This window comes from Acomys minous (genome assembly GCF_964271855.1).
Source record: "Acomys minous genome assembly, chromosome: 12".
Lineage (NCBI taxonomy): Eukaryota > Metazoa > Chordata > Mammalia > Rodentia > Muridae > Acomys > Acomys minous.
The window spans coordinates 64,243,878-64,388,056 of record NC_140493.1 but is presented as its reverse complement, the minus strand read 5'-3'; the positions used below and the strand labels follow the sequence as shown (position 1 = coordinate 64,388,056).

The 144,179-nt window shown below is 40.1% G+C and overlaps 3 protein-coding genes across 3 annotated transcripts; 1 reads left to right on the top strand and 2 right to left on the bottom strand.

The window, feature by feature from the left end:
- Window positions 1-13,960: 13,960 nt before the first annotated feature.
- On the bottom strand, window positions 13,961-19,324 carry UQCRB (ubiquinol-cytochrome c reductase binding protein). The gene is made up of 4 exons (XM_084751340.1): window positions 19,169-19,324; window positions 16,031-16,102; window positions 14,740-14,906; window positions 13,961-14,176 (listed from the first exon to the last, which is right to left on the bottom strand). The coding sequence occupies exons 1-4, from the start codon at window positions 19,185-19,187 to the stop codon at window positions 14,099-14,101; spliced, it is 336 nt and encodes a 111-aa protein (XP_084607466.1). The 5' UTR covers window positions 19,188-19,324; the 3' UTR covers window positions 13,961-14,098.
- A 6,402-nt stretch (window positions 19,325-25,726) lies between these two features.
- MTERF3 (mitochondrial transcription termination factor 3) lies at window positions 25,727-51,033 on the bottom strand. The gene is made up of 8 exons (XM_084751324.1): window positions 50,855-51,033; window positions 47,814-48,155; window positions 45,896-46,048; window positions 41,056-41,245; window positions 37,497-37,644; window positions 37,078-37,149; window positions 34,364-34,525; window positions 25,727-25,995 (listed from the first exon to the last, which is right to left on the bottom strand). Exons 2-8 carry the CDS (start codon window positions 48,133-48,135, stop codon window positions 25,801-25,803), a joined length of 1,242 nt encoding a protein of 413 aa, XP_084607450.1. The 5' UTR covers window positions 48,136-48,155; window positions 50,855-51,033; the 3' UTR covers window positions 25,727-25,800.
- A 320-nt stretch (window positions 51,034-51,353) lies between these two features.
- PTDSS1 (phosphatidylserine synthase 1) lies at window positions 51,354-107,213 on the top strand. Its single transcript, XM_084751323.1, has 13 exons — window positions 51,354-51,653; window positions 61,063-61,154; window positions 68,315-68,359; window positions 70,981-71,105; window positions 76,157-76,315; window positions 78,807-78,958; window positions 83,280-83,421; window positions 85,207-85,319; window positions 87,044-87,109; window positions 97,533-97,632; window positions 103,467-103,535; window positions 104,570-104,639; window positions 106,171-107,213. Exons 1-13 carry the CDS (start codon window positions 51,475-51,477, stop codon window positions 106,278-106,280), a joined length of 1,422 nt encoding a protein of 473 aa, XP_084607449.1. The 5' UTR covers window positions 51,354-51,474; the 3' UTR covers window positions 106,281-107,213.
- The last annotated feature ends 36,966 nt before the right edge of the window (window positions 107,214-144,179 follow it).

Here is a 144,179-nt window from a genome sequence, read left to right as displayed (position 1 = left end):
ATTCCATTTCTAATGAAATTGAACAATGCATCGCTTACTTTAGGGAGTTGCTTCTTTGATCAGAAAATGTGTAAAAATGGTCAGTTCTTGAAGGAAGAGTACTTATACGCATGGGTGTGTTTCCAGAAGAAACACACTATAACACATTATTTTTCAAGGCAAAGTCACTATTTCTGTGGAAAAAAAAAAGAATACACACAAATCACACCCGTGTGAGTTTCTATCACTTAAACTAAGCTCCTTGACCACTGAAAAATGAGAGAAAGAGTGATTTCACTAAGTCCAGTACAAAACTGTGACCAGGCAAAAGTGTATTCTAAGGCATCATTCCTGAGGCAAAAATCCTGTTTCTAAAGAAATTGAACAAACACATTGCTCACATTAGGAATTTGCTTCTTTGGTCATAAAACATGTAAAAACAGTCAGTTTTTGAAGTCACAGTACTTCTATGCATGGGTATGTTTCTGGAAGAAACAAACTGTAATGCATGCTTTTGAAGGCAAAGTCACTATTTCCGTGAAAACCTGAATACACTCCAAACACAACTGTGTGAGCTCCTCTCACTAAAACTAAGATTGCTGATCACTAAAATGTGAGAGAAACAGTGATTTCACTAAGTCCAGTACAACTGCATGGATAGGCCAAAGTAGTTTACTCTAAGGCATCCCCATGACTCAAAAATCCTGTTTCTAATGGAATTGAACAAATGCATTGCTCATGTTAGAAGTTGCATCTTTCACCAGAAAACATGTACAAAAAGTCAGTTTTTGAAGGCATGGTACTTTTACACATGGGTGTGTTTCAGGAAAAATACATTATAATGCATGTTTTCCAGAGCAAATTCACTGTTTCTGTGAAAGACTGAATAACTCAAAACACACCTGTGTGAGCTTCTCTCACAAAAACTAAGCTCCATGAGCTTGAAAAATTGAGAGATACAATGATTTCACTAAGTCCAGTACAAGCGCATGGATAGGCAAAAGCATGTACTTTAAGGCATCACTCCTGTGGCAAAAATCCTGTTTCTTGCAAAGTATAGCATCTTTCCAAACAGCAACCATAACCCTAACTTTAGCCCTAACCCTAACCCAAACCTGGAGTTGTAGAAACATTCGTATTTGAAAGCACAGTAAACAATTACAGCCTGATATGGGACACGTCCCCTGGATAGGGAGGCCTGGTGGCACTCAGAGGAAGGATAGCAGGTTACCAAGAAGAGACTTGATACCTTATGAGCATATACAGGGGGAGGAGGTCCCCCTCAGTTACAGTCATAGGGGAGGGGAGTAAGGGGAAAATGGGAGGGAGGGAGGAATGGGAGGATACAAGGGATGGGATAACAATTGAGATGTAATATGAATAAATTAATAAAATATATTTTAAAAAATACAGACTGGTGAAATCTGCCTAAGATTATTAAAGCAATTAAATGCCTGGTGTCCTTCCAAAAAACAATGATCTCCTTATAAAGATAAAAAGTATGCACATAAGAATCATCCAATTAATGGATTTTCACAATTCACTTAATTTGTTAGCAATAGAGCAGTTGTAAAAACATTCAAGGCCTAATATCCAAAATATATAAAGAACTCAAGAAATTAAACACCACAAAACCAAACAACCCAACTGAGAAATGGGGCTCAGAACTAAACAGAATTCTCAACAGAGAAATATCAAATGGCTGAGAAACACTTAAAGAAATGCTCATTCTCCAACTTCCTGAACAGAACACCAACAGCCCAGGCCTTAACATCAACAATTAATAAATGGGACCTCATGAGGCTGAGAAGCTTCTGTAAGGCTGGTGACACTGTCAAGAGAACAAAGCGACAGCCTACAGACTGGGAAAAGATCATCACCGACTCTTCATCTGACAAAGGTCTAATATCCAAAATATATAAAGAACTTAAGAAATTAAACACCACCAAACCAAATAACCCAATAGAGAAATGGGGCGCAGAGCTAAACAGAGAATTCTCAACAGAGGAATATCAAATGGCTGAGAAACACTTAAAGAAATGCTCGACCTCCTTAGTCATCAGAGAAATGCAAATCAAAACGACACTGAGATTCCATCTTACACCCATCAGAATGGCTAAGATCAATAACTCAACTGACACCTCATGCTGGCGAGGGTGTGGAGAAAGAGGAACACTCCTGCATTGCTGGTGGGAATGCAAACTAGTACAACCACTTTGGAAAGCTATCTGGTGCTTTCTCAGAAAAATGGGAATAGGGCTTCCTCAAGACCCAGCTATTCCACTCCTTGGAATATACCCAGAGGATGTACTACCACACAACAGGGACATATGCTCAACCATGTTCATAGCTGCCTTATTCATAATAGCCAGAACTTGGAAACAACCTACGTGTCCCTCAACAGAAGAATGGATAAAGAAACTGTGGTACATTTACACTATGGAATACTACTCAGCTATTAAAAACAAGGAATTTCCAAAATTTGTGGACAAATGGATTGAACTAGAAATTGTCATAATGAGTGAGTTCACACAGAAGCAAAAAGAGCTAAATGGTATATACTCACTTATATCGAGACACTAGCCCAAGGTGTACGTCCCCATGAAAAACTGTACCTACCAGAATAATGGGTAAGAGGGGAGGACATCCTATTGAAACTTTAGGTGTGAGAAGCCTGGGAGAAAGAGGAAATGGAAGGATCCAGTGGGTCCTGGAAAACTACAGGCGAGTCTGGGCCCTGGGGTCCTCCGCAAACTGTGGCAACAGCCAAGGAAAAAATAGGCAGTAAAAACCTTGAACCCCTACCCGGACTAGCCGATGGACATTCTCCACTGTTGAGTGGAGAAGAAGATCTAACTCTCACACAAACTCTGGTGCCCCATATTTGATCATGTCCCTTGGATGGAGATGCCTGGTGGCACTCAGAGGAAAGATAATAGGTCACCAAGGAGAGACTTGATACCGTATGAGCATATTCAGGGGGAGGAGATCCCCCTCAGACACAGACATAGGGGAGGGGAGTTGGGGGGGAAGTGGGAGGAAGGGAGGGATGGGAGGATACATGGGATGGGCAAACAACTGAGATGTAATATGTATAAATTAATAAAAATGTATTAAAAAAAAAAAAGAAATGCTCATTCTCACTAGTCATCAGAGAAATGCAAATCAAAATGACTCTGAGATTCCATCCTACACCCATCAGAATGGCTAAGATCAAAAACTCAAGTGACACCATATGTTGGCAAGGATGTGGAGAGAGAGGAACACTTCTTCATTGGTGGTGGGAATGCAAACTAGTACAACCACTTTGGAAATCTATCTGGCACTATCTCAGAAAACTGGGAATCGGGCTTCCTCAAGACCCAGCTATCCCACTCCTTGGAATATACCCAGAAAATGCTCTACCACACAACAGGGACATATGCTTAACCATGTTCATAGCTGCTTTATTCATAATAGCCAGAACATGGAAACAGCTTAAGTGTCCCTCAGTAGAAGAATGGATTAAGAAACTGTGGTACATTTACACTATGGAATACTGCTCAGCTATTAAAAACAAGGAATTCCCGAAATGTGTGGACAAATGGATTGAACTAGAAATTATCATAATGAGTGAGTTCACCCAGAAGCAAAAAGAGACAAACGGTATATACTCACTTATATCAAGACACTAGTCCAAGGGATATGTCTCATGAAAAACTTTACTTACCAGGAAAGTGGGTCAGAGGAGAGGACATCCTATTGAGACTTTAGGTAAGAGTAGCATGGAAGAATGGGGAAATAGAAGGATCCAGAGGGTTCTGGAAACCTACAAGAACTTTAGGACAGGCAGATCTGGGTCCTGGGGTCCTCCTCAAACTAAGGCACCAGCCAAGAAGAATATAGGCAGTAAACTTCAAACTCCTACCCAGACCTAGCTGATGAACAGGATATTCTCCACTGTGGAATGGAGAGTGAAATCTGACTCTCACACGAACTCTGGTGCCCCTTTTCTGACCACGTCCCCTGGATGGGGAGGCCTGGCGGCACTCATAGGAAAGATAGCAAGTTACCAAGAAGAGACTCGATAGTCTAAGAACATATATTGGGGGAAAAGGTCTCCCTCAATCACAGACATAGGGGAGAGGAGAAGGGGGGAAGCAGGAGGGAGGGAGGAATAGGAGGATACAAGGGAAGGGCTAACAATTTAGATGTAATATGAATAAATTAATAAAAAAATTTAAAAAACCAAACATTCTTATATAAAAGAACAGTGAACAATTCTATACATTTACATTTGCTTAAGCTTGTTAAAGTGATAACCATTTGTTATCTTTCCAACAAGCAATGAGTTCCTTTATGAAGAAAACTGAATGCACATAAGAATCATTTGTTTAATGTGTTTTCATATATTACTGTACTTATTAGCATTAGACCAGTTGTAGAAACATTCCTATTAGAAAGCACAAGGAAGAGTACTGTATATTTACATCTGCCTAAGCTTTTTAAAGCAATTAAGCACATGGCATATTTCCATAGAGCAACCCTGACCATGACCATGGCCCTGACCCTGATTGTGACACTAGGCCTAACCCTATCTCCAACCCTATCCTTAACCCTACCTAAACCTAACTCTGAGATGTAAAAACATTGCTAGGTGAAAGCACAATGAACTATACAGTATGGTGACATTCACCTAAACTTGTGAAAGCAATTGACTATATGGTGTCATTCTAAAAAGTAATGAACTCTTTTATAAAAAAACAAATGGCTGTACATATGAAATATTTGATTAATCTGTTTTCATATATCAGTTCACTTAAAGAAAGAGGTGCCTATCAACATACAAGAACACCAAATACACTGAATGAAAAAATCCTCCCACCACATAGTAATGAAAACACTAAACGTACAGAATAAAGAAAGTATATTAAGAGATGGAAGGGGGAAAGACCATGTCATATATAAAGGCAAAACTATCAGAATTATACCCAAATTCTCAACAGAGACTCTAAAATTCAAAAGGGCCTAAGCAAATGTTTTACAGACTCTGAGGGATCACAGATGTCACCCCAGCATACTATACCCAGCAAACCTTTTAATCTTCATAGATGGAGAAAATAAGATATTCCATGACAAAAACAAATTTAAACAATATCTATGCACAAATTCTGCCCTACAGAAGATACTAAAAGGAAAACTACAAACTAAGAAGGCTAACTGTGCCCCGGAAGATACCCAAAAACAGTAAAACCAAAAGAAGGCAATCACACAAACACCAGACACACACACTCGACTACCACGTATATCAAAATGACAGGAATTAACAATCATTGGTAATTAATCTCCCTCAACATCAATAAATTCAATATCCCAATAAAAAGATACAAGCTAATGGATGCAAAAACAGACTCCATCATTCTATTGCATACAAGAAACAACCTCAGCAACAAATCTATCTTTAGACATTACCTCAAAGTAAAGGGTTGAAAGAAGGTTTTCCAAGCAAAAAGAACTAAGAACTAGGCTCACATAGGCATTCTAGTATCTAATAAAATATTCTTTCAACCAAAATTAATCAAAAGAAATGAGGACACTTCATACTCATCAATGAAAGAAAAATCCAACAAGATGACATCTCAATTCTAAACATCTGTACCCCAAAAGCAAGGGCATTCTCATTAATTTAAAAAAGTTATTAATGCTTAAATCCCATATTGAAATCTCTACAGTATGGGAGACTTCAATATCTCACTCTCACCAACGAGCAGATCATCAAGATAGAATCTAAACAGAGAAATAATGAAACTAACAGAATCAAATGGACTTAACAGATATCTATAAAACATTTCATCAACCATAAATGAATATACATTCTTCTTAGCACCTTACAGAAGGGTTCTCGAAAATTGTCTACATAGTCAGTCACAACACAAGCCAGAAAAGATACAACAAAGTTGAAACAACACCTTGTATTTTATTAGACCACCACTGACTAAAGGTGGATTTCAACAACAACTGAAAAAAGAGGAAACCTACAAATTCGTGGAAACTGAACAACTCTCTACTCAATGACCACAAAGCAGGGAAGAAGCAAAAAAAAAAGAAAAAAAAGAGAGAAAGAAAGAAATGAAAGCTTTCTAGAATTCAATGAAAATGAAGACACAACATGCCCAAACTTATGGGATACAATGAAAGCAGTGCTAAAGGAAAAGTTCACAGCATTAAATAACTCCATATAGAAATTGGAAAGTTCCCATATGAAGAATTTAAAAACACAACTAAAATCTCTAGAATAAAAAGAAGCAAACAAACTCAAGAAGAGCAGATGGCAGGAAATAAACTCGGGGCTAAAATCAGTAACTTAGAAACAAAGAGAATAATACATAGTATTGTTTCAAAATTTTATTTGTAGGCCCGGCTAACAATCAATGAAGACACAGACACTTGTTATATTTTAAAATAGCTGTAGATAACCTGGGGCAGGGCAGATATCAGTCCTCTAAACTACCTCCCATAGTGGGGCAGGCATGGGATCCCTGTCTCAATCCCATGCCATCTGTTTTTAATAACTTTTATCAAGTTACCTCCCATCAATAATACTTGTTAATGTTTTTAATCTGGGCTGGATTCTCCATCCATGTCAGCCATGTGCTTCTCCTCCATGGCAGCCTTCCTCTCTTCCCTTTAGGTCTCTCTCATTTGTCCTCCTGGTGGTCTTTTCTTTTTCCTTTTTTCAGGATCCCTCTCTCTCTCAGCCCCACCTATCTCCTGCCCTGCCCAGGTGAGATGGCTTTTTATTAAAAAAAAAGGTGGGTCAGACAACAAACAGTAATTAGCATCAAAATACATCAGACCATCCCCCAACAACATAGAATCAATGAAGCCAAGAACTGGTTCCTTGAAAATATCAAGATAAACAAACTCCTAGCAAACTAAATAAAAGGGAGAGAGAGAGAAAGAGAGAGAGAGAGAGAGAGAGAGAGAGAGAGAGAGAGAGAGAGAGAAAGAGAGAGAGAGAGAATCCAAGTTAACAAAATCAGAAATGAAAGGAGAGATATAACAACAGACACTGAAGAAGTACAAAGAATCATTAGGTCATACTTCAAAAGCCTGTATTTCAGAAACTTGGAAAATCTAAAGAAAATAGATGATTTTCTTAACAGAATTAACTTACCAAAGTTAAATGAAGATCAGGTAAACAATTTAAAAGTCTTATAGCCCCTAAGGAAATAGAAGCCATCATCAAAAGTCTCCCAACCAAAAATAGCCCAGGGCCAGATGGTTTTAGCTCAGAATTGTAGTGGATGTAAACATGTTTTAGTTTTGATTCCACCTGTGGGATCCAAACTGCCTTGTGAGTGATGTTCCTCAGCTTAAAATAGGCTCTTGAGAGGACTCCTAATCTTTGTCAGCTGGAACTGCCTCATGCTGGGGTGTGGTCTTTGCCAATTGGAAAACATACTGTTGGAGACTCTGAAAAAATATAAATAAGAGCCCCACAAATCAGAGAGACATTGCTTTGCATCATTTCACATCTCTTGACTTTATATCACTTTGCTTTGAGATGCTCCTCTCAAGAGAAATGCTCCAGAGAAAACTTCTAAGAGACTGTTTTAGGTCCTTGCTGTTGCTCCTGTTGCTGGAGGTTACTACTGCTGTGTTTGCTGTTGAAATCCTGATTTCAAAGAGTGGAACTGCCCCCAAGGAACTGAGTCTATAAAGGTCTAGTTCCAATGTCCCTACTAGCCATCTTTCTCTCCTACTTAGGGTCTGTAGGTTGGAAAAGAAGTCGATAACGTACTCCAAATAAAGTAGGTTTTCAAAAACCAAAGCCTACACAGAATTCTGCAAGACTTTCAAAGAAGGAACATCAATGTTCCTCAAACTGTTCCACAAAATAGAAACAGAAAGAAGGAACACTGCAACTCATTCTATAAGACCACAGTCACACAGATACCTAAACAACACAAAGACTCAACAAAGAAATAATTTTACATCAATTTCCATAATGAACACGGATGCAAAAATACTCAATAAAATGCTCACAAACCAAATCCAAGAATACATCAAAAACATCATCCACCATAATCAAGTAGGCTTCATCCCAGGGATGCAGAGATGGTTCATCCTATGAAAATCCACCAGTGTAATACATCATATAAACAAACTGAAAGAAAACAAAATCGCATGTGCATCTCCTTAAATGCAGAACAAGCCTTTGACAAAATTCAACCTATATGATAAAGGTCTTGGAGAGATCAGGGATACAAAGGCCCATACCTAAATATAATAAAGTAAATATATAGCAAGCCCATAGCCAACATCCAATTAAATGGTTAGAAACTCAATGCAGTTCCACTAAAATAAAAGACAAGGCAAGGCTGACCACTCTCTCCATGTCTCTTCAATATAATTCTTGAAGTTCTAGCTAGAGCAATAAGACAAGTAAAGGAGACCAAGGGGATATAAATTGGAAAGAAAGACATCGAGGTATTACTATTTGCAGGTACTATGATAGTATATATAAATAACCCCCAAAATTCCACCAGTAAAGTTGCTGGATACAAAATTAACAACAAAAAATCAGTAGTCCTCCTTTGTACAAATGATAAACAAATGGGCTGAGACAGAAATTAGGGAAACAACACCCTGCACAATAGCCACAAACAATATAAAATATCTTGGTGTAACTCTCACCTAGCAAGTGAAAAGTTCTGTGTGACAAGAACTTCAGGTCTCTGAAGAAAGAAATTGAAAAAAGATATCAGAAGATAGAAAGATCTCCCATGCTCATGAATTGGTAGGATTAACATAGTAAAAATGGTCATCTTACAAAAAGCAATCTATACAATCACTGCAACTCCCATTAAAATTCCAACACAATGCTTTACAGACTTGAAAACAATTCTCAACTTTATATGGAACAACAACAAAATCTAGGATAGGAAAACAGCCTTGTACAATAAAAGAAATTCTGGAAGTATCACCATCACTAATTTCAAGTTGTACAACAGAGCAATAGTAATAAAAGCCACATAGTATTCACATAGAAATAGAAAAGTTGATCAGTGGAATTATATTGAAGATCCAGAAATAACCCTACACCTATGGACCCAGCTAAACCACTTGTGGGTATATACCCAAAATATGCATTATCAAACCACAACGTCATTTGCTCAACTATGTTCACAGAAGCATTATTTATAATATCCAGAAACTAGAAACATCACAAATGTCCCTCAACTGAAGAATAGAGATAAGGAAAATGTGGCTCATTTACACAATGGAATGTTACTCAGCTATTAAAAGCAACGATATCATGAAATTCAGAGGTATATGAATGCAACTGGAAAATGTCATCCTGAGGTAACCTAGACCCAGAAAGACACACATGGTATGTACTAACTTATAAGTGGATATTAGCCATATAGTACAGGATAACCAAGCTACAACCAATAGACCCAATGAAGCTAAGTAACAAAGGTTCAAGGGAGAATGTTTGGATTCCCCTAGACATGGGCATGGAGGGAGAGAAGGAAATGTGTGAAAGAGTGGATGGAGATGGCAGCAGGGATTGGGGGCAAGTAGGTGATGGGAGAGCAGGGATGGAGGTGAGAGGGTTGGGAGAAAGAAGGGAAAATGGGGATGGGACATCTCTGGGACAAGCTAGAGACCTGACATGGGATGTGATCCAAAAGGCATCCTAAACACAGTGTAAACAGCACTGCTATGAAAGGGCTGTCTGATCCATCTTTCCACTTTCACTTCTTAAGCTGGATTCTAAAAGGCATCCCACATACAGTGTGACCTGCTCTGCTGTTCACTCATCAAGTTGTCAAGGATCTAGGTGGGTGGGTTTTTTGTTGTTCACTTTTTAAATTCTAAGCATCATAGTTATTTTCAAAGCTACTCAACACATTTCTATCTTAAAATGTCTTGTGACTTTGGGAGGATTATTATAGCAATAAGATGTTGGGTTTTGGATGAGTTTTTATTTTACTTTTGAGTATCTTAGTAGGTTGGAATTAATGTAGAGTGAATACCTTACAGAGAGTCCTAGCATTGACACATGAAATCATTACAATCTACACTTTAGATTTTAACATTCTGAGACTTTAAAACAGGCATTAGTATTGTTAGTAAAGATAACTTATTTAACATTGGGTGTCATGTACAAAGATTATCACCAAACATTTGTATGCAACATGGGATCAGCATGGTCTGAGGTGCCAGTGTGCTTTACACTGGTTCCCATGTTTTGACAAGAAGAAGGATGAATGACTTAACAGGGAATCTAAGCCGGTTCTATTTTAGATGTTCTTTCAGAGTCTAGTTAAAATAAAATATAATAATTATTATTTTTAAAATAAGGTATAGACCATTTTTCAATAATATATCTATGTCCTTAACGATCTAGATAATTCATATATTCAAAGCCAAGCTCAATCCAAAACCTTGAATAATTAATGAGCTATTTTAAATGGTACAAAGCAAAGTGGGAGGATGTGGTATCTGAAAATACTTTCAGTTTAAATGGAAAAATCTGGAACCAGTTGAGTTTCAGACTCATCAAAGTCAGTACACAGATCCAATTCCTCCTATTCCCATCTTAGGCAATAGAAATTTCATTCAGGATCGGGTATTCAAGAATGATGGAGCAGGAGTGAACAACCCTAGGACAAAGAAGAAAGCTCTTCAGGACTTGGTGTCTCCCCAAATAAATTCTGTGCTGTATTGTCTTGACATATAATACAGTGAGTACATTTTTACAATGCTGTAGAATATGTTCTATCAGTAGCTTTACTTACAGTTGAGTCAACTGTTGTATAGAGGTTGGTTTTCCTATGGTTAAGAAGGAAGTGAAAGGATTGAGGCTGTGTGAATCTAACCTAGAATTAGCTTGGAATGGCTTGGTAGTTTCAGCCTTCTCACAATTACTTGATGACAGCATAGTTCTTGATAGTACAGACACTCCTCTGTCAACTACACAGGTCTGTTCATAAGTTCCTTCCATCTCCCTGATCTCCCAGTGATCTAAATCCTGGTCCTGCTTACTCTTCAAAATAAACAGAACAGAGTAATTCATAGGAACGAAGACATTAAGACATCTGTGGTGGTATGCAGCACTAATCCAAGCAGTTGGTAGGCAGCAGGAGGATAATCTCTGTGAGCCAACCTGGTCTAGATAGTGAGCTGTAGGCCAACCACAGCAACACAGGAAGAATCTGTATTAAAGCAAAATCAAACCCCAAACAAACAAAAACCCAAACAGTAATAAGTAGTTTTTTTTTTAAGTACTTATTTGCTTTCATTTAGAATTGAGTAGCCAAGTAACAGCTTTGATTGGGGATGAACTCTTTCCCCCAAATCAGTTGTCACATTTTCAACCATGAGCAAACCTCCTGTTCCTACTAAATCAAACCTCACCTGTTGAAGAACATCTGTTGGTATTGCCTTTAGTCTTGCTTTAATACCTTAAATGTTAAGGATATTAAAGAACTGCTTTTACCACAACAAAAACGTTTTAGGAAGACTAAAACTCACTAGAGAACTGACAAGAATAACTTTCAGGATGAGTTTTAAAATACAATTGAGGATCAAAGGAAATTTTTCCTGAAAATAAGTAACTTTCTAATATCTTAACCTAACTTTTAATATATGACTTCCGCCCCCCCAAAACAGTATTACCATACAACCCAGGCTAATTTCAAACTGAAAAGCCAGCCATCTATTTCCCAAGTGCTGGAATCTATTAAGAGCATATGCCATCACATCCAGCACATATGGCTTTTAAACACTTGGTAGAAACCAACTATGGTGGCACACACCTTTAATCCAAGCACTTGGGAGGCAGAAGCCGAGTGTATCTCAGTTCAGGGCCAGTCTGGTAGAGAGCAAATTTCAGATAAATAAAAGCTTAGGTCCAGGTGTGGTGGTACACACCCTTAACTCCAGCATTCAGGAGACAGGCATGCAGATCTTTCTGGGTTCTAATCTGTTCAGAAGTTCAGTTGAGTCAGTGATTTGAGAGAGTGCAGTGGAGATGAGCTCATGGCAGTTCAGTTCATGGAATTCACAGGAAGTTTCACTGAGAGAGTTTTACGGAGACAGATTGAAAAGAGAACAAGCTAGACACGGGTAAGACAAGACTAAGCCAGAGAACGAGGCACCAGAAGATTCGAACAGATTGCTAGTTAGTCTGAGGCCTAGCAGAACAATTCTGTCAGGAGCTGAGAAACCAAATTGATTAAGTGAGCTTAGAAACGAGTTTGAACAAGGAAAGCTGGGTTGCACCAGCCTGCAAGAGTTCAGAGCCAGAAAGGGTGAGTTTATTCAGCAGTCTGAGAGGCTGAAACCATTCTAGGCCTAGATTAGATTGTATGGAGGCTAAAAGCTTCAGGAACTAGGTCTAGATTAGTTGTAAGCCTTGAAGACAAGTACTTCAGGAAAAAAAAAAGCCAAAGGAATGCATATATGCATTTGGGCATTTTGATTGTTTTATAAATTTTAAATTAATACAACTTTGTTCCTATTCTTCTCATTTTTGCAGATCCTGATCATAAACTCCTGCAGCACAACGCAGGTACTCTTCTCCTCCAGTCCTAACAGCAGTTCCAGCTCTTACCTCCACCAAAGAACCTCCTAATTTGCACCAGGAATTTGTATTTTACATTTAATCTATGATCAGGAAACTTTGTTTTCCTTTTCAGTGTTGAGACAGGGTCTCTATGTGGCCTTGGGAACTATACAGTCTCGGCAGGCCTGCCTCCTGACTGCTGATCTGGAGGGCAAATAGGGCCTTGAGCACAGAGATAAGCACTGGAGAATCCAGCAAACTTAAAACACGCAACTTACCTCAATGGAATGAGGAGTGTAGCTGCTTTTCTGGGAATGCCAGTAATTATATACTTTACAATCTGGTGAGCCTTTGCTGTCTGGTGAGACTGGCTCTACCTCTACCTCCCACAACTCATGTTTTTACTTATCTCAGATTCTTTCCCTTAAGTCCCAAAGCACTGCTTTTAGGCCAAAAGATGTCATTTGTATTTTACAACAGCCTTAGTGACTTCTATTCTCTTAGGGCCAGGGCAACCCTGACACTTGCTGGTGTAGCATTTACCTCAGTTAAGCTCCCTAGACCACACACCTTAGGCACCGTGTGAGTCAATGTAATTTGTAAAGAATCTCAACGTTAAGTATGTCTTAAATTGTGCACTTGGGACTTGCTTTTTCCCAAAATTGTGCTATGCTTAAATATGACTAAAGAAAAATGATCTGCACCAGACTCCAGAAGTCTTGGTCCAGTTCTGGTTACAATAAAAGTTTCATTCTTGGATTGTTTTTCCGCTGCCCGCTGTGAAGCCTGCAGAAAATGTCCACATGCTGAATTAAAAGACACACTATGCCTAATTCAGTACCTAATTCTTAATGGAACATAAAAGTGTAGTTTGCGTTTGTGTTTTTTCTCAACTGTCTTCTGACTGAGGTTTTGTTTTGTTGTTGTTTTGTAATCTACATATTGATTAGCAAAGGGGTATACCTGTACATACATAGACAATTACATAAGTCCAGATTTGGGATATGTACTTTTTCTAAGTGGTAGGATGCAAAATAAATCTAGGTACAGAACAGTGATTGGAAAGGTTGTGCCCCAAATCCTGGGGTAAACTCTCCCTTCTTTCCATCAGCCCCTCTGGAAGCCGATGGGCCATCTGTTCAGTGGTGTCTCTTACCTCATCTCACACCTGTACAGGCCTTGCTATGACTTTCCTGTGTCTCACTAGCCCACAAAAGGAATCTAAAGCTTACTAATCAGCTTGTATAAAGTGCTGTATCCTTTAGTAAGTTGGCCAGTTTTCTACCCAACGAAGAGATGACCAAAGCAGCTGCTTTCACCTCAAGTTTAGTAGCAACTAATATCGTACAGGTCTGGAAAAAAAACTGTCAGAAAAGTGATTACAGTAACTACCAGAGTAAGAGTTTGAATCGAATTCAAACATTCTGACAACGTTTACAATAGACTTTATTTAAAGTGAAGTATCTGCAGAGCCAATAATGCTTAAACTCTGATTCAGGTTGAAATAGTTTTGTAGAAATATGCTGAGACCAGGTACAACCACAGATCTCAACTACAAGATCACTTCTTCGCCCATTCTTCTCTTTCTTTTCTTTCCCGAATAACCTCTTTCAGGTAGGGTTCAAGATAGAATTTGTCCTAAAGAATGAAGAAGAAAATAGGTCTTAAACCACCAATGAAATTCATTGCAATGAATTACTGCTTGCTTGTAACATAAGAAAATATAATCTGAACTTCTGGGAACTATTTTTTAAGTGTAAAACCTCACAAAGATCATGCAGTGAGTAGGTCAGAAGGAGGAGTGCCAGGTAAGAAGCAATACCTACAGGCTTTCCTGGCTTCAGTGACTTTTGAGGACAGATGTCCATGCTAGAAGCTGGACAATCACACAGTAGACTTCATATAATTAACTTTTTATTAGAGCAGGAACCAGAGTACAGGGAAAGCAACAATGGCATGAGGCAGAAAACCTAAATTCTAGCCCAGCCAGTGATTTCAGAAGTCACCCTGGTTCTAAGTTTCACCTTGTTTTTTAAAATGGAGCTGACAGTTTTCTGCTAACTTCAGTTGGGTGCTGAAATGCTACTTATGTGGCATGACTTGGAGAACACTAAAGCACTTCACAAACAAGCATGTTTCTCCCGTTTCTCATACTGCATCTAGAATGACTAACACTACTAGACATATCAAATCCGCTCTACCTCCTCATATTTTGTCCACTGCTCCTTAGGCAAGATCTGATGCCTCAGAGTCAGGTCCAGGGCTCTCTTAATGCGAAACATTCTGTCATTATAAAGGTCCTCAGGAAGCCTTCTTATGGCTTCTTTTACATCTTCAGTTTCATATAGTGTATCATCTCGCATTAACCCTGCAACAGGAACAAAAGAATCAGATTAAAGAGCTAACTCAAAAACAGTGGATTTTTTGTTTCGGTTTTTTGAGATACTCTTACTATGTAGCCCTGTCTAGTCTTGAACTCATGGAGAATAATTGGTTTCTGTCCACCCATTCTCAGACTCATACTGAAATTACCATCTTCTTACTTCTGCCTCCCCAGTGCTAAAATTACATAACTTACCATATCTGGTAGGAACTTTGTGCGCGCACACACGCACACACATGTACCTCCACATACATGTGGAGAAATCGAGGTGTTAGTCCTTGCCTTATCACGTTGTTTGAGACAGAGTCTCCGTGTTGCTGCATATGCTAGGCCACCAGCTTCTAGAGATTCCTATCTCTGATCCCATCATCCCAGGGTAGCACACTGTGAGTGGAGCTGCTTGGGCTAACCTTTTATGTGGGTTTTGATCTCAGGTCATCAGGCCTGTGGGGTTCACCGAGCCATCTCCTCTATCCAGAATATTTCTTTTCTAATGACCAAAATATCTTTATAACTCAAGACTTGACTGGAAAAAGAACAATTTATTAGGAAAGATGGGTACCAAAAGCATTTTAGACCCAAATTTTCTCTTGAAGACATATATAGGCCTTTAAAAACCACTATCACAAAATTCCTATTTCATATGAACTGGTTCAGAAAGTATTTAAAATGTGTATCTTGCCCTTGAAAACATGTAGAACTTCTTCGGAGATCAAGACCCTAAATAACTAGGACCAGTGAGGCAGCTAGGCAGATGATGGTACTTATTTCACAAGCCAAGTCTGATCGCTGGATACCATGGAGGAAGGAGAACCAGAAGTCCTCCTCTGTCGGCCACAAGCACACCCTGCTATATACACAAATGACATATTTTCTTAAAAGACATAAAGAACTTCAATTTATAATTAGGATCCCTAAAAATCTGTTGACGCTTCCACAACTATCATAGCAAAGCACACAAGGATCAAAAACGTAAAAAATAAAAGTTTAATTTTACATCTGATTCATGCAATAACACAATAAATCATCTCTTTCAAACTGTAAGAATTCTTAAAAAGCACAGAATTCAGGAAGAACAAGAGAAAGAGGACAACAGAAAAGATACTCACCCAGTTTATTGAATCCTGCAGCATTATAATACCATTTTCGAAAACCATCCAGCCACTTGCTTGACGCTGCAACTATAATTACCACACTGTTACTTGCTTACAAATGAATGCATCAATAGGCAAAGAGCCAGTTCTCTTATAAACATCCTTGTGGGAGAAAATGGGGAGCTCAAAACTAAAGGTCCCTAATATCCACAGGTGTGCATTCTGCCTCTTTGGGTTCTCAAAGTCCAACGCCCTCTGCCTTGACATTGCCTGCTATCATAAACACTGAAGGGGAAAGAAAGGATTTGAAGCATTTCTATAATTTGTAGTTACAGGAAAAAATTTTCTTCCCTTTTTAAAGGGGGTGGAGCTGTGAGAGTTCACGTCCTAATCTCCAAAATCTCATTTGGCCATCATCTTTAAAATATTACTTCTGGAAAAAACTTTTATATCACCAGCTAAATTATGTAAATATCAATAAATTAATATTTTTCTCCCCTTCCAAACAGCAAACTAACTGCTCACCAAGGGCATACTATATTTCTAAATTTATTTACTTACTCATTTTACATCCTGATTGAAGTCCCCCTCCCTCCTCTCCTCCCAGTCCCACTTCCCTGGCCCCACTCTCCAAAAGGGAGGCCCCTGCAGGGATACAGACCCAATGCACTCTGGCACATCAAGTTGCAGCAGGACTAAACATATCCTCTCCCACTGTGGCCAGACAAGGCAGCCCAGCTATGGGAAAGGGATCCAGAGGCAGGTAACAGACTGAAACAGCCCCTGCTCCAGTTGTTAGGGGACCCACATGAAGACCAAGCTACCCACTGTTACATATGCGTAGGTAGCCTAGGTCCAGCCCATGAATGCTCTTTGGTTGATAAGCTCGATTGGTCCAGGTTGGTTTACTCTGCAGGTCCTCCTGTAGTATCCTCGATCCCTCCTCAATACTCCCTCTCCCACCCGACAATCTTCTATAAGACTCCTCAAGCTCTGCCTGTTCTTTGGCTGTAGGTCTTTGCATGTTTTCACCAGTTCCTGGATGAAGCCTCCGAAAAGACAGTTATGCTAGGCTCCTGTCTACAAGCATAGCAGAGTATCATTACTAGTGTTAGGGTTTGGCTCTCCCCCACGGCATGCATCTCATGGGAATAGTATTTGATCATGGATAAAGAGAAATAGTCCATGTTTTAACTCTTAATGTAACTGAGCATTCCTGTAATCTCAGCAGTCAGGAAGTTGAGGCAGTTAAGACTCTTAATTCCAGGCCTGGTATAAACAAACAAACAAAAACTAAAATAGGGACTAGGAATGTAGCTCAGCCCTAAGAGTTCATGCCTAGAACGCAAAACACCCCGTGCAAAAACTGAAACAAAACCAAATCAGAACTTTTTGCGGAACAATGCTGAGAAGGTTAAGCTAGAAGAGGCCAAGGAAGCTGGAGAGTGCCTGCTGTTGACCAGAGGTGGTACAGGAAAAAAGATAGAGCAAGCCTAACTTTTTTGTTTGTTTTATTTAAATGTGAGGGATGGGGGAGGGAAAGTATGACTGCTAGAGGAAAACATTAAGTCCTAGTCATTTGCTTTCATTTTTAAGATGACATCTCACTGGCTTGGAAACTGCCAAGTACACTAGGCTAACTAGCCAGTGACCCCAAGATCCACTTGTCTCCACCTCTTGAGCACTAGGATTAGAAGCACGAACTAGGGTCACTGAGGCAGGATCTCATCATGTAAATGGCTGTCCTGGAATTCAGACTTTATTAAAAACAAAACAAGACCTCAAGAACATGGCTTCTGGGAATTGAAACCAGGAATTGTGCTTGCATTGCAAGGCAAGCGTTTTTTTTTTAAACCAACTGAGTTATATTCTCAGTACTTAAGCTTTCTTTTAAAATTTTATCTTAGCAAGGAAGAAAAACAAGCTCTCTTCTTATTAGCTCCTTCTGATTTCCTACTCCTTAGTACAGATTATTATTACATGGCTTCCTCCAACATTAGAAATTAAAAGTCATGTATAAAATTGTATATAATAGTCAAGGGCTAATGACTCACGTTGGTACACTGCCTGTGTAGCATGCACCACAAAGCCCTGGGTTTCATCTCCAGCAGCAAATAAAATAGGTGTGTTGCATTTCTGCAATTCAAACAATTTTAGCATGGAGAAAAAAGGATCCGAAGCTCATACAAAATGAGTTCAAATCTAGCTCGGGCTACATGACACCCTGCCTCAAAAATACAAATATAAATATTAAAGAGTTAAAAAAAACGCGCTGAAGCTAAACTGTAAACACAGCAGTGATTATGATAACGATTAACATTCACTTATAATGTGCTAGGCACTACTTCCTTTGCCCTTATCACATTAGCTAGGTCAAAAGCCTGTTGTAGAAAAGGAAGCAGGCTTTTGGAAGGGAGTCATTCTCAACTGTTAAAATCAGATCTCCGGTATCAAACACAAACACTGAGGCAGAATGCCCTAAACTTAGTAAGGTTCCTTAAAATTTTGTCAAGTGGGTGAAATTAATGCCTTCAGGATTTCAAGGGGCAGTGAGAACAGTTTTTAAAAGCTGTTCTAATTTCTACCACCAGAGGGTAAACAGTAACTTAGAAAAAAAAAAAATAGGGGATGAGGGATACTACTACTTGAGGTGAAAATATTCTACCCCATGACAAGTTTGTTCTAGTGTCTACAGTAGACAAACAGCAGACGAAACTCCTTCCAGCACTGCAGGTCCAGCTCACGGTCAAGATACACCAAGGTTAACCTGCTATCTCACTATAAACCTATCTTATCTCCCTCTAACAGCTCCAGGAGAGGAACGCGGACGCACATGCTATTTGCCGCGGTCACTGTTGGAGGAAGGGAACGCGCCTGACTGCAGATGCTCTCTCGCTCGCTTTGACTGTCTTCTGTCAACCTCCTTATTTCCCCCAGCTATCCCACGGCGGAGGGGAAGCAGGCCGAGCCCGCTGAACTGCGGGGCTCCTTCGGCAGCAGAGGTTTCCCGTTCCAACCCTCAGCGAAACCTGTCTTTTGCGCTGGGCTGGGTCGTTATGTCCCCTGCGCGCAAACTGAGCTAAAGCAGGAGAGCACCTGCTGGGGAAATAAAGCCGCCCCGCCATAGCAACCAAGGACGATCGGGTAACTTACCAGCAGGCCTGCCCGCCATTTTGACCTGAGTGAAGCGCAGCCTCCTGGGTAAGTCCTAGAGGACAAGCCAGGCTAACGCGCAGGCGTCCTGCATACTTATCGTGGAGGGAAGCGGAAGGCGCCTGCGCAAACTCAGATCTGCGCGTCCTGCGTACTCCCGGAAGAGGGGGAAGCGGAGGGCGCCTGCGCAAGCTCAGAAACGCCGCGTCCTGCGTACTTCCGGGGAGAGGGAGGGGATGCGGAGGGCGCCTGCGCAAGCAGATCTGTCGTCCCCTGGAAAAGCACTTGATTGTCTTTAACTAAATTAAGTCCACACATTGAGCTGATCATTTTGTGTGCCTGCTGCAAGAAAACGTCCTTCGTGACACAATGGGAAAAATAGTGAGAAATTAGAAAACGGCGTCATTCAAGGTTCTGTTACAGGAAGGAACTTTTAAGGTATTAATGGAGCCTTTGCTTGGAGACAGGTCATGTGGTAGATTTTCAGGCACACATCCCAGTATAGATGGAGAGGGTTCTAGGACACCAGAGAATGCCTTTGATCCTCGAATTCTTTAATGTCAAATGGTGCGGTGTTTTAACATACAAACACTCTGGTATTTTAGATCGTCGCTAGATTACCTTTAATACAGGATATAAAGTCAATGCTCAATAAATGTTACACTGAATCATTTTGGAAATAACACAGGTAAAATGTACATACATGTTCAATGCAGATATACCCTTCCCAAATCTGTGGTAGACGGAATCCATAGGTGTGAAATATTTAGGTTCAGAAGGGTGGCTGTATTCTCATTTAATTCTAAATCCATAGTGTAATTGCTGTTTATCAGTATTAGAGAGCAAAGGAAGCTGAGCCTCAGAAAAGTTAGGTAAGTTATTCATGGGCATTGCAATTAGGAAGAGTCCAGATTTTTTTTTTAAAACTAGAATTGAGAAATCCAAGTTCAAATTCAGATTCCTTATTTCTAGGATCACGATGTACAACTAATCCCATATGATTTTAAACATCTAGGTTCTATTTTCCCCACCTAAAAAAATCAATATCAAGCCATTTTAGTAGAAACGTAGGCCAGATAAACTTTTAAAATAATTAACTCTAAGACAGGATCATGGCACATGCCTATGATCCACGGATTCAGTAGTCTGAGGCAGGAGGATGCCGGCAAGTTCAAGATGGAAGTTGTCTACATAGTGAATCTGACACCATTCTGGATTACCCAGAAAGACCTCATCTAAAACAAAAATATATTAAACCTAAGATATATTTTAGAATCTGTATATAATAGTAAAAGCAGAGCAAGTGCATATACTGTACATTTTCAGAGTTTCAACTCCAACAGATAAAGTCTAAAATATAAAACTAAGGACAGAAAACGGAGAAACTGATAGTGTTGAATTTGAACACGGCTCAATAGTGTCCTTACCCTGCTGTCTTTCAGTGTTGAGACCTGGGACAGCATAGAGTCTCATTATGAACTCAAAATGTGATTTAATGACTTGAGTTACAAGTTTTAAAGTTCCATTGCCTTCTTCCCTTCTGTTTCCGCTGCCTTGTCCTTTTATCACTAAGCTCTAAGAGTATCTTCGGTGGTCAACATGAAGTCTGAACAACAGGAATACATACTTTTGTACACTGACACATTGCCTTGCAAAGGGTATTCACTAAGTGCTTCATCCTCACAATTTCAGCATCAGAGTAGAGAAGATCATATCTCAAGGTATGCCCAAATATCACAAAATTCAGCCTTATCAGTAGTAAGCCTGGAGCTGGTGTTTGCTTGCGCTTGTTAATGTTGGTATAAAGTGTTGTAGAGGGCTGGGTTACAAACACTTGCTACTCTTCCAGAGGACGTGGTTCCAGTTCCAAGCACCAATGTCCAGCAGCTCATCACCACCTGTAACTCCAGTTCTAGGGGATTGGATGCCCTCTTTCTGGCCTCTATAGGTACCCATATGCATATGTGAACGTACATCCATGCACATATACATGCAAATTACTAAAGTAAGTCCTAAAAATATTTTTAAAGTGTTTTCTTTCTTTCCTCTTGGCATAGAAATTACACTATTTTGACCTTTTAAATTTTAGACATATATATATATATATGTGATACTTTGGTACACATAGAAACACACACACACAAAACAACTTTTAAAAAGTAATCTTTAATATTTCTTTTCTACTTAGGAGACTGGTGGTACCCCAGTTATAATGAAGACATCCAGGATGCATCTATCTGTTCCATTAAACCACTTTTAGTCTTAAGATAGACATGCTCAAAAAACAGATCTTCATACTTTTAAATTGCTTAAAATATTAGGATTGACCATAACAGCAGCACAGCTGACCCATTCTTTGTGTATCAATATGTATACATGTATCTGTACCTGTATTATGTAGGCATATGTATGCCAAAGGTCTTACTAAGTTCAATGCCTTCTTTATCTTTGGTTTTGAGAAAGGATTTCCCACTAACTTTAGACAATTTGGACATGCCTGGCTGGCTAGCAAGCCCAAGGGATCCTTCTGTCTCCATCTCCCTAGAACTGAAACCCTCAGTTACTACATGGGTGCTGGGCTAAACGGAGGTCCCTTTATATAAGCAGCACTTGGCTGACTGAGCCATTGCCCTAGCTCCATGCTAGCCTATTCCGAGTGTATTGCTCATAAAAGCTAAATGAAGTTCCCAGACACGGACGGCCAGGCAGGTCTATTTTTTATTTCTCAGCAGTTTCTTTGTTTATTCACTTCAAGCACACGTCTCTTTCATATTAAACACTTCAAGCACACGTCTCTGTCATATTAAACAATGTGTTTTAGAACCTTAAATGTCAAGTTAATAATAGGAAAGACACTAACTGTATCTGGTTCTGAGCAATCATCAATTTAGTTACTGGTAGTATTCTTTCAGGATTATCTGACACGACCCAAAACTCTGGTGTACAATAAACTGACTACTAATTTAGTGGCTTTTAGCATGTTATCTCCCAACTATTACTCAGCTGGGTGTTTCTGCAAAGGCTGGAATACAGACTACTGGTTTCCTAACTTATATCACTTGACATGCTGAACTGGCTGGATTGTTTTGTTTTGTTTTGTCAGCCATCTTTCTCTTCACCCAGTTTCTTCAGTAATTGGTCCCCTTTACAGAGTGGCTATGGTTCCAATAATATTCTAAGACTAGCACTAAAATACAAATGGTTTTCAAGGTACTTCTTAATAGTGATAGATGAGCCAAACCATATTGGCTCTGTGTGAGAAAACTCCTTTACAGTATGAATACTAGGTATGGTTCATTGGGGTCAGTTAGGTGATCTTAAGGCAGACAACTAAGGTCATGGTACCTCACTTTACAAAAAAGGAAGCAAAGATATAGGGACCAAGTCACTTGCCCTGATTAACATATAAATGGTAATTGGGGTAAATGTACCAGCCCGTGCTATAAATCTTGCTAGTGCTCAGTCGAAGGTTCCCTATGGCAATCATTATGTCTCACTGCTTAACGCCAGATTTTCTGATTCCCAGTAACCAACTGTGAACAACTTCAAATGCTCATGATAAGGAGAGGTAACACCCTAGATAAACCCAAATGGCTTGTTTTTAGTAGAGCCCTAGATAGTGGATAAAGTGACATTTCCTTGTGACAACATTATTTTCAAAGACTAAAAAAATACAAAAGGAGAAAATCCTCCACTATCCCCAAAGCTTCATAAGAATAACACATTGTTAACCTGAGGTAAATTTAGGTCTTATTTCCTAAGCTTATTGTATTTCAGTACTTCCTAGGAAGGATATGATTAAATCAAAGAGAAATTACATTACTGAAAATTTGTAAGAAGCCCTACTAGGCTCTATCTCTACAAATAGACAACATTAAAAATAATTTCTGGAGTAGGAAATATAGCTCTGTGGTTAAGAGCCCTGGCTGCTTTTCTAGAGGTCCTGAGTTCAATTCCTAGCACCCACAAAGCAGCTAACACCTATATATGACTGTAGTTCTATGGGATCTGGTACCATCTTCTGGTGTGCATACATGCAGACTAAACACCCACACATGTAAAATACATAAACCATTTAAAATAAATAATTTCCAGTGAAACCATCACCTTGTACCACTAACTTACAGCAATACAAAGTTAAAATGAGCAGGGATGATGATGGCTCAGCTCGTAAAGGGCTGGCTGCACAAGCAGGAAGATCTGAATTCACATCTCCATCACTGATGTAGAAAGCTACCCATGGGGATACAAGCTTATAACCCTAGCCCTAGGGTAACAGAGAAAAGAAGGTCCTTGGGGCCACATAGTCTTGTGGAATTGGTAAGGCCAGGGACAGTGAGAGAACCTGCCTTAAATAATTAGGTAGAGAGAAGAGATACCCAACTTGGATTTCTGCATATTCATATTCTCTCTCTCTCTCTCTCTCTCTCTCTCTCTCTCTCTCTCTCTCTCTCTCTCTCTCTCTCTCTCTCTTCTCTTCCATATTCTACTATGGAGACTTGCTTACTCCTGTTCTACTGCCTCTATTTACATGCTAGAAAATGGAAACAATGTCAATGTCCTTCAATTGATAATGAAAATGTACATAATAATGAAATTATATTCAGCTGTAAAGCAAAATGAAATCATACAATTTGTGGGAACGTAGTTGGAACTGGAAAATAATATAGTAATTGAGGTGACCCTGACCCAGAAGACAGATTCTGTTCTCTGTTATTTGTGGATCCTAGCTTTGAATCTATAGAAATGAGTATAAGCCTGGAGTGAAAGCGGAACCAAGGAATATAGAAAGGGGTTTTAGAGGGGAATCAAGCAAGAAGCTCTAGACAAGGACAGCCGGACTGACTTGCATGGAATGGGAAAACGGGGCTTCAACTGGGGAGGGACGAGAAAGAGCAAGGGGCATGGAAAGATTGCACTCAAGGTTGTTTGAAAAGGCACAGGGAAACATTTTATAAGCTTTCTTAAAAGGAGTAATGCCATATGGGACAATAGTGCTTTCAAAAGCCATACATTGCAAAAAAAATATTTAATGCCAGGCATATTAAATCTCCCTTCAAGTATTAGTCGTAAGAGTCAAACAAAGGCTATTGCTGTTGTTCTGTGCTACCTCCCAGAACTTGAAATAGCCTATTCTCGAACGCACCACATACTTTGGACGTAGGACTTACAGAAATGGAGCTGAAACTGACTTGAAAGCCTCCTCCATAAGTGCTAGTTAGTCCTTAACATATTGGAAGGTGCTATGAGACCTGTCAAGGGAGAAAGGTAATCAATAGCCCTATCCAGCTATAAAACCTACAGACCACAAAAATGATGAGCACAGCAAGATATCCACAAGTGTGCAATAGTGAGGATATCTTGGGGGAGTAACAAATAGTTTTCTAATTGGATTTAATTGACCTGCTCAATAGGAGGAGGTTCATGCCTGCTACTGTAAACTTGCCTATTACCTGTAGTTGGAGAGGTTACAGAAACTAGAGAACCTACTATTGTCATTTTCCCAATACAGTAATATAATTTTTAACTGTATCTAAATACTTACTCAGCATCTACTAATGCCATTTTACTAGAACAGCATAATTACTTAACTACATTCTAAATTTTATCCTTATACCTACCCCTCATCAAAGAAGCCTCTTTACAGTAAATGGAGACTATCACAGAAAACCACAAGTGGATAAAATGCAGAGATCAATGGATTGTGAGGAGCTCAGCTCCAATGGAAACATCTACCTCACAGCTTCTTGTAGACTTCCAGCAGAAGGATTAGCCTCTCCCTGGGAAGAACCTCCATATTGGTATGGTTGTTTGAGTAAAAATGGCCTGGTATCTACAGGCTCATGTATCTGAATGCTTAGTCACTGGGGAGTGTCAATATTTGAGAAGGGTTAGGCAGTATGGACTTGTTGGAGAAAGTCTGCCATTTGGGGTGGGCTTTGAGGTTTCAAAAGCCCATACTAGGTCCAGTCTCTTCCTCTCTGCCTACAGATCAAGATGTAGAACTCTCAGCTACTTTTCCAGTACTGTATGTGCCTGCATGTAGCCATGCTTTCTGCCATGATGATATGGATTCACCTCTGAAACTGTAAACAAGTCCCCAGTTAAACACTTTGTTTTATAAGAGTTGCCTTGGTCATGGTATCTCTTCACAGCAACAGAAAAGTGACTAAGACAGTTGGTAAAGAGTGGTGAGCCCTGAAACCAAATACATACAAGCAACAAAGACTCAGTAGACTCCATTTGTGTATCTGTGCATGCACATATATACATATATGTATACATCCATACACACATACATACATACACACACATGTATATATATGTACTCACTTAACTACTAATAGTTATAAAAAGAGGCTATCAACTTGAGGTAGGGTATGGTAGGGATGGGAGAAAGTGTCCCTGGGAAGAGCTGGAAGGAGCAAACGTAAGGGGAAAAGTGATAAAATTCTACTATAATAAATTGTAAATCCAAAAGCCAACCAAATCGAAAAAATTACTAAAAAAAATGAGAATTATGAAAAAAATATTTTTTAATATTGAGACCTGAGGCAATTATCTTAAAAACACATTGATTTATTCATATATGCATTTACTTTAAAAGAATATATTTAAACATTCATCAAAAACTAAAGAGTTTTTAAGAATTTCTCAAAATCGCTTACTGAAGCTTTGGCAATCTCTTTGCAGAACACTTCATCAGGAATAGACACAAACTTGTCCAAAGAGACATAATTAGGTTTCACTGGATCATACTGTGCTTTTCCCAAGTATGCAAGAAACAGGTGTCTTTCTTTAATTTTAAATACTCTTGTATTAAATACCTAGGAAACAAAAAGGAATTTACAATAAAAGGCTGAAATACTAACAAATTTATTTGGTTCCCTATGTTAATAAGTTGGTTTAGTACGGTAGTGACACTGAAATCTGATTAATTTTACAGGATTAAATTCTATAGTTTCACATGGGTGAGATGATGCCCACCTGTAACCCCAGCACTGAGGAGGCAGAGGCAGGTAGATCTCTTTTAGTTTTAGGCCAGCCTGTTGTACAATTCAAGTCTATGACAGCCAAGTCTCCGAGTCTAGGAGAGACCTTGTCTAGAAAAAGAAACAAACAAAAAGTATTTTTAAAAAGTCTATAGTTTCTGTTGAAAAGTTATAGTACAGAACAGGCTGATGGTATAGCTTGTTGTAAGATATTTAGGATATGAGAGGCTGTGAGTTTGAGTCCCAGCACACTGGTATTATTAATAAGAAATTAGGAGATGCCCACTGCAATCCTAGAACTTGGTAGGATGAAGCTAGAATATTAAGTTTAGAGCCAGCCTGGGCCACATAGGGACTTCCAAAGGCAACCTGAGCTATTGAGCAGAAATCCTGGGCTACAGAGCAAGAGGCCATCTTTGAAGAAAATGAAGAAGGTAAATTATGATTAAAAAACACACCTCATTTGCAACTTGCAGATGAGGCCAAGAAATTTGTTTTGACAAGCTTTTAGAATCTAAATTATCTACTAAGTTTGAGAACCAACATTAGAGACTAAGAGGTATCAGCAAAAATGATTTCATCTGTGAAACTCTGAAAAGTCTCTGTTGTGATTTTCTAATTCCATTACCCATTGAGATCCAACATAAAATGAGGCTTACCTCTTGGGGATGAATAGGGAAAAGCATGTGTTTTCATGTCAAAATCCCCAAAGACTAAGTAGATCACAGCCATTTAAGAAATCATGAGCTAGCCAAGTGCCTACAGCCTACTGTTGCAGAGGCGAGGGAGGGCAACAGGAGGCAGGGCCCACACTGGAGGGGCAGCCTGCAGCTCGGAGACCTGAGACTCCTGACAAGACAGACTCAAGCATTTCTCTTGGCTGTATTTCAGACACTGTGGGTCACTATATAGGACAAATATTTCTATGCATCGTGCCCAGTAGATACAAAGTGTTAACTGTACATGGAAAGACCAAGTAAAACAACCATTGAAAACTAACTTTCTTTGAAAACAGTGACCAAAGAAAAGTATATGTTGCTAACTGGTGTGACATTGGTGTGCCTTTGCAACAAAACACTTTGTCTCTCTATATTGGGGCCTCTGTCATGAGGCCCACAGAAAAAGAGACATGAGTTGGAATAACATATGGAGAAAGAAGGCCTGTATGGACTAGCACAGGCCAATCAGTGCTGGACTTCCAGACAAGACGCTGGACTAGAAGCCCCACGTGACCTCCAGGAGGAGAAGAGTCACAATAAGAAAAACCAGACTTGATGCAGAGACTGAGAGGAAGACCTTCGGAAGTTAACAACCATCAGGGCAGGTGGACTCCTATCCTGAAGACTCGCCTATTCAGTCTTCAAAACCCCACTGCTGGTTTTGGTGAGACAGTTATTACTGGGCCAGTGCTGGACAATAATCTCACTCTGTCTCTGTTTTCTTCTTTTGTCAAATAGGGATAGTTGTTGGAAGGAAAAATGCAAGAATCCATACACACAAAGCAGTAAGCACTTAATAGCTGTTATTATTTTATTATTATTCTCTTCTCCTTATACTGAATTAGTTGCCCCATGAGCCCTTTGGTTAAGATTCCACTACCATTACCTACTGCCTGGCTGGCACCTCCAACCCCCAGAAGTCACCTGCCTGCCCAGAGCCTCCCACGATATCCAAGTGGCAGAAGGTCAAAGACTACAGATCTGGTGAGTAACTTGGCAGCTGACTCCAAAACACCGACTTCCATATTTCCCAGATAGAAGGGGACCACATAATACCAAATCTGCAGAACAACAACAGCAAAAATATTAGAAGCGACAAGGGAAAAAAGCCAAGTAACTTATAAAGGCAGACCTAGTCGAATCACATCTGACTCCTCTGCAGAGACTATGAAATACAGAAGGGCCTGGGCAGATGTTATACAGACACTAAGAGACAACAAATGACAGCCCAGACTATTATACCCAGCAAAGCATTCAGTCACCTTAGAGGGACAAAAACAAGACATACCAAGAAAAAACAAAAGCAAAACCAAATTCAAACAGTATCTATGCACCAACCCAGTCCTTCAGAAGTTATTAGAAGGAAAACTCCAACCCAACCAGGTCAACTACACACAAGAAAACACAGGATATAGATAATTTGCACCACAGCAAAACCAAAAAGAAGAGAAGCATATAAACACATTATCATTACAAACACCACAATAAAAGGAACTAATAATTATTGGCCATTAATATCTATCAACATCAATGGACTCAAATCTCCAATAAAAAGACACGGGTAACAGAATGGATGTGCAAACAGGAGCCAACATTCTGCTGCATACAAGAAATACACCACACTGGGCATAGTGGCACACACTTTTAATGCCAGCACTGAGGAGGCAGAGACAAGTGGATCTCTGTGAGTTTGAGGAAAGCTTGGTCTACAAAAGGAGTTCAGGACAGGCAAGGCTACACAGAGAAACCTTGTCTTGAAAAGCTAACCAACCAAACAAACAAACAAAAACCCCAAAACGACAGAAATACACCCCAGCAACAAAGATAGTTGTTACCTCAGAGTAAAAGCATGGAAAAAAGCTTTCCAAGCAAATGGACCCAAGAAACAGACTGGACTTGCCATCCTAATATCTAATAAAATAGAATTTCAATCAAATTTATCAATAGATGGGTAAGAACATTTCATCCTCATCAAAGGAAAATTCCACCAAGAAGACATCTCAATACTGAATATCTATTCCCCAAACACAAAGGCAGCCACATTTATAAAAGAAATATTATTAAAGCATAAATCGCACATAGATCCCCACACATTAATAGTGGGAGATGTCAACACCCCATACTCACCAATGAACAGATCATTGAGACAAAAACTACATAGAGAAATAATGAAACCTCTGTTAGCGGTCATGAATCAAATGGACTTAATCAATGTCTACAGAACATTCCACCCAAACACAGAAAAATATACTTTCTTCTCAGCACCACATGGAACTTCCACCAAAATCAATCATATAGTTGGTCACAAAGCAAGCCTCAATTAATACAAGAAAACTGAATTAACCAATTGTTACTTATTAGACAACCATGGATTAAGTTTCAACAACAACAGAAATAACAAAAAGCCTACACACATGGAAACTGAACAACTCCCTGCTCAATGACCACTGGGTCAGGGAAGACATAAATAAAGTAAAGACTTTCTAATATTCAATGAAAATGAAGGCACAACATACCCAAACTTATGGGACACCATGACAGCATTAGGAAGAGGAAAGTTCATAGCACTAAAAGCCTTCATAAAGAATCGGGAGTGGTCCCATACTAGCAACCTAACATCTCACCTGAAAGCTTTAGAAAAAAAAAAAAAAAGAAGCAACCACACTCAAAAGAAGTAGATTGCAGGAAATAAGCTAACTCGGGCCTGAAATCAATAAATTAGAAAGAAAGAGAACTGTCTACAGAATCAAGGAAACCAAGAGCTGGTTCTTTGAGAAAATCAACACGATTGATGAAGCCTAAGCCAAAGTAACTAAAAGGCAGAGGGAGAGTACCCAAATTAACAAAATCAGAAATGAAAAAGCAGATATAACAACAGATACTAAGGAAATCTAGGTCTTACTTCAAAAGTCTATATTTCACCAAATTGGAAAACCTAAAGGAAATAGACGAATTCCTTGATACATTTCACCTAACAAAGTTACATCAAGATCAGGTAAACAGCTCAAACATTCCTATAACCCCTAAAGAAATTGAAGCAGTCATCAAGTCTCCAAATGAAAAAAGCTCAGAGCCAGATGGTTTTAGCACAGAATTCTACCAGACTTTCAAAGGATATACCTAGTCCCAATATTCCTCAAATTATTCCACAAAATAGAAACAAATCCATTCTATGAGGCTACAGTCACCCTGATACTTAAACTACACAAAGTCTCAACAAAGAAAGATAATTTCAGAACAATTTCACTCATGAGCATTGATGCAAAAATAATAAAATGCAACTTGAATCTAGGAACACATCAAATTCATCATCCACCATGACTTCATGAAGTTGGCTTCATTCCAGGGAAGCAGGAATGGTTCAACAAATAAAGAAATCCATCAATGTAATCCACCAAATAAACAAACTGAAAGAAAAAAAAATCACATGAGCATCACATTAGATGCAGAAAAAGCCTTTGACAAAATCCAACACCCATTCATGATAAATGTCTTGGATAGATCAGGGATATAAGGTCCAGACCTAAATATAATAAAGGCTATATACAGCAAGCCAATAGCCAACATAAAATTAAATGGAGAGAAACTCAAAGCAATCCCACTAAAATCAGGGACAAGACACAGCTGATCACTTTCTGTATCTCTTCAATAAAGTACTAGAAGTTCTAGCTAGAGCTGTAAGACATCTAAAAGCGATCAAGGTGATACAAAGCAGAAAGGAAGAAGCCAAACTATCACTATTCACTGACAATATGATAGTACACATAAGCAACCCAAACATTCCACCAGAGAACTCCTGCAGCTGATAAACACCTTTAGCAAAGTGGCTGGATACAAGATTAAACAAACAAACAAACAAAACACCCCAAAACAGTAGCCCTCTTATACACAAAGAAATTAGAGAAATCATACCCTTCACAATAGCCACAAATAATAAAAGGTACTTTGGTGTAACTCTAACCAAACAAGTCAAGGACCTATATGACAAAAACTTAAAAGTCTCTGAGGAAAGAAACTGAAGAAGATAACAGAAAATAGAAAGTCTCCGATGCTCATGGATTGGTAGGACTGAGGTAGCAAAAATGGCCATCTCACCAAAAGCTAACTGCAGATTCAATGTAACCACCATCAAAATACCAACACAATTTTTTTTTTTTTTACAGACCGTGAAAGAACAATTCTAAACTTCATATGAAAAGCAAAAAACCCAGAATAGCTAAAACAATCCTGTACAATAAAGCATCTATTGGAGATTTCTCCATCCCTGACTTCAAGCTGTTCTATAGAGCAATAGTAATAAAAACTGCATGGTCCTGGCATAGAAATAGAATGGTGGATCAATGGAATCTAATTGAAGACCCAGAAATAAACTCCTACACCTAGGGATACTTGTTTGACAAAGGAGCCAAGATCATACAATAGAAAAAAAGACAGTATCTTCAAAAAATGGTGCTGGTCTAACTGGATGTCTACATGTAGAAAAATGCAAATAGATCCATATTCATTACCATCCACAAAACTCAAATCCAAGTGGATCAAAGACCTCAACATAACACGATATGCACTATATTTATTAGAAGACAACGTGGAGAAGAACCTTGATCTCACTGGCACAAGAGACAATTTCCTGAATAGAATACCAACAGCACAGACCCAAAGACCAACACTTACTAAATAGAACCTCTTAAAACTGAAAAGCTTCTGTAAGGCAAAATACACTGTCAAAAGAACAAAATAGCAGTCCACAGATTGGGAAAAGATCTTCACCAATCCTACATTGGACAAAGGACTAATATCTAAAATATATGAAGGAATCAAGATATTAAACACAAATAAAATAACACAACTGAAAATGTGGTATAGAACTAAAAAGAAAATTCTCAACAGAGGAATCTCTAATGGCCAAGAAGCACTCAAAGAGAGCCTCAATGTCCTTACTCATTGGGGAAATAAACAAGTCTGAGATTCCATCTTACCCCAGAAAGGCTAAGATAAAAAACTCATGTGACAGCATATGCTGGTGAGGATGTGAAGAAAGGGGAACACTCCTCCATTGCTGGTGGGAGTGAAAACTGTACAACCACTTTGGAAATCAATCTGGTGCTATCTCAGGAAATTGGGAACTGATCTATTTCAAGACCCAGTTATACCACTACTGGGTATATATCTAAAAGATGCCCCACCATACAACAAGGACATTTGCTCAGCTATGTTCATAGCAGCTTTATTCATAATAGCTAGATGCTGGAAACAACCCAGATATCTCTCAACCAAAGAATGGATAAAGAAACTGTAGGAGATTTAAACAGTGGGTTATTACTCAGATACTGAAAATAAAGAAATCATAAAATTTGCAGGCAAATCGATGGAATTAGAAAAGATCATCCTGAGTGAGGTAACTCAGTCCCAGAAAGACACACATGGTATGTACTCATTTATTGGTGGATTTTAGCCATACAGTACAGGATTAACATACTCTAATGCATAGACCCGAAGAAGATAAGTAACAAGGATGATCCAAGGGAGGATGATTAAATCTCACTTATAATGGGAAACAGAATAGAAAAGGTAGTGGTTGAAGAGAGGGAACAAGAAAGGATAGAGAGCACAGAGAGATAAGAGGGTGATCAGACCTTGGGAGAACAGGGATGGGAAGCTAGAAGATCTGCAGAGAAAAGAGAAACTGTGGGCAGGGGCATCTCTGTGACAAGCTGAAGATCTAAGTCATGGTAGGCTCCTGGAAGGATATGGAGGAGACTTTTGCAGAGACTTCTACTAGCCAGAGAAACAGAAAAGGACTCACCGAACTAGAAAAGACTCCTAGTGGAGGGAGGGGAACAGCAACCCACCACAAAAATTTCGATTCAAAGTTTACCCTGCCTACAATATAGAGCAGGAATAAATACAGAACAGATAGAACAGAAATTGAGGGAATGTCCAATCACTGTGACCCAACACAAGACCCATCTCATGGGAGGGAGCCTACCTCTGACACTATTACTGATACTCTGCAAATACTTGCCTAGTAGAGTTGTCCTCTGAGAGCCTCCACGGCAGCAGCTGATCGAAACAGATGCTGAGACCCACAGCAAAAAATTGGGCAGTACAGAGGAGTATTGTGGAAAAGTTGAGAGAAGGAAAAAAGGACCTGGAGGTGACAGGAGCTGCAGAGGCAGACCATCAGAGCCAGCTAACCAGTGCCTAGAGTGGTTTGCTGAGACTGAAGCACCAACCAAGATCCATACATGGACTGGACCTAGGCCTCCAACACAGATGTAGCAGATGGGTAGCTCAGACTTCATGTGGGTCCCCAAATAATGGGAACAGGGGTTATATAGGAGATGGACTCTGATGCCAGCTTTTTGATTACCCCCCTATGGTGGGACTGCCTTGCAAGGACATAGTGAAAGAGGACACACTTATTTCTGATGTGATTTGATGAGCTAGGATGGATGGGAAGTAGGGGCTCCCCTTTTCTGAGGAATAGGGGAGGAGGAAACAGGGAGAGAAAGGGAGGGTGGGACTGGGAGGAGAGGAGGGATGGGACTACAATCAGGGTGTAAAATGAGTAAACAAGAGAAAGGGGTCGGGGGAGAGAAAGAGGGGGAGGGGAGAGAGACTCACTGATTTTGATTTTACTACCTTGGGGCCCAGTGGCGCACACCTGTAATCCCAGCGTTATGGGAGGCAGAGGCAGGCAGACCTCTGGTTTTGAGGCCAGCTTGATCTACAAAGCAAATCCTGGACAGCCAAGGCTACACACAGAGAAACCCTGTCTAGTAAAAACAAAAAACAAAGCAAAACAGAAGAGTCTACTACCATGTAAGGTTATTTTAAATCTGTTTCCCACACTAGATTAAAAGTCACATATGATTGAGTTCTGTAATCTTAGTGTTTACACACATGCTAATCCAGGACAGAAGGCCCATTCTATAGTGAATGACTAGATCTCTCTGAGTAGGAAAAGGTCAGATTCTCATATAAACCACTGTTATTATCTAATGACTTAGGGGACAACAAACTGTCACTGCCTTCTTGTTGAATATTATTTACAATTATTCCATTAGCTAAAGTCACAATTCTAGGCCCCTATATTTTATTATAATGTGGTAGCAGCTTCCTATATTAAGGGCTACTCAAAGTATGATGAGCAAATAAATATCACTCTACGTGAAGGAATTGGACTAAAGACAATCTAGTTCTGACAGTTGTGCCAAGGTCATGATCTTTTCATATCTCTATACCATGAATAAAGGAAACAGTACTTTCAAATTTAATGGAGAAAAACCCAAGAGACTGTGAAGTTTCTCCTATTCTCAAAAGGTAAAGATAGGAGTAGATAAAAGCTATCAGGGCAGAAACTAATCATTGAGTCCCCTCAGCAGCTCTGTAGCTGGGAACCGTCTACAAATACACAGCGCCACACCCAGCTGCCTAAGTACAGGGCAAGGACAGCAGTCTGAGACTGCTGGGAAATGTGTTACCTGTGGGAACTTGACAATGATGTGGTGGGGAATATTCATCACGTTGTGTACATAATCAAAACTCTCCACTAGTTTCCTTTTGTTTGCAGTAAGCATCTTTGGGACTCTGGTGACCATATGTTGAATTTCATTATGTTTAAAACCAAGTTCAAGGCGATAAACCTAAAAGAAAGTACATTTCATAGGAATCATGAGTAGAAATGGCCTTCTGGTACTATGCTGGAGGACAAATTGACTCTTCCAAAATTTAAAATAATGACCTTTTAAAATTTGGAGGCATGTATACCAGTGCCCTTCAAAGGATTATGGCTCATACTGGCTGGAGTAACCTAAATTTCAGACCCCTTACCCGAGCAAAATCTTCTCTACATTGACTGTCATGAGGCTCACAGAAAAAGAAACATGAGATGGAACATCATATGAAGAAAGGAGGCCTGTATGGACTAGCACAGGCCAATCAGTGCTGGACTTCCAGACAAGATGCTGGACTAGAAGCCCCATGTGATCTCCAGGAGGAGAAGAGTCACAATAAGAAAAACCAGACTTGATCAGAGACTGAGAGGAAGACCTTCGGAAGTTAACAACCATCAGGGCAGGTGGACTCCGATCCTGAAGACTCATCTATTCATTCTTCAAAACCCACTGCTGGTTTTGGTGAGACAGTGATTCTTGGGCAAGTACTGGACAGGAATCTAACTTTGTCCCATCCGCACTTTGGTATGCAGAGTCTCTGTGCCAAGTAAGTTGTTTGAAACTGAGCTACAGTGGAGGCTTGAAATTAGGTAACAACCATGAGACAGTGAGCTTGAACCCAACCGCAATAACCTCAGTGAGGAGAAGGCAGGTGACAAATCCAGGTGACAGGAGGCCTACATGGTGAAATGTATAAGGAAAAATAACCGTATCCTTAGTTGCCAGGAGCAATTGGCCTTTGGAGGACCCATCTACCATTCACTGCTGTGAAACCTGAAAGCTGAAGCTCCAGTGGTGTGCCCCACATTTCCTGCTGTGTCTATGCAGATCTCAACGCTGTGGCTTCCCACAGTTCAACTGAAATTGGGATTTAGGCCTAGTTGAAAAGTAGTAATCACACAGATTATTAGCTGGGAAGTCGTGGGAGGGTCAGAGAACCTGCCCAGCTCATGGGCTGCATATCGAAGTGAGGCAATACACTGTGTAGTGCTGAGAACAAGCGAAACCAGAATCATCATAGGACCTAGCTTTACTATTCTTGGGTGTACAGATACTTGCTAATCCATTTTTATTGTTGCAGCGATCATAATAGATGAAACACAGACTCAGTCAAGATGTCTATAACCAGATGCAAAGGGTAAAGAAAATATAGTCCATATATACAACAGATAACTTCATCTGTGAAGGAAAATGACATTAATGGAGAAATGAGTGGTACTAGAGATCACTATGTTAAGTGAAATAAGCAATAATAATAATAATAATAATAATAATAATAATAATAATAATTCAAATACCACATGATTTCTCTCACATACAGACTCCAGACATAAATACAGACTCCAGATATAAATGTGTGTATATCAGTGTGGATGTGTATGCATACAGGTCATGAAAGTAGTAGAAAGGGAAGTGCGAAGGGGTGGAAGAAATCTTAAAAGCGGGAAGGAACTGAAAAAAGAGCAAGGAATCTCATGTTAACATGCAGGCAGAAGGAGAGCTATGTGGGGGAACTAGAAAACCAGTAGGAGGGGAGCAAGGAATTGGGGAGGGCAGTCGAGGAGAGCAAGAACAAAGTAAAATAACACATATATAGGAAACCATGACTTTATATGGTAACTTAAGCGGAAAAAAAAAAAAAGAAAGAAAGAAAGAAAGATTTTCTAGGTATTCTTTGAGCTTCTATTCCCAAGAGAAGTAACATAGTTGTAACGGAAAACTTATCGCCCAAATTTGGGATAGAAATGAAATAAAACATCCAAATAACACAGGTCCAATCCGTGGTCTTTCATACTGTCTGATCCTCCCCCTACGAAGCCATTTTTCTCATTACTTCTAACTATAACCCATTAGATGCTAGGGGCCATGAGAATAAGGGCTCTCTCCTCAGGACAGCGCCTAGGTGGGAGGTTAATAACAACACCTGAATGACTGAGCATCAAACACTTCAGCACCTCAGAGAACAGGCTTGACCTAACAACTTCCACTCCTATTGCAGCTCTGTGCAAACTACTGAGCTGCTACTGGTGTCATACTCTTAGAGGAAAGATAGTAGTGTTCATGGCATTTCCTGTAGAGAAGTGAATCTGACACACGGCTCAGGTGACAAACAGAATGACGTTCTGGCTGCTACCCTCTTCCCAAAAGCTTTTTTGAATCAGCCTCCAACATTCCCCTAACAGATTCCCGATTGTCAAAAATGTTTTCACAGAACGGACCACAGGCCAGGAAGCACAGACATTGCCTGCCACACTAGGCAATGAGAAACCAGTTTCCAGGTCCCACTTAAACCTTGCTGTTTCAGGATCCTGGGTCCTAATGTCTGCAGGTGATGGACTGGGTAGACTGTGCAAAAACACTGGATAAAATAAACTGCCGTTTCTGACTTTTAAAAATTACTTGTTAAAAATCTATTTTGTTTTGTTTTTTTCCTGATGACAAGAACAGTATTTATTCTTTTAAAAAAACAAAAAACAAAAAAAAGAAAGAAAAGACAAAAAGAAAAAAAAAACTTATGTTACCTTCATATTTTCTTTCACAGGCTCCAGACTTCCCGTTAGTAGCCTTGGAAGACGAACAACAAGATCTCTAGTCTATAGTTGAAACATAATAATTTTCATCATTATATGTGTACATTTAACTTATTGGAAAACTAAAGCATTACAAGGAATGCCAATCTAAAATTTAAAATATGACCCAATCAAATAAACAACAGGAAGATTGGAAATATATATCAACACTTTTTGATGAAAAATCAAATATGGAAACAAAATTTAAGGAAGCAATTGATGGAGCCTCCTCAGGCTAACACATTTTTTTTTTTTTTTACACAAAGTATGATGTATTTATAGGATCAGTGTAGGCCAGGCACTTAGAAACATGTTATTTATAGGTTACTAAAAGAAGGAATGCATTTCTTCACACTGTTTTTTTTTTTTACCTTCTTCACACTCAGTTCAAGTTCTTTCTGAAAAAATCCCAGTCTGTTATCTAGTCGTTCCACAGAAAAGTTCAACAGAAATGGTGAATTTTTGACCATCCGTGTAATATCTGTCTTACTGAAATTCTTTGATTGTAGATAAGCTACTCTGGAGAAATAATAAAAAACACACATATGCATGATAAACATTTCCTAGAGAAATAAAGCAAAATATACACATTTACAAGTATTTATTGATATTATGCTAGTTTTGGAAATCACATCTAAAAAGTTTGCTTTGAGACTTAGGTACATACAGGAGTTCTGTACTTACATAACCCCCCCAGCCCTCCTATGTTCACCCCATCTCTTCTCAATTATTACTTTTACATAGATATATGCATATACATGTATATATCAGACTTGAGATCACTCAGTGCTAAAGTAGCATTAAAAAAAAAAGGATCCTATGTCTCCCTCATAAGAAAGATCAATAAAAATACTCTGTAATAGCTAATATATGTACATATTTGCCAGAGAAGAACTTAACAAATTTTCACCAGTTTCCATTTACTTTAAATCAGAAAACAATTCTACTATACTTCTAAATATATCTTCAAGTCAAACAATTGTTATATAAGTATGATGGGGGAGGGAAACATGACTACGCCTTGGTGTACAGGTACAAGTTAGAGGACCATCTCAGGGTCAGTCCTAGCCTTCCATCTTGTTTTGAGATGCTTTCGCACTGTTCACAGCCTCATAAGCCAGGTTAGCTATGGTCTGAGCTCCAGGAGATTCTACTCTCTGCCACCCATATTGCCAAAAGCCTTTGAGATTACAGATAGGTGCCATGGCACCTGGCTTTATGTGGGTTCTGGGGATCCATACTCTGGTCCTCACACTTGGATGACAAGCATTTTACCCACTGAGTTATCTATTGCTGGCCAGGAATTTTGGTTTTGAGACATGATTTTATGACCTAGCCCAGTCTAACCTTGACCTTTTCATTTTCTGGTCCGTTTCCTAAGTGCTGAGATTATAACCATGCATTGCCATGTCTATAATCTATATGCAGTTTATTCTGTGGAAATTCTAGAAAGGACTCAATTTTACACACTAAGCTATTTTCATTGAAAATAAAATAAGTACATAAAATTGGTCCTATTATGGATATTGTAGAAAATAAGCTGCTATATCAAGCCAAGCCAAAATTCATGTTTAATTAATTATATCTTTCCCTAGTCTATAGAAATATTATTTACCATATATCCTTTTGCATCTATAGAGATGAAGTATCTACAAAGACACAAACATTTCTCTAGCTGTTAAGAGCATGTGGTAACTTGAGCTAGAAACCTTGCTTCCTTAACATACGGTTTATTTCACTAGGTATAGGAAGCAGTCAGGACTCTGGAGTTTGGCCAACGCCACTGGAATTGTAGCTTTGTCACTTATACTACATTTTGTGTGTAATCCTGGGTACATTACTCAAATCTCCTATGCCTCATGTAATTATGGCAAAACCTCTCAAGTGATTGCCACTGCCTGGCATTCATGCTTTCCAGGAATAAATCTTGAGGAATGAGGCTCGCTGACTTTTAAACGGTGAAGGAATCTATACCCTGAGCCACGATGCAGCATATGAAATTTTTACAATCACTCTTTGCCTGTGCCATAATAGTTTGTATTACAGGAGTCTGTAAGTCCCATGAGGAGAGAGCATCAGTCAGCTAAGTCTGGTATCTGGTCCAGCACCTTAACTATGTAAGATGCTCAATGTAAGAAATGCAGATTATATTTTCTCCTCCTTAGCAGAAATGACATTAATTTACTATTAGTTCAAGGGATTGCCAAGCCAATTGTTTAATGTCAGTGTGGAGAATAGTCTAGAACAGTGGTTCTCAACCTGTGAGTCACGACCCCTTTGTGGGAGGGCCATATGACCCTTTAACAGAGGTTACACATATCACATAATCTGCATATTATATATTTATTTTATGATTCATAACTAGCAAAATTGTAGTTATGAAGTTGCAATGAAATAATTTCATGATTGGGGGTTACCAAAACATGAGGAACTGAACTAATGGGAGGCATTAAGAAGGTTGAGAAGCACTGGTCTAGAGGGACTGTTACTAGGAAACAAGAGGTGTTGTGATCTTGTCATGCCTAGAGGCAAGTAGAGATTAAGAGAAATGTCCAACTGATATGAGACATAGTCAAGGTAAAACTGAGAGGTCTTGGTTATTCGCAGGAGGTGGATGCCAAAGGTTATGAGTGATAGTTGTGAACTGGGTAAAAAAGCTAAACAGAATAGTGCTTCCACTCAGCATGTCTGAGAATACAGTAAAGAATACAGGGAAGACAAGTAGTGAAGTCAGTGCTAACATAAGAGGGTCCTGTCTTGCTCTGGGTGGTAGTCCTAATGTCTAACACACCACCATCATCTTACAATAAATGTCGTCACAGACTGTTAACTGCTTAACTGATGACTAAGGTGCAAAGATATTTATAAATCTTCTAATTAAAGAAAGGGTGTGATGCCTAATCTTGGTTGTCAATTTGAATATACCTGGAATCAACTAATCCCAAGATGCTGAGTGTACCTGTAAGGGAGTTATTTGAGGGGGTAAAGACCCACCTTCAATCTGGGCCACACCTTCTAGTAGCAGCCCATATAAAGAAACCTGGGAGAAGGAAGCTGCCGGTTTTTGCTGTTGCCCTTACTCTAGATGACAAGCTCATTTATCCTGTTGTTTTGGCATTCTTTCCATGGTATTGGTACCATCTTCTTTGGGATTCCAATATATAATGAACACCACCATTATCCAGGAATTCTCCAAGACTCCAGCAGTAGGCTGGTCTGCTGAAAGTTCCAACTTCATGGACCAAACAACTAGAGCATTCTTGGCCTTTTGGTCACAAGACAGCCATTGATGGACTAGCCGGATCACAGCCTGTAATTCGCTCTAATAAATATGTATTAAAAGGCTGTGATTTTTATTCTTTAGAGAACCAGAATTACTACAAAAAGAATTTGAATTTATGGGAAAGCATATTAAGTTTATTATTATTATTATTATTATTATTATTATTATTATTATTATTATTAAACATTTCTTTAGTAGTAGTAGTGAATAATTTTCTCAAAGAATGCTAAATGTCTGCCAACAAAAATTAATATACTTGGCATAGTGGTATAGCACTTAAAAGGCCAAAGGCAGAGGGCTATGAATTCATGGCCAGTCAAGATGATATAAGTGAGACACTGTTTCTAAACAGGAATAAGAAAAATAAAACATTAATGTTTTTCACAACTTGCTTAACTTGTAAGTATACTCTTAGATAATTCAATTATTTATTAATAGAAACTTTAGAGAAAAATTTACAGTTTATGAAGGGAAATATTTCAATACAAACTCATCAGTAAAGTGAAAATAATAATTGATGGTTGACAAAACCATCAGAAGTTCATAACTAAAAGTATTATTTATACTCATTCAGTAGATCCTTGAATAGACTGCTCTTCTTCCACAACTTATTTCCTAGATTATGTGGGAATCATTTCAAACTTTACCTGGTCTTAAGATTTTCAAGATCTTCAGAGAAAATAGCACAGTTTTTTGTCAGAAATGATCCCAGCTGGTTATCTTCTAAACCCACATCTTTAAGAAATAGGAGTATTTGCCTAATGTCTTTTTCAAAATCCAGCCTTAGAAGGAGATTGGCTACATCTGGATGTTTTTCTATCTTAGACAAATCCACTCCTATAACAAATGAAAAGAACTGGTATGAAGATTTCATATTCAGCCATTAATTTCATAGAGGAAAAATTACTGATGAGTAATCTATTTAAGAGAGAAATTAAATAGGCAAATGGAAACATAAGGTATTTTTTAAATGAAACTGGTTGCAGAAATAAATTAAAGTCAATTATAGTATTTATGTAAAAGGTCAATGGAGAGAGGAAAACAAAAACATTGATGCTTAAATTTTCCCCAAAGACAAAGTTACTAAATCAACATTGACAGTTACTTGGAAGGTTGAGTTAGGAGGGCTGTCTGGGTTACACAGTGAGCACACAGTCAGTGGTGAAACTTGAAAAAACCATTTTAAAATACAAAAAGAAAATAAAGCAAAAAAAGGCCAGAGGTAGTTCAGTGGTAGAGTGTTTTCTTAGTATACATAAGACCACCAGAAACTGACCCAGAATGAACAATTTACCACACACTAGTGACGGCATTTTAATTCAATAAGGAAAAGATAATATGTGAGCTGGGTGCAGTAGGTCATGCCAATAATCCAGCACTCAGGAAGGCAGAGGCAGGCAGATTACTTGAGTTTGAGGTCAGCTTGGTCTACAAAGTGAGTTCAGGACAGCCAACGCTACACAGAGAAACCCTGTCCTGAAACAAAACAAAACAAAACAAAAACAAAGAAAAAAAAGGTTTTTGAGTCTTATTTCTAGATTGATAAATAATCTAAATGTGTTCCTTCCTAAACACAGAAAACAAAAACATAAGCAGATATTAATAATAGAAAATTTAAAAGCCCATGACTAGCTTTGTAAGAGAAAGGTTTGGAAAGTTACTGAAAAACTCGTAATAATGGTTACACTTGGGGAGCAAGGGTAACTCTTGGAATAGCTGAATTTATATCAACTACATATAATTCTTCTGTAACTTAAAAATAACATAAAACAGGTATAATTAATGAATATATTTTAAAAAATGAAGTAAAAACTAGTTTTAAAAGTCTGTGATATATGGGGAAACGTAACTTTAAGAGTAACCTAAAAGACTCGGACTCCAAGTAAGTTTATACATGTTGGAGGGCATTGCTCAGCATGGGCTGTCATATGCAGGCTGTGAGGTCTGCAACGTTACTTATTAGCAGCAGTGAGAGAGAATCCCATTAGGAGAACACAAAAGCTCACTCAGGATTCCATTAAAATGAAAAACCAGCCCCTGACTGCCTTCTGTGGACCACAAACTTCTGCAAAGAACCTGTGATAGAAAATAAGCAATATACGCTCTAACAGATACTGGCACTGAATCTATTATTGTTACATATATTTAGTTATCAGTCAGGGTCTGGAAAGCAGAGCTCAAATGTAAGGAAATGTAATACAGTGGCCTGAGCAGAGTTAAGTGAACACACAAAGGCAATGTCTAGCACTAGAGATAAGTAGACCAATCTTTTCCCCTTTTCTGGAGCCAAGAAGAAGCTGGGATGAGAAGCTGCATGAGAGAAGCTGTTGTTACGGAGTGAGCAATTAAAGGACCCAAAGAAAGAGTGAGAACAGGAAAAGAATGACCTGGCCTGGTCCTTCTGGCCTTTATGCTACCTTGGCTGAAGCTGCCTGAAGCCAGCTGGCATAGGATCCCTGTACACAAGACTAGCCTCCTGGGACTTAGAACATGCAGAGAAAGCAGGAAAACAAGCAGAAGAGGACCAAGACTTTATAACTCAAAAACAATGGCAAGCAGCAATGGACCCTCTAGGCTACTGCCATTTACAGTTACCTCTAAGACATGCTATTCAAGTTATTAGCTCATATGAAAAAAATGGCTGGAACATATCCCCAAACTCTAAGTATACTGTAAATTATTTATAGGTCAGGACCACGTTGATCCTCATCACCCTGAGTACCTTCTGTAGGACAGGAAAGCTGTTCTGAAAGGAAAAGTAACTTACTCTTCTGCTTGCAGCAGAGATCTGATGTCATTTCTCATCTCTGAACTTACAATGGAATATCTTTTAGGCTGTGTACATGCTGAGGTTCAATAGATATTTTAGGTAAATCTATGCTGTTTAATGATTAAACAAGGCCAATTAAACCATTACCACATTTAAAAAAATATTTAAAACATACTCACAGTACATCATAGATTTCCAAAACTTACTAAGAATGAAAACTCTGTCCCTTCTACCAACGTCTCCCTATTGTCACCTCCCCTACCCAACACCATTCTCACTCTGCTTCCATGAGCTTGGTTTATTCAGCTTCTACTAATGAGATGTGGCTTTACATGTATGTCTTCCAAGTCCTGTTGGAAATGACATGAGTTCTTCCTCTGCTACTGCTGACTGGTATCCCATTATGTATGTGTAGCACATTTCCCTTAACCATTCATTAACTGATAGATGCTTACATTCTGAAAGAGCCTTTATTTGTGTATCTCATTTGACTTCTCATTTGACCTCCATTTTCATCTTCCAAATAGGTTATTTTCAAATAGGTATTTGTAACCCTGATTAGCCTAGAGTTTACTACCTCTGCGTCCACAGGCAGGGATCACACTCCTACCCTCGCATGAAGTTTCTTGAGAACATAGGTCTTTTCTTACACCTTTGGGTAACTAGGTTGCAAACAGGAGTGAAACATTACCATATACTGTCATTAGTGAAAGCATAAAAACAGGCAGAGTGGAACTCAGAAGAGAAGGGTCACTAGGATGGTAGGGCCAGAAAACACATTTCAGAAGCTGCTTGAACTTGAAATAAGTTCTCCAGCTATTGGTCCAAGCAAAGGGGTAAAGTAGGCTGACAAGATGAGCAGGAACGCAGGAAAAACTCAAAGGTCTTGCAAAGTTTTAAAGATTTTTAGCAGTTAACCAGTGTAATTAACTCACATTTTACAAAGAATACTAATGTTACAAAGATTTTTCACGGCTAAAATGGCTGAAGAATAGGAAGGAGCTCAAGAGATAACTCGGTAGGTATAAAGAAAGCTTCCCTTGTAAACCTGAGGACCTGAGTTTGAATTCTCAGAGCCACATTAAAAATTATCCCTGGTGTAGTGGTGGTGTGTAATTGTAATCCCAGCACTGGACAGGTGGAGACTGATAAATCCTTGAGGCTCACTGCCAGTCGGCTTACTCTATCTGCAAGTCCAGACCAAGAAAAGAACCAGCTTGAAACAAAACAAAAACAACCAGCCAAAAAAAAAAAAAAAAAAAGACAATTGTCTTTTGCTTTCCACATGTGTACATGTATACATACATGTGTTTGTGCTCTCTCTCTCCTTCTCCCTCTCTTCCTCTCCCTCCACCCACCCCATCTCTCATAAATTCATACACGCAGAAGGGTTTTCAAGGTAGGAGGTGCCTGTAGTTGTTTAGTGGCAAGTAAGTACTACGAAGGGTACCTACAGGAGAAGAGCAAAGATGAGAGACATAGAATATGGAAGATAAGGGCCTGAATAGATGTTAAGAAGGGAAGGAGAAAAAATAAACCAAGAACCACCTCTAAGGGTCTCTGGCCAGGTATTCTTTTCCCTTTTCTGATAAAAGAAAACGATTCTCCAAGATGGGAAACAAAAGGGAGCTTCTTGGTGAAAAACAAACAAACAACTTATCTATATTCCCACAAATTTAATATACAAAAACAGATGTGTCAGGGGGAAGAGGAAACTGAAAGGCCCACAAACAGGAATCTGAATGGAAGACATGAGTATGTGAAAACTGAAAGTTTTTGAGTTATATTTTTTAGGTTGGTTGATCAATTAAAGTCTATGCAAATATTCCCCCAAAATACAAAAAAGCCTCAGATCTCAAACACTCTGACTTGCAAATACTTTGGGTAAGAAATAGTTCTGGTAGTTTGAATGAAAATAGCCACCATAAGCCCAGAAAGTGCCACTATTAAAACGTGTGGCCTTGTAGGAGGAAGTGTGCCACTGAAGGAGGGCTTTGAGGTTTCAAATGTTCCAGCCAGGATGATGGTGACTCTCTCTTCCTGCTGCCTGAGCATCCACATGTAGAACTCTCAGCTCCTCTCCAGAACCATGTCTGCCTGCATGCTGCCATGATGATAGTGGACTAAACCTCTGAACTGTACACAAGCCCCAAGTAAATATTTTCTTTTATAAGAGTTTCCATGGTCATCATGTCTCTTCACAGCAACAGAAACTCTAAGGCAATACTTCCACACTCCTTCAACAACAACAAGCTCAAAGGCTCAGAAATTGGAGTTCCTAGGGATTAAGAGGTCCAAGATGAGGTACAAGCTAAAAATGAGGAACTATGCATGGCTGTATGTGGGGAACTTGGATTCCTCAATCTCTTATCTATTCAATTCCTCTCAACTCCCAAGGGCCATTACTGAGAAGATCAAATAGCAGTGCCAAACCAGACTCAAGAAGACAGGTTAAACCAAGGGGCTAGATTATAGACAGGACCAAATGAAAATATACAATAAAAGGCTCTGACTGCTTTAATTACCTGGATTCAAGGATATACTCCTAGCCAGCTTATTAAGAAAGTTATGGTACAGGCTGAGAGAGTAATCCAGATGAGGAGAGTGGGCTCTAGGAGGAAGGTGAGGAGACCACATGGCAAACAGAGAGCAGTGCACCATGAGTCAAGAGGCTGACACATTATGTGATAGGGTTAACTTGTAGGCTAGAAACTTACCAAGTTTTACCAGCTGTTGCAGAGTCTCAGAATGATCTACGTAGTCTCCAAGCGTGAAGGAGGATAGGGGCAACAGAGGGTGTGCAGCAATCTGAATAGCCACTTCCTCTGAAACTGGCTGTAACGGAGACAATGGAGGTAAGTCCTCCAGTTCTTGGCAGCGAGACATGAAAAAAAGAGAGAAGCAAGTTACCATTGTCATGTACATGGGGGAAATTGTTTCTACAAAGGTACTGCATAAATGGCATAAATCTGTCAAGTACTGCTCTTGTAGCTTGGATCTCAGAACCTATCAGGAAATTTACCACCCTATAACTCCAACTCCAGGGCCTCCAGTACCATCTTGTGAGCTCCAGGGGCACCTGCACTCACATGCACACACCCATGTGCATATGCGTAATTAAAAATAAAATATATCTTAAAAAAGAAAACAACCCACAATCTAGTTCCATAATATACTATCTTCCCTAATCTGTGTTTTTCATTGGCTACGTATTGAGATTATTTCAGAAGTAGATACTTATGAAGTCCAAGCCTAGAGGAGTGATGGTCCATATCTATAACTCCAGCATTTCAGTGAGCAGGCTGATATAAGAGGATTACAGGAAATTTGAAGACAGGATGGGCTATTAGTGGTGACCCTCACATCACAAAGCTCCACAGATATCCTAAGATCTATGAGGACCCAGAGAGACCAACTACTGTTTCTCCAAGGTAAGAAGCTTCTTGGTAAGGTTCAAGATATTCAATCCATTTTTGAGACAGTGAACACAACCCAGCAACCTCCTGCCTCAGCCTCCTAAATTATAGGATTACAAGTACAAGTCGCCTTGTCTGGGTAAGGCACAAAACTATTTCTTTTCACTTTTCATAAACAGGTAAGAACGTTAAAGATTCTTCAACCATATTGAGAGACAGGGATTATCATAGTTTGTGAGCTTGGCCAAAACTATGAGTTTCAAATACTGTAAATCCACATTTTAAAGTTATGATATCCTGATTTTATCCATTTTGATCCAATGCCACTCTCTCCAGATTACTCTCTTAAGAGAATTTCTATGTTCCTATCACCTGCAATCCCTTGCCAATCTGCTTGGATACAGAGTTCTCTGCTGTTGTTTTAATATAATTTGGTACGGAAGACATTTGAAATTGTAACTTGAAGGAACCCAGGCTACAATCTCTTACTATTTTACTCTACTAACTATCCTTTCTCATTTCTCCTTCACAGCCAGCTTCTCTTCCCTGCGTCCCCTTTTAGCCTCACATTCTACTAATGGAGTATTATTCTACTTATGGCATAACAATGTATTCTATACCAAGAGGCATGGAAAGACGAGGGTTAGCATAAAGCAATTCAAAGGAAATCTGAGGAGTACCATAATTGTTCCTATTTTGTAATTATTATACAATTAAATATATGTCAAAACTGTATACCCTAAATATAAATATAATAACAATTAAACTCGAATAGTTCTAATTTAATGGCAAAAAATGCTTTTCTAAAGAAACTATAAAATAAAACATTTACAAAAAAATGTTTTACACAGTTAGCATAAAATAATGACATAAATTAATCTAGGAACTTTTTTTAAAGATAGTTTTTGTTGAGACAGGGTTTCTCTGTGTAGCCTTGGCTGTCCTGGACTTACTTTGTAAACCAGGCTGGCTTCAAGAACTCCCAGAGTGCGGGAGAGTGTGCCACCCAACCTGGCTTAACCTAGGAATTTGCTTAAAAACAAACAAACAAACAAACAAACAAACAAAAAAGTATGATAAAACAAAATGAACAAAACTGACATTGTTTCCTCTCTTGCCTTATATAAAATAGGATATGAAATGGGTAAGTATTGTCTAAGTATGTAGCATAATCAAAACTCTCCATGAAAAGGGGACTTTTCTCAATGTCCATAATTACCTTCAGGAGGCAGCTCTGATTCAAGACTTGGTATTCTCTCTGGCTGTTCACTTACTGAAGGAAGCAGAGTGCTTTGGGCAGAACTCTTGTGCCTATGTGGGTGGGCGGACTGGAAACTACTCCATGAGGAGGAAGTCCTGTAAGTCTTAATTCCCCACAAGAGAAAGCAAGTGTCAGAAGACAACAGAGCCGGAGTCAAGAGGCCATTCAACAACGTTTGTCCTGGTCTCGGAGAATGTTTTGTGATTTGTGTGGCTTTAATGAAGCTACTCAATTTAATTAAGTTGAAACATCTGGGTATCTGTTGGGCTAACAGGGCCATTTTTTTTTTCTTAAATTAACCTACAAGAGAAAAATACAACCATCAAAGGAAGAAAGATTAACTTACTCAAATCTTTGAAACAATATTCAAACAGGAAAAAAAAAAACTCTCAAAATAAAGGATTTAAATAAGTATGTTTGGAGTAGTTTAATGTTTCTTATATATAAAAAGCCACAAGTAAAACAACCAAAACAGGAACCGACCAACACAGTAACTTCAGAATTGAAAAAAAAAAAGATATGCTTTACAACTTAAAAACAAGAAATCACTTTAAACCAAAAATGTTTGTAAATGCTCAAATCACAACAGAACCAAATAAATTGTTAATCTAGTTTTTTAAAAGAAACTGTAACAGTAATGCAATGAAATGTTCTTGAAATGTGAAATGTAGTTACTAGACACATTGCAGATTATTATAGCATGGATTGTTAAAATGCATTTAATGCATATAAATTAGTCACAAAGTAAACAACAACAGCAACAAAACAACAACAAAACCCCCACTGTTTTAAGTGAGTCATCATATTGCTAAATAGAACAGTGAAACTACTGACTGATTTTGAGACCCAGTTCTTCCAAAGAGACTTGAACCAAACTGGTTTGGTAAAATTCTGCTGAAAAGAAGGAGGAGAGGAGGAGGAGGAAGAGGAGGAAGAGGTGGAGGAAGAGGAGGAGAAGGAAGGGGAAGGGGAGGAGGAAGAGGAAGAGGAGGAGGAGGAGAAGAGAAAGAAGAGGATGAAGAGGAGGAGGAGGAAGAAGAAGAAGAGGAGGAGGAGGAGGAAGAGAAACATCTTTCAAAGAAAAAGAATCAAAATAAGGACCACAGAGCATAGCTGGACATGTTAGTGAATGCTTCCTATAATATAGATGCAGAATTGGAAGTTCAAGGCAAGCAGAAGCAATGTATTAAGATTGTTAAGAGCAATGCATTAAGACTATTAAACACACACACACACACACACACACACACACACACACACCAAACCAACTCCAAAACCAAAAGAGCAAAAACAAAGATGTGACTGGAATATTTAAATATTAATTAAAATAATGCATATAAAACAGCATGGAGTAGGGAGGTCATGCCTGTAACCCAAGTACTTAGTATTAGTAGTCTGAGGCAGGACTGCTCAAAATTCAAGGCTAGACTGAGCTACAAGTGCGAGAGAGACTCAAATAAATAAATGGCAAATGCTCAATAAATGTTAGCCATGAGTATTATCAACTAGACAGACCAAACACTAATTAACTGTCAGTTCTTTCTTGCCTTTGAACTTTGTTTCTCTACAGATGGAATTCTGCTTGTTTTATGGCTTGAATAGGAACAAATTCTTGAGACTAATCTCTTGGAGCTTTGTAGTCTGGGGATGCTTGCTAAACGTTATACAAGAGCAAATCTCTCTTTCCTTTCTGAAGTGACCCTAAGGAAGACATGTTTGCATTAACCTTGTGGAATAAGTATTTTTTGCTAAATTTTCAAAGGAAGGGACCTTCCAGACTTGTCAAATTTCCCCTCAAACTTCCTTTGGTCTCCAAAGTAGTTACATCAAAATGGAAACTAACTCTTGGTATCTAGACAAGACCAAATTTTAAGGTTCAGCAAAGCCAGGCGGCGTCCAATGCACAAAGTGACCAGCTATGAACAATGTGGCTCAAGACAAAATCAGCTTTCTTAAGGCATTTCCCCTCAAAGGGGTTGGATCTTGCCAGCCAGGTTCCTGATGTGAACTCTGTAGATGACAATGTCAAGACTGGACATGTCATTCTAGCCCATGATGATGGAAGCTCAAACACCATTCTCCACATAATGCTGTTATGTATGCTGTGCTGGAGAAAGCTCGCAGCTATAGTCTAACCTGGGCTACACTCTCGGCTCCAAAGTATTTTTTTTTTTAAAAAATAAAGGTAGAGTACAATGAAACGATTCGTAGAAACCAACTCCCAGCACCTCAACTTCATTCTGGAGTCTGTCCAGAATCAAATGTAATACCTTCCCCACATGTAGTAGACTCACTGTTAAATTCCATTTGCATTCAAAGAGCTGAGTGCTAAAGACTAATTTTTACCCTCCACTCTTATTTGCCGGTACACTTTCCTCACATAACTGCTTCACTGTCTAAGCCATCTGAACAACTGCAGAAAAAGGCCGAGTTCCGCCCCCTCTTTGGACCCACCCACCCAGGGGCTCTTCAGCACAGCCGGAGCAGCGAAGATTTCCACTTTGTTGAGTGGGAGACCAGTGCAGGCAAACACAGCACTCAGAAACGAGGAAAGTTTTGCACTCATGTATATAACGCCTTGCGGCGTGCACATTAGCAAAACGAAAGAAGAAGAAGAAGAAGAAGAAGAAGAAAAATCTCTCAAATTCGTCCTAGGGTACTCCAGTTCTCCGCTGCACCGTTTCGTTAGCAACTGGGGGGGAAAAAAAGAGCGGAAACAGGGTTTTCCAGGTTAAAGATCTCTCTCTACATCTAATGCTGAGCTCCGGGAATGAAAGGCGCACTTCGTAATAAAGGGCCTCTCAGCAGCGCAGCCACCCTCCCTAAGCCATTTAAAGCCAATATGCTTTAAGCTAATGTTCTGTTCTAACAGAACTTCCGCAGGAAGCCGGGCACCCTCCCGGCCCCAGTCCAGCTCTGATTAACAAGCCCGGCAGCATGGCCACCACAAGGTTCCGGGACTCTGATTGGACCCGAACCCCTCTCCGGGTCACCGATACCTAACAAGCCGCGAGGCTCCGGTCGCCGCTGGGGTAGGAAGGCCAGGGCCTAACCCCGCTAAGCCGCGCCTATCTTCTCCCGCTCCGCGGTGGTGCCGCTAAGTACACACGGCTACCCGGAACTGCCGCCAGCAGGCCCGCGACTCGCCGCTGCGCCTTGCCCTGCGCCAGCGCCCGCGTGGGCTGCTCTCCCAGTGGGCGAGACCATCGGCGGCGGCGGCGGAGGGGGACGCCGTGGGGGGCCGCGGGGGTGGGGGGAGGCGAGGGCAGAGCCGGCACGGTTCTGCAGGGCCCTGCGGACGGCCGCCGCGGCGCCTCGGATCCGTTACTGCGCCTCTCTGTGGGGAGGGCGAGCGCTCCTCGCTGTGGCCCTGCCCCGGGCTCGCCGCGGCCGGCTGCGCTCGTTCACCCCCCCCACCCCCCCCCCGCTCCGTGCCGCGGTGGTAGCGCCGCGACCCCGCCCTCTCACGAAGGTCCTTCCCTCTGCTAAGCACCCTTAGCCGGGCGCCAAACCCGGCCGCTGCGTTAGGCAGCTTTACCGCTGCGGGTCCCTCAAGGCCGAGGTCCCAGCCTTTTCGGGCCGGGGCCTCCGCCGCCGCGGCAGGACGGGGAGGAGGACCATGGCGTCCTGCGTGGGGAGCCGTACTCTAAGCAAGGATGATGTGAACTACAGGATGCATTTCCGCATGATCAACGAGCAGCAAGTGGAGGACATCACCATAGATTTCTTCTACCGGCCGCACACCATCACCCTGCTCAGCTTCACCATCATCAGCCTCATGTACTTTGCCTTCACCAGGTGAGGCGGGGCCTGGCCTCCCGCGGGGAGCCCGAGGATGCAGGGCAGAGACGGCAGAGAAGCTGTGGAGGCGAGGGTGGCCCAGTGTGGCTGGTGGTGAGAAAGCAAGTAGCTGCTCCATGCGTGCAAGCACGCGGACACATAGCCCACGCCGTTCCTCCATCCACCTGAGTGGCTTACAGTCTGTGCCTACTTTTCCACCTGCGACCCCTCATCTCCAAATCTCATCTCTCATTCGGTTGGTGCCTCTAGCCACAGCCGGAGCTCATGCAGGTCACCTAGCTGGGTCACCCACGCCTTTCTGCTCTGCACCATTCCCCCACACGTCACTACCAGGAGGCCCTGCTCCATAACCACTTCATCCATAGTGTAGTCTGTTTCCAGCGCACCGCAATAATCAGTTCATGATTGCACTTCTCACTACACACAAAACACACATCATACACAGGTCCTGTGTACAAACAGAATCCAAGGGAACTCCTCTGATGTTTAGTATTGCCATACACACACACAAATGCACATTTGAGGTGCATCACACCGTTTTCCTAGCACTACCTCCTATATGCATTTCCAACAGTCTTCTAGCAGAACCTTTCCCCATCTCTCAAACACTACCACTGTGCCACAACATCAGCAATCCATTTTGACACACATCCCTGTGGATGCCTTGCCTCCCATCAAGCGCAGCCCAGTACCCATCACGTCCAGTACACTGTTCTGCATAGGCTACAGATGACCGCACATCACACGGAGCATACCCTGGCCTATCATCTATCTCCTGACATACAGGCCGAAAGGAGAGAATGTTGAGCAGTTGTGTAGTTATCTGGAGGTGAGAACCCTAACTGTACTAAACAAAACATACAAAATGCACACAACACAACATAGCTCTCCCTTAAAAATACACACACACGTGTTCAGATCAATTCTAATGGGTGGATATGTTCATACCTTACACCTGTGGCCTCTCAATCGCATCCAAGGAGCTAGTGGATCCCACAGTACACACACTCCTATTTCTATTTACGATTTATATTAATCTGAAGTACATTTTTTAAATAGAGGGGAGTCATACCCTACCTATCACACCATTATGGCTTCCAAGAGTAACCAAGAGATGCTGTTGGTTTCAAATTTTGCTGTGGTTTTAGTGAAGTTACTTAACTTTGTTTTGGGTGTAGAGGTCCATGCTCATAGAATGAATAAAAAGTTTGTATTCACCTCAGTAAGGAAGACTAAACAAATATGTGTGAACTCGTTGAGCACCTGGAATATGATGCCCTATTAATGGCAGATCTTTGTTTCCTGAATTTCTACTCCCTTCTTTTTTGTTTGTGATAGGATTAAACTGTCTAGTCCAGGCTAGACACTCCTCCTGCCTTAGCTCAGTGTTGTGAGTATAGGCTTGTACCATCACACCCAGCTTCTCCTGGTATTTTTATCCAATAATCAATCAAGGTCTGGGGAAAATATGCAGAGGTAAGTCAACCAGTCATAAGTATTGAAGAAATGTCTGGTATTTAGTAGAGAGGAGGAGAAAAGTGTGTGAGAGAGCATTGTATAACACAGACCAAATTGCAAGTGTTATTTGTGTGAATCACTTCAAACACAGAATCAGTAGGTAACAGTTACTCTTACTTAGGGGTGCCACTACCATTATTGTAAAGTCTGCTAATATTTTATAGACCAGACCTTTTTTTCCTATAACATATAGGAAATATAGTCAAATTTCTAGTGCATTAGAGAGAAATCACTCTTGTTACCTTCATAGTTACTCATCTTGCCATCTGATTTTACCACATAAAAGATGCATGGCCATCTGATTTGTTAAGCTCCAGTTTCCTTTTCTGTATGCAAAGTGAAAATATCAGTCTTAAGGCTTCATAGAATTGTCTATGAGACTTAATCTTTTTTGATAGTTGCTGTTTAGTTCAGTGCATGGCATTGAGTTAAGTGGTTAAGAAACATGATTTCATTGTTTGATAATGCTTTCTAAATGATAGTTGTTACTGAGAAGATACAGTGTGTCTGGAATTGGAAACCAGAGGCACTGGAAAATGGGCCTTGTACTACATACCTTCTTGTTTCACATGAACTTCTATTTACCTTCATCTAATAGGTAGGTTTGAAAGGACACAGTGGTGAAAGGGTTCTTTTTAAATGAGAAAAGCAATTATACTACTTTATTTTAGATAATGAAAAGCAAGACTGTATAATTTGTTTCAACAGAATGTCTTTAAAATTTTGGAGGCCCTTTCAAAAAAGCTATTTTTCTCTTTTCTAATGCAGAAAGCAATGTTCTTTTCTATGTCATATTCTGTCTAAGGAAGTATGAAAAATGAGTATGAATCTTAGCAGCTTGTCAAATGTAAATAAAAAAATAATCTGAACCTTGAGCTCTGGACCTTTCAAAAAATTATACCAATTTTACTTCTTATGCTAATTTCATAAAGAAATCATATAACGAGGAACTGATTAATCACACAATTTATCTTTGTTTTGTTTTGTTTTTTGAGACAGGGTTTCTCTGTGTAGCCTTGACTGTCCTGGACTTAGCTTTGTAGACTAGGCTGGCCTCGAACTCACAGGGATCCGCCTGCCTCTGCCTCCCAGGTGCTGGGATTAAAGGCGTGCGCCACCACCGCCCTGCCACACATTTATCTTATATCAAATCAGAATCATAATTAATAGACCTAGGAGTTACTACTATCTATTTTTTCTGATCTACTTACAATCTATTTTGATCCATGTAACTGGAATATTGTAAAGATAGCACAATTTTTCTCAGTGAAGATTGAAATAATGTTTTCTCAAATGAAAAATTTTGTAATGTTTATCATGACTATACAACTTATATGAACTTACAGTTAGATAATGTTTGGTGCAATTATTTGAAACTTTTAAAACATGGCTTAATGTTTGTTTTGCAAAGAATAGTTATCTAAGAGAATAGAATACTTTGAGCATGTTGTATTAGCAGGATGTAAGAACAGTGCTGGGTGAGATCATGGGATATGAATACCCAGCAAGAATTTTCAACTGTGAAGGAATTGATACCTCAAATAAAAGTCTGAGGTAAGGTTAAATTTGTTCCAGGAGTTCCTTTGTTAGATAGTTCTTTCATTTGCGTTTCACTAAAGAATTGTTATTGATGGGAGGTACCTGTATTTAGGTTGTTGCTATTGGAAGATGATAGAAGTGTTCAGAAATAGTGCCTATCGGGAGGTTCTTATGGTCACTGAGGGCATATTCCTGGAAGGTTGCTTTTAAATACCCTGGTCCTGAAACCTCACTATAAGAGTCTTGTTGTTGTTGTTTTGTTTTGTTTTCCATACAGGGTTTCTCTGTGTAGCCTTAGCTGTCCTGGACTTGCTTTATAGACCAGGCTGACCATGAACTCACAGTGATCTGCCTGCCTCTGCCTCCTGAGTGCTGGGATTAAAGGTGTGTGGCACCATGCCCGGCTTTTAAATGGAGAAAACCTGTTCTTTCTTCCCTTACTTTAAATGTAGTCACTTAACAAAGTGACTTTCAGGCCAGCCAAGACTACATAGTAAGATCTTGCCTCAAAAACAAAACAACCCTCAGAATTGCAATCACAATGCTCCTGCCATTGTTATCCATGGTCTAAAGGATTGCAGTGAATTGGCAGCCCTCAGTTAGTACTTGCCAACAGGGATTTATCCCTGTCTAGGTGAGAGTGCCTCCCTGCAAATGGGGTGTATCTATGTGATTATCAATTCATTTGCCCTTGTTCTCCAGATATGAAATAAAGAGGATAGACAAGGGACAGGGGAGTGGACAGAGGTTTGCTTTGTTCTTGAGTCATGGTTTTTACTTAATTAGAAATTCTGGGTCCTCCCTGCCCCCACCACCTTGGGCCATATTTCTGGCCCTCTCAATGGTTCTTTAGGGATTTCTGCCAGCCTTCCTGATTTTTTTCCTCAAAAGCATATGTAGACCCAATAGAAAATGCCTCCCAATACTAACAACAAGGTTGTGTTGGTCCTGATTTCTTATAGATATCAGTATATGTGTGTGTGTGTGTGCATGTGTGTGTTTCTTTGAGATCATCTGTAGTGAATAGGCCCTTGGGTGACTCAAATATTTATTTGGTTTTCTCCTACCCTGAAGAGATATTCATGTCTCTTGGTTATTGTTTAGTAAATGGTACTAATTCAGGTTGGTTCTTTCAAATACTTGTTCATTATTTCAAACATAACATAGTTTGTCTTGTGATATAATCCTTATAGCTCTAGATTTGTGTACAGGAGTTAGCTATTTTTAAATTTCAGTTGGTTCAGAAACCAGGACTGGTCCAGTTAGTTTGATCTGCTCCCTTGGTTCTAGCTTTGTGTTCAGTGCTGCTCAACAACTGGGCAGTCCCTTTTCCATTTAACCTAACTCTTGACTATCCTGGAATTCACCTAGCCTATCTTTAGCAGGTCTTTTGGGCCTTTCTTAGCTATTCCCCTTTGACCATTTCAAACTTTAGCTCAACAAATCACCAGCCCCTTGGAATATCCTATTCTTAAGGTTGATTACCTGTTAAACCAAAACTATGGTCCTGTTTGCCTGCCTCCCTGGCTTACCCCAGTTTCAGTGTCTCTCTCTCTCTCCCTCTCTGTCTATCTCTGTGTCTCTGTCTCTCTTCTCTTCTCATCTCCTCCTCCTCCTCCTCCTCTTCCTCCTCCTCCTCCTCCTCCTCCTCCTCTTCTTCTTCTTCTTCTTCTTCTTCTTCTTCTTCTTCTTCTTCTTCTTCCTCTCTCTCTCTCTCTCTCTCTCTCTCTCTCTCTCTCTCTCTCTCCCGACCCCTGGTTCCTCTTCCTCTTGCCCACTCACAAGCCCACACCACCTTTCCCACCTCATCTGGCTGGTTCTTTTCTTGAACATGTTTCTTGATGTTAGAAGCAGCACAGAAGATGACATATGTACATAGTTCTCACTGCCATTTATTTTAACTTCTCTCGTTGCAATACTTGTTTCCTGTCAAATTGTTGAGGCCCAATGTCTTTCACCACTGGAAAGCTGAATATCTTCCATTGAAAGGAAGAAAGATTTCCTATGCAAACTTGAAAGAAGTTTTTTAGTGGACCTCTTGACCTAGATCCTAAATTTCTTTAAGATAGAATGAATACGTTGTTAAAACTATGACTTCTGGGTAGCATACGTCTACCTTGTAACCTAAGATTACATTTTCCACTCAGAAAGATGATCCTTATTTGTGACATGGTTAACCTAGTTCAAGGACTCAAATGAAGGGGAAATAGAGAAGAGGGACAGACACATAGCTTAGAGACCTTTGGAGTCATGGTGAACACTAGGTTTTGTCATCTTCCTGTTTCCATGGAAAAAGCTGGTTCCATGGTAAAGGTTATGAGTAGGTAGGGTTGCCTAGTCTCCTGAAGACTATATTCCAGGTGTCCATACATGTCAGAAATGAAGCTGACACAGAATCTGAGTCCCAAAGCTTTCCTGACTTGTGCTCTCCCTGCCATGATTGTCCCCGCTCTGGGTGGTTTCTATACTACTGAATCCATGTTTAGTAGATGGAGGTGTTTGAAAACTTGACAGCTGTGGGCACAGCAGGCCCCTGAAGTAACCCTTGCAAGGGTAGGAAAGTCTGTCAGTGTATTCTCTAGGTTAAACTGGGATCGCCTTTATGTTAACCAATTTCTGTTGACTTTATCAAATCATCTGAAACGTTCTTGCTCCCTCCTCCCAATATTTTCCCAATGTCTGCTATATACCTGCTGTGAGCACTTGACAGAACCAGATGGGACCTTTGCCTTGGGGAACTTAATGACAGTCTTATTCATAGATACATTGTCCTTGTCTGGCCAGTGCTCTTCAACACATGTCAAGTTTAGCAAAGAGAGAACAGGACTTTGTCTCCCCAAGCCTGTGTGTTGGTGAATGAGCAACCTTGACCTGAACCAGCATTCCAAAGTCCCCCAACATAGCACTAATTAATTAGATGAAGGAGCAAATGGAAACAACAAGAATGTTCAGACAGGTGAACTAATGAGAGTAGACCCTTTGGTGCCAGCCACTCCTAAGTAATCACTAAGTAATTTAATCTTCATGAGGATCCCATGAAATAGAGCTGTGACTACTCTTTATTATCTGATGAGGAAACAGGCACAGAAAAGTTAAATAAACTGCCTAATGTCACACAGCTGGCATTTCAGCTAGAGACTATACCCCTGTACACTGCATTGTCTGGCTCCTACACAGGAGAGAGAGAGCATGTAGCTGGGGCCAGGCCTCATCAGTAAGATACCAATATTTTACTGATAACACTTTAGAGTGCTAAAAAGACTGAGTAGGCCATTTGCACACAGAGCAGGTAGTTTGCTCGGTGAGACACAGAACACAGTTGCTGATTATAGATAGAGTCTGGTTCTTGCCTCAAGAGGGATTGTTGGCATCACTAAGTATGGCCCTTTCTGCCAAGTTCCTTGTTATGAAAAACTGGAAACTATCTATGCATCTCAGTCCAAGGCTACATTTCTCAGTGACTTGGAATTTAGAGAAGATGGACTCACAGCAGGCCTTGAAGTGTGGCCTCTGTGCCCAGGTTGCCATGAGGTCAGCTGGGCAGCCCTGCAGTGTTCTTGGTTCCTTTTGTGCGTTCATACTCACAGAGGCTATGCTGGGTGCAGGAGCCACATCCTCCCTGTGCTTGAGAAAGGCGTGCCAGCGTGTGAAGGTGGTGCTGTGGCCCTGCAGGACTTAGATTACTAATTCCACCTGCCCCTCATTTTTCACTACTATGTTTGATCCTTTCTGATCCTCCTGGTCAGTATTTTTCCAGTTTATTAAAGTCCTCATTGTCTTCACACAATTTTTTTTTCTGTAATTAAGCAAAAATGAAAAGGCCATTGTTGGTGTTCTGGCTATTACAAGTAAAGCTACTATGAACATAATTGAGCAAATGTCCTAGTTGTATAGTGGAGCATCTTTTAGGTATATTCCCAGGAGTGGTGTGGCTGGGTTTTGATGTAGAATTATTCCCAATTTCCTGAGAAAGCACCAGATTGATTTCCAAAGTGGTTGTACAAGTTTGCACTCCCACCAAGGAAGTGCAAGTAGTGTTCCCCTTTCTCCACATCCTCACTAGTATGTGCTGTTACCTGAGGTTTTGATCTTAGCCATTCAGATAGGTGTAAGATGGAATCTTAGAGTCATTTTGAGTTGCATTTCCCTGATAACAAGGGATGTTGATCATTTCTTTAAGTGCTTCTCAGCCATTTGATATTCTTCTGTTGAGAATTCTCTGTTTAGTTCTCTACCTCATTTTTAAAAATTGAGTTATTGGTTTGGTGGTGTTTAATTTCTTGAGTTCTTTATATATTTTGGATATTAGCTCTTTGTCAGATGTAGGGTTGGTGAAGATATTTTCCCAGTCTGTAGGTTGTTGTTTTGTTTTGCTGACAGTATCGTTTGCCTTACAGAAGCTTTTCAGTTTCATAAGGTCCCATTAAATAATGGTTGACCTTAGGGGCCGAGCTGTTGGTGTTCTGTTCAGGAAGTTGTCTCCTGTGCCAATGAGCTGAAGGCTCTTCCCCACTTTTTCTTCTAACAGATTTACTGTGTCTGGTTTTATGTTGAGGTCTTTAATCCATTTGGACTTCAGTATTGTGCAGGGTGAAATATATGGATCTGTTTCCATTTTTCTATATGTAGCCATCCAGTTGGACTATTTGTTGAAGGTGCTGTCTTTTTTACATTGTATGGATTTGGCTTCTTTGTCAAAAATCAAGTGACTGTATTGTGTGGGTTTATTCCTGGCTCTTCAACTTGATTCCATTGATCCACCTTTCTATTTCTATGCAAGTACCATGCAGTTTTAAAAAGTCCTGGAAAGATCAGGGATACAAAGCACATATCTAAACATAGTAAAAGCAATATACAACAAGGGAATAGCCAACATCAAACTAAACAGAGATAACGTCAATCAATTTCATTGAAATCAAGGACAAGATAAGGCTGTCCACTCTCTCCATATCTCTTCAATTGAGTGCTTGATGTCCTGTTTTTAAGACAGGGTTTCTCTGTATTGCCTTGGCTGTCCTGATCTCTCTCTGTTGACCAGGCTGGCCTGGAACTCAGAGATCTACCTGCCTCCATGTTTCCCAAGTGCTAGGATTAAAGACATGCATCACCGCTGCCTAGCATAATTCAGTTGCTGTTGCTGCTGCTGTTGCAGCTACTGATGATGATGATGATGACGACAACGATTATGGTCATTATGAATTTGTTTGCTACTTGTCTTCTTGTCTTTAAAACATCTCCTTCCATTCTGTTTCATGTAGTACTTTCTCCCTACTCATTCTGCATTTTGAAATCTGCAGTGCTGAACTTTCTTTTCTCAAGCTTTTCAGAAATTATTAATAATTCATGAGACCTCCTTCTTGTCTTACATTCTATTTTCCCCTTTCCATTTGCTTTTCTTGAGTCCCACATATATTACCAGTCAGCGTCTGTCAGTCTGTCAATCTGTCTGTCTCACTCTTTCAACATTAGGGGTCTAACATAGTGTTGACATAGTAGCTCTCATCAACAGTTATTCCAGAGGATCTGTTGAGTGAGTAGCATGTGTCAGGTTCCAAGAACAGAAGGCAATAAGTCAGAAGTGTGATTCTGGCATGTACATAAATGAGATCAGGCCAATCACTGGGGTGATGGAGGAGTAAGCTGGTGACTTTAGAAAGGGCGAGGTGCAGGAGGAAGGGTAGCCATTTCCTTTGCCATTCTGCTTTGGCTCCGATTTTAAATCTTGTGAATTTTTCCCCTCTTGATTTTCTTTTCTTTTTACTGATGCTTTTTTGTTACCCACATTCTCATGCCCTTTCCCGCATCCTGTAGTCCCTAGCCTCCCATTATTCAAGAGTAGCTGATATAATCTTGTCACATTGCTGTCTTCCTGGTGATTTCTTGTTCAGTTCTGGAAGTTTGAAAAGTTTTATATAAACAAAGGTATCTTATTATTTTTAAGTTCAAAAGACATTTCTCCAAAACAAATCTTGTGTTTTGGTATCTTGGAGTTTCATGTTTCTGTTTGAAGAATAGTGGATCTCAAATGCGTGTTTGAATATAGTGTATGTTGGTGTTTAAGATGATTACTTTTATTAATATATTATTTTACATAATTCCTTGTCCTGGAGATGAAATTTGAGAATGCTGAGCACAAACAGCACCACTGAGCTGTGCTCCACATTCCTTTTATGTGAGAACTGGGCTTTATTACGAGAGTGATGATTTTAGGAAGTGACACTGAACAATAAACTCTATTCAGCAAAAGAAAATCTGTGGTCTCCTGGTGTGAGACTGTGGAAAGCATACTGTTTTTTGGTTTCCTATTTAGATCCAAGAATGAGTTCTCAATGCTGTTTTCCATTTCCAGGGATGACTCTGTTCCTGAGGACAACATCTGGAGAGGCATTCTTTCAGTTATTTTCTTCTTTCTCATCATCAGCGTGTTAGCATTCCCCAATGGTGAGTGATGTCTTGGGTTTTTGAATGTCTCCTGTGCATCGTGACCTTCTGGCTTGTTGAGATGCACTGTCTAGAAGATTAGTTTTATGTAGCAGTCATGGGCACAGACTGAGTAGGCGTACTTTCTGTTCTGCCTCTTCCCAGCTCTATGGCCCCCAATGTCTTTAAATGTGTTTCAGTTTTTCTCCTGTGTCATGAGGATAACAGGAAGGTATTGTAAGAGCTAAGTGAATAATGTTAAACCTATGTGTTGGCTTGATTTTTATTGATTAAAAAAAAAATACTTGGCACGATATACCTTATAAAGAATGGAGGTTTTGAGGCTCACAGTTTGGAAGCTGAAAGTCCATTCTACATGTTACTGGTTCTGGTGAGGCCCCTTGCTTTTGCATCATGGAGCATGGTCCCATGATGGAATTATTTACAAGAGAGGGAGCTTACACTGTAAGACTGGAATTGCTATTTTTTAATGACTCTTTGAAGAGAACTACCCAGGGTCCCAAGAGAACTGCATTATTCACCCTAAGAGCAACACTTAGTGAACTCCCATTAGGTCCACTACAGCTTCCACTACGTTTTAACATTCCTATACTAGGACCAACCTCCTAACACATGAGCCCTCTGGAGCCAAACCACATGCAATCCATGACAAATAATAAACTCTTTATAAACATTCTTTTTGTTTCTTAATTAGTCTGTTTTGGGGGACAAGACCTCCCTATGCATTCCAAGGCTGTCTGGAACTTGCTCTAAAGCCCAGGGTGGCCTTGACTACTTGATCCTCTTGCTTTTGCCTCCAGCATGCTGGGATCACAAGCAACTACAGGCATACACTGCTGTGCCCAGGCCAGCTGTTCTTTTCTGTGATATTTTTTATTATTACTCACTGAGCTATTCAGTACTCAATTGTTGTTACTCCCTCGCCCCTGCCCCCAAAGTCAGAACTAGCTTGAATGAGGATTTATTACCTAAACAATTTGCCGTTTGTTAACAAGGGTACCCTTGCTGATTGTGCATTTGGATCAGGCAGGAATTTGATGATAATCCATAGATCCCCTCTGTCAGGATTAGAGAAAAAGAAAGAGGCGAAACCTTTCATGCATGCTTCTAATTAATTCATACCTTCCCTCTGAAGTGTTCCTTATAAGTTGCTTTATTTTGTTCTTAACCCCTTTCCATACCCCCTTTCCAGAATATTCTGGCTTATTTTCTGTACCCATTTCTAAATTCTTATTACTGTATTGTATTTTTCTCACACCTCTGAGATGTTTTGCAGTCTTCCTTATCGGTTATGCCCCATGGATCTGCTTAGATTTTTAAATAGCATTCTTCAAGATGTATTCATCAGGCTAGAGAGGTGGCTCAGAGGTTAAGAGGGCTGACTGTTCTTCCAAAGGTCTTGAGTTCAATTCCCAGCAACTACATGGTGGCTCACAACCATCTATAATGAGATCTGATGCCCTCTTCAGGCCTGCAGGTGTACATGCAGTTAGAACATTGTGTACATAATAAATAAATAAATCTTTAAAAAAAGATGCATTCATCATGTAAGCTTCAGTAGACTGTTATGTATGGCATAGGAAGATCATTCTGAATGTTACTGAATGCTATTGGACAAAATCCATGGTAAAGGCCTCCAGGTTTCCCAAGCTGGTGGCAGTGGAATTTTTTTATTTTTCTCCTTCTGTGTAGCACTGTGTGTATAAAACTATGGTATTTTTTTACTGATAGCATAGATGTCAAGACAGTAGACCTACAACTCTGAGTTTCTTCAAGAAGTAATTCTAAGTGGCCCTATTGTTTGGAAGCTGAGTTTAATTATGCTAACATTTTAGCTTTTATTTGTTTGCAATTGTGGTGTGTGTGTGTGTGTGTGTGTGTGTGTGTGTGTGTGTGTGTGTGTGTGTGTGTGTGTGTGTAGGCCAGAGGTTGACACCAGGTGTTGTTCTTGAACCACTGTCAATCTTGTATATTGAGGCAAGGTCTCTCAACAACCCTGAGCTCATCAGTTCCTCCAAAGATGCTCCGATTCTACCACTTGTGCTAGGATTGCAGGTAGACCATCATGCCTGGCAGGTGCTAGGTATCTGAACTCTGGTTCTCACACTTTGGGGGCAAATGCTTTACCTACTAAGCCATCTCTCAAGCTCCCACATCAGCTTTTATTTATGTATGTATTTTATGTATATGAGTACTCTATCTGCATTTATGCCTGCAGGCCAGAAGAGGGCATCAGATGCCATTATAGATGGTTGTGAGCCACCATGTGGTTGCTGGGAATTGAAATCAGGATTACTAGAAGAGCAAGCAGTCAGTGCTCTTAACTGCTGAGCTGTTTCTTCAGCCCTCCTGCCTTTTGTTTTGTTTTGTTTTGTTTACTTGTTTGGTTGGTAGGTTTGATTTGGGTAGGGTTTTTTGTTTGTTTGTTTTTGGAGGTTTTTTTGTTTTTTTGAGACAGGGTTTCTTTGTGTGGCTGTCCTGAAGTCACTTTGTGGACGAAGCTGGACTCAAACTCACAGAGATCCCCCTGCCTCTGCCTCCCTGAGTACTGGGGCTACAGGCATGTGCCACTATGCCCGCCTCTGCCCACTTTTTATAGAGATTTTTTTTGTTTTTGTTTTTCAAGACAGGCTTTTTCTATGTAGCTCTAGCTGTTCTGCAACTCACTCTGTAGCCCAGGTTGGCCTGGAACTCAGAGATATGCCTGCCTCTGCTTCCCAATGACTGGGATTAAAGGCATGTACCACCAGGCCCACCTCTTCAGCTTTTAAATTAAATTTACCTTTAATGGAAATCCTGCACTATAGGAAAAACCTACAGACCTTATGTAGATGTGATAAATTTTCTTTTTCTTGATGATTGATGTTCTAATTATTCATAGTTACTAAGATTGGAGAACAAAATGTATATTATTGATCTTGCTGTAAAATTTGTGAAGAACAACCCTATACTGTTAAATGTCTCTTTTCCCTACCAATTTTGGTTTTTCTCCATATATGTGTCATTCAGAGTCTTCAGATTTTAAGCTTAGAAGGAGGCCTTGGTCATTATATTCTGTTTCCTTCAAGAACAGGAATGTTGCTGAAGTCTGTCTCTCCTGTGCTATGAGACTGTTTAAATCAAAGGTAGTATAAACATGCAGCTTAATTATTAGTGGTCCTGTCTTCATGATTTGAAGTACAGTTGTTTACCTGTCTATCTGTCTGTCTACTCATTTATTTTCTGGTTATTTTGACTCTAGAACATTCTGAAAAATTGAGTCTCAATAGCCCTGATTTGCAGGTGTTCTCTCTCTGGTGCTTGTTCAGTAACTGAGCACTGGGGTTTTTTTTTCACAGATGCTTTTCTCAGGATTCCAGAGGCATTGAGGTCGAGGGATTAATTCTATTTGAAGTCACATTTGGTGTAACTTCTGGGTTTCTCTCAATTCTTCAGTGATGCCTTTCAGTTGTGCCCTCTCTCATCATGGGACTGTGCTTTTGTTTTGATTTAGGAAGGTAAAGCTGTGTTATTGGTTCCCAGCATGCAGACTCTGTAGTCCAGGTGAAGGGAGGGGGGCCCATCTAGAGATCACCCAGTTCAGCCCACTCAGTTTATAGATGAGAAAGCTGAACCCTGTGACCACCAGTCATCATCTGGGGTCACCTGCCTGCCCCTATCTGCCTGGCTTTTAGGCATCTCTCAGACTAGGCCCACTACATGGGGCTTTCACCTGGCTAGTGTATGCTTTTCCTTCTTTCTGTTTCTCTTCCTTTCTGTCAGCTTTTCTTTCCCATAGTGTGGACCTGTTTGGTCTGTGCATAGCATACTTTGGTTATTACAGAAGGCATGTGACAGTTGGTTATGGTGTTGCTGTGCAATCTGCAGATAGTCTAGGATTGGAAGAAGCTAGAAGACTGATCTGAGCCTTCTTGTGAAGAGATAACAACAAGATCTGCAGACATATTTATTATAACCCACAACGAAATGACTAACCCAGCTCTGTGATAGCAAGAGTTTAGTCATACCGATGAGAGTTAACATTAGCCTAATTAACTAAAGAGCTGCATTAATAGTCCAAGCACCTCTTAAAGGCCCTCTTCCCAGACCCCCACAGCAGCAGTCAGCCAAGGAAGCAATCGGATTTCAACATGCATTTCCAGAGCTTTCAGGGGACCATATCAAACCATAGCATCAGGCAGGCAGGCAGAGGATTCTCTTGCAGCCGTGCTTGCACAACACACATTACATAACTTGTTTTCTAAAGTTCACTTGCTCACACGTTACATAGGTTGTAAAACTCATTTATCCATGCGGAGGAATGCTTTAGGGGTAGTTTCAGGGTGTCCCAATGGAGGTTGTAGAGGGTTTGCAGCTTTTCCTTCAGTTCAGCTTTCATGCTGCTGTCCTGCCTGAGATGGGAGGCACCATAAAAGGGCACATTCTTACATGACTCATCTCTTGCTCTAATGTTGCCACCTTATTCTCTGTTCTCTCCACCCTTGGCATAGGTTCCCAAGTGAAATAATGAAAACGAATGTGAGAACAGAAGTCCCAAACTCGTGTTTTCCCTCAAAGATATTTGGGGGCATGCCTTCAAATAGATGGCATACCCAGCATGGTTCTGTTTTGGAAACTTCACAGGCATTTGTTCTTGACCTATTAAAGGCTGACCCAAATGCTTGTGGTGTATAAGTCTGTGTTTGTTCATGACCATGGGACTCCATCTTGTATGTATGAATTCAAATATGACCCTAGTGTGGTACATTTGGTTTACTCTTATGGGCAAGGGCTCTGTGATTCTTTTTGTGCAGTCTGTATAACTTGACTACTAGAAAACTATTCAGAATAAGTTAAAGAATGAATTGTTTACTTTCTTATATAACATGGAGTTCAGAGATAACATGGCCCTTGAGCTTGGGTAATACAAGTAATGGCTGTAGAGTTAGTCCTGGGCCTTTCCACCCACATGATCTTAAATTGGCACACAAGATAGGTATTGTCCAGCAGCAGATGAGCTTAGGTGGTTTTCTGTGTTGTTAGGAATGAAGCAACCTGCTTTTGATTTTTAAAAGTCTTTCTGTATATATGTGTATGTATGTATATATATATGTGTGTGTGTGTGTGTGTGCCCATGTTGACATGAATGAGTACAGGAGCATATGTGCCATAACTTCCAGGTAGAGGTCAATGAGAACCTCAGGAGTTATTCTCTTTGGTGTTTGCCACTCTGTATGCCAGGGTATGTGGCTTGTGAACTGCCTTGGATTCATTTGTCTCTGCCTCCCATCTCGCCATTGCAATCCTGGGATTATAAGTGTGTGCTATTGCAATCAGTTTTCTGGGATCTGAACTCAAGCACTCATACTTGCACAATAAATGGTTACCAACTAAGCCACATCCTGAGCCTCCTGTTGTTGATTTTTGAAACAGAGTGTCTCAGTTTTGGGTTTCTATTGCTGAGAAGAGACACCATGACCAAGGAAATCCTTTAAAAGGAAAACATTTAATTGAGGTTGGCTTATAGTCTCAGAAGTTTGGCCCATAATCATCATGGTGGAAAGCATGGCAGTATGCAGACAAACATAGTTCTGGAGAAGGAGCTGAGAGTTCTACATCCTGATTCAAAGGTAGCAGAAAGAGACTGCCTATTAGGCCTAGCTTGAGCATATGAGACCGCAAAGCCCACCTCCATAAAGACACTCTTCCTTCAACAAGGCCACACCTCTTCCAACAAGTCCCACCTCCTAATAGTGCCACTCCCTATGGGCAAAGTATTCAAACACATGAGTCTGTGGAAGCCATTTCTATTTAAACCACCACACAGAATCTACTTTTGTAGCCCAGGATGGCCTTGAATTCCTAGTCCTCTTGCCTCTTAAGACTACAGGCTTATGCCATGACAGAGCTTGAGGAATTCTTTTCTAGAAGGTTCTTAGTATACTTGTTCCAAGTCTCTTTGGCTAGAATTAAGTCATATACTTTATCTCCTGCCTAGTCCTGAGGACAAAGATTTCAAGTGGGCATTTAGATGTCCAATAGGTATGTGCTGACTGAAAAAGATGCAGGGGAGCTAGAGTTACCTCTGATGGTGTAGAATGCACTCAGGTGAAAGAGGGTAGACACTCACCACACTCCCTTTGACTGTCAGTAGATGTGCGGCAGGATTAGGTTCCTAGGCTTCTCCTAGTTCTGTAGGAAGACATCATTCTATAAGGAGGTGTAGTAGAAGAGCCCTTGGGAGACCAGGGAAAAAGAGGGTATAATGCTTACTTCCTGTCCCCTGCCATCTCTCCCTTTTCTATTTTCCATTCTTCTTTAATTCCTTAACAAACAACAAAAACTCAAAGCTTTTAAGTACTACCCCTACCACAGGATAGCAAATAATATATAGGTGCAAATTTAACTGTAACTAAACCACTCTGTCCCTGAGGTGAGCTGGAGCCCATTGAATCTGCAGTTTCAGAAGGGGACGTTCTAGTGGGATCTTCTAGCTTCCATGCGCCCTGGGTATATTATATAATAACAACCTTCCCTCAGACTCTGTTAACTCTCATGACTGTGTACCTCTGTGACTCTAGACCTGACTGAGAAGCTGTAGGGTCTAACTATATACTATTGCCTGACTGTGTGCCTGGAGACAGATTATTTCACCATTCTGAGCCTCAGTTTCCTTATCTGGTTCCCCAAAGCAACTCATAAAACATTCCTGGCATGATTGTTTAGGCATTGGATATAAATAAACCAAAGCACGTTGTACTCTCCTATTTCTACACTGAACCCTACTGGAGTCACCTTGCTTTGACTAATTGTGGATGACACTATCTACTGTTTCCACTACTGGCTGGGGTGAGAGAAATGCGAGTGATTGCTTTGCATCCTTCCCTGTTTTCTTACCAGCTCTTGAGGTCAAGTTCAGCACAGGGCAACTGAAGGCAAAGGCCAGGCTATAATGGCCTGGAAAGAAAGCCCTGGAATCTCCCCATTGCCATGTCGGGTTCATAATTCTTCAGTTCTCCAAAGTTAAGAAGACTGTTTCAAGGGTGTGAGGAAAGAAAAGAGGAAAAATAAAAATTAACAGTATAGATTTTTTAAAAATTATTATTACCTGTATATAGATCAATAGCGCTTTCTTTCTGGCTCAGTGCAGTTTATTCTAACTTCATGTTCTGTCTTTGCAGGCCCGTTTACTCGACCTCATCCAGCTTTATGGCGAATGGTTTTTGGTGAGTTCCATTAGTAAATAAGAAAACATTTTGTACTTAAAAAAAAAAAAAACAACTTTTCTCTGTCACAATAATGGTTTTACATCATAGCTTAAAAACAAACAAAATTTCTTAGTATACCTAATACAACAATGGTAAGAGTCCTTAATTTAAAAAAAAAAAGGATTGGTGATAGCTTAAATTCTTACACTTAGGGGCCCTTTTGGTTTCCTATGCCTGCTGTTGATGTTTTTGTTTTTTAGTGTGCAAAGAACTTGGCTTCAGCAAATCCCCCTTATTTTCTGTCTTGGTACCCTTTGCTAGTGCAAGCTCAAGTGCATGCTAAAAGCAAGCTTGTCTTGTCAGTGTCTGTGGAAGCCCAGCAGTGCAGTTTCTAGCCCTCATTTGGTCTGAAGTTTATCATTAAGATTTTTCTCATTTTTACTTAAATTTGTCGCCCAGAAAGTTAAGTTGCCTGAATGAGTATAAAATAAATGTTTAATACTTAGAATGTTTGCTTTCACCTGCCTAAATAAGAGGTACAACCAATTATTATAGATTAAGACAGTATACCAATGCTTGAGAAATTTAACGGGATAGTTTCCTAAAAGTTGCCTGTGTTGCTACATCCTTCAGCTATTAAAGGTCACTTTTCATCTTTTTGTTTGTTTCCTTCCTTGCTTATTTTGTTGTCTTTGAGATAGCTCTGTGTAATCCTGGCTGTCCTGGACCTTACTGTATAGATCAAGATGGCTTTAAACTGGTAGAGATCCCTCAGAGTTCTGAGATTAAAGGTTTGTGCCACCACATGCAGCAATTCTTTAAATGTCCTTTTAAAATTTGCTTATGAAGTTTTTACCAGCAGCTATTTACTGAGTATGTTTGAAGACTTGACGCTACTGGTCTGATGAGACAAATAAGGCTCTGCCCTTGAAAACTCTTCTTCAGCCAAGGACCAGAGGATAGCCATAGAGAGCAAACTATAAAAGATTTCAGTAGTAAAAAATTATAAGCTGTTACTAAGCATTAGCTAGTTAAAACTAGGTGAGGTGACAGTGACTGAGTAGCTGCTTCCACTGGAGCAGTGAATAAAGGCCTGAGGGAGTGACACTCAGTCTAAGGTTTGGATACAAATAACGGTCTGTGTGTGTAGCAGGGCCATCAGGTAAAGAAAATGGCTCCTAAGCTGGCCTCATGGCTGGATGCACTTGGAATGTTTTACGCGTTGGTGGGTGAGTGAAGAACAGTAATCTAAGGAGTAGGGAGCCTGCACAGACAGATGCATTTAGACTTGTGGGCAAGGAGTGTGGATGGAAAGGAAATCAAGAGTGTTTTCCCTGAAGGATGACATGGTTGTATTTACTATTTGAAAAAGATATTCCTGGGGCTACAGAAGTAGCTCAGTTGATTAAGTGCTTGCTTCACAGGCCTAAGCACTGAGTTCAATCCCTACCATCCCAAGCCTTCCCCAGCATGCATGCTTGCTCACACCTATGCAGCGGCACACATGTGCCCATGCACTCACACACACATAAACACCGTTCTGCTATAGTATCCAGGGTTCCATAGTCCTCGAAGTCCAGCCCAGAACTCTAGTCTAAACATTTCTATGTCAGAGATCATTTCTTTTTGTCTTAAAAGAATTATTTAGTAAAGATTGTAATTTTAAAAGTTTATAGTTGGGGGGGGGTGTCCTTAAAGATGAAAATTCATAAAACTGGTGCAAAAATGCAAAACCAAGGTAGTTCTCATGCATCAGAAATGTATGTTTCCTGCCTCTGGGATGTGTGACTGGGTTGACTCTGCTCTACAGGGGGACTTAGTGCCATGTTCCAGTTGGTGAATCAAGAGGGGCCTGGCTAGAAGGCCTGGGGCTGCAGCACTTGTTATGGATTCATTTCTGCTTTGCACATCCTCTTCTCTAGGGTACCTATTTGGAGATCAGAGCTAAGCCAAGATAGTGATTCAAGGCGATAAGTAGGACAGTGCTTATGTGCCTGCATCACTGATTTAATAACAGCAGACTGAGTGGAAGAAATGACAGCCACCCTCTGGAGAGGTGCAGGGGGTGCCGCAACACACAAGCTTTTGCCTTATAATATATTAGTGGCCTTACTCTTTTAAATGACATGGTGTTGGATATTTAAGATAGCAGTTATAGTTGTGACAAGAAAATAACACCTACCAGAGCTAATTTGAAGGATATCTCAGATAGAATATGAAAGTATGACTCACCTGTAGTCTGCTCATTCAGCTTCATAGAACATTGTTTCGCTCATCTTATTTCCTCACTGACTCTGGGGGGAAAAAAAACAGAAAACCTTATCTTGTCCCCTAATCCTGTCATTTCATCAACCCTTCGCCCATTTCCTCTCTCTACCATCACCCTAGCTTCATGGTGACATCTGTCTCTCTTCAGGGACATCATGCTCCCCCAAGCCTACCCTACACATCCTCTGTTGCACACCCTTCAAGGCTTAAGTAGCATTTTAGGACTATGTGTCAGATCCTTTCAACAAAGAAAGTACATGGCTGTGTTAGAGCCTCGAAAGGCTATGTTGTATATTTATGTGTACTGTAGCTCCAAGCCACAGGGTCTAATGAGCGTCTCCCCTAAATTTGACCATTTTTGTTTCCATCAGGCCTCAGTGTGCTGTACTTCCTCTTCTTGGTATTCCTTCTTTTCCTGAACTTCGAGCAGGTTAAATCCCTAATGTATTGGCTAGACCCGAATCTTCGCTACGCCACAAGAGAAGCAGACATCATGGTATGTACTTGTTAGTGGTCCAGTTGTGAACTTGGTAGGGTAATAGGTCCACATTTAAAATTGATCCCTCTCTTTATTTTCTAGGTATATAGCTAAAAACTGGATCTCAGGGTGCACTATTGTGTGGATTTTCCAAAGTGATGCCATCCAGAAAAATAAAACCCTCTCATGAAACAAGGATGTATGCTAAGAATACACACACTGCCACCACATGGCCTTAGGCCATACATAGAGGCATTCCACCTATCTTCAAGTCTTCAACCTGCAGAACTCAGGGTTGCCTTTTACTACTTTATTTTAAAGAATGTGATACAGGATGCAGATAAATAGCCAGAGCAGGGGTACTTAGCTTGAGGGCTGGCTGAGTTCCAAATGCCACAGCTTCTTTAGGTATACAGTCTTAGTAGGCAAATGTGTAATTTTCCAAAGAGCTCTCCAAGCCCTACAGTGGAGCTTTCATAGAGGTTTTGTTACAGGATGCAGGGTAGAACAGGAATGTACCCACTTTTAATACATCTTTGTCCTTCAGTACTCAGCTCCCAGGTATCTTTAAAATAAGATGTACTCCAATCACTCTTGGATTTCCAAGGCATTTTAGGAACTCTCTGAAACAGTTCAAAGACCACTAGTACAAATAGATGTACTAAGTACCCTTTCTCCTGAGGAAACTGCAATGGAGCCCAGGGCTAAAACCAAAGTCAGTAGCTATTGTGTGCTGTGACCTTCTTGTCTAGTCTTTTGAATGCCACTATCTAGTGCAGGTTAAAAGAAAAGTTGACAATGTCCTAAAGAAAGAATAGGCATTTAGGGCACAGACATTTACTCTGCAGTTAAGAAATAACAAAGGGATTAAAGGCCTGTGCCACCATGCGGCATAAGCAGGCAGATCTCTGTGAGTTCAAGGCCAGCCTGGTCTACAAAGCAAGTCCACGACAGCCAGGGCTACACAGAGAAACCTTGTCTCAAAAAACCGGGATGGGGGGACTTGGGGTGGGGGGAAGAAACAAAGAACAAAGGGCCTGGCAAGGTGGTGCACGTCTTTAATCCCAGCACTCAGTGAGGCAGAGGCAGGCAGATCTCTATGAGTCTAAGACTAACCTGGTCTACAAAGTGAGTCCAGGGCAGCCACAGCTACATAGAGAAACAAAGGAAATAACAAAGGGATTAAAAGATCAGTAGTTAATCATCATCACAGAATGGCTAAACCCTTCTTAGGATGATAGTTCTAAATGTTTATATTAACTTTCCTGGGGTATACCATGAAAGCAAAAACAAGATCTTCGAAATTATTTAGAAGCCTAATTAGGATTTCTCATTTTCAAGGAAAAGAATGACAGGGGGTAACTTGGTTGTTTGTAATGATGATGGTTATGCAGCCTTTCCATTGAGGTAACAAAACATCTAGGAGAGATACGTGTGGCAGTACACAACTTTAATCCCAGCGCTCAGGAGGCAGAGCTCTGTGAGTTAAAGACAGCCAGGTCTATATAGTGAGTTTTAGGGTAGCTCAGGATATGTAGTAAGATCCTGTTTCGAAAATCCAAAACCAAAACATCTGGGATAATGACTCAAAAAGAAGTATTTATTTTGCTGTTTCAGAGGTCTCATTCTGGTTAGGTAACCCTTTTGCTTTGGACCTGTGACAAGGCAGAATACCATGGCAGGAAAAGTGCTTAGATCTTAGTAACCAGAAAACAGTGAGGGACTGACATCCCACAGTCCTCCTTGAATACATGTCGCCAGTGACTTAAAGCCTTTAATGTGAGAACCTTTGGAGAAATATTCGAGACCCTCACTATAGCAATAATACAAGTGATGATTGTAGATGATTGTAGTTTATTCTGACAGACACTATACCAGACATTTTCTATATTCAATATAATCCTCACCCACACCATCTAGTCATTACATTTTACAGAGGAGGAAAGAGAAAATGTAATGCTATCTGTCTTGATCAAAGCAAAAGCTGCTACTTCTTTCTGCTTCTAAGCCTATTCTTTGAATTGACTGTGCTGAGGGACAGTAAGGATCACAGTAAGGTTGGTCATACTTATAGCAGTCTTTCTTAGGAAATAAATTACAATCTAAAGTACAGTACTGGCTAACTCTTGCTAAGCCAGGTGAGGTGTGCAGCAGTTTGCTGATTCCAGAGGTGTAGGCAGTGAGGAAGTGACTTCCCTTTTTTCATTGCTTATCATATTTACTTCCTCCAGTCAGCAGTTCATGATGGTAAAGACTCATTGATGGCTATGGAGAAACAGCTTCCTCTTTGTATGGACTCTTTCATTGTTGGCTGTAGAGAAATGATCTTCTTTGTAAGATTTTTAGAAGGAAGCTCCTTTATAAAGCTAGATCTGGTGACAGGAATTTAAAAAAAAAAACACACCATTCAGGAGGTAGAAATAGGATCATAAGTTCAATGCCAGCTTAGGCAACTTAGTAAGACCCCCTTTTCTAAAAGTAAGAAGAGGACTAAGATGTGGCTCAGCAAGAGAATTCTTACTCAGGATCCCGAAGGGCCTGTTACTGGGGTAGTGGTGGTGGGGTAGTTGTTCTTGCATGTAAATCATGTCTGAGTCACACTGGCCCTGGGGTCACTGTTCTTCCCGGTCCTTCCCTGCCACTATTTGTGGTCTTGACATACTCTGCTGTGCTGAAATTCAAATTCACACTTTGATTTAGGATTTTTTTTTCTATAAATTGGAGTCACAGACAGAGTTACTAATTTTAGTAGAGGCAGTTTCTTTTTTGTTCGTTTATTTACTTACGTTTTCTTCTTTTAAGACAGGTTCTTTATAGCCTAAGCTGGCCTCTGATTCACTTTGTGACCATCTTGCTTCTGCCTCCCAAGTACCATGAAGTACCATAGGGTTGTACCACCAGCTCCCCTACAGTCCATTTCTTATCTAATAGTGGATAATTATTGGCTATTGCACCATAAAACAATTTCAGCACAGTTTCAAGAAAATTCAACGTATGTTTATACATTTTAAGCTCATATAAGAATACAAAGACTCCAATTCCTTATACCTAGCTTCAACAAGTATTGATTTGTGATTGATGTCATCATTGTCTACCCTCGTTCATTTTAAATCTGATCTCATATAGTAATCTAAGATGTATAAACTTTTCATTTTCTTTGCAAATATATACTTCACAGTCACATTTGTTATGCAAGCATGTGGAATTGGTGTTCACATAATGTTCCCATTTGCCTAATAACATGTTTTTTACATCTCAATCAATCACAGTGTGACCCCAATGAGGTCCTGATGTCGCTCCTGATGTATTCTAAGACTCTTTGATCACTAGTTTCCCTATACATGCTTTCTTTTTCCTAACAGTTTATTTGGTTTTCTCATAGAATTTCTTACATTAGGATTGTGTAGCTTGCGTGCAGAACATTGTCATTTGTCTTCCTGCCGCTGTACACCTCAGATTTCTCATACAGCAGGAGTAGAGGCATGTCAGAGTTTGCTTTTTATTCTGTGATAAAATATCACCACTAGAAGTAGCTTGGAAAGGAAAAGGTTTACTTACCTTACATGTTCCAGTCCCAGTTGATCACTGAGGGAATCAGGACAAGTCAAGCAGCAGCTGAGGTAGGAGCCATAGAGGAATGCTCGTGACTGGTTTTCTCACTTTACTTCTTATATAGCCTGGGACTTTGCCTAGTAGTAGCACTGCTCACAGTGGATTAGGCCTCCTAAGCACAAGGCTGGCATAGGATTCTGTCCCCCTGCTCCATTCTTATTATGGGGCTGTATCATAAAATGACACATCCATTGTTTCAACTAACTTCAGATGGGGAATATTCAGAAGAGACATTAACACTTTTCTAAACATGGACAGACTATTTTCTTGTCATTTTTCCCCCCAAACCAAATATTTTACTGTGTTAGTTAGGACAAGTAACCTAGAAATGACTTAACGCATGTAGGAGGATAGCATAGATTTTACAAAAAAAAAAAAAACCTGCCATTTTATTAGGAACATGATCATCTGGATTTTGGCATCCTGGGGCCTATCCCCAGGGAGAAGAGGAGGCAACCGAACTGCTATGCCTACCCTGCAGTGATAACCTCAGGGGCCTGTGGAGGGATTAATTGGTGAAACTACTCTTTAAAATTCTAATGCTAGGTTGTACAACTTCTCTTTTTACAGCTTTTCAGTGTCTTCCTATAATGAAAGCATAAATATATTTACAAAGCTTTCAGAACCACTTCCAGCCTGTGATTATGCTGAGTGGTCACTAAACACAGACTCCCAACCTAGGTCCTTATCTAGCCCTAAGCAGCTTAGTCCAGAGTAATCACAGAGTGAGAGGTTGAGGAATTCTTCTCTTTAAATTAATAGATAAGCGGCTTCAGCCCCAGGGTGTTTCTCTCTCAGCCAGGAAGAGCCAGTAACAAGAACTTACTGTTTCAGGATCTGGGAATGTGCAGTGAATGAGAGATTGATAGGACTCCACACTCAAATATGACCTGTTCGATTTAGAAAAAGCTGTAATAGCAAGAGTCTTAGAGTAACTTGTTAGTTTGTACGTGAATTAGTATAAGGAGAGTTTCTAATAGGTAGTTTTTAAGTGACAGTTCCAACATTGGCATAAAATAAGAAAGTAATTAGACAGAGGTTCAGCATACCTTTAAACAGTGATATCACATGTACCTGGCAACCGAGAAGCTGAAGAAAAAGCTAGAAATAGAAGAATAACTAATGCAGTAGACTTAGAAATTTTAAAACACTTTCTAAAAAATCATGAGCTGAAGAAGAAATCATGGCAGAATATTGGTCAATTTCCAATGACAGTGAAATGCTAACAAGATATAGGAAACGGGCCTCTGAAGAAGCCTGGACTGCTTTATTGGAAAGTCCCCACTGAAAATTGTACTAATTATTATATAAACTCAAAGCTGCAAATTCCCAAGCGTTTAAAAATGTTGACTCCATTCTAATTTTAGCTTTTAGTGTATTGTATCTTTCTAAGTAATTATAAATGTCACATTTGTTATGCAAGCAGTTATCATGTTTAAACTCTTCATGTTAACCAGGAGTATGCTGTGAACTGCCATGTGATCACCTGGGAGAGAATCGTCAGTCACTTTGATATATTTGCATTTGGGCATTTCTGGGGCTGGGCCATGAAGGCCTTGCTGATTCGTAGTTACGGGCTCTGCTGGACAATCAGTATCACCTGGGAACTGACAGAGGTAAGACAAGGGTCGGGGGACCCAGGACTCAGCCGTCACAGTTTGTGTGGAAGAAGCTGCGAGTTCTTGGATGGTAGTCAGTTTATCCTCCAGCCTCTGGGGAACAAAGCTGGACTCATACAATTCCATGACAATATTGTATACTTTTGCTTAAAAAGCAAAAACTAAACAAAACTTACTGTGTCCTTAAGGACTTGTGCTCCTTTGTGGTAAGTCTTAAAGAAAACCAAATGCTAATAAATGAAGTGGGAGTCCAAATTGAGATATATCAATTTAAAGAGGAAATCTATACAGAAGTAAGTGACTCACCTCGCTCGCACACCAGCTTTCTATTTAGATCTGTAGAATTGGGTGCTCTGGAATATAGAAACATCCACAGGTGTTTTGTCTCTTCTGACCATGACTTCCCAATAGAGCTCCATTGTTAAAGTTATTTTTAAATAACTGCATTTGTTTCTCTGTTTCTGTTTTAACCTGGCTATTATACAAATAACTAACACTCTTATTTTTGCTTAGCAGTAAGCTGCACAGCATAAGAACAGTTATTACTCTATTTTTAACCCTCTAAGCTAATTTGGTTTCTTCTCAGCATACATCCAGCAATGCTTGCACACACTGTGCCAGCTCCTCTCTCCTGGTGTTTCCTGGACCTCTGCCCATGGCTGAATCTCCTACTTTCTCTTCTTACTCCTCCTACCTTGGCTGGCCGGAAGTCCAGCCCTGTTCTCTCCCCTACTTAATGATTGGCTTTACGCTGCTTTATTGCCATATCAGGGGACAGCTGGAGAGCAGTTAATACAACTTTGAGACAGGAGATTTTCAGAACAAGGATTGCAACCAGAAAGGGGGCATACAGTTAGCATTTGAGTTACTCAATAACCTTATGCCTTCACTCCATTCATTACCTGTGATCAAAAGTTAGTGCCCATTAATTACTGAGAGGTACACTCCTCAAGAAACTATTAACAAACTGAAAGTTGGAGAACTACTTTCAATTAGTTCTATATTTATTAATCTTTGCCAGCACACAGAATTTGTCTATGTGCATAGTGTATCACAGTGTGTCTTCACTATAACAGCAACCCATCATGTTCCCTCTGCTGTAAACTACTCACACACAACCATTCTTCCTAATTTATGTGGAGCCAGATTTCACACAGATAATAAATGATTGCAGAAGCCAAAGTAAGTAGCCTATAAATAAACCCCACACGCTCTCACTCACTGGAGATGCGAAGCTGAGACAGGTTTTCCTCTTGACTTTTCTTTATATCAGCTACATAAGAGGAAGTATTACAAAAAGCCAGAAAGTCTTAGCTACATAAGAGGAAGTATTACAAAAAGCCAGAAAGTCTTAGGGCTAGTGTTCCAGCTCTTCCAGGTAGCTTACAATCTGGAAGACCACATCAGTGGTAATGAATGCTAACCTCTTCCTCACTCAGGAGCACAGCAGCCATAGTCCCAGCATACAGTAGCTGTCCTGCAGCCTCTCGGTTGTAGCCACAGTGAGAAGAAAGTTTGTGTGCTACTGACCGGCAGAATGCCTTACTGCACTGCTGTAGCATCACAGGACCCACTATTGCTAGTGATTGACATCTGTATCTTTGTAGTTTCGCCTTAAGCTGGATCTTCTCTCAGCAGGGTGTGGTGCTCCTGACACAGCTGACACACCTTTTGTTTTGGACAGTTTCTAAGAGACTTTGTCTCACTCTTGATCTTACCATGATCCTCTCTAGAATGGCCTCTTTTTCCATCCTTGTCAGTCATTTCTGTTCACATTCCCACTTCAACATGATTTCCTTCTAGAAACCATTCCCAGTTGCCCCCAGTCAGAGTGATTCCATCTTGTCCCCACAGTCCATCGATGTCAACATTGTAGCACCTGCCCCAGGCTGGTTTATTTTGAGGTTCAACGTCTAGATCCTCAGCCTAGACTTCGTGTTATCTGACCATTGTGCATACTATGGTGCCTATTGAAAGAGGGTATCACTGGGTCCCAATAGTGGTTGAGCTTCTCAGTCTCCTTCACTGTGCCATCAACAGCCAATCTTTCTGCTTTTATAATTACTCACAATTGGGCACCATACTGGAATTGTTCCCAATGAACAGCTTACATTCTCAAACTTTCGTTTTTGAGGATTTTGGTACACTTTGTTGTCAGCTTCGAAATCTTTCTCTTTATTTCTCTTAAAGATACTTTTGTGTGCCATTAGCCAAATTGACTCACTGGAGCTGCCACTGTTCCTTAAAAATCTCCACTTTTGTTTTGTTTTGTTTTGTTTGTTTTTAAAAGAGAACTAGTTGAGTAAATGTGTTTGAAGAAAGAAAAGCCTTCAATATAAAAAGCAAGAGCCTGATTCAGACTTTGTTATTTTTGGTTTTGTATAATGAGAAAAGAAAACATACTTTCTGCAGCAGTGTTTTTTTTTTAATGTGTGTGCATGGTGCCCCACTGACACTTCTCCCAACTATCATCTCTTATGTTCCTCAGCTTTTCTTTATGCATCTTCTGCCTAACTTTGCTGAGTGCTGGTGGGACCAGGTCATTCTGGACATCCTGTTGTGCAATGGCGGTGGCATCTGGCTGGGCATGGTCGTTTGCCGATTTTTGGAGATGAGGACTTACCACTGGGCAAGCTTCAAGTGAGTGCTCTTCTTTGGAACCTTGGTACAGTATTGTGTTTGGTTTGTGCTTTACTACGAGTGGGTTTTAGTATGATCTCATAATAATGGAAGGATACACAGATGATTTTAAATCTGATTTCAAACACCCATATAGAAAATGCTACTGAGTCATCTCAGCATTTGAGAGGCTGAGGCAGGAAGATTTGCAAATTCAAGGCATATCTGGGCTTTTCATGCCAGCTTGAGTTACATAGTGAGACCCTGACGCACGTGCAAACACACACACACACACACACACACAACTAAAAAGATGTATAAAATGCTAAATCATTTACCATTTGTCTTTTTCACCCTATATATTTCAAGATTCTAAGCATGCTTTTGGTTTGAAATAATTCTCACAGTTACTTCTTTTAATTCACTCCTAAGCCTGAGTCCAAACTCTCATCCCTAGATTAAGTGGTCTGTCCCATGGGGATGACCTCTCTTTTATCATACCATTGTTTGAGTGAGCTCTTGAAAAATACAAGGTTCATCATGTCATGCCCTTTTTTAGTTAAGGTTTTATTGCTGTGAAGAGACACTATGACCCCTTCAACTCTTATAACACGTTTAATTGGAACTGGCTTACAGGTTCAGAGGTTTAGTCCATTTTCAGCATAGTGGCACACAGGCAGCCATAGTAGTGGACAAGGAGCCAATGAGAATTCTACATCTGCATCAGCATGCAGCAGGAAGGGAGAGTGAGGGATACGGGCCTGCCTTCAGCTTCTAAAAGCTCAAAGCTCACCCTCACTTACACTTCATCCAACAATGCCACACCTACTGAAGCAAGGCCACACTTCCTAATAATTCCATTGCTTATAAACCTATGGTGCCATTTTTTCACTCAAACTACCATACATCTCTGTTTTGGCTTCCTCAGTCTTAAGTACAAAGTGTCTATCCATGGCCTGGGAGGTACGACCCTTTGCCATGTCATGTGACACGCCCAAAGTTCCATGGCCATCCACAATCTCCTTTATGTAGGGCTGGGTCTGAGTTGTAGAAACTAAGCTGTTCTACTTTGCTTTGCTGTCATTGATTGCTCATCATTTTATCAGGAAGCTTATCTTGACTCTAGCTTGAGTGTCACATCCCTCTCTGTGCTTGTAGGAGCAGTTTATATCGTCACCATTGCTTCATTTGGCTTAGTTCAACTTGCTGGTCAGCTTGTGGCAGGAACCATGCCATAGTGTGATAATGGAAGTAAATGTGCTCACTGCATTAGGAAGCACAAAATCTGATCATTTCCCCAAATCAGCTAGTGTTCTTCCAGAAGATAGTTTCAAAGGTGTGTGTGTGTGTGTGTGTGTGTGTGTGTGTTGTGTGTGTGTGTGTGTGTGTGTGTGTGTGTGTGTGTGTGTGTGCGTGTGTGTGTATCAACTTATAGATAAACCATAAAAGAGTAACTGGCTCATGGTCATTTAGGTTTTTACTGTTATAAAGGCTACAGAGAAAATCATGACATCTATGTATGTTTATACACATTTCTAGTCCTTCCTCTCTCTTTGATAAGTAAGCTTGATAAGTATACTGATTTATCGTCTCACCCATCCTGAATGTGTAGATGTATTTATTCACTGAATCTATTCTTAAACCTTTCAGATTTATCCCACATTAAATGACATGGGAAGGTCTCATGCCCAATTCTTTTGGAGCTCCTCTTTTCACAGCCTTCTATAGTTTAAAAATATTTGCGTGTTGTCATAAATGGAATTTTAGTTTTCCATTTTGATATACCATGGCCCCACAGTAGTTGGACTGAGCCCAATGCCTGTCTATGTTGTGCAGGCTCTTGACCTTGACCACAAAATCCTCTTTTTACTTCCAATCACATGATGGCCTTCAGCTCACTCTGTAGCTCAAACAGACTTTAAACCTTCTGCCTCAGGATTTTACTAGCTGGGATTACAGGAGTGCACACCAGGTTCCACTTCTCTCAGTTTTTTGCTTGTGTGTTGTTCATTAGAAATAATATGTTGGATCTATCTCTTTTAGAGTTTTTGTTTATTGTTTGTTTATCTGGGTTTTTTTCTTTTGTTTATTGGTTTTTTTAGATGGAATCTACTAATAGAGCTAAGGCTGACCTCGATCTCCATCCTCTAGATTGCATGCGGGGATTATAAGCCTTTGTAACTATGTTCGGCCTAGGTCAGATTTATATTGGTATGTGGTAAAAGGAGATTTTATACTTTTTGCCATTAATTGTCCTCTTTGGTTTATTAATAATCTCTTCTTTGCCTATTGACTTGAGGCCTTTGTAATTATTTAAAGGCAATCTAATGTGTAACAGTATCTAGGCAAGACACTGCTCCAAGCAAGTGGAGTAAAGTGCTACCTTGATGCCTTGCATCAGTTCTGAAGGTAGTTAGATACTGCGGCTCTCTTTCTGATGGCAATAGTGAGGCCAAGGCTGGGAGACTTGCCTAAGGACACACAGTAACTAAGCAATGGAATGTGAATTAATACTAGGCTGACTTGCATACAGCCAGAATACTTCCTCGTATTTAATAATTTATCCTCCCAGGCTCAGCAGAATCATTTTATCAAGATGCCAGAACATAAACCCACTATTAAACAAAGGCTTAGTATTTTAAAAGCGGCATTCAATATATAAATGAATATAGATTATTTTAAACCTAATTAACCTCAACCTCTTCGATACATTAAATATTCTCTTTCTGGCTTGTGATGTATTCATTATTTCTGTTTTGTTATGTTTGCATTTTGAAAATATAGGTCCTTTGCCATACTTATTAATTTGGGCAGGCTCTGTTCTTGTTGGTACTTTGACTCCACCCTTCCTAGGATGTCTTCCCAGCACATCCTTACGCTGAGAAGACATATAACACAAGTATTTAAGAGACTTGACCTGCTGTCCTCCTGTCTTCTGCCCCTCTTCCTCTAGAAGGAAAGGTCAGACACACTGTTATTTATGTTATTGGCACTGAGCATACAGTCTAAACATAAAAGTCCTCAGTATAAACTTATATTGAATTAGACTCCTCACTAGGTATTTAAATGGCTTAGACTTTAGTTTAACTGAGCTAGTATAGGCATAAGGTTATTGCATAATTCAACTTCTGATTTCTTTACCCCCATATCTGGTTGCAAGCCTTGCTCTGAGAATCTCCTGTGTCTATGTTATATAAACATTACTCCCCAATTGTCTCCCAAAATGCTAATGAAGCAGATTACAACCAATCCCTGAGCAGGGGAAAGAATAGGGATGGACTTCCTGCCAGCCAAGGGAGGAGAAGTTAGAAGAGGAAGTGAGGGCATTCAGCAAGAAAAGATACCCAAGAGAGACAGGATAAAGAGCTGGAGCAGGAAAGCTACAACGTGCAAGGATTACTGGGATGTACTCTGAGAGGAAACCAAATTAGTTTAGAGAGTTAAACATAGAGTAATAACTGCTCATTATTGTGTTGTGAAGCTGATTATTAAACAAATATAAAGGAATTTCAGTTATTTGTATGAAAGCTGGCTTAAGAGAAATTTAGAGAAACAAATACTGTTAAATGTAAAAATAACCATAATAGCCTAGATGAAAAGCTGGGATTATACCTAGGTCCTATGTTGACAAAGCTGATCTAAACCACCTCTTCTTTGCAGCTAAATTTTTTCCTGTGTGAGATATATTGTTTTCTGTCATTTGAGTGAGTGATTCCTGGGATTAAATTCATGAAAAGTTGAACATCACTGTCCCCCCCCCCCCAAACTCTGGGGAAAATAAATGATATTGGTGAGATCAGGAACAGGAATCATGAGCACTTTTAGCACAGCACCCCCTTGGGAGAAACAGTGGTGGGAATAGAATCCTTACTCCATTTATGTTCTTCTTGGGTGCTTCTATGTTGTGTCTTTAACACCTGCCAACTTCTTGTGATACTACTTCTCATGCTGAGCCCTCTGTTAGCTCATTGACGTCACTGTGCCCTGCTCATCATCCCTGAAGTCCCCCAGTCCAGTGTGCTTCTCTAACCTTTGCCTGAGACCTTTCCAGTAGAAAGGATCCTCTCTGCTCTTCGGCATTTGGTAGAATATCATCAGTGCAGTTTTCCCTTTTATCATCTTTCTTTTTGTTTGTTTTTGTTTGTTTGTTTGTTTTTCATGACAGGGTTTTTCTTTGCTGTCCTGGACTCACTTAGTAGACCAGGCTGGCCTTGAACTCACAAAGATCTGCCTGCTTCTGCCTCCTGAGTGCTAGGATTAAAGGTGTGCGCCAACTACAAGTCTGCACCACTGTACCTGGCTTTTTGCCTCTTTCTTCTTCATGGTTTCCATTCTCTTCCAGGGACATCCATACCACTACAGGGAAGATCAAACGTGCTGTGCTGCAGTTTACCCCAGCTAGCTGGACTTACGTCAGGTGGTTTGACCCTAAGTCTTCCTTTCAGAGAGTGGCTGGGATATACCTTTTCATGATCATCTGGCAGGTAATCTTATAGATGCTTGTTCTAAGGGGGAAAAGCAACACATAACTATTCCTGAAGTCTAAAATTAATGGTAGGATGCATTTCAGCTGGGAACTTTGGAAGAGATTCTTGTAGCTGGCATATAGGGTAATTAAAGTCTAGGTTACTCTGTCTGAGGGGTTCCTTCATTGTGGAACAATTTTAAAATATGAGTCTCTGAATTATAAATTAGAAACTGATTTTCTGGAAAAGGTCATATTTAGCATACACTAAGTTAGGTATTTCACTATTCTAAACAATATTTTGAAAACCAACAAAACTATGAGAAGGCTTTTCTTTACTTTTTAATTTTAGTTTTTTTGTATAGCTGGGTGACAGATATTAAAGGGCAGTTTGTTTGTTTATAAAAATGAAACTCTTAAGTGTTATGCTTTGCCTTTTTCTTATTAGAAGGAACCACATCTGGGTTTCCTAGTACCCTACCATTAAATCTTCTCTTGTATTCCTCCCTCTTTACTGTATAAAATTGCACCTCAGCTTTTACCAGTTTGCATAATGTGTGGAGACCTGGCTTAGCCATGGGAATGGAACCATTGGATTGTGTGGATCTTGGAGCAAACTGGGGGAGAGAAGCAGAAATTCCAGATGGAAGAAATGTTGATAATCTCTAGAGAAGGATTCTTGTGCCACAAATTTTGTGTGTGTGTGTGCCCTCTGTCCCCAAGAAGTCTCTCTCACATGGACCTCACCATGGGAAACTAGATTTTGTCTAAAGATTCTTTAAGAATCACCAATGATAAAATTTTAGGACCTTTACATATATACTAGCTTGTATTTGTGAACACACCACATACAGTAAGTATATAAATATATGGGAATTTAAAAAATTCTAATGAAAAAGATCAGTACATATCACTTCTAAGAAAATCTTGTTCATACACAGAAAACAATTCCTTTCTTGATACATAGATTTATATTTATAGAAGTGTAGGTGAGTAAATCATTACTATGATTTATAGTTGTCACTCTACCTCCATTTCTGCAAGGTTGATCAGAAGATTCAGCCAACTGCCAATAAAAATATTTTTCAAAACTCCCTGCAAACTCAGAAGGATGGTGTGTACTTATAATCCCAGAAGTTGGGAAAGTGAGATAAGAGGATTAGTGTAAGTTCAATACCAACCTGGGCTACATGATACCAGGTCATAGCAAAACCCTGTCTTAGAATACCACCAACAAAAATCACATCTGCCCTGAGTACACACAGTGCATGCCTCCATAGTCATCTTAAAATGACCTCAAGCTTCATAGGTTAGTGCTGTGCTAGACTAGAATTGGGCTTTCTTTAGATCTGTCCTGGTTTCCATAAGGCTACAGGATTTATTTGCATTATTTTTCCTGGGCTCAAAGACTGTTCTGACTGTTCCGCAGATCACACAGAGGAACCACGTGACAGAAATGCAAACTAGGAAATATTTCAAAGAGTTGAGGACCAGAGATCAATCACTCCCCTTTTCACCACTGCAGTCATACATGAACATGCACATGAACACATACATGCACTCGTGCGCGCGCGCACACACACACACACACACACACACACACACACCGACCTGCCTGCAGTTGGTTCATGGTTATATACCAGTGTTACTACTTTAAGTATCAAACCCTGGGAAACTCCATATGTTTTCTGAAAAACGCTTTGGATATACTGGTTATTTTTTAGCTCTAGAATGCCTGTTTAAGGACTTGTGTACTCATGATGTAGCCCTGCACACCAGGGTGACTGATCTCTCTTCTCTTCAGCTGACTGAGTTGAATACCTTCTTCCTGAAGCACATCTTTGTGTTCCAAGCCAGCCATCCCCTAAGCTGGTGTAGAATTCTCTTCATCGGCTGCATCACAGCTCCCACAGTAAGGTAATGTCTAGTCCCATGACCATTTGTTGAGGATGTATACTCGGTTTGTGATTTCTTCCTTAGCATAAGAGCTGTCACATCTACTAGCATATTTCTGTGGAAAAGCTATTGACAAAAAAGTAATTATTTGTCCAGAATATGTAGAAAATGTTTGGTCGGAGACCTCAGTACAATAGTGAGAGTTTTAAAAAGAAAGTGACTAGTTAGTGACACACCATAGAACTGCCCTTGTTTTCAATGCCTGTGTAGTCTATTTCTGCTGGTACTCTCTCATCCTGTTAAAAAGTAGATACTGAGGTTTTCCTAAAATGAGACTATTGGTAAGAAGAAAAGATTGTATATTGTTGAAGCCATGAATGACATTAATTTTAGAATGAGACATTGCTGAAATTCAGTTAAGCTGATTGCCTTTTTAAGTACCCTATAGTCCTGCAGGACCGCCATGGTGAGCTTAGGTATCCATACATTCATGTGCATTATTGTGGAGGTCAGAGGACAAGTTGCAGGAGTCAGTTCTCCCTGGAATTGAACTCAAGTTGTCAGCCTTGGCAGAAGGTGTCTTTACTTACTGAGGCATCTTGCTAGCCCCTCCATCACTTAAAATATGCATTTGAACCACACAGGTGGAGGAACTACCTCACCAGGAAGAAGACATATAGTCACCTTGCTAAAAGGGACTTTCAGCCATTGCTTCTTACTTTCACTCAATGTTACCTCCAACACCAGTAAACAAAATTAGTAAAACAAAACAAAAAACCTATTCTCTAAAGGGCAACATGTCAATCTAGTAAAAGCAGTTTTTGAGTCCATAGAGCTTACTGTAAAATTAGTATGCATATATTATATTTCTTTGTCATAAAATCTCTCAAATCCTCAAGGGAACTTGTAATCCCGCCACTTCTGACAAATGGTGAGCTCCTGGTTCACTTGCCTTTTTGCAAGACTACTAGCCACACTGTCTTAATGACACCCATTCACCAAACATAGCCAGTCCATGTTTAAATGTTGATGCATGAAAAGACAGAAGATTTCCAAGTATTAATTGAAAGGTAATACAAAATACTGTTCTAGTATTTTGATATAATTTATGTATTGGTCACTTTATTAAAGTGATTTTTAATCTGCCTTCTTTATTGTCATGTGACAGCTGGGAACATTTGAATAGCATCTAGAGTCCATATGTAGTTCTGACCATGGGTACTGCTTGGAGCACTTGAACATTCTTTGCTAATCTTGTCAGCAACATTCAGTGTCCTGATATGTAGCTATAGTGAAGTTCAGCTGGGCTCTGTCCAGATTCTACAAGGCAAACATGTCTGCACTTTTACCTGGTTATAAGTAACACCCATAAACCTGAAGATGCCTTAAGAGACAGTTGAAGAAGCCCAGAACTAACCCTTAGGAGTGGTCTCCACTTCACAGGGAGGTAGGATCAGGCTCCGGCTGCCTTGCTCAAGACTGTGGGGATGGAGATAGACAAATGCTGCCTCTGCCAACAATGTAATCCTGTAAGCTGAGCTCTCTTCTTTCCCAACCAGCCCAAATTCAGAATCTCTTACAGGAATGTGCAAATAGCCCTGACTGTTAGGGAGAACTGTTCTCTTAAGTAGAACTAGACCAGGCTGCTGGAGTATGGCAACCAAGGCAGGCAGCTTTTGTATTGCCTCTGTCAAAGTGATCCCACTATGTACAGGTGCTCATGAATTCCAATTCTAATCTTTCAGACAGTACTATGCTTACCTCACGGACACACAATGCAAGCGCGTAGGGACGCAATGCTGGGTGTTTGGGTGAGTATCTTTGATTGTAGGGGTTTCAAAACCATTTGAGCCCCTAAACTTTTTTGAACAGTTCTTGTTAAGAATCTTTCAGTATAATTTCTCACTAAGGAAGCTGATCAAGGCCAGAAACTATTTCTGGCAGAACTCAGAGACCTTCCTTTACAAAATATATTAGATTTAGTATGGATCTGTTGAATTTTTCTGAACGTATTTGAGTTTGGGACATCACCCTGTCCTGGGCTGAGCTATACTTCATATTATTTTGACTGTAGAATGTTCCCATGAAACAGCTTACTGCATACCAAAGTGTAATTTTATTGCTCCAAGAATTAACACCACCACATGGTTACAAATTGTGGGTACAAATGTTGTTTTTTAATATACTGTTATTTCACACACCCTACCCCCACCCCACCAAACCCACTATGGGTGAGCCTCTTTTCTGTGTGTCAGGTAAGTCATTCTGCTAATTAAACACTGACAATCTACCACCTTATTTCACATCCAGAGTTCAAGAGTGGTCTGTGTCAATGCTCAGTTTTGACAAGTCCAGGTGGGAAACTGAGGCAGGAGAACATAGGGTTGACAATTTCGGATCAGTTAGACTGGTGACTGATGTCTCTTTCTCTCATTTGGCGTCAGTCAGTGACCAGCATCTTTTTCTCATTTGGGGTCAGTAAGTGACTGATGTTTCTTTCTCGTCTTCTAAACGTAAATGTAAAAACTTTTTAAATTCGGAGATTGCAAGAGGGATCCAGTAAAGACAGGGAATAGGGGAGGGAGAAAGGGTTTCCTCTCTCCAACTCAGGACAGGCTGTTCTGCTACTGAGGAGGAAAACTTAAACTGATTACCTTTTTCTTGCAGACAGGACTGCAAAAAGTGGCTTCTAGCTAAAAGCTGCAAGGAATTGTAAAAAGGGGCTCTTTGAATTATATATAGGCCTCTGCCCTGAGTCTGTTAACTTATTTGTGAATCTACAGGAGAATAAGGAATGAGAGAGAGAGAGAGAAAGAAACACTAACGCAGACCACTCACACACAGAAACATTCAAGAGAGAAAGTGGATGAGGCAAATGGCCCTAACAAAAAAACTTTACTGCCCTGGTTACACTTCTTAAATACCCTGAACAAAAGCTTTCTATGTCAGAGAAAGAATTACCTCATGGTCAAGAGGATTTATCACAGAGACAGACAAAACCATCACAATGGGAGGGTTTCTGGTGATTATATTTTTCAGTACTAAGCTAAACATTTCTATAGTCATACATTTCAAGAAACAAAGTGAATTTAGAAGTACAGTGTTTTATGTCATAAACTGACAAAGCATGCAGAATTTCAATGAAACACTTTGTATTTTTAACATTAAGGTTTGTACTTAATTCAGACATTTCTTGGTAGCCTCACTATGTTCTCGATTCATGGGAAATTCAAACCAAGTTGCCTATATTTATGGTATATACCAGGATTTGTGGTACCATCTCTAGAGTGAAAGCTTATCTGAAGCCACAAATCCATCTCAAGCCTGTCTCCTAGTGAGGCATCTGGAGGTCCACAAAAGTATTTATTGCAGCTGTAAACTTTCTATCGACTGTTTAACTTTTTAACTTCTAAAATTGTAATCAAATCAGGAACAAACTCATTTGAACAGCAGTGCATCTTCACAAAGATCTAGTAAGAGGTTTGTTCAGAGTGGGTACATACCCAGAAAGTGAGGGTTCACATCATGCCAGATTTTTTGAGAGATGCAGCAGCACAGAAAAGAAGGCGTGTTAGAGGCTGGAAACTATTCTGGCGATGCATCACTGTACAGACCTTCCAAAATACTGGATTACCTTCCAGAATGTGCACATGCCTACTGAACTTCCCTAGTTTAGTGGCTCTTGGCAGGTCTGGGCAAACCAGCATAGATAAGAAGATGAGTCCCAGAGGGAGCCTAGCTTCAAGGTCTTATCTAGCTTCTGATTTGAGTGTGACAGTATAGAATAAGTGACTCCAGGCAGAGTTAGAAGTCATTGCACATATAGGTAAACTTGTAAACAAAATATAAAAAGAAACTATCATGCAAAGATGATCCAGATAGATTTCCAAAGTGGCTGTACTAGTTTGCATTCCCACTAGCAATGAAGGAGTGTTCCTCTCTCTCCACATCCTCACCAGCATGTGGTGTGACTTGAGTTTTTTATCTTAGCCATTCTGATGGGTGTAAGATGGAATCTCAGAGTTGTTTTGATTTGCATTTCCCTGATGACTAAGGAGGTTGAACATTTCTTTAAGTGTTTCTCAGCCATCTGATATTCCTCTGTTGAGAATTCTCTGTTTAGTTCTGAGCCCCACAGCCTAAGTGTCCCTCAGTAGAAGAATGGATAAAGAAATTGTGGTACTTTACACTATGGAATACTACTCAGCTATTAAAAACAAGGAATTTCCGAAATTTGTGGACAAATGGATTGAACTAGAAATGATCATAATGAGTGAGTTAACTCAGAAGCAGAAAGACTCAGATGGTATATACTCACTTATATCTGCACACTAGCTCAAGGGATATGTCCCATGAAAGTCTTCACTTACCAGGAAAGTGGGACAGAGGGGAGGACATCCTATTGGGACTTTAGGTGAGAGAAGCATGGGAGAATGGGGAAATAGAAGGATCCAGAGGGTCCTAGAAACCTACAGGTAGAACATTATGATGGGCAGATCTGGGCCCAGGGGTCCTGCTCAAACTATGGCACCAGCCAAGGACAATACATGTAGTAAACTTCAAACCCCTACCCAGATCTAGCCAATGAACAGGACATTCTCTACAGTTGAGTGGAGAGTGGGGACTGACTTTCACACGAACTCTGGTGCACCATATTTGACCACGTCCCCTGGAAGGGGAGGCCTGGTGGCACTCAGAATTCTCCCACTATTAATGTGTGAGGATTGATGTGTGATTTAGTCTTTTTTAATGTTTCTTTTTTAAATGCTGGTGTCCTTGTGTTTGTGGCATACATACTCAAAATCGAGATACACTCTTGGTGGATTTTTTCTTTGATGAGAATGAAGTGTCCTTCCCCATCTCTTTTGATTAATTTTTGTTGAAAGTCCATCTTACTATCAATTAGGATAGCTACTCCAGCTTGCTTTTTGGGTCCATTTGCTTGGAAAACTTTTCTCCAGCTCTTTACTCTGAGATAATGACCATATTTGTTGCTGAGGTATGTTTCTTGTATGAAGTAGAATGTTGAATCCTGTTTACATATCCATTCTGTGTCTTTTTATTATAAGGAAAGTTGAGTCCATTGATGTTGATAGATATTAGTGAATGATTGTTAGTTCCTTTCATTGTCGTATTTATGTGTATGTGTGTGTGTGTGTGTGTGTGTGTGTGTGTGAGAGAGAGAGAGAGAGAGAGAGAGAGAGAGAGAGAGAGAGAGAGAGTGTGTGTTTGTCTTTGCTTTTGCTGTTGTAAAGTTTTCTATATACTGTGTTTTCTTGGGTGTAGTTGACCTCTTTGGGTTGGAGTTTTTCCTTTTAGTACCTTCTGTAGGGCTGGGTTGGTGCATAGAGATTGCTTAAACTTGGTTTTGTCATGGAATATCTTGTTTTCTCCCTCTATGGTGATTGAAAGCTTTGTTGCATATAGTAGTCTTGGCTGACATCTGTGCTTTCTTGGTGTCTGTATGACATCTGCCCAGACCCTTCTGGTTTTCATGGTCTCTGTTGAGAAGTTAGTTGTGATTCTCATAGGTCTGCCTTTATGTGTTACTTGCCCTTTTCCCCTTTCTGTTCTTAATATTTTATTTGTTCTGTAGATTTAGTGTTTTGATTAATTATGTGGTGAAAGGAATTTCTTTTCTGGTCTATGCTATTTGGTGTCCTGTAAGCTTCTTGTATGCTTAAAGACATCTCTTTTAAGTTGTTGGAAATTTTCTTCTTTGATTTTCTTGAAAATATGTTCTGGTCCTTGGAGTCTGCAATCTTCTTTTTCTTCTATTCTTAGTCTTCATAGGTGTCATCTTTTCATGGTGTCAGTGATTTCTTGGATGTTTTGTGTCAGGAATTTTTTTTCTATTTATTGTTTTCTTTGACTGATGATGTATCTGTTTCTTCAATTTTATCTTCTACACGTGAGATTCTTTCCTCCATCTCTTGTATTCTCTTGGTGATGCTTACCTCAGTGGTGCTTCTTTTCTTCTATAAGTTTTCCATCTCCAGGTTTTTGTTTTGTTGTTGTTTGGTTTGCTTAAAGAAATTTTATAAAATAAATTTAATAATAATTTAAAAGAAGAAAACACTCATTGAGTTTCCAGTATTGAAGTGGTTCTGCAATTGGACTCTGAAGATCAGTTCCTGAAGTATCACCTAGAAGGACAGGAACAGGTTTGTTTCCTTGGCTAATTAATGAATTAAAAGACAAGAAAGGTTTGAAAGTCAAACAAAGCCTAAGTATATTCAAGAGGACAATTTAGATTTTAAAAGAAAAAACTTGAGTGTAGGCCAGCTAAATCTCTTAGCTGCTTCCTAAAGGAGGAAAATGGAGAAGGAAAAATTCATTCGAGTCTAGTAATACCTCATCAGTTTGGAAGCCAGAAAAGGGATTAAGGTTCCCACAGGCGCCTCCCTGAAGTAGGCAATTCCTTGTCAGTCAGTGTGGCATACACCCTTCTTGCCAATCCAGAATCCTTGAACTCAAGACTATAGACCGCTACAAGATTTGAGGGAAGTGAACAAATTGGGCAGAATCCATTCAGCCAACTCTTTCAAATCTCTATATTTTGCTCAGTTTATTTATTACCACCAAAGCATAAAGTGTACACTGTATTGTACTTAAAAGATGCACTGTTCAAATAAGCTATCCCATCTGCATTTGAATGGGCTCACCCTGACCTGGGGATATCTGGACAACTAACCTGGACCAGATTGCCTCAAAGATTCAAAGCCATTTAAACAGTAGGGACATTCAGGAATAACAATAAAAGAATGTAAGAGCTAGTTGTGGTAGTACACACCTTTAATCCCAGCTCCCAGGGAACAGAGGCAAGCAGATCTCTTTGAGTTTGAGGCCACTCTGGTCTACAAAGCGAGTCTAAGACAGCCAAGGCCACACAGAAAAACCCTGTCTTGAAAAAAAAAAAAAAACAAAGGGAAAAAATGAGTTTTAGTCCCTTGTTATAGGTTAAAAGTCCAGCCAAAGGTCAATTTATATTCTTTCATATCTCCTGTTGCCCCTGTACTTTTGTTTGGTTGGTAAGAGGTCCTAGGAGCTCCTGTAATGCTGAGTGGGTAGCCCCCATTACACCAGAAAATATTCAGGTTGGCCCCTGATGGTGAAAGGTACCATAGGATACAGGGGGCCTAGTTCAAAGGAGCCCCAGCCTCACTGATTCTCCATACCTAGAATTGGCTTGGGCTTGGGGTGAGCCTGCCTGTTTCTGATGTACTCATTTATTCTTCTAATGACCATTCTCCTTCTAATAGGCACATCAGTTCTTTTGTAAAATTCTTCTGTTTTTATCGTGGGGTGCATGGGCAAAGCTGAAAGTAGCTGGGGCTTGTAATACAGTCACGGTGACACACCTTATCTTCTTTATTAAAAGATCTTCTTTGCTCTCTCTATTGTCAAACGTCTTTGGGGTATTTCTAATAGTTCTGACTTGTCCTTTTTTCATCTTTCCACATATACCGGGGGCCAGATTAATTGCCTTGAGATTTGCCAGGTCCTCTCGGTGTCTCGGCACTGCTCCAGGAAAGCAGAAGGTGATTCGTATGGACTCTGTTTCACATCTGCTATCTTATATTGGTTAGTGGGCTTTTGGGCTGCCTACTTCTTCCCTTCTAACAGAACCTTGTGGTATTCACTTAGTGACTTCACACTTCTTTCTGTGTTGTTGGGGTCTCCCTCTACCCTCTGGTCATCAGCCATGGAAGCTATTCTAGGAGGACTTCGGTTGGTTTTGTGAGAATCTGTTTCCTTTCTTTGGTAGTCAAGAAGGTACGAATGCTTGAAAAAAAGTCGAATCAACTAGAGAAATTAAGGACTGGGGTTGGTGCTGAAAGGGAGATTCTAAATCTTCCAGCTGTAGAGCTCTGTAGTGGATAAAGAGACACACAGGTAGTGATTGTCAGGAAGCTGCCATGGGGAAAGAAGGACCGAAGGAGGTGCCACCCTAGAACCAGGATCAGAGGAGAAGTTAGGACAGCCATGTGGGACTCCATGGCAGGTATGTGGAGGTAGGGAAAGTTTCGGGGTTGGCAAATAAGTGGAGACAGCTAGGTGGTGAGGTAGGAGTAGATACAGACAGGGGGACAGTGAGTTTTCAGTGATTGGGACTGGGTGGTGAAGGTGGATGTTGAGGGAAGGAAGGGAGGAAAGGTAAAGATGGTTATATAAAGGGAGGAGGGCCTTCTGCAGACAATCATGGCTTGGCCACCTTGCCCATTGTGGACCATATAGACCTTCGTCCAGTGGGCCATTTGGAAGTTTCTTCAGCCTAAGGCAAGATGTATCCAATCTGATCTAGGTGGCTGGGCTTACCAAAGATGACATTTACCACCACCTAGGCTCTCTAGGAATCAAAATCGCCTGGGAGGGCCAGTCAACCCCAAATGTGGGTTGTTGAATGGATGGTTGGATGTTTCTCCAAACGTTCAGTTTCACAGTATGTTTGGAGACAATTCATGGCGATAGGTTAATCATAATCCTCCTTGACTATAAGGGAGTAAAGTTAGTCAAAATTCCTTAGAACAGAGGGCTGTTAGGCTTGCTAGTCTTATTACTGTCTGTCCATCCATTTAGTTACCCCAAGTCCAAGCTAAATTAATTAACACAGAACATACATAAGTCAGAACACAGACAGTAAAAATTGAGCCAAAAAGAAGACAAAGGAGACATAAAATCAGACCAAGATCCTCAGGAGGGTGGTGCAGCATCTCACATTTTGCCCTGAATGGGAGAATATTTGAGTTCTATTGGAACACCCCCTCCTTCGCCCCCGCCACATCCCAGACTGTGATCCCAACAAAGTAGGCTATGGCTTACTAGGGAGACCTCTGTAGATGCTTGCTGCTTTTCTCAGCACAGCAGTTCACTCTGCTGGTCCCTGAAACGGAAAGTGTGCCTCCTCAGAGCCTCAGGAGATCTCCTAAGGCAGTCCTTTCAGCCCAGGCATTCCAGAGTGAAGATTGAGCTTTAGAATTTGGGTGGGAGGTCTGACAGCATCCAGAAAATATTAATCCCACCTAAGACCACTACCACAGTTTTGAGCCAAATTTGAAGTAATCTTGATTTTTTTTTTACTGTGGTACATCCAAGAGCTGGAAAGCAACAGACTCCTAAGCTAGGTTAAAGAGAGCAGCCCCTAGTCTATTTCTTTTTGCTAACTTTTTATTGATTCTTTGTGAACTTCACATAATGCTCCTTAATCCCACTCTTCTACCTGTCTTTTCATATCCACCTTCTGCCCTTGCAACCTTCCCACCAAAAGAAAATCAGGATTTTATTTTTTTAAATCTTGTCATGGAAGCTATAGTGTGTCACTCAGTATACCCTTTTATTTGCAAATGTTCATTTCAATGAGTCATAGGTTTGTTTCGAAACCTCTGGCTATTGCTCCACTATCAATGCTGGATCCTTATAGGGACTCCTCTCTGATATCCTGTTGTTGCCCTGAGTGATGGAGATCCTACATCTTTTAATCTGTAGGACCGGCCCTTGCATGGGTTCCAGCAGATGATAGGTGGAGTAGACGTTGGGGAGGACCAACTCAAAACCCTGGACCTGGGCCTGGAAGGTAGTTGAGTTGGTCAGCTCATCAACTCTCCTGCACCTGCAACAGCAGGGTGAGCTCTCCAGAACTGCTCCAGCTATCTCACTCAAGGCTGCAGCTGGCAGGTGGTTCTCCTGCTCTCATGTACTCCTGCTGGCTCAACTGCACTTTCACCATCTACTGTGCTGCCCAGGCAAGGTGCAGATACTGGACCCCCTTTAAGGAGAAAAATCACAAGGAGTTGCAAAACAGGGTTACGGAAGAGAGATAATGGAGCAATGAGAAACACAGAAAAAAAAATCTCAACAATGTGGTCACCATGTGATTTGAGAGAATGGTGAGAAAGAATCAGGGTGTTCTCAAAAACAAGTCAAGGTCAGGGGTTGGAGCAGGTCAGGCTCCAGGAAACAGACATAAAAACAACTCAGCTCTGACAGTAAATGGAACCTTCTTTTTAACAATATAGCATAATGACTCCTATCTTTAAAATGGTGTTAAGCAGGTTCCTCAACTCAGCTGTTACTTTCTTACTGAAATGTGTCCATATGCACAGATAATGCCCTAGCAGAAGCTTCATAAGAAGTTAGTCCTAGAGATGCTGGTGTTTAGAAAAACCTGCAGTTCTTTACAAAGTCCGTTGCATAGGTCCTGGTCAGCATTTAAAAGGAAAATAGAGGGCTAGAGAGATTGCTCAGCAGGAAAGAACATTGCTGGTTCTACAGAGGACCTGTGTTTGCTTCTTATCCTGTACAGGACAACTCCTGAACAACTGTAACTCCAGTATGAGATCTGATGCCCTCTTCTGGTCCCCACAGGCCATACATACATGCAGACAAAGCACCTATACATATAAAATAAAAATGAAGGAAAAATAAAATAAAGTAAAAATAAAGCAGAATAGAAAACCACCAAAATAGTTGTCAAAGGACAATTACAATTTAGCTAAAGATCATAATTGCTCTTATTTTCTAGAGTTGGGGAACACGTATTCTGTAAAGTAGGACCAAGTATTCCAACAAACAGAGGAGTGTAGGTTCATTTTAATGGAAATTACGGGTGTAGAGAAACCAGAAACAAAGAAGAGAAAGATAAGTTATCTCAGCATTATTTATGATCCTTTAAGATAAAGGTAAGGAAACAGAATCGTAGACAAATAATCTACTGTTGACTCTAGGTTACTTCAAGTTATGTTTTTTATAGAATTACGTAAACAGAGTTTCCTTATGCCTATGAAATTGGCCTATTTGGCACATTTTGCATTTTTGTAATCTCTAATCCAAGTTTCTTTAAATCCGACCATGGTTTCTACTTAGTGGCATGAGTAACTCCATACTGACTTTTAGCCTGCTCTATTGGACCTGAGCAAGAACTTACTTGAAAACAGTGGCCTCCTGTAGTTTTTATTTAATGAGGTCTGCAATTATTTATGAAGCTTCTGTTTAAATAGTGTGTGTATGTGTGTGTGTGTTTGTTGCCATCATGTTTATTAGTTACTTTTCTCTTGTGGTAACCAAGAGACAAAGCAACTCAATGGAAAAATGGTTTCTTCTGGCTCATACTTTGAGGGTTCAGTCTATCATGGTGGGGAAGGTACGTAGCAGAGTGTGTCAAGGCTCTGGCAGCAAGAGCTCACATTCTTTGTGGACCAGGAAGCACAAAGTAGGCTTGAAGTGGAGCTAGCTATAAACCTCAAGGCTTGTCTCCCAGAGATCCACTTCCTCCATTGAGGCCCCATCTCCTGAAGACAAGCTTGTTGAGAGGGACATTTTACATGTAAACTGTTAACTCCATGCGTTTTTGAAAAGAAATTCAAATTTCAGTAAACAATTAAAACTCTCCTGGGCGTTCCATATAATTCTTACCTCATCCTTTCTTACCTTCAACCTCTGAGCCTTAGTAGAGGCCTGATACTTTTCTTTAATGTTTTAAAGGGAAATCATGAATTATTTGCATGCGTTGTTGACATTTTTTGTTCTTAGCAATATTGCTTAAGTTAAAGAGAGGTTAAAAGGGCTTATATTGTCAGTAAAACAAAGCATACTTAATCCTGAGATTCTTAAACGACTGTAAGAGAATGTGATTGATGCCTTCAAGTATTGACAGAATCCTTTAGAGGGCTCTAGTGCTACTTGTGTGCGCCAAGGGCTATGTAAGAACACCTGCAGAAGGGTAGAGGATGCAGTCTCCAGCCCACAGCAACCAGCTCTGTAATAGCTGGATTGTGACCAGAAAACTGAACCGCCTTGTTTGTTTGTTTGTTTCTCTGTGTAGCCATCACTGTACTGGACTCCATTTGTAGACCAGGCTGGCATTGAACTCACAGAGATCTTCTTGCCACTGGGGATTAAAGGTGCTAGGATTAAAGGTGTTCACAACCACACGTGGCTTGAACCACCTCTTAAAGGGTTCTCTGTGCTTAAGAGGGTTCCAAAGTTGGCATGAGTGTCCACTTTCAGGTGATACAGGGTGTTTCTAAATACTTAAAAAAAAAAAAGTGAATCAAGATTTAGAGAAAGGAGGGGGAAATATTTCCAGTTCAACTGCAATCGGGGAGAAACTGTTTCTGTAGAGTGTCTGCAGCAGAAATCTTGACCATTTGTAATTCATCTGTTTCATGTCTCTGGCAATGGACATGCTCTAATAAGGTGAGCTAACATTGAACTTCTTGCCCCTTGTCTGCTTAGGGTCATTGGTTTCCTGGAAGCTATTGTTTGCATAAAATTTGGACAAGATCTCTTCTCTAAGACCCAAATACTCTACGTTATACTTTGGCTTCTTTGTGTGGTAAGTTGTTACTCTCATACCCAGAATATTACCTGAACTCTTAGATGTCCCTAACGAGAGAGAAATACAGAAATAAAATTGTCTTGTGCACCAAGTCTTCCTTAGAAGTTTATAGACATTTTTAAAATAACTTAATCTTGGACACTAAAGTTTAAAACTAAAATGCATCTGTACAGCATCTGAAGTGGGTCACCTTAGCCATTTCCAGACATGCCCTCAGCAGCTGCACCACCTATGTGTTTATTTGCTTCTGGGAATTAGGTGAACTTTTGAGGACTTTGAGGAAGCAACAAGGACAGTTTCCTTCTATGCCCTCTCCTGCATCCTATCACTGTGGCTTTTATAGTATAACATGCATGTCACTATACATGGGTGTAGACAAACTGTCATCACGGGTTGATTTTTGAGGCAACTAGACCACAGCTATTTTTCCCTATAGGCCACACTTATACCCCAGAGAGAGAGGTACCTACTCTGAAGAAAGAAGCCCAGAGTGTTATCAGCCCAGAGCTCCTTTTTTTTTTTTTAATTGTTTCTGTTCTTTACTCACCTTATAAAATGAAATGTTGACTAGCTTAATTGTATGCAGGTCTTCTGTATAAACCACAGGTGTTTTGAGTTCATGAATGTCGTAGTCTTCTCATGTCCCAAAGACACTGTTTCATCCAATCTTAGACTTTATATTTTTTTACAATTTCTGTCCACTTATCCCAAGTAGCTGCCATGCTCAACAAGTCTCATTTGCTCTATAGATTTCTTTTGTCTCTAACTCACTCTCCCTGCTACTTTGAAGAAGAAACAACTCCTCTGTCCTGTAGATCCTCGTCGCTTTGCCAGCTTCATCATGTCTTGTAATTAAGCACACATTTTGTACTTTCTATAAGGTGCTTCTTGTTGTTGTTACTTTCACAGTGTCAGCTCTTAGGGTTGTAGGTTGGAAATCCCAACTGTGCCAGGACGCCTTGCACCTTGCTCTGACTTCCTTGATCTTGCGCAGTAACAGGGAATATATCCAATTTAAAGTACAGAATTAATAATTAGTTAATTAAAGTACAATATATTTCTATTCTGGTATGATTAGAAGAAAAAGTCGGTTGAGGAAGGGGAAGGCTAATTATATGTGATGTTTTGCTTCTGATCTTGGATTGTTCTCTGCCGTGGTCACTTCTGATTTGGACTGGAATATGACCTGCCTACTTGAGCAGAGGGCTTCTCACCTTAGCTGCTACAGGACAGTCATGGGACCACAGAGAGGATAAACCAGGTGTCCTCAGTTGTGGTAGAGGATACTTCTTACTTCAGTTCATCATAGGCCAGCCAGTTAGCATGCCATACCTGGGTCTTATATTCTAGATGTAATGATTGATTTTGTTTATATCTGCCTCCACAGCATTGTACTGTGTGAGTATGAAGAAGCTTCATCATCTTTTTGTTCCTATTATCATGAACATAGAACCTAGTATACCAGAATCTCAGCAATTATGTAAGGAATGAATTAGAAAGGCAAAGACTAGTGATATCCAGGCCAAGGGATCAGCTTGTACAGACGTGAGACTGTGAAGAGTGCCCAATGCCTTGGGATGATGGTAGCCTATTTGGGGGAGCAAGAGTGAAGAGAACACTGAAGAGGATAGGAGTTGCCCACATAGGAAGGCTATGCATACATGTAGTTGCTTCTTCTAGGATTTATAAGTGATAAAACAGTAATAATCTGATTTTTGTCACAGAGAAATACTGTGCAGGGTGGGTTCCGGAGGGAGAATGTTAAATTAGTGTGTGTTGCTGGCTCCTAGTTGACAAGTGACAGGTGGATGTGAACCAGAGGCATTTGGAGTGCAAGGAAAGGGCTAGTTAAGTTTGTTAGTTCTCCAGGAGATAAGTGTATTGGATACTGTTGCCCTGTAATTACGCAGAAGAGACTTGAAGGCAACTTCAGGATTTTTAGATTGTGCTAATAACAGGCCAGCATACCTGAGAGCAGCCCATGAGAAAAGGAGGCAAACCATTCTGAGTTGAGGTTGAATTTACAGGTGAAGGTATCCTTTCTCATTGCCTGCCTTTCTGGAATTCTCATCAGTTTAGTAACATTGGATAAGGCTTGCTCAGCCGTGACCTGACCCAAACTGTCCCTATGTGAAAGCAGGAGATGCTGTAAAATTATAAGAAGCATTAGAAGACACTCCATAGGAACTTGAGATTCTGGGTGAGGATGGAATTCCATGGAGCAGCTGGATTTACGTGGCCAAGTATAGCTTACATGGCAGCCTTAAGACACTGAGACTCCAGAAGAGGGGCAGAGTCTCTGATGGACATGATCAGGCATGACAGACATGAAGAGGACTAAGCTTGAAAAAGGCCACTGAGCTGGTCAGCTTCCATTACTGTAACAACTACCTGAGATCAGTTAAAAAAGGTTTTTTTTTTTTGGCTCACAGTTTTAGAGGCTTCAGTCTACTGTCATTCAACTGCATGGTATTAGTACCTTAAGAACAAAACAGGCTTACCTGAAGCCAGATGTGAAAGAACGTGCTCAGGCCTGTTCCTCTGTGTCAGCAACATTTGCTGAGTATCCTCTGAATTGGTGTCCTCCTCCTAATGCAACCTTTACCAAGAAGGTTGCATTACAGGCATTGTAACAAAAGAATGTGAAACCCAATCCATATGCAAACTAGCAGATCTCTACATGATGGAGTTTTTAAAGATGGGAAGGAAAGTCTCATTAGTGCCTTTAAGAATAATTTCCCGTGACCTTCCACTGGGCTTTCCTGTTTGGAGGTTCCAAACACCTCCCACTTGCAACAAGTTGTGAACCATGGTAAAATGGACCTGTGGAGACACTCAAGGCCCAAACCATAGCAAGTCCCTGCTGCCTTGAGTATTGAACAACCCAAAAGAATGGAAACAAGATCCCAACGTTTTCCTGCCACAGCCTTTTAAAGAGCGAGATTGATGTCCTTCACAGGAGTGAGACGATCGTTATTCATTAAGAGGGCAGTAAGTTATACCGCATTGCTCAGAGAAAAAAAGCCCCTAATTATTCCCTTTGATTGGCAGGACACCACACACAGAATTTGAGATTAATGTGGAAGCAGGCATCTCATGTGCTGGCTAATAAAGTTATCAAATAATTGTCATACGCTAATGTTCATTACCTTCCTTTGAAAGCCAAGCTGGATTGTGATGCTCACTGCTGCCACACCCTCGGGCACAGACTGCCTGGCTTTCCCCCCACAGGGTTCTCTGTTCTCCTTCCTACATCCTTCTTTAAACAAAGAATGTGCAATTGCTATTTTAAATCCAGTCCTTGACATTTTAAGTGGGTACTTGCCTAGATTTCCACAGGTATGATTGCAAACCCATAAATTACCAGCTTTTGTCTCCTGAACCAGGAAGAAAATAGGCCTCTTGTACCTAGGTGAAATAGTAGGTTTGGCAACCACAGCAGGCCCGTTTTGTGGTGACCATGATGATCAATCAGCACCTTTCTTTTGCCACCTGCCTGTGTTTGCCTGGTCCATCTGCAAAGCCAGCTCTGCCTGCTGTTTCCTGTTGGAGGGAGCCCCAGCTGCAGCCTGAAAGCACAAGCTGTCAAGGAAAGGAAAAGCCTGCACGCCTGCCCTCTACTGGTCAGAATCTGCAATGTCAGGCCAATGGAGGCATTGCCTTCTTCCTGCCTGACTCATTTCAGAGTCAGTGCTTTGGGAAAGAGGTGCCCAACCTCCCTCTTCCAGTGTGTAGCATAAGACATCCTGTTGTGCCCTTGTAAAGTCTCCAGCACATACAGAGTCTCACTAATGACATTTCTGCTTTTGCTATTCTTTCCCTTCCATGAAAAATGGCAAATTTAATGTTAGTATATGTGAAAGAATTTCGGCAAGTATTAGAAAATGCTGGAGGTTTGAAGTCATTTACATTTTGTAACTGTAATATGTTCATTCATTGCATAGTTTTTTGATGGGAGGGAATGTGGACTTTTTAAAACTCCATCATATAGAGATCTGCTGGCTTGATATGGCTTAGGTTTTCTGTTCTATTGTCACCATGCCTCTACTGCAGCCTCCTTGATAAGGAAGTGGGCTGAAACTAGAGCACTGAGACTCCCTTCTTTGGAGTTTTTAAGAGGACACTCACTTCAGAGACACTTAGCAAATGTTGCTGACAAGACAGAATGGACCAGAGCTCAGGATGCAAGCCATGGGCATGGGGGTTCATAATTCTGCTTCTCTTACTTGTCTGTCCTTCACCCACCTGACTGCTCTGTACAGAGTGGTCATGGCTGGAGTCTTGTTCCTATGATGCTTTTCTTTTTCTCAGTGGATGGAGGAGCTCCATGGTGGGATGAAGATAGACAGATGTAAAGACATAAACTCTGTATCTGATTAGATCAGAAACGTCTTTAACACTAGGACCTAGCCTAACAAGAAGCCTGTGTTCTGGCTCCAGTTTTTCTCTGAGCTTTCTTTTCTCTTCTGTTAGTGTCAGAAGGGACTTAAGAATCTCTGGTGTGGCCTTCCATATTTAAAGCTCTGAAAGAGCTACAACTCACAGAAGGAACTACAATTGTTCTCTCTGGAAGAAAAGGTCCCACCATGATTTCATACCTGTCTCCATGTTTAGGATGAGGTGATAGGTAGCAAAAGTGTCCATAGGCAATAGTGTGAAAGAGACTGGGTATTATGGATGGCTCGCTACAAGTGTCCTGGAGTGTGGCCTGTTTTGTTTAGCCACTTTTGTTTACTCCACTTCATGTTAAGAATGTGAAGCCGGCTCTCTTTCTGGTTACTTCTAGCCTCCTTTTCTTCTGATCCTCTTGTTCCCTCTATGCTTTGCTACTGCTCAGTCTGGGAAGCCAGAGACTTTCCATAAACTGTTTTTTGACACATTTTGAATTTTTAGATTCTCAATATCCATGAGAGATGGGTTCCATATCCTTTTTTGGATACCCAAATCCACTAGCCATCAAGTCCTATATTCACATTGTGTTTGTACAGTGTGTGCATTTGCTCCAATAGCATTTAAGCCATAGTAGATAAAATACAAATACTCTGTAACTTGTTTTTAGAGAACGAGGATGAGAATTTTAAATTTTTTCTTTTTGGTGGTGCATACCTTTAATGAATTTTAAATTCTTTATATTTAATACCAGTACCTTTTTTTTCCCCCTCAACATAGTTCTGATACAGTTTGTTGACTCTGAGGGTGGGAAACGTTTGCATGCAGAGGACCAACTGTCTGTACATTTCTCTTTACACTGGAGTCTCATGTAAGGTGTAGTACAGGTTTGGTGAACAGTCGGCCCTGAGGAGGAGATGCCTAGCCTCTGGGTAACTACTGGCTTAGCTCTCATCTCCCTCAGGCTGTTACAAAATATTTCAGTCTCTTTCTTTTCCTGTCTGTAAAAGCAACAGCAACAATAGTCAAGGTGAGGCAACTGGCACCAAAATCCAGGGCCAGTAAAGGCAGTATTGTCCCTCTTGTTCAGTCCACAGGGATGTACTCCCAGGCATTGTTAAGAAGCTGGATGAGAATTTTCTGTCCAGAAGTTCTGTACCTTAAGCTGAGTCTCTACTCTTCAGAGAGGATGCAGGGTAGAGCGATATATCTGGTCTCACCGTAGCCCTTCTTACAAATGGAGTATATGTGACCTGCCCAACCCCAGCCCACCAAACCCATTCCTGACAGCCACATCCAACTGTTTCAAACCCTTCCCTGAAAGCAGATGGCAGAAAGGCACTGAATTGTCTTTGGATTCTCACAGAAACGCAATTCTGGGGAAGTGGAGTATGTATATGTACTATCATTTATTAAAGGGATTTGTGTCTTTTGTCTTCCAGGCCTTCACCACATTCCTGTGTCTGTACGGCATGGTTTGGTATGCAGAGCACTATGGTCACCGCGAAAAGGTAGAGGAGGAAAGAGAGGTGGCCTTCACTTGAAAGCCCCAGCAGGGAGCACAAGCACACTGAGGGAAAGAGAACAACAGCCTTAGGGAGCAACTTCAGTCCTGCTATATAGAACTTAACATATCAGAATAAGCCCTGTTACACAGCTGGGTCTGCTTGTGGCTCACCTAGTCAGTATTTTATCTTCCTTTTGCAAGGAGTTTAAATCTTAGTTACTTAAATAAAAAATTAAAAACTAGTAAAACAAATGTAGAACTGGTAAACCACTGAACCCATTCCTGAGGTTTGCTTATATTCTGGCTCTTTGCCTTTTCAGTCCTTTCTATATCTGGGCTCCCCATCTACAGTGCTTGCTCCTTACAGTCAAGAATGGTGTGAGTGGATTTCAACATTAAAGCAGTCCTGGAGACTACTGTGTGTGTGTGTGTGTGTGTGTGTGTGTGTGTGTGTGTGTGTGTGTGTGTGTTTGATTGTTATTATGTGGAAGGATGTGGGATGGGGACAGATTTTAACCTCAGGTATCCTTCTTTGGTCATTTGTCCATTTTTAGTTTTTTAATTAATTTAGTTATTTTTTATTTTATTCTTTATTTTTTAGCAAAGCCTCTCACTGGTTATAAGCCTTAGACACTGCCATGCTTTTTGATTTGTGTTCTAAGAATTGAAATTCGGTGTCAAGCTTTCACAGAAAGCACTTTACTGACTAAGCTATCTCCCCAGCTCTGCTTTTGTTCAAATAAAGATAATGCCTTCACCTTTTATTCCTAACTTTGACCTTGAAGGTCTATGCATGTCTGTGTTACCAGGATCAAGCCCAGAGTCTTGTCCATGCTCTATCCAAGGCTCAGAGCTAATGGTTTCTACAAGTTTGATTCTGTATTGTCTGACAGAAGATCATAGGTTTTCTAGCTAGAAATACACTCAACCTTTAAAACTTTATCACACTCTACCTGGGTTCACTTTTTTTTTTTTCATCCTGCCATTCCTCCCAGGACTGACTTAAAGTTTACCCACCAAATCTGTGTCTCTCTCTAGACCTATTCAGAGTGTGAAGATGGCATTTACAGTCCAGAGATCTCCTGGCATCTTGGGAAAGGCTCAAAAGGTAATAGCTGTCTTATTGTTTAAACTTTATTGAGTCCTTTGCACCCTCAGGCCTACTGTGGAGTTTGGGGTCAGTATTCATCTTCTGAGCATCAGTAAAGACATTGAAGGGTCTTCCAATGCGGACAACAGGTGTGCGGAAAACCGGTTTTTGGACAACAGGTGTGCGGATAACTGGTGTGCGGTCTCATGGAGTCGGTCTCAAACCTACCCATCAAATTTCCCGTGTCACTTACCAGGAAAGTGTTCACAGAATCTAGCTAAAAGCCGACTTTATGAGCTGAGACTCCATACTGGGCTCTGCTTTCTTCAGTCAGGAAGGTAGTGAGGTCTACACTGCCTTGAGCCCCATGATGGGAGCATTCTCCCTCTTGGCTCTTGGCTTTCATAGTGCGTGAAGTGTTAGAGAAGAAAGGCCTTTCAAAAGAGGTTGATGAATCTATGAATTTTATTCCAAAGGGAGAGCAGTGTGAACAGGCCCTCAGCTGGCATTTTGTAATAATCTAGGGCCACTGGTTTCTTTCAAAATTTTAAATGTATGAAACAACAACAATGAAGAGGCTCCAGGGCAAGGAATTTTAAGTTGAGGAGCGTGGCTGAGGGACGCAAACTAAGTCTGAGAGACGGCATTCACTGTGGCTTGTGGTTAAGGAAGACCTGTGAGTTCCTTTACAAATCATACTTTGAGATGACCCCGGGGAGCTGGTGCTGTGAATTGTGCCTAGTTTCCGGCCACACTGTAGAGAGCTGACCTGTTGTGGGCAAAGGAGTTCACCAGACTGGCCTTACCTGGGCCCATCCAGTTATATATCAGCCCTGGACACTGCTGGTTCTTCAATAGAAAAAATTCATGAGTGGAAGTGATATTCCCTTCAGAAAAATTTAGACAGTGACAAATGATACTTAGAATGAAGACAAGACACTGGGCCTTTGGGGAGTGGGGATAAGTGACTGTCCTTGGTAAGTATTCCACCTAGAACTGAACTAGAACTATGGGAAGGAGAGGCTTTGGGCTTAACTAGTCCACTGGGGACTGGCCGCAGCCTTTATCAGTGTCACCTCGGGCCTGTCACCCAGAGCAGCAGGTGCCTGACTTGTAAAGATGTTGATCTCTGTGCTAATTGTTGTAATTTTATGACCAACCTTGCAAAGCCTGTTTAGCAGTTCAGTGTGTACAAACTTGGGGGATCTATACTGTCCTTGTAGTCATAAGATGGATACTGATGTAGCTGAACTTTTATTATCCTTTGTTTAGGCTTTCATTTTTAGTCTCTCTTTGGGCCTCATGACTGTGCTGTGACCAGTCTATTTTATGTATAGCCAGAGTAAAAATTCTTCCTTGTACACAGGAACCACAGCCAGACTCTGCCAGATTCACCTGACCTTAAGTTATTAATCAGGCCACTAGAGGGAGAGCAACTGTAGGATAAGCTGGCATGCCCAGCAGGCCAGAAAAGGAGAATCACAGATCCCAAGAGCCAGCCCAAAACTCAGAGGCCCCAGGTGATGATGTGTTGCCTTCCTTTGGGCAGGTTCTGAAGACAGCCCACCCAAGCATTCAAGCAACAACGAAAGCCATTCTTCCAGAAGAAGGAACCGGCATTCCAAATCCAAAGTCACCAATGGAGTTGGAAAGAAATGAAAGAGCCTAGCTAATCTCAGATGTTCCAGAGAGTGCCTAGACCTGAGAGGGAAACAACACATTTGGACCTTCCTATGTGGAGATCAAAATGTTCAGAGGGAGCTTTGGGGATCATGATTTCAGTGTAAGTCTTGTTTCCCATAGACCTGGACGCACATTACTAGGCTGACCATTGCCTGGGTCCTTTCCCAACTGGAGATGTCTCCTAACCTCAGCACATGGCCTGCAGTTTCTGGTAGCAATACAGTGTGCTGGAAGGGCAGGATAGCTGATTGCTCCCAGCTGTCATCAATGGCTCTGTGCTGCTGTGTCTTGTGGATGGATGCTGTATAAAAATCTTCATTTAGATGTTGACTTAACCGACTGGTTAGTGAACTGGTCACCGGGTTTTATTTTTATGAGTCTGCCTTTCCATTTGATGGGTTGTTTAAGTTCAGTCAGTTCCCTTTTACTTCCTGTTTTCAAGTTAGAACGCTTAAAAGCTTTCAGAATCCACTGCTGAAATTGGGGGAGGGTTCCATCTAGAGAAACAAAGGGTTGGGAGAGCTTTTGTGTCCCTGCTTAGCATACTCAGTCCCCAGCCACAGGACAGATGGCCAGCAGTGTAAGTTTGAAGAAGGCTGGATGCTTACACTGGAGCCTGGGCTTCAGATTGGAACCTGTTTTGTTCCATTCCAAAGGCTGTTTGTCTAGACAGAGTGCACGAAAGTGGCCCTGCTAGAAGAGCTGGACACTGAGGCTCCTCTCCTGCCAGGTGCCTTTTCCATGTGCTTGGTTTTCCTTCTATGGTGTGTTGCCCACTTTGTTTTTCTGTCTCATGTGAGGTGCTAGTGAGTATTAATTAACTTTAATCTGTGCCATGCTCTCCTAGAACATTGTCCCAGTCTACCCTGGACCCCTGTTTTAAATAAATCAATTCACATTAAAAGCTCATCAATGATCTGTCTCTGTTAGAGTGCTGTTTCTTTGTATCTTATTGTTCTTTTACTTCTTTGTAAGCAACCTCATAGTTTACAGTTAACTTTAAGATAATACATATGTATATATGTTCTATGTGCTGAAGAAGAAAAAGGAACAATATTTTAAAAGGGCTTGCAGATATATGTCTTAGTCTGAACCTTCCCTAAGGGAGCCACAGGAAATAGAAGTGTAGCCATTGTGTGTCACTGTGGTCATGCTTACCATGTTGGATTTTCTTTCTCAAACAAGCGACCTGTACAGATACAAACTTGCTAAAACCAACCCTTTCCCTCATTTCCCCAAGCGCAGTTGGTTACTGTGTCCTACCTCCTTAAAGGAACTCTTTAAATTGTAGAGGATGTTTCCCTTTTTTAAAAAAAGAATTCTTAAATGAGTCATGAAAAGCCAGGGTCACAGTCAATGCTCTGGGTGACCACATGATTGAGAGCCACCTCCATACTTGCTTCTTCAGCCACACATGTCCTGAAAACAGCATCATCAGCTGCTGGCCCACACCAGGAAATTGGGCAGGACACAGCACTAAGCTTCCCCATAGAGTTCAGTGAACATGTTTAGAAGGGGACAGATTGACATGCAGCGTGTACTACCTGTCATTCCCCATCCCTCCTTTGGCAAGTTCTGGAGTCGACCCCAGGGCCCGTGTGTGCTAGACAAAAGCTTACGCAACCCATTGTCCTTGAGCTGTGGCCCTCTCCACACAGTTTTTGAACATGGGAATTCTTTTCCTGTGGCATTGATGTATGCTGTCAACCTCCAAGGCAATTTGTTCCTGACATAGCTCCCTCTGCCTGCAGGAATGTGATTTACAATCTGGAGAGGCCGTAAAGCTCTACCATTCCCATCTGAAAAACAGCAAGTACAAAAAAGAATGTAAATTATATATAACAAATTCCTACTGTCAGCAGCAATGAGATGTCTGGGGTGGGCTCTTTGTTTTGTTTTGTTTTTTTGTAATAAGGGATGCATATGGCTTTAATTTCTAAGCCCCACCCCCCGTATTCTAGGAAGAATAGATAACAGTGAAATGTCCTGCTGTGATAGTGATTTTTCGAAATAAAAAATAGCACTTTTTGCATGGCTCACTAAATACTTTAAAGTGGCCATTCAACACTGATGTAAGTGGGACAGTAGGTGGCAGTAGCATTCTAATGCTTGTAGGATTAGTTGGTGTCAGTTCACCACAATACCCAGTGTTCATACATAGCCAACTCCTAAATTTCACTTTGCAGGAGGTTTGGTTGGAGTAGTTTTGAGTTTTCTTCTTACCTTTCTTTTTGGTGGAGATTCTATTCAGGGATCGTACTGCTACTGCAAGCAGGAAAAACATCTACAACATTATCCTGAATCATGGTGGGTCAGTTCTGGCTTGTTTTACAAGCTGGATAGCAGTGGCCTTTGACCAGCCAAGGAAGGAGGAAGACACTGATTGCCACGTGGATTCCTGCTTCTAGAATCCTCAGACCACAAAAGCTGGGCCAGTGTTGCTTTACTGGTGTTGAGCATTTTCCCATTCGACCCAGCCTCATCCCAGTTCAAAGCAGTGGGTGAAGGCTGAAAAAACATGCAGAGCTCAAACTTCCCACACTACTGTTAAAACAGCCTTTCTCTCCCGGAGCACCTCTTAAAGTCAACATGCTTCTGTTTTTCTTGGTATGGTCAGTGACTATGCTGACAACAGAGCAGTGTGTACAATGTGTGTGTGAATACGTTGCTTAAAATCACAAACATACCCACCACAGAATACCCTCACAAATGTCCATTCATTCACTTACCCGTTTTGCCTTCCTGTCATTTTCTTTGGGCTACATTTGATTCATAAACTGTCAGCTTCACCTGGAATATGGGGTAGCCAGACACATACAAGGCATGAAGAAGGGCATTGTGGCTCCCCCAAATGTCAGAGTAGATGTGCGTTTGTTCACCACTCAAGTCACCTAGGCTGGGATTCCTTATTTATTACTGTGTCTCTGCTAGAGATTTCTATTTGTGTGCGTCTAAAATTTCAGCCAGCGATGAGCCTAACAGTGTTTAATACAGAGAATGTGTATATCAGCCTCATACTCAGTTTGTAAGTTGAACTTATAAAAGAAAATGACAGAGAGACATGGAGATGGCTCAGCAGTTCAGAGCACTGGCTACCCATACAGCGGACCTGTGTTCACTCAGCACCCACATGGTGGCTCACAGCCATCTGTAACTCCAGCTGCAAGAGAACAGGTGACCTCTAGCTACCAGGAACAAATGTAGTATGCAGACATGCTTACAGAAAAAACAGTCACACACATAAAAAATTTTAATGACTTTTAAAAAATAAAGGGAAATGGCATAATGAAAAGTCTAGGACTAGGTAGAAAGCTCACTTAGTAGACTACTTGCTGCAGAAAAGTGCATGAAGACTTGGGGTTAATAAAAGGTGTGGTGACGCATGGGTTTAGCCTCAGCACTGCAGGGATGGAGACGGGAGTTCCCTGACAAGTCAGTCTCACGGACTTGCTAAGCATGAGGATTAGCGAGAGACCCTGTCTCAAAATATAAAGGTAGAGAGTAGTGAAGGAAGACACTTAATATTGGTCTCTGACTTCTACTTGCAAGCACACTCAGAGGTTTTGGAAGAGTGGCTTCTTTAAAATGTGTTGTCATATAATTCAACTTACATTGTCTCTGGTTTTCAAACAATGATACTATGAAAAGCAGAATTACCTTTTAAATTTTATTCAACCATGTAAGCATAACTTCTGGTACTCTACTCAAAACTGCCTGCCATCATGACACTCACCCAAAATGGATGTCACAGAGTCAGGCCAAAAATGGGGGGGGGGGGGGGGAAATCTAGTGTTCACTGTCTTAGGTTTCTTCCATTTTTACCTATTTCAACCTTGATCTACTGAGGGGGGGGGAAAGAGAGAGGAAGAAAAATATTAATTCCAAGTTAGTTACAGAGATGAAAAAAGTCTTGAATGTCAAGCTAGCTAGCTGGTCAGATTAAGAAAGGGAGTCATTCCATTTCCCTGGTGTTCTGTGTTTCCTGCCACTGCTGGGCTGCCAGGCTATGGCCAAGTGCTGCATTGGAAGTGCACACTTCTCTCAGGGCACTCAGAGTACTGCTGGCTTCCGGGCAAAACAGATGGAGCCTCTGAGTCTCAGATTCCACTTCCCTCAGGAACGACTAGAGATCACAGAGAGAGTCTGTGCACCTGACTGCCAATCTCACCGGGAGTATAGAAGAGTTTTCCACTGTACTACAATTAGCTCTTTTTAATGAGCTTGCCAGTACCAGACAGCAGAAACTCGGAAGTTCAAAAGTCTGAGGTGATACCAAAGTGATACCAAAGCCCTTTGGTTAAGCCACCACCTGCTGATGACAGAGGGTGCAGGCATATGTCTGGGCCTGGTGGGTTCATGGCTGTAGACAAAAGCAGCTATGGCTGCAGTCCCCAGTGTTCTAGCCGCAAATTCTTCAGGGAGGAGGGGAACCCTTCCTTCCCCAAAATAAGCAATGTGTCTTGGATGGTTTTTGGTGAAATAAATGGTGATGGCTTATATACCAAGAGACTTATAAACCTTGGACAGTGGGAAGGGTTTTGGGGATGAATGTGTTTGATTCTTTGGTGACAGGAATACCAGGGATACTTAATTTACATGCAGCAGCACAGTCCTATCATAAGAAGGGTGACATAGTACTTAATTATCCTTTGGGCCACAGAGGGTAGGGGAAATACTCCAGCTACAGTTAGAGATATCAAAAAAGGCATTGGTTAAAAGATAAGACAACAATACATCTCATTAGCATGTAGGCTTGTATTTGAAGGAATCCCTAGGTGCACACTAAGTGGGGTTTCTTTTTTTTTAATTTTTTATTAATTTATTCTTGTTACATCTCAATGGTTATCCCCTCCCTTGTATCCTCCCATTCTTCCCTCCCTCCCATTTGCCCCTTATTCCCCTCCCCCATGATTGTTCCTGAGGAGGATTTCCTCCCCCTGTATATGCTCATAGGGTATCAAGTCTCTTCTTGGTAACCAAGTGGGGTTTCTTATTGTGAAAAGGTTGGGCTTATAATCTCCCTAAGGGCTATGTGACACTCCTTGGATCTGAGGTTTCCCCAGATTGGGCAGAAAGGAGGAAACCCAGCTGAGGAAAGGGGTCTGTCATTTTAGCTCTGAGCTCAGGGCCTGTCCAATAATGCTAGACTTTAGTCTTAACAGCAGGATCCAACATTCCCAAGTAAAGTTTATTGCATTAATAAGCTGCCTGATTTTGGTTTTGAGTTGCTAAAGTGACTAGCAAGTGCTGCTTTTTGCCAAAATAATATTAAAAGCTAACACTGGGGATAGGGGTATGATTCAGTTGGTAGAATGCTTGCCTAGCATACATGAATCCTAGATTCAATTCCCCTGCACCACATAAAGCCCAGTATGATACATGCACATAATCTCAACACTTGTAAAATACAAGCAGAAATTGAAAGTCTTCCTTGACAACAGAGTGACTTTGAGGCTCGCCTGAATTACATACAATGAATGCAATACAATATATGAATAAAAGTAAAATATTAACAGGGTAGAACTATTGCTTAGTGGTAGCTAGAGTGCATGACAGCCCAGTTTCAAGTCCCTGTACTATAACAATAAAAAAATAAAAATAAAGCTAGTACTTAGGCTAATTCTGTAACAGAAGCTATGCATAGTGATTTCCAGGGTCAACTGACGAAGTGTGAAAAAGTGACTCTGTAGCTAACTCCAGAATATCAGTCTTGATCCCTCTTAGAAGTGATAATTTTAAGAATCCTAACTTAGATAACAGACCTACCTGGTGTGTGGGCCTTTGGGCCAATTACTGTAATTCTTTGCCTTGGTTTCTTCTATCAGACAGTATGCAGGACAACTACTTCATGCAAGATCTATTATATTCATTTAAGAGCATCTAGAACTATGTTTAATCTGTCATAAGCGCTGTCCTATGCTCAATTCTCAAGGTTATACAATTTATTTTTTAAACATTTATTCACTTTACGTCCCAATTATAGACACCTCCCTCCTTCCTTCCCAGCCCCACCCTTCCTCCCTCTTCCCTCATATTCGAGTCCCTCCTAGTGGGGGAACCCTTTTCCCCTACCAGTTGACCCCAGCCTATCAAGTCTCATCAAGCCTGTTTCCTCTTCCTCTGTGGCATGATAAGACAATGCAACAGGGGGGAATAATCAAAGTACAAAAAACAGAGTCCATAAGATGGACCGTCCCTTAATAGAGGATCCATATGGAGTCAGACCTTCCTATTGACTACATCTGAGTGGGGGCGGGGTCTAAGTCAGCTCCGTGCATGGTCCTTGTTTGGTGCATCAGTCTCCACCAGCCCTGCCTGGACCAAAATTTTTTGGCCCTGTAGGTCTTATGGAGTTCCTGTCTCCTCTGTGTTTTTCTATCACTCCACTGATCCATAGGACTCCCTGTGTTTTGCCCAACATTTAGCTGCAAGACTCAGCTTCTGTTTTGATCCCCTGCTGGATGGAGTCATTCAGAGGACAACTGTGGTAGACTCCCTTCCTGTTCCCTCTCTTCAACTGCTTCAGTGTCCTATTTGTGCTTCTGAATGAGAATTAAGCATTCCCCCTAGTGTCCTCCTTGTTTCTTAGCTTCTTTAGGTTTCTGGATTGTAATGTGGTTATCCTGTATTATGTGGCTAATATCTGCTTATAATTGAGTATATACCATGCATGTCTTTCTGGGTCTGGGTCAAATCACTCTAAATAATCTTCTCCAGCTTCATCCATTTGCCTGCAAATTTCATGACCTTGTTTTGAATAGCTGAATAGTATTCGATTGTGTAGATGTACCACAGTTTCTCTATCCGTTCATCTGTTGAGGAACATTTGGATTTGTTCTAGTTTGGGACTGTTATAAATAATGCCACTATGAACATATTTGAACAAATGTCCTTGTGGTATGGAGGAGCATCTTTCGGGTATATGCTCAGGAGTGGTATAGCTGGGTGCTGAGGTAGAGCTGTTACCAATTATCTGTGAAAGCACCAGATTGATTTCCAAAATGTTTGTACTGGTTTGCGGTCTCACCAGCAGTGGAGGAGTGTTCCCCTTTCTCTACATCCTCACCAGCATGTGTTGTCACTTGAGTTTTTGATCTTACCTATTATGGTAGATGTAAGGTGCAACCTCACAGTCGTTTTGATTTGCATTTTCCTGATGGCTAAGGATGTTGAGCATTTTTAAGTGCTTCTCAGCCATTCAGTATTCTTCTGTTGAGTATTCTCTGTTTGGCTCTGTACCTCATTATTTAATTGGATTATTTGGTTTGTTGGTGTTTAACTTCTGGATTTCTTTTTATATATTGGATATTAGCCCTTTGTCAGATGTAGGGTTACTGAAGCTCGTTTCCCACTCTGTAGGCTGTCATTTTGTTTTATTGACAATGTGAGGAGTGATTCTCATAGGTTTGCCATTACATGTTACTTGGCCTTTTCCCCTTTCAGCTTTTAATATTTATTCTTTGTTCTGTATATTTAGTGTTCTGATAATTATTGACAGGAATATTTTCTTTCTAGTCCAATATATTTGGTGTTCTGTAAGCCTCTTGTATGCTTATAGATATTTCTTTCTTTAGATTGGGGAAATTTTCTTCTATGATTTTGTTGAAGGTTATTTTTTGGACCTTGGAGCCAAGAATCTTCTCTTTCTTCTATTCCTGTTATCCTTTGATTTCATCTTTTCATGGTGTCCCTGATGTCTTGGATGTTTTCTGTCAGGTATTTTTTAGATTTAACATTTTCTTTGTCAGATGCATTGATTACTTCCATTGTATCTTCTACACCTGAGAGTCTTCCCTCCATCTCTTGTATTTTATTGGTGATGCTTACCTTTGTAGTTCCTATTTTCTTCCCTAAGTTCTTCATCTCCACGGTCTCCTCAATTTGTGCTTTCTTTATTGTTTCCATTTCCATCTTCACATCTTGAACCATTTTATTGATTTCCTTCACATGTTTGTATTTCCCTATATTTTATTGACTGATTTATCCATTTCCTCTTTTAAAGCCACAATCTCTTTGGCTGTAACTTCCTGTATTTCTTAAAGGGCTTCCTCTTTAAAGGCTGTCATAATTTTCATTAGCATAGCTTTAATGTAATTTTCTTGTGTTTCCATTGTGTTATGGTATCCAGGACTGCTTGCTGGTGGATAACTGGGTTCTGGAGGACTCATGTTGCTCTTGCTTTTGTTGATTGTGTTTTTATGTGGCCTTTAGCCATCTGGTTGTCTCTGGGGTTGTCTGGTAGTTCCTTGTGCCTGCTGAAGTTGGGGGCAGCACAGTTGTAGGAAGTTGGAGGTTCCTGCAGGAGCCCTGCTGGGATTGGTAAATATGGTCTCTGATTGGCAGGTGATTCTCTGGGAACTGCCTGTGGCTCCACAGATGTGTGAGCCTCAGGACTGACTGGCATCCCCAAGAGATCTGGGGCCCTCCTATTGCCAAGAGAAGTCCCAAAGTCAGCTGCCCCACTACTGGCTCAATTGCTCTGAGATGAAGGTGCTCCCACTGCCCAGACACTCTTCACACAGGGCTTAGCCCTAGACAAGAACCTGGATGTGCCTGCAGGAACCCTCCTTGGGTTGTTGGACATTGTCTCTGACTTGTGGGTGCTACCATCATGGAGAACCCGTGAGCTCAGAAGTCTGGTTGTTCTCCATTGGGAGATGAGTTTGCTGTTTGAAGCAGCAGCTGGGGTTATCTCCATAGATCCCAGGCATCAGGGCCTGGGGTTGGAGCTTTGCACCTTGGTTTCCTGAGAATATTCACCCGGTGGTAACTGGGAGTATGTGGTTCACCCGACATGGCTGTGATTTTGCTCCAGTGTAACCTGGAGGTCTTTTCCCAGGATTAGCTGAGTGACCTGAGGTCCAATCTGTTGTTCCTTTTACCTTAGGAACATGAACACTGGAGTTTTTGAGTCTACAACCAGGACCTGTTGGTTGTTCTGGAATCACTACTGTTCTGCTGATATGATAGCATGTGATTTGTACTACCTTTTTGGGTCCTCTGGACATCCCTTTCTTGAGGTCACATTAAGGAGACAATGACAGTAAAGTAAGCAGGAGTTAATGAGTATCTGAACTTTGAAGGCAACCTCAGGATGGAGAGGAAGGGGCAGGTTGCAATTCCAGGAGTCACAATCCTCCAACCCAGTTATGTCCTATGTCAGTTCAAGTCCCATACCACCTCTCTATCTAGAATTATGGAATTACTATCATGTCCCCTTAGTGTACCAAGTTCATCACACTAAAGACTCCTTAGCATCTTAGTCATACCCATAACACCAGCTCTGAACATTCTGCCTAGCAGGCTCCACTTAGATGTCTTGGGATTCTTTTTTTTTTTTAATTAAGCATTTTTAATTTTTTTTACATATACATTTATATTATTACACATATATACAGTAAACTACCTATAACAAGAAGAGCCATGATACAATCAGGAATTATATGAATGTTACAGTCTTAGTATTTTGGCTATTTGTATTTAGCAGCCTTGAAGAAAACGTCTTTCCTATCTTGGTGCATCTAAAATTCTCACTGAAAAGCAATCTCTGTCATATCTTGTCATCAACTTAAATCATCTATCTATACCTAAAAACACCTTAACCCCAAAACAACTAAGCTTAATTGTAAAACTAAACTATCTGGTCTTCAACCCCATCAGAGATTTGAGAAGGAATACAATTGATTACCAGAGTATACCAAGAGGGCAGGTTAGTGGTTTCCAAATGAGAAGATGACAGAGACAGTTTGCTACCTGAATTGTCACCCAAAATTCTCTATAACATTGGAGCATCATCTTCAGCCTTCTGGCCCAGTATATTTGACAGACATATTTGTGAGACAGAACTCTTGAGGACTTGCTTACCCTGTCTTGGCAGAGTTTGGCCATTGACTCTGCCTGTATCCAAGCTTGCCCATTTTTTGGCAGAATTCTGTCTGTGGTAGAAACGAGGACATTTTGCCTGGTGGCTTGTTTGCCACATTAGACTCCATCTCCATAAGGAGGTTATTGATGCTCATTATCCTCTTTGAGGTAGGCTGCGTGTTGCCAGGATTTAACCTGTCTCATTATCAGTGAATCTTTCAAATAATAAAAACATTTTTAAATGCCTTATTCTGTATGTCTCTGAGGTTTTTGAAGACCTTGTCTAACTATTTTGCCTTATCTTTCTCTACAGTTATATCTATCTGTTGCACCTAAGATGTGTTGGGGGATGGTCTGATATATTTTGATGTTAATTACTATTTGTTGTCTGTGCCACCCACCTTTTGTTTAATAAAAATCCATCCCACCTGAGCAGGGCAAAGGAGATAGGTGGGGCTTAGAGAGAGAAGAATTCTGGGAAGAAGAAGAAAAGAGGGCCACAAGGAGGAAGGAGAGGAAAGGAAGGCTGTCATGGGTTAGCTGAAGGAGAATCACACGGCTGGCGGCGTGGATGGAGAATCCAGCCCAGATGAAGAACATTAACGAGTATTTGGGATTATAGATGGAGGTAGCTTGATAGAGGTTATTAGAAGCAGATGGCATAGGATTGAGACAGGGATCCCAGGCCTGCCCCACTATGGGAGGTAGTTTAGAGGATTGATATCTGCCCTGCCCCAGGTTAAATAAGGCTATTTTAAAATATAACAAGTGTCTGTGTCTTGATTGATTGCTAGCTAGGCCTATAGATAGTACATGTAACTTAAAAACAATAAAGACATATATTCTTGTGATAAAAATAGAGTAGAAATTGATATAGCTACAATTTGATCAACTAACAGTTAACTTGTATAACTTATTTAGCCTAAACATCCTGCAATAGCACTTTCAAAGTACTGGAAGTAAACTTTGTATTATAATTGAGTTATATAAATACAAACCTCATATTAGAGTAGAAATATTCTAATGTATGCAAAGAATAATCTTACATTTGAATTCTATACCACTGTATCTAAAATTAAAATTTTTAGCATCTATATACAAAATTCTAAACCAGTGAGTTAAAAATAACCTTGTGAGTGACAATTGAGGCATTAAGTTGAGGAGTAGATTCACTAATCTGCTTTTTGTTCTATCTTACCTATATATTTCTATATTCCCCTTTCTCTCTTTCCAACCCCTATTTCCAAACCTAAGAATGGGAGATAAAGGAAAAGAGAGACATCCCTGAATCCAACCTTGCTTTCTCTCTAAGTAAGACCAACAATAACTTAAAACTAACTCCCATTGAAAATAGCCCTCTAAAGCCCAAGAAAGCAATGAAAAACCTACCCATTGCCTTGGGATTTCATATCTGAATTATATGAGCATGTTTCCATGCATGTGCTCCTGTTCATATTCTTTTCTTTTTTAACCTCTCTGATGATTCAAGTACAGATCTAGTCTTAAGTCCTCACTCCTAGCACCTCACAGTAGCTGTTCAGAAAATCCTCTTTGGATGACGCAGCAGGACAGAGGCTTTAGACCTACCTCCCAGGAAGGGAGATTTCCTATAACACTACCTGAATAATGAATGATTTGTGATGTTTAATTTTCCTTTGTCAACTTGACTGGGTTTTAAATCACCATGGAAACAGACCTCAAAATGTGCCTATGGGGATGTTACTAGAATGGTGTAAGTAAAGTGAGGGAACCCACTCTGGATGTAGGCTGTGAACATTCCATAAGCCAGTGTCCTAGTCTGAAGAAAAAGGAGAAAAGTTGAGCAACAGCCTTCATATGTCTTTGCTGTCTCACTTTGGACACAATGTGACAAACTGCCTCACATGCCTGCCATCATGAGTTCCCCTCCATGATGGGTTTATATGTTCAAACTAGTGAGAGAATGTGTTAAAAGCTGTCAGACTCCATTTTGTTAGAACCACCCTCACTCCATCCCAAAGACCACCAACCAGCTCTGGCAAAATTCCCTGCCAGAGGGTCAAGCTGACCTTATACTAAGCTACACTCTGTTTGCATCCTATTTATCTATGATTCAGTGGTGTCATAATTCATACTTTGCTAACTACATGCCCGGTTACACTTTGTATGTACCTGAAACATTACCAGACATACTTTAAAGGTTAGCTGGAATGTCTTGTTAGCAAAATAACTTGAGTCAGCTGACCACAGTGTTCCACCATCTGCCACCCCCCCCATGAGCTAATTACAGTTTTCACCTTTACATATGCAATATGCAATTTGAACCTCAAGGATGCGGTTCAGATCCAGAACTGGCCCCCTCCCCGAGTTCAGAAAATAAAGCTTTCATTTTAAGCTTCTGCATCTGAAATTGTTTTTTCTCAGCTTGCACCCCAAATGCAACACTAGAAGCCAAAATAAGCCTTTCTTTCTTCAGTTGCTTTTGTCAGGTATTTTGTTAAAGTGATAAGAAAAGTAACTAATAGAGTCACATCTCCTTGCCTTGATTCTACAGAAGTACTGGTCCTCTGGCCTAGACCCATCTGGCCTGTACCTGCTCCTAGTCTTGACATCTTCACTTCCCCATTTGCCACATTTAACTGTGTCCCTAAGCCCTGCATCCTACATCCTACATTTTGGTAGGCCATTTTGCTCATTTTGTTTTACTGCTAGAGCTCAATCAACCATAGAAGTTGATAGATCTTCTTTTACTTAGTGCTAATTAGAAAATACCTGAAGCGTCATACCTTTCCCAGTGGCCTACAGAGTACCTTCCAATACTATGAATGTGATCCACATCAGAAGTATCTCTGTCACATTAAAACTGCTTTTTTCTGTCTTGGAGCTATAGTATGTTATGGCTTCAGCAATAGGGTCATTATCATCTAGTCATGGTGGAAAACTAAGAACAATGGAAATGACCAGTGCTGTTTTTAAGGCCCCCTGGCTTTCCTGACCAATAAACTACAGTGAGATAGCACAGTACAAACTCTTACCAATGCATATGTTAGAGGTTTGCTATGTATTAATGGATGAATTAAGTACAAATTCCTGAACTAAATGGTAAGTAAACTTCTGTACACTGTCCTTAGGGAAATTATATTTAAATTATTTACATAAATGTTAAAAGGTCTCATGATTGAGACAATTTAGAAAATATCATCAGGCTACATTAATAGACTTTTACTATGATATCAATCTCATTGTGTTAAAAATGAATATGGAGTAAAGTACACTGCTATTCCATGAGTACTTAATTACTTTTGTCTCATCTTTTAAATTTTTTTTCCTAATGTGTTTAGCAGTTTTGAAAATACTTGTCTTAAGCAAAATGACAATGTTGCAATCTGGCAAAGAGTAAGTTAAAAGTATGGGTTATATATATATGTATGTGTGTATGTGTATATTCAAATCAATACTTGGTTATTATTCACAGAGAAAAATATAAGTTTGGTAATCAAACACTGTTCTTCCTTATGGAAGATGTAAGAGAATGGGTTGAATAAAATTGATGTATGAAGTATTATAAAAAAAGAAAAGAAAAAGAAAATACCTGAAGCTATGTCTGGTGGCAAATACCAACCCAAGAAGTTGAGGCAGATCTCTTTCAAGTTCCAAGCTAGTCATACCTATTCAATAAGACGCTGTTTTTCACAAACAACAACCAAAATAAAAGAAAATACAGAAAAGTATCTCTACTTTGAAGATTACTGAAAACTGCTAGTCAATTTTCAGGACTTGGACTACGACAGATGCCAGGAGAATCCCCCCTCCCTGATATCTGTTTGGACATTTTTGCCAGACATCAAAGAAGGCTCTGAGAGTCTTCCTTTGCTACTAGTTCATGTATATCACTGAAATAAATAAATCAGGCTTTGTGGATCCTTCTACTTGGGTTTACAAAATTGAGTAATGCCATGAGGCCTCATTGTTAAGCTATTTCTAAGAGTCTTGGAAAAGCCCCATGGCAAAAGAAGGCATCTAAGGTGTTGGTTCCATCAGTGTCACAGACAACTCCACTGACCATCCAGAATAACACCATACCTGCTCAAAGGTCAAACAAGCTATATCTTGTATTTTCCCCCATAAACTGCAAATCCCAAGATGACATTGTCAAGAGAAAATGTAGTATTCCACAGCCCTCTGGGCCTCTTCATCTACCCAAATCTTCTGAAGAATATGTGTTGTAATATCTGTTCCCCAGTGCTAACAAACTGGCTAGTCTCATTAATACAGTTCCACCCTGAGGTGCTCCCATCCTTGCTGGCAAGTGGTCTGTCCTCCCTGGACCAGACTCTGCTGTTGTGGCTTATTAAGTCAAATCTGCTATCCAAGCACCCTCTTTCTTCATGAAGAACCTTTCTTGGAGTCTTAGCTAACCATTACTGTCAGGACTTACTCAATCCAGGAAAGTCCTATAAGTCCCTTTCCTCCCCAGTGGTCTGCCTGCAGATCGATCACCATCTCCCTTCTGGGCTTCTTGCTGATAGGTGGTCTAGATGACGAATAGCTTGCCAGTCCCCCAAAGGAGAGCTGAAATTTTCTGCCACTGTGGGCTCCCTGTGTGCAATTTTATAGTTCCTTCCCCTTGATCTACCAGGACCCACGTCATCAGACCTGACAATATATAGAAGCATTCCTGTTCCCATAGAAGTCTCTTCCCTCCTTGTGAGACCAATAACCACTCTGGTTTTGAAATAGGTACCATGGTGGGGTTCCAGAATTTAGCTGAGCTGTGGGATCTGGGATGCCTGGGCCTGCATCGGCTCTCTATCTAAGGAAGATGTTCTTTCTATCTTGCAAGGCTGCTCACTGCTTTAATGAGAACAGAGCTTAAAAGAAATGGTACTTACACTGGTGACTGTACCCAAACTGAACTAATTATTTTCTGTCTTGCTCACTCTCCTGCTGGGATCAGTTTAGTTTTTTTTTTTAAACACAAATATTCTTTTTTCTTACATCCATTTGCCACAAATTTACAAGACAAGCAATGTTGGGTCACTGACTTTAATCTTTTCCTATGGGATAAAAGTGTGGAATTTTTTTTGGGGGGGATTGGTTGGTTGGTAGAATCATCTACCAAGGAAAGGAAGAGGTGACTGGATGACCTATCAGGAAGCTTGTCCCTATATAAACCAATTATTCTTCTCTCAGTAGGCATTGATCGCCTCTGGCTCTTCAGCTAGGGTAGGATCTTGTGAGGTTTTTTCTATTCACATTGGCATGTCAACTGGTATTGTCATTGTGCAGATCTTATTTTGGCAACCATATTGTTCAGATTCTAAGGGTGCAGCTTCCCTACCACTGAAATGGGAATAACAGTCAGAGGCTCGAGTTACTGGAAGGTGATGATTTTAGCTCAGTAACATGCAGAGCTCACAATGACTTATGGTTAATGGATCACATTTAGCCAGCAAATGGGTATTTTGGTTTTGTTTATAGAATCTTAGTTTTTCATTTTAATTTCTTTTAAGAATACCACAATACATGGCACTGTATTTACATAATTTCCATTCCTCTCTATTCCTATCCCACCTCTCATGCTCTCCACTCTTTCTCAAATTCATGACTTCTGTAATTGATATTGTTGTATTTGTGTGTGTGTGTGTGTGTCTGTCTGTGTGTGTGTGTGTGTGTGTGTGTGTGTGTGTGAGAGAGAGAGAGAGAGAGAGAGAGAGAGAGAGAGAGAGAGAGAGGAGAGAGAGAGCGCTTTAGTGGTGCTATTGTGTACATGTGTTTGGGGCTTGCCACTTGCAACTGCATGACCTATCAGGGAGCTTGTCCCTATATAAACGGATTACTCTTCTCTCAGTAGGCATTATGATAGCCTCTGGCTCTTCAACTAGGGGTACGATCTTGTGAGGTTTTTTTTTTTCACATTGTCATGTCAACTGGTATTGTCATTGTGTAGATCTTATCTTGGCAACCATATTGTTCAAATTCTAAGGGTGCAGCTTCCCTACCATTTCTAGAAGACACTGTTTGTCAATAGGAATCCTGGTCCTCTGATCCCTATAGTCTTTCTTCCCTCTCTTCCATAATTTTTTTTCTGAGTCTCAGGTTTAGAGGATGCCTTGTAGATGTATCAGTTGGGCTGGGCTTCCTACAGAAACTTAGTCTCTGCATTTGACCAGATGTGCATTTCTTAATTATCTCAGATGATTGTTTGTAAACACCACTTCCAAACCAGTCCACTAGGAAAAGGATATTCTATGAAACTCTATTTGGTTTTTAAGCCTTGATAATGTGGGTACTCTGCAACAGTCCTACTGTGGTATCTAGCATTACTCTTTATAGAAAATGAAAAGGTTCCAAAGGTTGACAATGAAACATAATACACAAGCAAAACCCATGTTCTTTAACTTAATCAGCATTTGTAGAGTAGGCAGAATCCAAATGAAAACCATATTTCCCAAAAAGATTTTTCCCTTCAATGCTCCAATCCATGTATATTATATGAAAAATCTAATCCGTATGTTTCTGACTCATTTACACTTACCTCATCAAAGTGTTTCCTCTGTGGATTTATTTGATGTCCAAGGAGACTTTAAAGACTTTTTTCTTTTAATGAGCCTTTGTTCTTAGAAATAAAGAAGCTGCTGGATTGTACAAGCAAAGAATAAATGAACTTGAACTCTCAAAAGGTCAAACTTTGTTTCAAGTAGGTTCTATATTTGGAAGAAACAACTTTAGGAATGTGCTCTTTTTCCTTTCTGAAATTTCTATTTTTATTTTTCTTAAAGAAGGGTTCTGAATGGATACTTGGATTTTCAGGCCAAAACAGTTTCCTATCCAGCTGATGGTGAATAAAGTCTGTCTCTTATAATGCTTTAAGGTGGTTTTCAGGTATTAGTTAGCAGAGATGGGAACCTGATTTTGGCTTTTGAGAGCTTATGGCCAAACCTGCCTCGATGAAGTTGCCTCCTCCTAAGACCACTAACCTGTTTATGCTGGAAAGAGCAGAGTTCTCTGATGTGAAAAATGTCATGAATCAGTAGGACTGGCTCATCTCTCCTGTTTTTCTCACCTCTGAGTTTCTCTCCTCATTTGCTGACATTTCTATATTTGACTAATGTTTGAGTAGAACTGTGCCCTGGATCTTTGGGGAATAGAAAGAAGTAGAAGATGTTGCTCTTGTTCTCCAGAGATTAGCAGCTTTGTTGAGAAAGCAATCAGCATGCATTCTCTGTCACTCAGTATTCAGAACTTCTAGAAAGGGAAGGTTGGTCAAAGTCTGTCAGAACATGGGAAGCTTTCCAGAGCAGGTTGGCCTGAGGATCTGGAAACAGCAGCTTGGGCATTAGCATAGCATTATCAGACACAGGTACTTGGAATGCCATCAATTGGACAACTTAGTTGGGATTAACATTTTCATTTAATGTTTCTGTGCAGGATAGACTGAGAGATGAGTGTGGAGGGCATGCAAGACCATGGATGGTGGGGTTTAAAGTCTCTTGGTGTTTCCATCATTGTGTACTCCTCACCCAGCCAAAACCAAGCCATGTAGTCAATCAGTTGCTGACTGCATTAGACTATCAACTATTATTCATCAAGTCACTTAGGAGTCTTAAAACCTACCCAAAATGTTCTCTTTAAAAACATCACAGCCTAAGGTGGAAGGAGAGGGTGAGAACATTTTGATCCAGAGAAAATATTGAATATATATGTGAAGAAAGGGCACAGGTTCGAAGAGAAAGATGCTGAATATGTTGTGTTAAAGGTCTGGGGGAGCATCTGAAGTACTGGCTTCTGGATCATACTAGACCAGAGGTTTGTCCTCCTGTTGAGTTTCTGAACACCAAGATAATGCCTATGGATAGATGGGACTATTTGTCAAGAAAGTGGAGCAACCCACCAAACACTAACCCTTAGCAATCACCAGACTGTGAATTTCAGGTACATAATTGCTTCTTGGGGAGGTTCTGCTGCATCAAATTGAGAGCTCTGGAAAACAAAGGGATGCTTAATTTTAAGTATCAGTGACAGAAATGTTGTGACCTCCAATAAATATGCAGCTACCCAGGGATACATGATGTGCTACTATTCACAGTGTAAATGTAACTTTTATTCACCAGATATAATTGTTTTTATTTTCTCAGAGGAAGCAATGAGATGAGAGCCATACCCAAGCTTTGCAAATGTATGGGTTGGGCTGAGCCCAAAGCATTTCCATGTCTATTCAAAGTTTCCCTAGGTCAAGGCCTGGAAGCTTCTAGCCTCCGTTTCTGCAAGCGCAGACCTTAAAGGTTTCAGCTTCCAGCCTCTTTCTGCTCACCTAGGCATACAATGGTTTAGCCTCTTAAACTCACTTGCTGAATAAGTACAACTTTTCTAGCTCTTTCTGAACTCTGGATGGCTGGCTGGTTCATCTCAGTTTTTCTGGCTCAAACTCCTCCCCGAGCTGATGGATCCAATCTGGCCTCTCTCTGCTTCTCACTGAATTGGACTGCTTGGCCTGAAACTAATTCTGACCATATGTTCTAATCTTCTGGCATCTTATTCTCTGGCTCATTCTGTCTTCACCTGTGTCTACTTTGTTCTGTCTGTAACCTGTGTGTGTAAAACTGTCCCAGTAAAAACTGCCTCTGAACTCTGTGAACTGAACTACCACCAACTGACCTCAGCTGACCTCCACTGCCACTCAACTCAATAGCTTCAGCGTCACTGAACTCAAATAACTGAACAGAACTGACTCATTCAAGTGACTGACTCTCTCAGCTCTACACTGCTCTTAAGTAGCTATACTCCTGAGAATTAAACATTTTCTATCCGACTCCTTTGTCAAATGTTTCTCTGATTTGTCACTTTGTTTGCCACTCAACTAGACATCATTGTTTGGGATCGAAGGTGTGTACTAAAAGAGTAAAGGTATGTTCTAAGTGTGTGTCTAGATTCCAACTGGATTACACAGACCTAGATTTTTGGATGTGATTCTTTGCCAAAGCAGGCATGTTGCTGGATTAAAAGTCCTCTACACATGGTAATTCTTACAATGAAATACTACTCTAGGGTTAATTCATTTCTTATTATCCCAGCTGAGCATTTATTCAGATTCAAAGAACTATTTGACATTCCTTGAGCCTAGAGCCTAGGTACAATTTTTATAGATTTTTATATTTTTCCATTTATATTTATACTAATTTTCATGATAATAAAAGCATGTAAATATAACATTCTACTCAGTTTTATTGAAGTTTATTGAGGTGTTATATTTTAGAAAATCAGATCTCTGATGAAAATCATATTGCTAGCATCAACGTATTGTTATTCAATCTGTGATTATTCCCCACATCTACTCAAGCATCTAACTATTTGGCCTTCAAGTATTTATGCTTAACATAAATTTAAATGCATGTTTTCCTTGCAGATTCATTTCCTTTATTCTTCATGTTACATACTTAATAGCCAACATGATAAATCTTGTATTTTGTTCTCTTTTAAAACCATGATAGAAAAATTCAAAGCAGTGAGTGAAATTAATCTTGACAATAAATTTCTTTAAACTTAATGTGATCAAAATACTTTCATTTACTAAAATGTGTTATATCAATGGAAATATCAATGAGAAATTTTATGTTCCTTCTCTTGTTCAAAGTCTGGAATCTTTATGCATCTTGTAGTGCATATCACCAGTTTCAGTCACCTCTGGCCAGTAGTTGAAGTATTAGATGGTGAAACTAATATTAACAGCTGGCATGAACAGAGCATGAACAGAGCAGACTTCATGGGTAAAGCAGTGCTATACACTGATTGACTCTTTATCTTCACAAAGACCCTTTGAGAAAGGTGCCAGGATACTGGCGCTCAGAGAACTTGCAGAGCATGCCTGAGCCAAGTGGAGAGCTGAATCCATATCCCTGTATTGTTCTCTACGCCATGTTTTCATTAAGTATGGGATAGTTGGCCTGGTGAATCCGAGCAAAACAAAGCTGTGACAAAAGACTCTGCCCTGACACACACATCTAATAAAGACTTGCTATCAGGACTTTGATGATGAATTTTACACATTCCAATAACTTTTTCTCCTGAGTGTTCCTTAATCAAGATAGATTTCTTCATTTCCTGGGGCTCCTTCAAGAATTTTTTTTGACAATTTCCCCATTAATTATCAAATTATGCCCTGTTGTAAAGTGATTACACTTGCTTCCTACCTAAGCACATCTCCTTATTTATGAAAAGTCTCACTTAAACAAATATGCTTTTAACTTTCTTAATTTCAACACCTCCATAGAGGCTCCTAATGATCTGCTTCCTTGCTTGGCTAGTCTGTCAGCCCTTCCTTTGTGTTCTCTGTTCCAAGACCACTTTTTATTCTGCAACTCCAAAAAGGAAAGGTCATGTCTTAGGAATACAGTGCTTGATTGGAGCTTTTCTGAGTGAAATGGGTAAACATGAATAGGTAACATTGAGTCCAAACCACCCCCAAAAGTTAAGCTGAATTCCTTGTTTTTAAAAATGTATAAATTGCCTGAGAGTGGGACCACATGAGTAAAACATCCTCCCAGTTTTGACTGGGAAGCTTAATGAGTCAGATAATTATACCCAGATTCACTTTACTGGGTCCTCTTAATTATTATTTAATAAAGAGATTATTCCAAGCTTTGACCCACAAGACTAGCAATATTGTAACCTCAGAGCTGGAGACATGCTGCCTCCCAGATGTTATCTCCCTCTAGCAGGGTTAAAAAGACATTGAAAACCTCTTAGTCTCTCTCAGTTTTGCCTTATGGAGAAGAGCCTGTGCCAACAGCCTCTCTTCTTGGCACTGCCTTCTCCAATGTGTCAGATGGGTCACTTTGCTGGAGTGCTGAGAATCAGGTCAATCTGTTACTCTGATTAACCCTGATCTCATTCTGTTGGCAGCAGTCAGTAGTCAGAGACCCTGCTGACTTTCAAATGCTGTCCAGTCAGGCCAGACCCCCTGGGAGGTGGAAGAGCGATGAGTGCATTCTGCGCACTTGAGCCTAGTTTGGTTTTAAGAGCTTGCAATATTCAGAATCTCCTGAAGCTTTCATGTTGGTATCACCATACTTCTCTCCCCATTTTATAGATCAGGAAACTGAGGCTCATGAGTTAGTCAAATTTTAAGGCCACATAACTAATCAATGGGGGAGCTGACTCATGCTGAACCAAAGGTCTGTCTCCAGAGCCTAAGGGATTAACTACTATGCTCTAGTAACAAGGGTAATGGTGGGGAAGAAAATGCTGGGCTATGCTTGCATGTCTAAGACTTTAATAGTTTATATGTGTAATTGCCTCCATCAGGTTGGCCAGTCTTGTCTTTGAAGCATGTTCCTACTTACTAATTGATGTAAACGGGCTCATGGTGAGCATTCTTTTTCTAAATAAACTAGTATAAGGAAGGTAGAAGAACAAGCCAGAGAAAGCAAGCCTATAATCATAATGCTCTTTGTTTCAATTCTTGACTCCAGATTCCTGTCTTGAGCCTCTGCCTGAGCTTCCCTTGATGATGGCCTATATCCTATAAGTTAAATAAACCCTTCCAATTCCTAAGTAGCTTGTGGTCAATGTTTTATCATTGAAACAAAGAAGCAAACTAGGATAGTTTCACATGCCTAAAACCCTAGCACATGGTTGGGGATATTCCCAGTAGAAGAGGGGAAACTAAGAGTACGAGGTCATCCTTGGCTATATAGCAAATTTGAAGCCACTCTGAACTACATAAAATCCTGTCTCAAAAACAAAAATAAATTAAAGAAATTATGATGTCAGCAGCTGAATAGGGAACAGGTGGCAGAGCAGACTCAGGATGCACATGACAACTGTAGGTGTAAGCTTGATTGCAGTCCATTCTGGTTCAGCTGGGAACAATTCTATTAAACTAGCACAGTATGTTCTAACACTGTGAATAAGGTGTCCTGTGCATTCACCTGCTGCTCACAGCCTCAGCCATGACCTACACATCCTGACCTGTACCTTATACCCAATCCTTCCTGCTTCTAGTACTATCAATTGCTAACTTCTTTTACTTGTGTCTTTGGATCATCCTGCAAATTTAACAGGACAGGTATTAACTTCCTGGTAGGTCATGGGCACTTTTCCACAGAAACTGCATTTTCCTGCTGCCTTCCAGCCACCTTGATTTTCTCCCTCCTGGAATGGCTAGCACCATTAAAAATGAACAGAGGACCATGCTGTGGAAAACAGGCTCCTGCCAATTTGGCTGTGTCTACTCAGTAAATTCCTTTGCAAGATATCTAGAATATGCCATAATTAAAAGGAGATATAGGTTCTAAATCCCTTATATTTCTGCTCCCATCCAAAGAGTATTGAACTCTGCTGCCAATAAGTATCGAGTATTATTTTCTATGTAAGCCTTACCTCTATGTTTGACATACACTTTGCATGATGAGAAGATATTCTAGGTAAGGAGTTCAGCAGATCTATTGCTCAGAAGCAGACAACTGAATCCTGTGTTTGGTGTGGCACACATGACTGCCGGCCTAAGGCTTAATAGGCCATTAGAAACAATATAAGCTGTTAGACTGGAGAAATTCTTAGAGTCTGTTCAAATGAGCATGGAAAGCCCAGGCATTTGTACAGTACAGTTTATACACCATTCAGAAAAAAACTAATTTATAAGCCTATCATACACATGACCAAACCATCTATTGTTGATGATGAGGCCTGCTGAGGCTCTTACAGTGTGGGCTTCCAATTAGAGACTTTAAAACATAATGAGACACTCTAGAGGGTATGTTCCTTATTGGGACACTTCACATATTAGTGAATTGCTTTATGTTATTGACTAAAGCTAAAACATATTTCTTGGTCGAGGCTGAAGTTTAAAAAACTGAATGACATATAGTATTGCTCACTTTCACAACTTTTGCTTGCAATGTCCACTTCCCCTTCTTATGCATTTGCCTGAAAAACTCATACTCAGTTGAGAACGTAACATGGCAATCATTTCTCTCAGGAAGACTCCTTGTTCATCAAAGTAGAGTGCTACTTATGTATTCCTTTAGCATCTTCTTCTATTAACTTCTTATTTCTGACAGCTAATTAGTTGGTCAACTTTTATGTGCTTTTTACTCCTAGTTTTTGTAGATTTTCTTAAGTATCAAGCAGACAAAGGTATTCCATTTCTGTAGGGGAGATACACATGTGTTTGTTTTTATCCCAAGTGTGAGATGGGGAACAGACTTGTGAGAGAACAGGTGATATTTATCCACTTACAAGTCAAACCACTTCTTGGGGAGCTTGGTTGTTGCCAGCTGAAAAACATTCTAGGACCTATTCTGAGGAAAAAAAAGATATATAACCAAAATAGGAGGTTAGGCTTTGTTAGGACTTGGTATTATTTGGCTGTTCATTGCTCTACTTTGAGATGCTCCTAGAGAGAACTGCTCCAGGGAAGGTTTCAAGGCTTTAAGCTCTGGGTTTTGGTTGCTCCAGGTTCCAGCAGCAACTTTGGTGGCATTGCTGGCCTGCTGAAATCCTGCTGACTATGCCAGGGAAATTCTTCCAAGGAACTGAGACCTAGAAGGCTTCATTCTTATTTTCCTTAATCTCCTTCCTCTCTTATTTTGGGCAGTCTAGTTGGCTTGTAAGGGAGGTATGTTCACTTAATAAGTTCATAATAAAGTATAATTGTTAATGAAACTGAGCCTATAGAAGGTACCAAACATGCTTTGGGCATAATGGGTAACTTAATTTCTAATTTTATGCAGGAAGATACATGTTTTCAAGATATAGCAATGTTCTTTCAAGGTATCAGCAAAGTTGCAGCTATTCTTGCGAACTTCTTTTCTGCTTTATACCTAGAGGGAATTTTTTGTTTTTTTTTTTTCTTGGTCTTTTTACTGTATAACATTTTTTTAAAGACTGGAAGAGAGACCCATAAGATGTGAAAACTGGAAGAGTCAGTAAATTCTATTGTTCTGGAATAGATTGCAGAGTTGGCAGTACAACTAGAGAATGTGCGGGTAGGGGTTGTAGCAATTGGAAACCAAATGGCACCATTGATAAAGGGAAAAAACCTAGTAACTGAAAGCCAGTGTTTCCCATGATTGCCACTGCACCCTGCTTCATGGGCCAGGTGGTCAGAGCACCAATCTTCAGAAGAGGGCAGAGAAAATTGGAAAGCCAGAGAGGCTGTAAAGAAGCTAGAGGGACAGGAGAGCAGACAAACAAAAGTGTCTTTGGAGAAAAATAGTCTGATAGAGGAACCCTCCAGAGTCACGCAGACATGATCAGCTTTTACAGTTACTATAAGACATGTTCCTGTTCAAAATGGTGTTGAAGGTTATGATGAAATGCATGGCATCCAATAGATATGTTGGATTAAAACATTTTAAGGAATCTGTCATCAGGTATGAAATACATTCGGCTTTTGTTAAACAAATGTTAAATAACTGAGATAAGCAGCATAGACTTGTTCCCCAAGACTGGAAAAGTTTGGTTTCAGCAGTATTAGAAGTGGGACAACAATTACATGGTGGTGAAGTGAGGCCATGAGAATAGAACAAGAAAATAGGAGAAGAGAGATAAATATTGATAAAGATCAGTTTCTTGGTGAAGGGCAATAGGCTGATTTAGAACAAATTCAATCTGAAGACAGAGTGATTGAACAATGTCATGTTGCAGCCTTAAGAACTTGAGACATGGTAGAGGAACCTGGTAAGACAACCATTCCCTTTACTATGGTATTTCAAGGGTTACAGAATTTTTGCAGATATTTGGAACAGTGCTAGATAGAGCCATACCAGATTCTGAGACCAAGCAGGCACTCAAAATGATCATGGCATATGAGAATGCAAATATTGAATGAAAGAAAGCAATTAGATCATTAAAGGAATGAGGGGCTCCATTAGATGAATGTGTAAGAGAAACAGTTAATATTATCTCTCCTGATCATCAAAACAATATTGTAGGAACAGCTATAGTCAGAGATCCCAGATATAATAACACCCGGTGCTTTAATTGTGATAAAATTGGTCATGTACAAAGAAACTGTAAGGGTAAAAGTTCCAGACCTCAAAACAACCCCAAAGCACACACTTTGGGGTAAGAATAAAACAAGAAGCTTCTGGCCATGATGGCTATGAGGTGCCAAGACTTCCAGGGTACTGTAGCCACTGTGGGAAAGGGAAACATTAGTCTAGGGTTTATCAATCTAAAAGAGATGTGCAAGGTATTACACTGCCAATGGGAAATGGCAGGAGGGGGCCCATTGCCTTGGGGCCCCACCAACAATACAAACCATATTTCCCTGGCCAGTCCAGAAGTAACAGACTCACAGGAAAACAGGAATTATGTATTAGTGACCTAACCTTGGATCTGGCCTCAGATATCTTTATTACATTATCTCCAAAGGTTGACTGTTACAAATTAAGTACTGGTGTCTATGGCCCTTTGCCTTCAGAAACAGTGGGAATAATTCTGGGAAAAAGTAGATTGACTTCTCAAGGTTTTATAGTGCATCCTGGTACATAAATGGGGATTGTAAGTGGGGTAATCAAAATCATGGATTGTGTAAAGAAGGAGATGCAAATTACTGCAGGAGATAGAATTGCTCAGCTGTTACTGGTTCCTTACATTAAAGGTAAAGCCACTCCAGTAGAAAGAACAGTGTACATTCGGAAGTACAGTGTTCTGGCAAATAATGGGTAATTGCTGAAACCTAAATTAATAATACAAATGAATGAGGTGGAATTACAAGATCTGGTCAATACTGATGCAAACATCAACAAGTATTGGAAACCAAATTGGCCACTTCAGATGGTTTATACAGAAATTATAGGAATTGGTAAATTATTTCAAGTAAAACATAACATACATTGGTTTAAGTGTGTGGGACCAGAAGGGCAGACAGGGAAACTGAGTCCCTATGTGGCTGACAAACCCATAAATCTATGAGGAAGGGATCTCTTTTAACAATGGGATACTCAGATTAATATTCCTACAATTAGAGATAAACGATGATGACACTAGGGGTGAAATGGTTCATGCTTCTGGGGAAGATATTAAAATGAGTAATCAGGAGCAACTGCAACCTATGCCCATTGTCCAAACTCAGAATTTCTGAGATACTGAGTTTCCAAATTTATAAGAGGGATCATTGCTGATGTACCAACAACCTTGCCCCTAAAATAGACTTCAGACAACCCTGTGTGGCAAGAGCAATGGCCCATGGCAAAAGAAAAATTGCAGGCACTTTACCATTTAGTACAAGAGCAGCTGGAGACTCTGCATATAGACGAGTCTACCAGCCATTGGAATTCCCCTGTGTTTGTAGTAAAAAATAAGTCAGGCAGCTGGAGGATGATAACAGATTTGAGAGCAGTGAATAAAGTAATTCAACCAATGGGTCATTTACAACCTGAAATTCCTTTCCCTTCTTTGTTACCTAGGTCATAGCCTGTAATAGTACTTGATGTAAAAGCTTGCTTTTTCACAATACCTTTGTATGAGAAGGATAGGGAAACATTTGCTTTCTCATTATCTGCTCTGAACAGTAGTGGTCTGATGAAGAAATACCATTGGAAGGTAATTCCACAGGGAATGTTGCATAGCCCCATTTTATGCCAAAATTTTGTGCAACATCCATTAGAACTAATTAATAGGCAGTTTCATCAACCTACCATTTGCCATTACATGGATGATATTCTGTTGGATGATTCTGATTCAGAGACTTTAGAAAAATGTTTAAGGAAACATAAAGAAGTCTGTCATATTGGAGATTAAAGAATCCACTAGGAAAAAAATACAAAGAGGGGATTCAGTTACCTATTTAGGCTATAAAATAACTGAACAAAAAATTCTACCATAAAAGGCACAGATCCCTAGAGATCAGTTGCAAACTCTTAATGACTTTCAAAAATTAATGGGAGATATTAACCAGTTAAAGTCTACAATTGGACTTGCTACCTATGAGTTAAGTAACTTTCAAATGTTACAGTACAGATGGATTCAGATTTAAATTGTTCAATGTCTTTAACAGCTGAAGCAGGAAAGGAGTTAATTATGGTAGAGCAAAACCTACAAAGGGCATATATGGATAAATTTGGTTGCATTCTAGTTATTTGGCCTTCAAAACATTCTCCTACTGGGTTCCTTATGCAAACAGAAGATAGGATTATGGAATGAATTTTCTTAGCAAATAAACAAAATAAAAAATTGAAGACATACATAGAAAAAATTTCTGAATTGATTACAAAGGGAAGAATAAGATTGCATCAACTATCCTAAACAGAGCCGGTGGAAATTGTAGTCTTTTACTAATTCTGAGATTATGCCATTATGGGTAATTAACAATGATTAGCAAAGGGCCTGTAGTAACTATTTGGGAGAAATTAATAACAAATATTGAAAAAGCAAACTTTTACAGTTTATCAAAAGAACTAATTGGATCCTACCAAGTATTGTAAAGAGAACACCAATCCTAGGGGCACCCAAAGCCCATTTACCCCCATTCAAAACCTGGTGGCACTCAGAGGAAGGACAGCAGGTTACCAAGAAGAGACTTGATACCCTATGAGTATATACAGGGGGAGGTAATCCCCCTCAGGAACAGTTCATAGGGGAGGGGAATAAGGGAAAAAGAGGAGGGAGGGAAGAATGGGAGGGTGCAAGGGATGGGATAACCATTGAGATGTAACAAGAATAAATTAATAAAGAAAAAAAATTTTTAAAAAATCAGAATCATATGAAATCCTTATGGTACTGGTAGATTTTCCTGAATCTCTTAATATAGCCACTGACTCTCAATATGCACAAAGAGTTCTTCGGCATATTGGGACTGCTGAATTTACTCCTGATAACTCTGAATTAACTACATTATTTATAGAACTGCAACAGGTCATCAGAAGTAGAAACTATGCCTGGTATATTACTCATATTCAATTCCATACAGGCTTACCACCTCCACTGGCACAAGGAAATGAGGAAATCAACCAATTATTAATAGGAAATGTACTCAATGCCTCAGAATTTCATGAAAAACATCATGTTAACAGTAAGGGTTTGAAGAAAAGATTCCACATCACTTGGTAACAAACTAGAGAAATAATTGATAGGTGTCCTATGTGTTCTTTGTATAATCAATTCCCTTTACCTGCTGTAATTAACCCTAGGAGTACCAAAAGGAATGAGATCAGGCAGATGGATGTGATTCATTTTGCAGAATTTGGAAAACTAAGATACATACATCATACCATCAACACATATTCAGGATTTAGATGGAAAACTGCCTTAAGTTCTGAAAAGACTGATTGTGTAATTACTCATTTATTAGAAATAATGGCAATTATAGGAATAGGAATGGTGTGACAGAAGGCACACCAGCAAAAGTATAGACAGAGAGAAGTCAGACACAAAAATCACACCAACTGCAGGCATGTGGAAATGGTAGGAAAAGCTGAGAAGTCATTAGACTTGGTAAGATACCTGGGAAGTTTTTAAAGAGAGATAGTTAACTAAAATAAAAAAGAATAAGCCATTTAAGGATAGAAAATACCATAACAGAGGGCTTTATGGACCTATATAATGCTACATTTGATACTTTAAAAATAGAAATGTAAAGATAAATGATTTAACTGAGATTGGCTCAGTACTTATTATGATTAATATCATTCTGATATTTCATATTTTATTCTTAATATTCTTTATAGTTTTCTGTGCCCTGTCAAAGAAAAAAGTTTTAGATATGCAGTAAAAGTAAAATATAAAAGGTGAATTGAAGAATACTTATACATAAAAATAAAAGATACCCAGACAGAGAGTAATTAAGACAAGAGCCTACCACCATACCATATAATGAAATTGAAAAAGGTCAGCTAAAAATTGTTAGAAAACCAAACTTAGCTTATCCACTTACTATATGTCAAATACCAGCATATGATAGGCACCCACAAGGTTATGAATAATTTGGATGGAATCCCATAGAAATATTTCTAGTAATATATATATATAAATATATATACATTTCTTTTTTTGTTTGTTTGTTTTTGTTTTTTGAGACAGGGTCTCTCTGTGTAGCCTTGGCCATCCTGGACTCACTTTGTAGACCAGGCTGGCCTCGAACTCACAGTGATCCGCCTACCTCTGCCTCCCGAGTGCTGGGATTAAAGGTGTGCGCCACCATATATATGCATTTCTCTATCTATCTATCTATCTATCTATCTATCTATCTATCTCCATTCAATGTTTGTGAAGCAGATATAAAATTCTTGGCAATTCAAAATAGACTAATCTTTTTAACTTCTTTATTACCTAAGGCATGACTTGTTGTAATAATTGATTTTAAAACTTGCTGTTTGAGGATCCAAGATGGCAGCACTGACCACACACTGTGTCTAAATATCAGGACAGAACCTAGGAATCAGGCTAAGAGCTACACACTTCAAGACCTAGAGAGCCCTAGGTGAGAGATGTCCACACAGTGCAGATCACAAGTGGGTCTGGACTCAGGCCACAGAACTAGTCCATGGAGGACAGGTGCCCAGTCTCCAGAGCCTGGCCTCATACGTGCTGTGGAGCTGAAGCTGTGTTCTATATCTAGGATTCTGTATCTGGGACTGAACTGTGGGTGGTGAAGTGACAGCTGCCAGATCTGCTGGCCCAATGGAGAACCCAGGAATGTGTGGATCTGATCTCAGGCTACCCCACCAGTCCACAGAGAGCCCAGTGATCCTGCCACCACTGGCAGGGTCTCCAAAACACAGCCCACGGTACTGGGCAGTATCTGCACTCTCTTTGACTGAACTGTGGGTTATATAGAGCGCAAGAATCAGTGTCTTCTGTCCCATGGGGGAGGCCAGGGTATAGATCTTGGATAGATCTAAGATCTTTACAACACCCCACCAGTCAAAAGAGGGATCCAGGGACCATGTATGAGGCTGGGGCTAGGTAGCTATGGACATGTTCTCCAGCTACAGCATGGTTCCCACACTCTCCTACAGACTGAAGGGAGAAGCCACAGCCAGAAAAGGAAAGGGAGGAAGCCTAGTCAGCTGCCACAATCCAGCAGGCAGTATCTGAACTCTCCGGCAGCCTGAACCAAGGTGCCATGGTTGGAGCAGAATGGATGGAAACCTAGCCAACTATCACAACCTGTGAGTGGTATCCACACTCTCCTGTGGACTGAACGAAGGCACCACGGGCTAGGCAGCAACTGGCCAAAGCTTACCCAACTGCCAAAAGCCATCAGGAGGCATCTACACTCTCTGTTGGACTGAAGGAAGGCCTCAGGACCCCAGCGGCCAAAGGCAGGGTCTCCAAAGACCATCTGAAGGAAGATAGTACCTATACTACCTCAGCTGAACCTTGGGCTGCAGATCACCAGTATCTGCCTCTACTGACACACTGGGGTGTCCAGGGTATGGAGAAAAGTCCCCCAGAGCTGAAACAAGGTAACCTGCCTGATCCAGGAAAGGGTTCCCTGATTCCCATGGGTGAGAGGCCTTGAACTATATACAGTCACCAAAGAACTGACCTCAACAACCAGTGAAGGATACCAGAAACTACCTCTCAATGTGAGAAATAGCAAGATTTCAAAAGGCCAATGTAAAAATACAAACACCATAAGGCAAAATAATATGTCATCTCCAGAACCCAATTAGCCAAAAGAATTCAACCCTGGGAACTCAAACACAACTGAAGCAAAAAAAAAAATGACCTCAAATACTTAGTAATAAAGAAATTCAGAAATATATAAACTCTATAAACAAATATAGGAAGATGCAGCCAAACAGATTGAGGACCTTAGAGAGGCCATGATAGAATCCTATAGAGAGGAAATGAAGAAATCACTGGAAGAAATTCAGGAAAATTCAAACAATCAGATGAAGGAAATTAATAAAACAGTTCAATATCTGAAGATGAAAATGAAAACAATGATAAAAGCACAAACAGATGAAAGCTGGGAATGAGAAAATTTAGAGAAAGAACAGGAAATGTAGAGATAAGTTTCACTAACATAATTCAAGACATGGAGGAAAGAATCTTAGATGTAGACGACACAATAGAAGACTCTGATGCAATCATCAAAGAAAATGTTAAATCTGAAGAATTCCTGACACAAAACATCCAAGAAATCAAGGACACTATGAAAAGAAACAATCTAAAGATAACAGGAATTGAGGAAAGAGAAGACACCTGACTCCAATACCCAGAAAATATTTTCAACAAAACCATAGAAGAAAAGTTCCCCAATTTAAAGAAAGAGAAGCATATAAACACACAAGAGGTCTACAGAACACCAAATAAAATAGACCAGAAAAGAAAGTCCACCCACCACATAAAAATCAAAACACAAAATGTACAGAACAAAGAAAAAATATTAAAAGAGGCACGGGAAACAGACTAAGTAACATATAATGGCAAACTTATTAGAATTACACCAGACTTCTCAGTAGAGTCCATAAAAACCAGAAGGGCCTGGGCAGAAGTCCTGAGAACCCTAAGAGACCACAGATGACAATCTAGACTACTATACTCAGTGAAAATTTCAATAAACATAGATGGAGAAAACAAGGTATTCCATGACAAAAATTTTTTTCAAACAATACCTATTTACAAATCCAGCCCTACAGAAGTTATTAGAAGGAAAACCCCTATTGAAAGGGACAAACTACAGCCAGGATAACACAGGAAATAGATAACTTTACTGCAAGAAAACTTAACCAGAAAAACACTCTACCACAACCAACATCAAAATCAAGGGAATTAGAAGTCAGTGGTCATTAATATCTTTCAACATCAGTGGTCTCAACTCTCTATTAATAAGACACAAACTAACAGAATGCATGCATAAAAAAGACCCAATATTCTTCTGCATGCAGAAAACACATCTCAACCACAATGATAGACATAAAAGGCTGGAAAAAAGTACCCCAGGCAAACAGACACAAGAAGCAAGCTGGTGCAGCCATTTTAATATCTAATAACATACACTTTCAACCAAAATTAATCAAAAGAGATGAGGAAGGACAATTCATATTCACCAAAGGAAAGTGCAACCAAGATGACATCACAATTCTGAACATCTATGCCACTAATAAAGAGCATTCACATGTGTGAAAGAAACATTAATAAAACTTAAACTACACATAGATCCCCACATAATAATAGTGGGAGACTTCAGCAAGCCACTCTCACTAAAGGATACGACAAAGAAACAAAAGCTAAATAAAAAAATAATGACACTAACGGAAGTTATGAATCAAATTATTCTAATAGACATCCACAGAATTTTTTTTTCACCCAACCAAAAAAGATTATACCTTTTTCTAAATACCTCATGGAACTTTTTCCAAAATTAACCATATACTAGATCACAAAGCAAGCCTCAAATGATACAAGAAGACTGAAACAATACCTTGTATTCTATCAGACCATCATGGACTAAAGCTGGACTTGAACAACAACAGAAATAACAAAAGTCCAACATACAAATGGAATCTGAACACCTCCATACTCAATGACAACTGTGTCAGGAAATAAAGAAATTAGGGACTTCCTAAAATTCAATGAAAATGAAGGTACAGCATCCCTAAATATATGGTACACATTAAAAATAATGCTAAGAGGAAAGCTCATAGCACTAGGTGCCTTCATAAAAAGATTTGAACCATCTCATATAGGGAACTTAATGGGACATCTGGAAACCCTAGGAAAAAAAGAAGCAGAAACACCCAAGAGGAGTAGATACCTGGAAATAACCTAACTAAGGGCTGAAATCAATAAATTAGAAACAAAGAGAACAATTCAAAGATTCAAGCAAACCCAGAGCTAGTACTTTGATAAAATCAACAAGATAAAAAAAAAAAAAAACCCTTAGCCAAACTAACAAAAAGGCAAAGAGATACTATTCAAATCAACAAAATCAAAAATGAAAAGACAGACATAACAACAGACACTGAAGAAATATGAAGAATGATCAGGTCCTATTCCAAAAGTCTATATGCCACAAAATTTGAAAATCTGAAGAAATGGATAATTTTCTTGATGGATTCCAATTGCCAAAGTTGAAGCAAGATCAGCTAAACAAATGATGTAGTTCTATTTCTCCTACAGAAATAAAAGCAGCCATCAAGTCTCCCAACCTAAAAAAGCACAGTGCCAGATGGATTCAGCACAGAATTCTACCAGACCTTCAAAGAAGAGCTAATACTGATATGCTTCAAACTACTCCACAAAATAGAAATGGATGGAATATTACCAAACTCATTCTGTGAGAACACAGTCACCTTGATACCTAATCTCACAAAGACCCAACAAAGAAAGAGAATTTATGACCAAATTCTCTTAAGAACATCGATGGAAAAATACTCTATAAAATACTCACAAACCAAACCCAAGAACACATCAAAGATACCATTCACCATGGCCAAGTAGGCTTGAACCCAGGCATGCAGGATGGTTCACTATACAGAAATCCATCAATGTAATCCACAATATAAAGAACCTGAGGGAACAAAAGCATGATCATATCTTTAGATGCTGAAATAGCATTTGACAAAATCCAACACAATTTCATGTTTAAAGTCTTGGAGAGATCAGGAATTCAAAGCACATATTTAAGCATAATAAAGGCTAAATACAGGAAGTCAATAGCCAACATCAAATTAAATGGAGAGAAACACAAGGAAATTCCCCTAAACTCAGGAAAAAGACAAGACAGGTGATTCTCTCCATATCTCTACAATATAGTACTTGAAGTTCTAGCTAGAGCAATAAGACAACAAAAGGAAATCAAGGGGATCAATTACCCTATTTGCAGAGGATATGATAGTGTATATAAGTGACCACCAAAATTCCACTAATACTTTTACAGCTGAAAAACACCTCCAGCAAAGTGGCAGGATATAAAATCAACTCAAAAAAGTCAGTAGCGCTAGTGTATATAAATGACAATCCACCAAAGAAATACAAAGACTCATAAGAACCTACTTTAAAGACATTTATGCCACAAAATTAGAAAATCTAAGGGAAATGGACAAATTTCTTGACTGATTCCATTTGCCAAAATTGAATCAAGATCAGATAAACAAATTAAATAGCTCTATTTCACCTATAGAAATAGAAGCAATCATTGATAGTCTCCCAACCAAAAAAAAGCGCAGGGCCAGATAGCTTCAGTACAGAATTATACCAGATCTTCAAAGAGGCGCTAATACCAATACTCTTCAAACTACTCAAATAGATAGAAAGAAATAGAACATTACAAAATTATTTCTATGAGGCCATAGTCAAGTTGATACCTAAACCCCACAAAGACTCAACAAAAAAAAAAGAGAATTTCAGACCAATTTCTCTTATGAACATTGATGCAAAAATACTCAATAAAATACTTGCAAAACGAATACAAGAACATATCAAAGACATCATTCACCATGACCAGGTAGGCTTCATTCCAGGCATGCATGGAAGGTTTAACATATGGACATCCATCAATTTAATCTACCATATAAACAAACTGAAAGAGAAAAACCACATGATCATCTCCTTAATGCAGAGAAATCCTTTGACAAAATCAAACAACCATTCATGTTTAAAGTTCTGGAGAGATCGGGAATACAAAGCACATATCTAAACATAATAAAGGCTATATACAGCAAGCCAATAGCCAACATCAAACTAAATGGAGAGATACTAAAGGAAATCCTTCTAAAATAGGTGACCAGACAAGGCTGCCCACTTTCTCCATATCTCTACAATATTGTTCTTGAAGTTCTAGTTAGAGCAATAAGACATCAAAAGGAGATCAAGGAGATCCAAATGAGAAAGGAAGAAGTCACATTATCCCTATTTGCAGATGATATGATAGTGTACACAAATGACTCCCAAAATTCCACCAGAGAACTCCTACAGTTGATAAACACCTTCAGCAAATTGGCTGGATACAAAATTAACTCAAAAAAGTCAGTACCTTTCCTATATACAAATAACAAACATGCAGAGTAAGAAATTAGGAAAACTACACCCTTCACGATAGCTACAAGCAATATAAAATATCTAGGAGTAACTCTAACCAAGCAAATGAAGGACTTATTTGAAAAAAAGAAAACTTTAAATCTCTGAAGAAAGAGATTGAAGATGACATCAGAAGATGGAGGATCTACCTTGTTGGTAGATCTGGAGAACTAACATAGTAAATATGGCCATCTTACCAAAAGCAGTTTACAGATTCAATGCAATCCCTATCAAAATACCTACAAAATATTTTGAAGACATTGAGAGATCAATTCTCAACTTCTTATGGAGAAACAAAAAGCCCAGAATAGCAAAACCAATTCTATACAATAAAAGATCCTCTGGAGGAATCTCCATACCTGATCTTAAGAGCATAAGTAATTAAAACAGCATGGTACTGGCATAGTAATAGGCTGGTGGATCAATGGAATTGAATTGAAGACCCAGAGATGAAACTACACACATTTGGTCACTTGATTTTTGACAAAGAAGCCAAATCTATTCAATGGAAAAATGATATCATCTTCAACAAATGGTACTGGACTAACTGGACATCTACATGTAGAAAAATGCAATTAGATCTATATTTGTCACCATGTACAAAACTCAAGCCCAAGTGGATTAAAGACCTCAACATAAAAACAGAGACATTAAATCAGTTAGAGGAAAAAAGTGGAGAAAAGCCTGGAACACATTGGCACAGGAGAAAACTTCCTGAAGAGAACTCCAACAGCCCAGGAATTAAGGTCAAGAGTTAATAAATGGGACCTCATGAGGCTGAGAAGGTTCTGTAAGGCAGGAGACACTGTCAACAGAACAAAGTAACAGCCTACAGACTGCGAAAAGATCTTCGCCAACCCTTCATCTGACAAAGATCTGATATCCAAAATATATTAAGAACTCAAGAAATTAAACACTACCAAACCAAATAACCCAATTGAGAAAGGGTGTTTAGAACTAAACAGAGAATTCTCAACAGAGCCATATCGAATGGCTGAGAAACACTTAAAGAAATGCTCAACCTCCTTAGTCATCAGAGAAATGCAAATAAAAACAACACTGAGATTCCATCTTACACCCATCAGAATGGCTAAGAGCAAAAACTCAAGTGACACGACATGCTGGTGAGGATGTGAAGAAAAAGGAACTCTCCTTCATTGCTGGTGGGAATGCAAACTAGTACAGCCACTTTGGAAATCTATCTGGCCGTTTTTCAGAAAAATGTCAATAGGGCTTCCTCAAGATCAAGCTATTCCACTCCTTGGAATATACCCAGAAAATGCTCCAGCACACAACAGGGACATATGCTCAAACATGTTCATAGCTGCCTTATTCATAATAGCCAGAAAATGGAAACAGCCTAAGTGTCCCTAAGTAGAAGAATGGATAAAGAAACTGTGGTACATATACACTATGGAATACTACTCAGCTATTAAAAACAAGGAATTCCCGAAATTTGTGGACAAGTGGATTGAACTAGAAATTATCATAATGAGTGAGTTCACCCAGAAGCAAAAGGAGTCATATGGTATCTACTCACTTATATTGAGACACTAGCCCTAGGGGCATGTCCCATGAAAGTCTTCACGTACCAGGAACATGGGTCAGAGAGGAGGACATCCTATTGGGACTTTAGGTGAGAGAAGCATGGGAGAATGGGGAAATAGAATGATCCATAGGGTCCTAGAAACCTACAAGAAGAACATTATGAGGCACAGATCTGTGCCCAGGGGTCCTGCTCAAACTATGGCACAAGCCAAGGACAATACGTGCAGTAAACTTCAAACCCCTACCCAGACCTAGCTGATGGATAGGGCATTCTTCACTGCTGAGAGTGAAGAGTGGAGACTGACTTTCACACAAACTCTAGTGCCCCATATTTGACCACTTCTCCTGCATGGGGAGGCCAGGTGGCACTCAGAGGAAGGATAACACGTTACCAAGAAGAGACTTTATACCCTATGAGCATATACAGGGGGAGGAGGTCCCCCTCAGTCACAGACATAGGGGAGGGGAGTAGGGGGAAAATGGGAGGGAGGGAGGAATGGGAGGATATAAGGGATGGGCTAACAATTGAGATGTAATATGAATAAATTAATAAAATATTTAAAATAAATAAATAAATGACAATCATGGTAAGAAAGAAATTGGGGAAAGTATGCCCTTCACGATAGCCACAACAATATAAAGTATCTAGATGTAACTCTTACCAAGCAAGTGAAAGACTTATATGAAAAAAACTTTGTGCCTCTGAAGAAGGAAATTGAAGATGATATGAGCAGATGGAAGGGTCTACCTTGCTCATTGATCAGGAGAATTAACATAGTAAAAATAGCCATCTTACCAAAGGCATCAAAATATCTACACAATTTTTAAAAGACCTTGAAAGATCAATTCTCAACTTCATATGGAAAAATAAAAAACTCAGGACAGCTAAAACAATCCTGTATAAGAAAAGATCCTCTGGAGGAATCTCCATCCCTGATCTCAACCCGTACTATAGAGCAACAGTAATTAAAACAGCATGGTACTGTCATAGCAATAGGCTGCTTGATCAGTGGAACTGAACTGAAGTCCCAGAAATAAATCAGCACACCTATGCACACTTGATTTTTTACAAAGAAGACAAATCTATACAATGGGAAAAGGATAGCATCTTCAGCAAATGGTGCTGGTCTAACTGGATGTCTATGTGTAGAAATATGCAAGTAGATCCATATTTATTGCCATTCACAAAACTCAAGTCCAAGTGGATTAAAGACCTCAACATAAAACCAGAGACACTAGATCTCTTAGAAGAAAAAGTGGGTTGGCACAAGACCCAACTTCCTGAACAGAACACTAAGAGGCCAGGTTCTAAGGTCAACTATTAATAAATGGCACCTCATGAGACTGAGAAGCTTCTGTAAGGCAGGAGACACTGTCAACAGAACAACATGACATCCTATAGACTGGGGAAAGTTCTTCACTTACCTTACACCTGACAAAGGGCTAATATCCAAAATATATAAAGAACTCAAGAAATTAAACACCACCAAACCAAAGAACTCAACT

Bases quoted from the DNA above. Each gene is read 5' to 3' on its own strand.
- UQCRB (XM_084751340.1), bottom strand. The intron at 14,907-16,030 runs GTGAGTATCTTT...TTCCTGTTGCAG, and splicing joins TGCAGGATTCAATAAACTGG to GGTTAATGCGAGATGATACA. The intron at 14,177-14,739 runs GTAGAGCGGATT...TTCATTCTTTAG, and splicing joins AGTGGACAAAATATGAGGAG to GACAAATTCTATCTTGAACC.
- PTDSS1 (XM_084751323.1), top strand. From the start codon at position 51,475: ATGGCGTCCTGCGTGGGGAGCCGTACTCTAAGCAAGGATGATGTGAAC. The intron at 61,155-68,314 runs GTGAGTGATGTC...CTGTCTTTGCAG, and splicing joins CGTGTTAGCATTCCCCAATG to GCCCGTTTACTCGACCTCAT. The intron at 68,360-70,980 runs GTGAGTTCCATT...TGTTTCCATCAG, and splicing joins TTTATGGCGAATGGTTTTTG to GCCTCAGTGTGCTGTACTTC.
- MTERF3 (XM_084751324.1), bottom strand. From the start codon at position 48,135: ATGGCCCTGTTAGCCCAACAGATACCCAGATGTTTCAACTTAATTAAA. The intron at 41,246-45,895 runs GTAAGTTTCTAG...CATTTGTTATAG, and splicing joins GCAACAGCTGGTAAAACTTG to GAGTGGATTTGTCTAAGATA. The intron at 37,150-37,496 runs GTAAAAAAAAAA...TTTCAACTATAG, and splicing joins TTGAACTGAGTGTGAAGAAG to ACTAGAGATCTTGTTGTTCG.